Below are 130,604 nucleotides of genomic sequence, written 5' to 3'. Positions count from 1 at the left end.
GTGCATGCTGGGACACAAACTGAAAAAGGTATAATAATATGAGATAAAGCGATGCGCATATGGAGGTATTTCATATAGGACATACATTAAAAAAAAAACCATAGAAAAGCAACTAATTGTTACGAGTGGTAGGAAAAATAGCATCACGTGGTATCTTTCCCAACAGCAAATGTTGGTGTTCTTAAAATCAGAAAGCATGCCAACATATGAAGGCCATTTTTTTTAAGTGTTTATGGGAAATGTCAAAGAACTGTAGACAGAGAACATAACTAACATGCTAGAGGAACTGTTGATGGAGAAACGTATAATACAGCAACACATCCACAATTATGGCAATCTAGTCTTAAACAAAAAATCAGTATATTTAGGGTGAAAGAAATTGTAACATGGAAAATCTAGGGTGTGCCAATAAGTAAAACATCTATAACGTACATTAAAGATGATTATTTATGATAGAAGAGAAACCTTTGCCCTGGATCTAAGGGAAGCTGATAAGAAGGGATGCTTAAGAAATTTCCTCAAATAACTTCTTAGGTAATATCGTAAGATTTCAGCCATGTTTACATTAGCAGCTAGGTTCGTTTTGGAATTGGTTATCAGCTGTTTGTTTTTCTAACTGAATTAGTGCTTACTTTGGTTTACAATTGCAGGTGTAGACAAAGAAGATTAAAAAAAACATTTAGACAAGTCTCTTTTACTCTCAGTTAGCTCAGCTCATTAAGGTCTTTTTCTCCTTTATGCAGATAGGGGTAGAGAGTTGAACTTGGTTGAAGATTCCCAAATACTGCAGAGATAATCTTATCCCAGATGGAAAAAGAAGCATTAACTCTAGATGATTACAAAAAAGTATGTGGGCAATTAGTTACACATCTGGAAGGGCTTGGTGAAGAATCTTCATCTAAGATACCACTGAAAAGGCAATCAAAATTTCACTATCATCACATTTATAGATGCTTCTTTTATGTTCTTGTCACAAATTCATAGATAATAAATGCATAGTAATCATGATAACACTAATCAAACACCAGTTCTTTTCAGATTAAGTTGTATGAAATAACACACAATTCTTTTCACACAGAATGAAGGCTCCAAATTCATCCAAGAAATAATAATTTACTAGTTGTTACTCAGTTTAGTTTTGTGATATAAATAGGTATCAGCACTAGAAAGTGTGGGCAGCCATTTGTCTCACTTTTATCCTATATTGTATTTTAAAGGTGGTTACAAAAATTCCCAACTGTGCAGATTTCTGAGACATTAATCTCAACTGGTAAAGCTTTCTAACTCGTACCATGATGCAGTTGATCGATCACCTCCTCACCGACTAAGACTGCAGGGAATGGCTACATTTATCGATTCGTTTGCTATGTGAGATACAGCTGATGCAGGAAAGATCTAATCCAGCCATGCTACTCTACCAAAGCAAATGTCTCTAATGTTTGTATATTTGCAAGACTGTAGATTTTAGGCCCACAGTGAACATTTTCTGTGTATTGAATTCTACTTTCTGCATCTTCTGATGTTGGGTCATCTTGATTGATATGGCATTATTGGCGAACGTATAGTAGAGATTAATGTTTCAATCTGTCATGACACTGGGCCACATTGGGCCACACAGGAATGCAAGAGTAATTACTGCAATTATGGTGATGTATAATTTGGTATTATGTGCATTTATAATTATTTTTTGATGTTGGCATTTCACCACCTAATACTGTGGAAGAGGGAGAGAGCAAACGAAATTTATGGAATTATCTGGCTAGAAAAAAATTACAAATATCTTCATTCTACTGGCACAGAAAATAGTAATCTATAATGAGTTTCTGCCACAAGAAGCAATAAAATATCAATTGTTCAATCCAGGTAAAATTAAAATGAATTAAATGACAGAAAAATGTGTGGTGGATGGGGAATAATCTTATGTTTCCCAGATGATGGTTTAGGTCAGGGTCCTAAGGCTTTTCCACTGTACTGGCTACTTCTCAGTGGAGAAAATCTTTCCTAGGCCTTTCCTTCACTTTTATGACTAGTATTTCAACTGCATAATGTTAGAAAAAAGTTAGGAGAAAAGAGTTAATTATTTTTTAGATGTCTTTAAAATAATGCAACAAGTGGAAGCACCCTCCAGTTCTTTATTGGTTATCAACATATACATCTAAAGTTTAGAAGCCTAATGCTGGACAATTTGACTGGAAGAGTGATGTTTAGCCTCAGGACCAGGGAACTGTGAGAATCCATTATTTATTTCTCAGGGATTTGTAAAGAAGAACTAAAACAAGGAAACCTATTGTGTCATGTTTTAATGTTTTGATGGAGTATTTTTTAAGAGGATGGCAAATCAAAAAAAGGTAAGAACTGCTAGCTAGAAGATATTTTCCTTGGTTGGTTTCTGTGAGGCTGACTGGTGCTTTTAGTGACTAGTGTTTTTGTAACCAAAAGGCCAAGAGAAACAGGTATCAAAGACAGCAATGATTCAGTATATGCTTTGTGATCAGCTGGACATTCTGACGAGATGGATAGGAACCTCGAATTGCAAGAGAATGGGGGACTAGTACTTGTGTACAAAGAACTGTCTCTACATTTCCGTATCAATGATCAGGAGCCTGTAAAATATTTTTTTAAAAAAAGAGCATAGCTGATATGATTAGTTTTATCAAAACATGTCTAGGGCACATTTCCATCCCATATGGTATAAAACCAAATATTGTGTGTGTTTATATATATATTTTCTGTTATTTTTATAAGAAGATGAAGACTTGTTTGCTGTGAGTTTTGTGGGTAGGATAATTAATTAATTATCTCCAGGACACATTTCATTAATGGCAAGGTCAAACCTTCCGGTTCTTCCCCCCTTAAAAAAAGCTTCCTCTATACAATGGGAATATGTAATTTCAGTAGGGAAGAACTGTGTGCTTTCTAGGATTCTCACACCCCTGTGAGGTTATGAGTAGATGTAGTATATTAGTAGGATTTGCAACTGACTTGTACATATTTGTGGCTCTGTCTAGGGAATGTAGGCTTCCCTGCCTTGCTAAATGTTTACCATGTACGTCTTGGTAAACCTGGAGAGTCTTGGCATGGTAGGAAGGGATATTTTTTGGATGTGGAGATGTGAGACTGCCTCCTCATTTTGTGCTGGTCCTTCTCAGCTTTCTCATCACTGTACTGGTTTTTGGCAAGGTTTTGCCAAATATCAAACCAGGTGATGTCACTTGTGACCACATTCCCCTGTCACTTTTAGACAGGAAAGAGATCCTCACTCCTCTTAAAGTGTCAGGGCTGTACCTGCAATAGCTATAAGAAGTCTGCATGAAGAGATATAAATGGGGAGAACAAAGCATTTAAGGATTTCATACAGTAAAGGGACCAGTGTCTCACATGTGCAAGGGAAGGGGCTTACTGCTCCTATTCAACACATCAGGAGGAGACGGAGGAAGAGTAGGAGATTGTCTGGTTGTTTTCCAAGCAGCACATTTTTGCAATATAGAAACTAAATTTATCTTTACCTCCATATTCAAGACAGAAGTATCAGGTCTTATGTCTTCCCTTAGCTTATGACTTAATGTCACTATCATCAAAGTATGCAGGGAAAGAAATGACCATGAATGCCTTAAAATACATGAAAACATTGAAGCGATGGCTTAATTCTCCCTGCCCTTCTCTTGTTTCGAGGTTTTGGGATTCAGATTTTGACATTTTCTTCCTGTTTGGAAACCTATTCACATGATTCCAAAAGGTGGTGTTTGAGAGGACATGCTGTATTGTAAAATTCCTAGTAAAGACGTTGAGATGCTGCAACATTTCCAGACTTGTTCTTTGGCTTTCAGAGTAAAGTAGTAGAAATAGCATGCATTTCCATCACTTGTACAGTGACACGTTAAGAAAAAGTTTCACAATTTAAGATGTTTGGTTGGTTTATCTGGTAGAGTTGCCTCATTTCAAAACAGAGTTTGAAAACAAAACCGAAATTTAGCTTGACATTTGTTTATTCCTTCCAGCATGCTGATGACCCTGATATGTGTATACACAAGGCTGTGACTCATTAAACCGTCGAGGATGCTTACTTTAAGACTCTGTAAATGTTTTCTGCTATATTTGGCAGGGACACTTCAAGATGTCAGAGCATTGAATGACATGTAAAAATGTCACATAATCCGTGAAGAGAAATATATCAATTATAACTAGGTGACACCCAGTTCTATGTTTCTATAGTATTCCATTGTCAATCATGGATCAAATATTTGTCCATGAACAAAAGAAAACTGGTAATTTACCAAGGCTGGAAACAGCTACATATCTGCAATGATTGAATACAGTATATAGAATTTAGGTAAGAATCCAGGTTGGAATAGCAAAGAGCTGTTCACATTAAAAACCATTTTGACGGGATTGTCTGCTTTTTGCTTTCAGAATGGCTTATTCTTCATGCCTGGTTTCGTATCACAGTGCATGGACCCACATTATTTTTAAGGTGGACTATTTGAGTGATGAGGCTGGCATTTAGATAATATAAATGATTCCAATGCATGAAGGTTTACATACAGTAAACATCTACTTTAATTCTCTTGAGCCTGTTCTTGTCTTTTCACTAGAAATTAACCCTTTGGTGTGAACCAAATAATGGCATCAAGAATAAAGCACATGCATATTTTGAGAAATTCCTTAAAGTCCCTATAATATCCAAAAGCATTGCTTTTCTCTATCAGATTTGTTTACTAGAAATGCAAACATTTTTACTGATATACCTTTAATAAAAACTAGTGACTTCGAGAGCACTTTTTGTAAAGATGTATAGTTAACTTTTAAATTACTTACTGTGGATTTTTAATTCTTTTGAGGTCTTCACTGTTTTTCACTGAATCTTTATCAAAGTCTTTAACAGAGTTGACAAAACCAGCTGGTGGAAATGGCTGAGTTGCTACAGGTAAGAATAATTCTTTTGCTTTTGTCTGTGTTGTATTTTCTGCGGTTCAGTCCTGGTCCAGGACTAGGAAAACATTGCTATAAATGTCAGTAATTATTAATTAGAATAGATTGTATAATAATGATGTATTGAATACATGCAGAAAACTGCACTTGTCCAAACCAGAAAGTTACCATCCTCGTTTTCTGAAAAATCAAATCAAAAGCAACAAGTTGGATAATTTTGAAAACTGAACAAATCTGAAATGATAGTGAGCTTACAGTAAACAAAGGTGAGATAGCTCTTGTAAATAATCTGTAGCGAAGGAGTCACTCAATTTTGTTACCAAGGAAATGAAATGAGGCTATCGCTAAAGGGAAGCAAGAAGGAAGACACTGCAACTGAGGCAACTGTTACCATTACACAAGTCTAGCTGGTATGGTTATCACTCATCAGTGTGAAACCTGGTGGAGGTATGTTTTATAGAAAATATTTTCTGGATTTCACTCGTGTTTTGTGATGTTGATATGGTATCCTTTGCATGATTCTGCCAGATGAGCCATGTGTTCTACCATAGCTATAGATGGGGATAAACTGGCCTGTCTATCAGAGTATATAATTAATTTCCAGTTTTTAAATATTTTAATAAATAGTAGAATGCTTCCAGAATTCTCAGAATAATTTCCAAAGCAAGCACACGATTCATTTACCTGCCTCCTTGTTGATTGATGATAACGGAAAACTAAAAAAAAATATGTTTCATGTGTGCCAAATCCCTTCTTTTCCTTTACAATGGGGAACACAGAAATTTTGGTAATCTTCTTGAAAGTATATTTGTGCAAAGCTTAAGGACCATTCCCATTCTTTACTCATGTCATTTATTAGTGAAAAGTAGCTAATCTGTCACAAATTCAGGGCCTAAAATGCCTTTGAGGTGGCCAAATCCACACAGACAGGAAACAGAAAATAGATGCATGCAGCTGAATCAAGCATCCAAAATGGCACACGGATGGAAAAGAAATTTGATCAGAATTTTGAAATTAAATGAAAAATCTGCCAAAGCTTTGGGGTCCCGGTAAGATATATCATGAACACCACATAATTCTCAAAAACTCAAGAAAGCTTGTAATCAAGAGACAGTCTTCAGTCAGATATGAGACAAAATTTTAATGCCATTTTATTTCCTGCCTCTCTCCCCCTTTCTGAGCAGGTGAATCTGTCTGAACTAGACTGACAAAGCTCTCAGCTTTGGAGCCTTCCCTGTGCTATGGTATTAGGGGTTTTTTTTGTGTTTGGGACACAAGAAGAGTCACTTAGGTAGCATCTTCTGTTTCTCCTAACAAGATAGTGAAGAGATTCAGCAGAAGTTGTGAGTTTGAGAGATGTGGGAGAGAATACCGTCTGGACACTATTTTTAAATCAAAGTTGTTTCATCTTGCTTTTGTTTTAAGGGACAGAACATGTAATTAGAAAGGTTTTATTTATTCTTTTTATGGCAGAAACTTCCTAATCCTTCCCAACACCTTTCTGTGGAAGAACAAAGGGAGACTTTGCATGAGAATATAGTCAGTCAGAAAGGAATGCTAAGGAAAACTAGATAATGGTGAAACTGATGTCTGAATTACCCTTGATAATGTTATCAGGTTAAAAGGAAAGATAGAAGTCACCTTTGCAAGCTCTTCCTGAATGTCATCCCAGAAGAATGCATGATCTGCAGTGGAAAGAAAAAAGTGAGCAGACTGTTTAAGGCAAGCAAGGTTGGAGTCAGAACTTGATTAGATTTTGCTACATAATATATTTTGTGTAGTTTGTTGTTTTTAAGGTGTTGAATTTACTGTCTTAAATTAATCCTTCAACTAACGTCATTAAAGCAAGGGAGTGGTGTTGGCAATGAGTGAGGTCAACGGACTTGTAGTGTTATGGCCAGAGTTAGAGCCGGAACAAGACTAGGGATCCAAACAACCAGAGGCTTTGGGGTTGTTTAAAATGTGAACCTCAGCTTTGAATACAAACAGGTAATCACGATTGAAATAGACCCATCATGTGTTATATTAGTACTTGAGGAGAATGGCTTTAGAGTTCTTGGAATAATTTATTGCAAATAACATTATGTAGTATGAATATAAACATTTTAAGAATTCAGTAAGGGTATCTTTATATTTACCATAAACATCTTTAATTAACTGAGCTCTACTAAATATTTTTAAAAACCCCCAATAATTAAAACTTAAATCAGAACTCCTTGCTGAAAAGAAACAAAATAAATTTTACTGGGTTTTAATCTTTTCTGTAACTGGAACAGAGAATCTATACTTCTAGTTCCATGAATGGTAGAGAGCACTACTATTGTAATGTTAAAATTATTTTATTTAAATGAATTGTATTTTATACAATTTTGCCACCAGTAGCAGGGAAGCAGATACATTTTGATTATCACAGCTTGTAGCTCTAAGTACACAAGCTACAATTAAAAGGTTCAAGTTAGAAAAAAGAAAGATATGTTAATGGATACATTGCTGAAATCATTCTTTAAAAAGTAAAATTTTATACCCATTTAAATTAGGATTCATGAAGAAAACATCCTGCTCCCAGATGGACAAACTTGGCAAAAGAAGAATAATAATAATTAAAAAAAAAAGAGATGTAACAACAATTTGTGCAGTGAGGGAATAAATTGTACCTAAACTATGAAATAATAGACTCCAACTCAGCAAGCACTTAAGCATATGCTTAATTGTAAACAGGTGAGCTGTTCATCTCTCTTTAATGACAAAACTGAGAAGTGAAATGCACTTATGGGGCTGAGACCTAACGTAGGCATTATTGACTAGAGTATTAATCAATTATGAGAGCAATAGAAAAGCAGTGGTAGGTATGTACATGTTGAATATGAGCATTTGTGCTATTGTGTTTGACAGATTTGCTTCTTCCCTATGAACTGTGAAAATTAATCATACTGTCACCAGGGAGATGGACTACAGGTGGGTTTCATAACCCACCAGGCTTTTTTAACTTTAGCTATTTAAGCTATTCATCTAATCTCCCTCTGTAGCTAAGGGGAAAGGGAGATGTTTCTAGAAGCTGTTTTACCTTTTATCATCCTTTGGAGATACTGATTTCTCTCTTTGACTATAAAAGGAGCCTAGGTGACTCAGCTTAAATTAAACTAGATACATTTTAGCTGGTTACAGTTAGATGAAATGAAGTGTCCTAGGGTGTAGTGTTAGAATAAATGACACAACTATGCACATATTGAAATTGATGAATCTCGTTGCAGGAGATGGATATAAGCATCAAGTTCTGTTTAACTCTAATGGTGCAGATTCTGTCACTAATGGGTTCGTAAAGGTTAGACAGCTCTGCCTCACAATGACACAAAGCACAAATGAACATAAGCATTAAGTTGCTAGCCTGTATGTTTATTACTATGTGCAGTCCTACTGACATAAGAAATTATTGACATTTGTAAGATTGTAAAAAACTGTAAGTTTGAGATCAGAACAATGGTGGATAGACGTGAGACTGACACCTCTCCTGTTCACAAAGCAACAGCCTTCAGCATATATCACCTGGCTAAAATGGCTCATATATTCATTCAAATGCACAGCTACACATAGTATGTGATGTTCACTGGGTCATGCTAGGGGAATACCTTTTGCGACACACCTGGAGCCCCGCAAATGCTTTGCAGCTTTGGTGCTGATCCAATCAAGCACAGAAATAACTGGGAAATGACTCATGCTGAGAGGTGGATGCTTGCTGTTAATCCCAGCTTTTAAAATGTACACAGTTTGTCATCATTTTTCATTGTGGTGAACGTGTGTGTCTGGCCACTTTTGTTTCACAATTGTCTGATGTTTGCCATGGACTGTCTTTTCAGCTTATGTGCTGCAGTCATTCGCTTTTCACTTGAAAGGACGTAATCAGACAAAAATTCCTTCAAAACCAGTTTCACTGAAGAAAAGACCTAAGCAGAAGCAGCAAATAGATGAGGTAGGGTGGAGAGGAATGTGTTCTGACCCTGAAACATCTGCTCTTTTAAATGTGATGTTACAAATGTTTAACCACATGTGCATCTTTCACTCTTAAAAGCTCAGCTAAGGAGGAGATGGGGAGTAAGAGACAAAGAAAATGGGATATTAATTATGTTTCCAGATGATACTGAGCAGTGAGATGTTGCAAAATTATAGATGATACTGGACAAGAAAATATGAAAATACCTAGTAAGGCTGAAATTATGGAATAATTGAGATTCATCTGAGGCAAATACACTGTTGTGTATCTACAGAAAAACACACAGAAACATGAATACTAGATGTAATGCCAGAAAGGAATTTAATAAAATTGCAGCTCGCAATACAGTGTGGCATCACAGGTATGCACATGCTTGAGTCTGAGAAAGTCTTATATCACTGCACTTCTCTCATTTACAACCAAAGCACATGCCTAAGTATTTTATTAAATAGGAATAGTAGGTCTATTGATGTAATTGAAGTATAGCATGGATTTAAACCCATTTCTGAATGAGGGCTTTTGTCATTAAAAAAATAAAAAGCCATTGTCATAACAGGCAAGAAATGCAGAGGCACTGTCTCACGAAGCCTCACAAAGAGGTATCAACAGGTTCTCTAAAAACAATCGTTTTTATTCCAAGTTCTGAATGAACAGAAGTAGTACAGAAGCAGAAATGGGAAACAGTAAATGAGATAGAAGGTGAAAAATCTGGCCTAGCTCTCTCAAGTAATCACCCTCAACATTGTTCTGTTGCTTTAGATCACAACAGTGAGTGCTATACTGCTCCAATGTGTGTGAAACTCTGGAGGTAAGAGTCTTCATCTCGCAAATTAAAGACTGTGTGAAATCATCTTGGAACACAGGTGGGTTTTGGTACCATCTTTCTGTTAAAATAGGTGTAAGAGATGCTAGTCTCCATCTTAAACAAAGGCAAATGCAAGTTCCTTAAATATCTAAATTGCTGCAAAGCATTGGTTTGGTCGATACTGTACTGGCTACGACATGCGTACAGAGCAGATGTAAGCTCCTGCAAAGAACTAAGACGAGTGTGCAGGATAGGAAGGAAGCTTCCCCACCACCTGACCGAGCCCCAGTGTGTGGAACTGATGGGAGCTCTGGGACTCAGTATTAGCATATGAATAACAGCGCTGAGGTGGTTTCCTGCATGCCAGGAAGCAGAGCTTTGTCCTATCTTGTAAAGGAATAGAGTTTCACGAAAGGTATTTGCACAGCAGGTCTAGCAAAGCACAACTGAAGCCCCGTTGGGACGAAAGTGGTGGCATAACTGCAGCGTACGCAGTTGGGAAGTCCAGGACAAGGGCAGGCAAGGGGTAGAGTGCATATGTGGGCCAGGAGCAACAACACTGAAAAGCAGTTGAGTCACAGCTGAAGAGTAATACCATACAGACTCAGGTAGCAGGAATTCAGGGGAAGTTAGGCATATAAAGAGCTCTGTGCAGTCATGGTTTGTTTTCTTCTGGTAAATGCCCCGTCACTGCAATGTCTTCTGCAGTGGAGACACAGAAAGCACCCCACTGCCCTGTCACTGTTACTCCTGAACTGGAACTGCCATCTTATGCAGTCATGCTGAATCCAACTTCTTGTGCAAATTCAAAAATGTGTAAAAAGCTGCTACCACAGCACATTCAAAGTTCTGTAAGAACATTAACTATTAACCATCCTAATCTTCCTGTGAGACAAGCGGGTCAATTGATTATTCCGGTTTTCAAAGAGACAGGGCTGAGGTGAAGGCATTTTACCTGGGTCCCTTAATAGCTTGGTATGTTAAAGGATGAAATCTTCTGAAATTTCAGCTTCCTTTTTAAAATCAGGGTTTTGATTCACTTACAGATACCCTCACCCCCAAGCATGTAAATTTCTCTCTTTGTGTTTGTAAAGATCCAGGAATAATTTGTATAAATTTAGGAGCATGGACAATAGGTGATAGCAATTAGTGGTACGAATTTCTTAAACCAAGGAAGAATGCTATTCAGCTGCAGGAGGAAAGACAGCAGCAAACTTGTACCATCACCTACCTAAGATTAATCACTTGTTACTGTACAGCACTTTGTAATCGTGACTACTAAGGAAGACTGATATAGCCATTAGCCAGCATCTCTAAGTAATGTTCCTCACTTAGCTTTTTTAAGTATTAGTGGCTCGCTGCTCTGGTGTTCCTTTTCACCCAGAGGCCCCTCGGCATCTCTCCCTCCATCCCACCTCCCTCTTTGCGGTGCTTCCCCATTTTTCCCACCCTGCTTCCCCGCCGCAGCCTGGCCCAGAGGAGGCAGGCAGGGTGGGGAAAATCCGGCCAACATCTGCCCAACATCTCCCCCCCTTTCTTCCCCGCACCCCTGGCAGACGAGATGCCCAGCTGTGCTGCTGCTGCTCCCTCCCGGGGCGAGGCGCGGCCCCTTTAAGGCGGCGCGGGGTGCGCTGTCCCTTTAAAAGGCGGCGGGCGGGAGGCGGCGGCGGTGGCGGCTGCCGGGGCCATCGCCTGCCCGCCGGGTTTTCCCCCCCTTCCTGCCGGCCCGTCGTTCGCAGCCGCCCGTTAAAAAGAGGAGGAGGAGGAGGCGGCAAGATGGCCGAGCTGGGCAGCAAAGGGGTCACCGCCGGGAAAATTGCCAGCAACGTCCAGAAGAAGCTGACCCGGGCGCAGGAGAAGGTAGGGGAGAAGTGGGGTGCGGGGCCGCCGCCTCCCCGGGATGCGGGGGGCGATGCGGGTCGCGGGGGTGACACCCCTCCCCAAAGCAGAGATGCGGCTCGCAGTAGGGGCAGCGGCGCCCCTGCCCCCCCGCCCCATCGGGGGGCTGGCAGCTGCCTTCTCTGCCTGCGGATTTAGGGCCCTTTTGCATCCCGAGAATGCGAAATACCGCTGTTGTGAGCCGTGAGGGTTTGCCATCCGTCTGCACGCTCAGGATAGGGAGAAACATGGCATCGGATTCATCTGGGAGGGGGGGGGAGGGAGGGCAGAGAGCCGCACGTTTGTTTTAGATATGTGGATGCTTATTGTTTCAGCAGGAGGAGACCTTCTCTCTGTGGTATTTCGGTTGTGCTTATGCGGCAATTTCAAGAGCAGTACTGTGGGTTTTTTGCGATAGCGCTAAATACGTAACCTCAAAGGCGGTGAGGAAAACGAGATGGATGGGCACTTGCTTCCTTATCTTCCAACAGCATAGCATGATAGCTGTTACTTGCTTTACTGACGTTGAGCTCCAGATTTTGGAATGGTGGTAAAGCAAAAGCTATACAGGCTTTAAAGATTGTGCCGCTGTCTGCTGTGGGAGGGGTGTTTTTTGAATCCCGGGAGCCCTTTCGCTGCTCTCCACCCACCCCTGTGCCAGGCGAAGGTGCCAGGAATATGCAATGGATACTTTTCGTGTTCATCTCTGGCATGCTGCATCTGATGCCAGACGCCTGCTCTGTGTAGGGATTATCAGACGTTTTATGCAGGGACATTGATCAGCTGCTTTTATCTCAGGCACGCTCATCTTGGTTTTCAGTGATTTGCTGTGAGATGACATTGACTGAATAAGGAATGGTGCATCTTCGAGGGAGGGAGGGAGGAGGGTGAACAGATCTGCCCACTGCTGCTCTTGTTCCCTGAGAGTTATCTTTAGCAGCTAGATTTAATCTAGGAGGTTTGGGATTGGATGCAGTGCTGGCCTCAGTCTTGTACCAATTGACGACACTGTTACAAAATGCTGCTGGGTCAGAATGGCAACCCAAACCTGTCGGGCCTAATGTTGCACATGCTGCTTCCACTAGTTTAAACTTATTTACTGAGACTAGGAGCTTGATTTGAACTTGCCAGATTGCTTGGGAAAAAACCTAAGTGAAGAGCAGATCCGGTGTGGAACTGTCTGCAGCAACAAGGTCCTGGCTTCGCTTTGTACACGAGAGTGAGCGTGGCCACATCTGTGGTTTTGGCCCTTACTGTGGTTCCAGGAGGGGACAGGGCAGGGAATCTGTCTCCTGGTATCTCGTCCACCCTGAAACACAGATGCTAAATTCAGTCTGTGTTAGCCACCAGATGGCAACCATATTTTTAGTTAAGTTAGGTGGTAAAGGCTGAGCTCCTTGGCCTGCTGATGAAGTTATTGTATTTATTGGTGCAGCTTGGAGCCAAGTGTGGCCTGCCAGGCCCTTCCCTGGCTTCTTATCTGAACGCACACAGGTTCTTTTTCTAGGGAGAATTTTCCACAAATTCCTGTCAACTGGAGATCCAGTTCACTTCCTTGCTTATTCCCTGGTGGTGACTGGGGATGTGGGAACTGTGACAACAATAATAATCGAGAGTTAAGCTGTGTATTGCAGGTGATTTGCACGATCTGAAATCGGTTGTTTGTCTCTTTACACAGAAAAAGCACGGCTTGTTTTCCTTTTCTCCTTGGAGGGAAATAAAACGCAAAACACTTGCTTAATAAGTTATCACAAATTCTGGACCCTTCAGCTGTTGTTACACTAATGCAAATAAAACAATTTTGCTCTCTGGGCTCTCAGTAAAGAGAAAAAAGGCATTGCTTGCTTCATCATCTGACTTGCCCCTTCATACTGCTACAGCTTCACCTCTAACAATTCCTCTTTCGTGGAGTGTTAAGTATTTTACCCTTGTCTCTAAGGGACAGACTTTCACTGAGGCAAATGTGAAAGTTAACTTTCAGCTTGTGAGGAAAGACAGCTGAATAGGAAGTGTCAAGGAAGGCACCAGTGGTTATGACCCTATACTGGTGTTAGTCTTGTGGCATTTAGCTTTAAACTGTGATACTATGTTTAGCAGGAAGGGTAAACCATGTATCTGGAGATAACGACCAGGTGTTTAAAAAATAATAATAAAAAAAAAGGTAAGTGGAAGTGTGCAGAGGTAGATCTGGGTACACACAGACCAAGCACTTAAAAATGTATTAGATTTTTGTGAAGGGAACTTTCCTTTTTGAGGCTTAAACAAGCTGACAGTGTTCCTTTTGCGTATCTTATTTGGATTTGAATCTAGGATAAAAATTCTTCCCTTCAGAGTGGTATCTCCCTTCCAACTTGAGCCCTGAGGCTTTGACTTCAGCTTCCTTCATGGTGAATTTAAGCCTTGTGTTAAGCAAAGAATGATGTCTCTTTGTTCAATGCAGAATTCACACTGAAACACTGTACACATCCTTTTTTCCCTTCTGAGATGGCTATTATGTAAAGTATGTAAGATATTCCTTCAGAAGTACTGTTTGTTTTGAGCCTTTCAGCAAAACTATTGGCTATTTTTGGAAGAGGCTTTCTCAGTTCCACAGGAAATATGGGGCAGAATGGTTGACTATGCTGTTTGCAAATGGGCTGTGCACCCTTTTAACCTCTCCCTCTATTCAAAGGTAGCCTCAAGTACAAGAGTTTACAATAATTTGCCCATTGTCCAGTGAAGTCTATCAGATAAGTTGATGCCTCTGTCCCAGGTGGGGAGGAACCCACCTAGCAGGAAGGACCCATGCAACTGTTGCTAACTCATATATCATCCTTTGCAACTAACAATTAAGAGATTTAGGCTGGAAGTTGGGCTTTGTTCATCCTGTAGTTAGCTGAAGGGTTTTCAGACTGAGATGTTAAGCTCTGAACTCTTCATGTTTCTAAACTTCTTAAAATGGAGTAAAATTGTAATGCCTTCAATGTCATGGTGTCTTGGAGAGAGCCTAGTGTTTGCAAGCCCTTTTAAACTTTGCCAGTAAGGATTTGAAGGGTTTTTTTGTCTGTAATCCATCATCTTGGTTAAAGCTTATATTTCTGCTATGTGATCAGTTTTTATTTTATACTTCTGAAATTTTTAAAAATCTCCCCAATTTTCCACAGTTCTTATTTTTCTTGAAGAGTATTCTGTTTCTGGATGTGTCAGTCTGCACATGCACAAACATTTCTGCTTTGAACAAATTGAAACAGCATCTTGGTGACTTGATGCAATCCTGGTGCAAGGGTAATTTCCCTGTGGGGTTCCAGGAGAGCATTGAGCTCCAGGAGCACATGAATTGCAGTTTTGTTGCTTGGCTGGCAGTGAGGGTCCTCCTCACAGGATCAAGCTCTTTGCTTTTCTCCAGCAGGTTAGGCAGAGATTCAGGGTGGAAAGATGACATTGGCTGTGCAGGCACTGACTGACCATTTAAATGGCGTACAGATGAATAGGTGCATCTGAGGAGATGAATTGTAAAGTTGACATTGGAAGGAGAGGTTTTTCCTTGGGAGCTTTTTTGTGTAGAAAGGGATGAACTTTTTTGTCCCTTTCTAGACTGAGGAACTTCCTACACTCTGTCTATACTGTAGGGAGTGGTGGTCTCTTGCTCTCTTTCCATTACAAAGCTGGGCAAAATGAGGAGTCTGTGTTCTGTGACACGAATAGGCTGTCATATTTTTTCAAGTTTTTACTGTGATGTACCAACAAACCAAGGCATCCCCTTTTCTTACTCTCTGTCCCTAACCAAAGGGAAAGGATTTGTTCCAAGACCTGGCAAAGCTTAGTTTGGACATCCAAACTCCCTTGTGTTAGGGGGTATCATTTAGGTTGTGGACTCTGCCACTGACTTGCCATGTTGCCATGAGATGTCACTTCTGTTTTCTGTTCTTGGTTTACTTTGTTTATCCCACTGATGTTTACCCACATCCATGTTTTCGAAGTTTCTGTGATTACACCTTCTGTCAGAGCAAAGTTCTGCTGTCCTCTGGCTGCACAGTCCAAGGAGGCTGGGCTGTAGTCCTGGTGTCTTGTAGGGCCAGTATGACCATAGCTGTTGGTTGTTAGGTTTGCTGATGCTTATTCCGTGCTGGCTACAGTGAAAAAAAAAAAAAAAAAAATTATATTCCAGTAAACCAAAGGCTTTGCTAAAGAATTTGCAGGCCGGCAAGGGGAAATAACCAAGGACACTGGCCCTGGAAAGGAAGGTGGAGGACTGCTTTTGGCAGACCACTGTGGCCTGACGCCTCAATGCTTTTCCCAGTTAATTTGTCTTATGTAACAATTGTAGTAGCACAGACTGTGTGCAGAAAGGATCTTTTCCTTTGCCCGAACCTTAGGCTTTGTTTCTTTCCCCTTGTAATCCCTTGCTGGACATGAGGAGGTTGTGATTTGCATGGAACAGGCTTTACAGAAGGCATGGCTTGCATTTTGAGTTTGCCCTGAGAAGACCTTTTTTTCCCCCTTAGAAGGCATGCTCCAATAGGTGGAGCATGGCAGGTGAGAACACCTAGAATGAAATCACGGCCCTGTTGAAGCAACTGTGAGTCTATACCAATGAGCAGCACCCAAGAACCTTAAACCCATTTTAAATACAGCTGACTTCAGGATTCAGCTGTCAAAGGCTGCCTGATCTGTAGAACCTCTGCAGATGGGGAGGAACGCTTTACATAAAAATGGTAGATGCAGAAAGCTTTCTTATTGAGAAGTAAGTATCACATCTACCTACCTGGGAGAAGTTCCTTACTGGTTTTCCTTTGGGATCCTTCTGTCTCTTCAAAGCTTCTATATTTTTTTTCTTGGCTTTGAATAGGGTGGGATGGTTTGGTGGCAATCTGCTGCCTTGTGCCAGTGAAGTAGAAATGGCCTGAAGAGCTGCAAGACTTGTTCTCTTGCTGATCTGACTTTTTTTTTTTTTTTTTTTCCCTGGAGGACTCCCTGGATGACAAAGAAAGGGCTTTTTACTTTGTATCTGTTAGCTTGCTTGCTCAAGAATTCAGGGCTTAGGTAATGGGTAGAGTCTCGAAGGTACTTTGTGCCTAAAGGTTGCTGGAAAACAAGCACTGGATGGAGGAGATAGATCTGAATTAATTCCCCTAATGTTCAGATGATTCCAGTATGAGCTCAGACTGTATTACTAGGTATCAGATAATCTGCATGGGGCAGGGAGGAGGTGAAATAGGAAACCGGGTTCCACATGTTGCCTTGCCCATGGCATGGTTTGATTGGTAGGGCACAGTGCCCTGCTGAAGGTGCCCCTCTGTCTGGGTGTTGGCAACAGAGTTCTTTTAAGAAGCGAATCTCACAGATGGATGCATTTTCTGATTGTAAGAGGCCCAGCCCTATTCCTGCTCATTTTATCTTCCCTGTAAATTCTAGTTGTAGAGACATTCCTCTTCAGTGTAGTTCTTGTGAGATCAGGTTCATAAAGAAGGATCTGGAAGATTTCAGTTAAAACTTTTGATGATGCTCTAGGCAGGATAGAGTTAGTGTTACAGAGCTCATCTGTCAGGAGGGTGCCATTAAACTTGTCTGTCCTCTCCCTCCATCATAGATTGCTGATTGTTAAGCAAGGTTTTGTGTTTCCAGGCAGAAATGTTTTTTTGCAACATCACGAATGCTCTTGGCACGTGACTAGCAAATTACATGGCTAGCCAAGCCATTGAGGAAAGCTGTGTGAAGCCGGAGGTGTTCAGCATCTAGCTGGACTGGGGTCTTTGGGAATAATGCAGGTTTTCCTTTGTTCCTGACTCTTTGGACAGAGACAAGACCCTGTTGCTTGGGATCAAATGTGTCGTAAAGCTCTGGTTCTAGAAACTTTTGTAGTGACAAGAGGGTAGCTTAGGTTGACAGGTATTAGAGTGGCTATTTTTTTCTGCTGTTGTGATGGTGTTCAGACACCTGAGCTGCCCGCTGTGCGAGTTCTGCAACTTCGCAAGGATCGTCTTACAGTCCTGGCTGTCTACCTGTACATGCAGGGGTCAGAATGTCTTCCCAGAAGTGCTGTAATGGCAACTTGACATTATCACGAAGATAGACTCAATCTGCCCAAGCAGAGCAGACTTGTAGGCCTGTCTTCTTCAACAGACCACAGCTCAGCTCCCTAAGTGGGCTGGCAAATTCAGTGTGCAGACCAGCTGCTTCTGTTGTGGGATAAGACTGTATTAATGTTGACCAGGAGACTGTGCATTCTCCACCCCAGAGCAATGAGATGGGAACAAATACTAAAATACAAATAAAGCCTCCTCTGAGAGCTGCTGGCAGGTGGAATAGTGCATCGAGGTCTGTTTTGACATCAGCCTGTCTTATAGCCTTGTCTTGAGGGACTGTATATTTGCTTTTCTCCAACGGCAGTATTGAATGTGTGAGTGCCAGCAAACCTGTACCATTCTGGCATTCATACTGCTGAGCTAAAAGGGGGAATCTCTCACAGGAAGGGGCTGGAAGAGAGAAGAAAGTAATATATATTGTCTTGCTAGTTAAAATCAATTTTAAATATGGCATTAGTTGACTATCTAGCACTGTCAGAACAGCAGTGAGGAACCTCTGTAGATTTGCCTGGACTGTTGGCAGTGGTGCAAGGGATGAATAAATCTTGGCAGGTGTTTTTTCAGCAGGTGCATGCAAGTGACTGATGGACCTCAGACAGTTCAGGTTTCCCTTGGAACATCTCCTGGCTTTGCTAGCCTCTGAAGCTGCTTGATCTTCACAAAGCTGGCGAGTACTGCAGGGTAGGTCCCATCCCACATTCCTGGGGAAAAATTGTAAATATGGTTATTAGCAGAAAATAGGATTAATGAATCTTTGTTTGTGTGGTTTAGGTTTACATTTTCATTATGCCAATTTCCTTGCATAGTTTTGTTTCTTATCTGCTACTCTGTGTCTCTTTAGATTTGTAGTTCTGTGCTCTGAAGGAACAGCCCTGGTAAATGGGAATAGAAACTGTCCAACCCTGAATAGGTTGTACAGTTGTTTAATTCATTTTTCCCCACTTCTTCCCCCCCCTCCCCCGCCCCCCCCCTTTTTTTTTTTAAAGTTTCTCCTTGATTATCTTGGGAGCTTGCATTCAGGAACGTTCTGGATGCTAGTTATATTTTGAGGAATATTTGGAAGCCAGAGCTTGGGGCATTACACAGACCAGGACAGAGGTTTCGCAGAATCACTATGAAGCAGCTTTATGAAATGAGAAATAAGTACTGTGTTTGTTCAGACCTCTGCAAGTACACATGTATAACATAGATTTTTCTACTATTTAGGCTGTGCTGGAATAAACTTTGCTCAGACCTGTGGCTGGCAGATTAAAGTTTTTGAAAGTCAGCATTTTCAGAGGGGTGCAGTTAAGAAAGTCATAAAAGCCAGACAGTGTCGCCTTTCTTTTTCTATAGAAGAAAGGAGAAGTCTGGGTGGCAGTTTGTTCTTAATATAGGCTGCCAGGCAGGATGGAGAGTGCAAACTTCACCAATAAGGAGGAAAGCAGTACTTAACAACAACTAATCCTTCTGTGAAAACCATGGGCTGCATTTAATCTCTTGATGATACATAGATATCAAAGTCTGAAGTACTGGCCTCTCTGCAAGCATTTGACGTGCAGATTCAGAAAGCTGGTAACCTGTTCTGAAATAATTTATTTTTTTGTAATTCTTCATTGATCATGTTTGGTTTATTTTAAGTAGGTTTAGATCTTTTTGTTAAACTTGCTTTAAGAGCCACACTAGTTTCTCAGTTCTTTTCAAAGTTACCTTTTCAGGAGGGAGATTAGAGGTTGATATAGATGAAGTACAAACATTTTTCACTGGGCAATTGTTAATACTCTGCTTTGAAACTGTGTTAGACAGAACTGCAATGCTTGTTTGCCAGCAGGGACGGAAAGGGAACTTCAATGGTACAGTAACTGCAGTGTTTGAAAACACAGCTAAAAGTCTTTATGCTTTTTTTTTTGCCTTTATGCTACTTGGCTTGATTGCACATTTTATCAGGCCAGAAACAATAATACATGACTTAACCAACTCAGAGCTGAGTTTGAAAGTATTTACAGAATGAATTAGCAATTCTATCCCATTGGATTTATTTGGAATGGTGCCAGTGACAGATGTGAACATTTACTGAATAAGGTATAAAAATTGACATTTGAAGAAAAAAGCAGAAGTGCTGATCCTGTAGCGCTCTCGTACCCTTGCAGGTAATGTTACCCATTCTTGTAAGTTATAGCAAGTCTTTTGATCCTACCATCTCCGGGAGTCTGAGTGGGGAAGGACCAATCTTATTTCCATTCATACTTTCTCAGCCATTGTGAGGTAAAAAAAGGGCAAAAACTTGAGGGGAAAAAATAATGTATTTTAAAAATGCAGGAAATTCCTTTCCTGGAATTTGAGTGCTCCCTCATTAATTTTGAATTTTCAGGCATTTGAGTGGTGTCTTGGGGAGATACTTTCTTCTCCCTCTGTCTGTGGGTGCAACATGACTCCTCTGGTCCAAATGTTAATTCTGATACGAAAGACCAAAAAGGGGTGATTGAGTTATTGCGGCAGGGGACAGCATGTTTGAAAGGTTGCTTTGAAAATATATTTTGAAAAAATTCTGATAAGAGGGATTTTTCTTTTATGTCTGTTTAGACTGAACAGCCATTGCAAAAGGCCAGATCTAGCTGGACATTAATAAACTTGAGCCATTGAGAGAATGTACCCACTCTGATAATGTTTCCCTCGTCATGCATACAGACAGTATGATTATTTGTTAGTATCTGTAGTGTGATTGTATTATATATTACCAAAAAAGGCCATTCCAAATCCTGAAACAGTTCCAATGTAAATATTGGACAGCCTCAGTTAATTAAGATACTTCTGGTTTATTTCAGTAAAATTCTGTCTTCCAGAAGACTTAAAGTGTTTTGAGATATTTTTGTAGCAGTTTGATAAGGATGGTTTTATAGGCAAGGGTGCAGGGCTATTTTTTAACAGCAAAATTTTCATGAAAATACATAAGCTGAAGAAATTGAAAAAGAGTTTGGCTTTCTTTGGAGAGGAAGAGCAGCTGTATGTGCAGGGAGGGGAGGGTTTGGAGACTGACTGTGGTGGTGGTGGTGTGTCAGAAAAAGTCAGAGGGGTGACGTGATCAGTTGAGCCCTGTAGTGGTACACTACATCCAGTTGCTCGTGGTCTGGGGCTTGTCTGTGAATGGGTATCAGAGTCAGTTGCTAGACTGGAACTTTTTACTAAGGTGGAACCTTTCACTCTCCTTATTCCCTGACCCTTGGTGAACATAAATAATTCAGGGAGGAAGTGGGTGCTGTCAGGGCTTGGATGCTCTTACAATGAGGCTGTGGGTATAGTAGGTGAAAAAAGCTGTGTTGCTGTGCTGGATGAAAGTGACTGACTTAAGAGCTAGGCTGGTTTTAGCTGCAGTGTCTTCTAAGCTGTGAGTCTCAAGTCTCCAGCTGAGGCCTTAATTTCTGAGGATGCTCTTTGGGAAGCACACTGTGGTGCTTTTCCTCTCCAAAGACAAGGTGGCCCAGATTCTCAGCAAGTACTCTGGCAAAGAAGGCAGTGGGCTTACACCCATGCACAGCAGGAGAACTTGGTCTACCAATCCCAGTTCTCAAATTTGCTGTTACTCATCCTTTAGCTCTTCTAAGTAGAAGCAGTCCTCTCAGGTGGAAAGGATGAAGAGCTTTTCAAAAGCCACTTGAGAAGAACCAACAAGAGCTGCTCATCTGTGTTCTTTATGTTCCCACTTCAGTGGGACAAGCTACATTCTGTAACCCAACCTGACCTTGGAGGGCACCGTTTCTAAATCTTTCCCCCATGCCTGATCCCTTGCAGCTATTGCCCTCTGGCTTATGGAGTCCCTACAGCTGATCCAAATGTCCATGTCTTTTCCTTTGCCCCACTGTGCGTGTTACATGTTCCAGATCTGTCCTCCAGATTTGAGGAACTCCCATCCTTGTTCATCAAGGTGGTCGTGAACCCGTACAGGAGCTTTCCTATCCTCTTAAGGGCTCTGCATCCAGCCTGTCCCTTCTGGAGTCCCTCTCTCACATCGTTCTGCCTTATAAGAGCTCCTCTGCTCTCCTCCCTCCTAGCAAACACCTGCTTCTTTATCTCTTTCTCCAGCTCAGGCATGGCCCCAAATGCCTTTTATGTTTTGTCCCAATTTGGTTGTTTCATTTTGCATTGGGGCCTGCATAAAAATAAAAATACTTCTTGCAAATGTATCAGCATTTAAAATGAGTGTTGCAGAGGAGGAGGCGGAGGACTTGAGAAGGGGGATTTGTGCAAACAGCACTATTTATGCTATCCCTCTTACTAGTGTTACTGCTGACTATAGATAGGGTTTAATTAAGCTATGTTAAATGCCTACCCAAGTAATAGACATCAATGTTGCTGAAGTTCTGTTGCCTGGAATGTCACATTGATGCCAGCTGAATTAAGTGGTGCCATTTGGCCTTAGTAACTACAGAGCTGTAATGTAGCTACTAACCAGCTCCACAGTTTTACCCACTTTATCTGATCTCTGATTTAGTATTTGTTTAAGGCTGGGGCAGACAGAAGGTAGGGTGGAAACGTACTTGCTTTATTGGAGACTCTTTGACATTTCTTGCTTCTTTATTTTCGGGGTATTTATAGATACATATTCTCTCTAGTCTCTGGTTTGCAGAAAAGCAGGAACTCTAGTGAATTCAGTGTTTTTACCTGCCTGCTTTGATTAAGAGCAAGCCAAGTGGAAAAAAAATTGCTCAGAAAGTTATGAATTATGCACACAACTGCATGTGGCCAAGATGGCTTGGTTGCACAAGCACGCCTAAGACCTGTGTCTTTAGTGGTCTGTCTCTTGGGCAGTTATGTGGTAGAGTGGTAGACATGGGCAGTTTGTGCACCCCAAACTCAACAAACCAAGGCTGAATGGTCAAGATGACCCTAATAGAGCCTGTGTGTCTTCTGGTGAAGCTGTGAGTTTTCAGCACCTCTGGTATCAGGACACCTGCTTAAGGTATCAAGGTTGAAGCATTCAGAGTCTGAAAACTCTGGTTTAACCTCTTAAGATTCTTAATCTCCCACACTTCTCGAGGTAGGTATCTGCTTCTGACTCTGGGTTTGTTCTGGTGAAAGAGATACCACTTCTGAACGGTTATTCTGCTGCCCTGTTTCTTTCTCAGCACACCTGATGATAGAGCACTTTGTGTGAGTCTCCATCCACTTGCCTGTAAATAAAATCTTGTCTTTGTCAGATCAACAGTTTGAAATGACACAGCTACTCTCACTGGAGCAGCAGTTTCACATCACTCTTAAAACACATTTACCACTGAGATGTGTCATCTCCAGCTGCTTCTTTTCTCCTTCTTTCTGCATGCTGCTGCCCCATTATCATCCTTCTGGTTGTGCTGCTTTACCAGTCCTCACAAATAGGTGCATTTGATAGTAAGTTCTGGATGGCAGACTAGAGGGGCAGCAACAAGTACAGGGACAGGGGAAAGATTAGCAATCCAGAGTGCTCAAGAGAGGATCTGCCCTGAGGTAAGGGTAAAGTGGAAGTAAGCCCAACTTTGACCTGATCCAAGTATGGCTGAATCAGCAGGACCACGGGGCAGTGGGGTGGTGCCTGAGCTGGGGCACTGGCCTCTTCCCCAGTGCAGCTCAACTAGACCCATAGCTATAACCCAACGTCTTAATTTTACATTCTCTTTCCATTATATTGTGACTCTCTGAAACCCCCAACTGAAGGATATAAAATAGATGAGGAAAAAATTGAAAGTGGAGTCTAAATGACATTTGCCAGGGTTTGTTTTTATTTTCAGAAGCTTGGGTGGTGAAAAAGCAGGGTGTTTCCATGTTCTTCTTAAAGATAAATAGGAGCCTGAAGAGTAAAGGGTGGGAGAGGGAGATATCTATGCTTTCTTTTTAACTGCTAAAATCTGTCAAGCAAAGGAAAAGATGAATAAATAAACCCCAATATTTTTCCTAATAAACTTTCATAAAGCAAGGCGAGCTCATGCATTTATAGAAGGGGAAAAAAAAGTCCACTTAAACTTGGAGGGAAGATGATGTATCAGTCGAATGTTTGGGGGTGGGAACATAGATATATCTAAGGAAGAAAAAAGCAAGAAATAATTCTTCCTTCACTTTCTTGTATACTGTTGGTTATAGCTGAGAATCAACCCTTGAATTTGTGCTAGGGTACAAGCTTAGTGCATGGGCTGTACCTGTTGTACGGGGCAGGCATAATGCAAAATTACCTAAAGAAATAAGAGAGAGGTATAGGAGTAACATAACAAGACTAAATCAGCTAATGTAGCAGGAGCCTTTGAAAGGAGCCTGGTTTTGATGGTGCTTGGATGGCCTAAGGGTAGATGGACACTGAACTGCATGCAAGTGTGTGAGGGTAGCACAGTGTGACTGTAGAGACCAAGCTATGATGTCGTTCAGTGAGAAGAGAAATTGCTTTTCTATACTGTTTGTCACAGCACTACTCCTTCTGCATCATGACTTAATTTAGACTTGATGCTAGAAGCTAAACTGCAAAAACTGTGGGTGGAGGGAGAAACAACCTAAAATGTTGAAAACAGTCAAAGGGCTAAAATTTTCATATAAGAAAATTCTGGAACGTCAGGATTTGGGTCAGTGCTATAAGCACACTGGCGGCCCCAGGCGGTTCACTAGCTCAAGACTTGTCCTTCTTCCAAGTGTCCTCTGTGGGAGAGGAGACGGTTGGTTTGAGGCAGTGGTTACATATGTAAGAGAACCTTTCTGCTTAACTGATTTGCCATGTGCAAAGGGGGTGAGAGACAACGCTTGCAAAACATCCGGGGAACTGAGGATTTATTTGTGTGTTTTTGTAAACATGCTGTAGAATTGCCTTAGGAAAATAGCTCTTGCATCCTGGAGATGTATTGTGTATTTTCCTTAGACTGCCAGCATGGCTGTCTTCTTGTGGAAAGCAGTCATCCTAAAGGCTGATATTAGAAATATAGGTGTCTTAATTTTCGCTTGCAACAACGAATGCAGATTTTTCAGCTAGATCTTTGCTTCTACTCAGATTTCAGTTTAGATCAAACAACTGATGTTCATCTATTTCCATGGCTGACTTTTTATTTCTGTGGTTTTGGGCCAGTATCCCACTTGTACTGGCCTGTTTGTTGTGAGAGCAGTTTCAAAGAGGTTCGTGCTGCATCTTGGTCATTTCTGAAAGTCACTTGAGGGATTTTTATCTGCAGTTAAGTAACCACATCCTTAATGTTACTGCCCTGTCTTAACAGGTAAGGCTCTCCCACCCCCATTTCATTTAGTTTTTAACATAAGTGGCAGCAAAAATCAGTTGTTACTGTCAAATGAAAAAACTTTGGCTTTACCCTTGATTGCCAGACTCCTGGCTGAATTCACAGTGTATCTCAGAACTTGGGCTGGCAGGTATGGGTGAAAAATCTCCCCCACTCTCAGCCCTTTCATGCGCATGGTAAGCTGATTGTGACTTTCTGCACGTAAAGGGGAATGAGGAGTGAGGCTATGGCTGCACAGATTAATGAAATCCAACTGATTCTCTTTCTGGGACAAAAGAGGAAGCAAAACAATGTCGCAGTTCCTTGCCACCTTAATTTAATTTCATAGTATTTGATAGGTGCCAACGGCAGCTTCCAATTTCTGCTTGTTCATGTTGCACCAGTGTGGTTTCTTCTGCAATGGGTGCTAAGGCTTCTTTTTTGGTTCCTGCTCGAAGGCCACTGCTACCAGGGAGTGGTTAATGTTCAGAAAAGCAGTCTGTTCTGATAGTAAGGAGGCTGAGTGGCTTCTCCTTCAGTATCCCAATGTATTGACTTCGACAACTGCAGGAGAGTGTGGATGCCAGTGACCTGAACAGTTTACCAGGGAATGAGGGGAAAATGATGCTGCTAGGCTTCTCAGGATGATTTTCTTTCACACAGGGATAAATGATTCATTCAAAGTCACTCTTAAATTAAGTGAGAAGATGCCCTGGGGTGGTTGAGGGAGAGGAGGGAACACTTCAGTTCAGGACTGCAGTAAATTGCTATCCAGCCAGGTATCTCTGGGTATGCCAGGAAACTATGCAAAAGTGCCCTTTCTGCAGTGCTGATGTTCTGGGGAGCTGACTCCAGGAATTGACTACTTGGAGGCTCTGGAGCGTAATATTCCAAATTACATTACCTGAAGGGTCACTGTGCCCTCTAGCAGCCAGAGGCTGGCTTTGCTCTGTCATAGTTACGTGTTTAAAGAGCATTACTCTGATTATCCAGCAGGTTTGATTAATGGGAGCTGATGGATAATTGGAGGAAGGGAGAGGTTCTAGGGAGGTGAATTGGAGTTGGCAGACTTGTTCTGCAGAACAGTGTGGTCTGTTTGTGAGAAAGTAAACCAAAGAAACAGGTCTGGGGGAACTGTCCTGCCTTGAAGAGCTTGAGGAGGCAGATAGCAAGGTGCTTGTATGGAAAGCTGGGCCATTAAAATTATCACTAGTGGGTTATTGTAGTGTTTGAGGTACTCAATAAAGTCTTCTGGAATAAAATGTGGAAAAAAAAAAAGATCTTTCTGTCCCTCCAGATTTTGGTAGCTAAATTGGAATTTCTCTAAAACCTCTGCTTTTTAGCTCCCATGGTGTAGGAGAAGCGGAGTCCTACCTGGTGGAACACTGGGATCACAAATAGGAGGCAGTTAGACATTGCACAGCAGCCTGATCTCTCTCTGCACCAGCCATGAGTGGGCAGGGTTGGTGAGGAGTTGCCCATCTCTGTGGTAGACAGAGGAGGCTGTGTGGTGGAAGGGAATGAAGGAATGACCTGGCCATCAGAAAGCTTCTGATGTCCAGTGGCTGAGAATAGCAGTGTGTGGGGCATTGTACAAGCTGTTTGATGAGGAAGGGAATGGAAATGTTCTTCTGGTCACAGGAGAAGATTGGATTGTGTAGAAGGAACAAATGTCTTTTAGGGAGCTGAACAGGAACAGAATCCACCTGCACTAGGGGTAATGAAGAATGGGAGAGAGTGAGGGCTGGTGTGGCTTTCAGAGCAGGAAACAAGGCTTTTTGCAGGGGAAGTGATGCTAGTGCCAGTTCTTACCTAAGAAAAGTGCTACTTTAGAAGACAGGGAAGAAAGGGATTGCCAAAGAAATCCCTAGAGAGTGATGGTCTGCCATGTCTTTTTGGAGCATGTGTTTGTAGGGACTACTGAGTCTTGGCCTTGAACAGGCTCTTAACACTACTCCTGACCTTGGCAGAGGCTGCATGTGCAGTGCTAACCGTGTCTGTCCTCAGAGCCCTGGAGACACAGATATGCATGTCCCCTGGTCCAGTGAAGTAGCAGTAACACAAGTTGTTTTCCTGGGTGAGTTAAAGTTTCACCATCATGAATGGGACTGTGAATGAAAACCAGGATGGGACAGTGGAGTGGCAGGCTTTGGAAATAAAGTCTGTCTTGAGCCTGCAGTACCTGCCTGCCAACCCTGGTTGATGGGCAGCGGGAGGCAAAGGGACAGCTGATGGCTCTGTTGAGGGAGGCACCCTGCAACACATTCTTCAGGCCGGGGGACAGCATGGGTCTGCAGCCAGTTGTGCTGTAGATGTGGAAGGGTATCAAAAGCATTGATGGATATTTTTAGCCAGAATGAGTAGGGGCAAGGGTTGAAGGGGCCAGAAAAAAATTAGCTGTCCTTGCGTTTTCAGTCTCCTGATGCTGAGGAACCAGGCTCCCTCTTCAAGGAATGATTAATTCCTTGTTTTGTGAAGTGAAGAACAGAAAGCAAAGCGTTTTTTTTTTCCTCATCAGATGAAACAAGTACTTGTTTTTGGAGGTGAATTTGTCATGTTTGGAATGTGCTGCCTTCAGAGCTTCAGAGCTCTGTTCCCCCTTGAACTGTTAGTGGATCTGTAGCACTAAGACATGTCTCTTTAATGTAAACCTCAGATCCCTTGCACATTGTAAAATCAAAGACTTGACTAATGTCCATTTATCTTAAAAAATTTTTTAAAAAGTTGGACTGGGGGAACCCTGTTCAGGCAGAGTGTGTGGTTCAATTGCTCTGGTTTATTATTGTAGGGTTGCTTTTCAGACCTGTTCTGTATTTACCTAAGCCCTTCCTGTTACCCCCCACCCCCCCAAGATAAGATCTTTTCTGTGGTGAAGCAGCTGGGGAAGATACAGGAAGGGGAAATCTGGGGGTCTGAAAGATGTATAGACTCTTGTGCCATGCTTAAGCACTCACCCATAAAGAGTCTCTGGATGATAAAGATTAGAAAATGGAAAAGGGTGTGTGTGGCAAGAGAACAAATCCTTCCTTCATTTCTTCCCCCTGCTGCCACCTTCCTTAATTTTCTGACTGTAGTTAACTCTCTGGTGATATTTTTAATTATAGAATATTGTCCCCAATGGTAATGGTAGTTATTCTACTAACCTCATAAACATACACCAACCTGAATAGATTTTTAGTGTGTTATCCTGAATCTGTGGCCAGGATAAGCAGGGATGTAACAAGTGGCTGGAAACTTGAGGAAGATGTATGAAAACAGAATGTTTTCATGGTGACAGGCTGAGAGATGAAAATTCATGTATAATGCTTGCTGCTGCTTTTACTGTTTGGCTCTACTGCTTTCTTACTAAAATTCCTTGATCTGCTTTCTGTTTGTTGCTGTCATTCTCTCTAATGTTTCTTCTAGCTGTCAGTCAGGGATGGCTTGGATTGATTTTGCCATTTGTGTTAAAAAAAAAAAATAAAAAAAAATTGCAAGTTGGGATATCCTCTGCTGAAGTCAGCTGTGGTGGCTGCTCTGGGAGAGTCTTTCAGGAGGGAAAAGAGGAGCAGGAGGTGATGTCAGGTCAGTCAGTTCTCCTGTTGTGCTTTGTCCATGAGGCACGCTGGACCGATACAACTCATTTCTTTGGGCTTCAGAACTAGTTCTAGCTAGTAACACATGGATGGCCAAAAAAAGAAAAAAAAGTGTCTTGGAGAAACCTGTGTTAGTATATCTTGGGATTCATATCTATGCATTCTGGATGCTTCAACCCTGTTTCTCTCAAGCAGTAAATCTCACTTTGTCTAAGAATTACCATGTGGGAATGTTCTTTTGAACTCTTTAGACTGGCTTTTACTGCACAGTTGGTGTCCTTGCTTTTCAGAAGGAAAAGACCCTGTGTAGCTGAGATATAGCTGAGATGTATATTTACACGGGCTCAGCCTATGCAAAGCTGGCTCAAGGTTGCAAAAGTAAACAGTTTTTCATCTTGCCTTCATCATCACCCAGTTCTTGAAAGCTGGAAGGCTGAAAGGGAGCTGGGAACACAATCAACATCTTTGTCTCCTCCAGCAATAACTGGGCTTGCCTATGTGTCAGGAATCTTATCTTGCAAGTGTGTACTGATAACACAATGGTCTCAGCAATGGTGAGGAACAGTGTTCAGGAGTTGTGAAATCATGTACTTGATTTTTATCGTACCTTCTCAGGGGCTATGTGAGAATACTAGCCCCCACTATGATAGAAATAAAAGGTCATGATATGGAAAGGCATCATGATTTGTACAAAACCAAACAGAGCATCTGTGACAAAGGCAATTTTTCAGTGCAGCTTTTCCCGGTTTTGAAGGGGACTGTGACAGTTTCTCCATTCCTTCTGTAATAAAGGTTAATGTTCAGTATTGACTTACATCTAGTTTAGGGTTGCTTCATACTGCTATTGCAGACTCCTTGTATAGCTGTGGTCAAGTTACTTGTTCTCTAGAGGTCTCAGTCTGACATCTGCAAATGATAAAGAGGAAGAGATTCTGTGCTGGGGTGAAAAAAAATCTTTGAATGCATGCATACATGCAGCAAGCCATCGCACATAACCTGCTCTCCTCCTGACACTGCTGTTATAATGTGGATAAGACTGCCCTGCTCTCTGTATCACAGATTTATTAGGCTTGTGTTGTCTGTGGTGGTGAAGATTGGCAGAGACAGATCGCCTACTTTCAGCAAGCATCTTTAGCTTATTTATGTCCTTGCTCTGGAGTCTGAGATGAGAAAGAAAGTGTTTTGTTTTGATTGCAGTGTACTGGGGCAGTACCAGTGCTTTTGTGTGATGCACTTGTTTCTTTTGATACAGAAGAATGTTCTGTGTTTGTTTCAGGGGAAGATGTCCTAGCATTTCACGCACACTGGCAGGTGCATGTGGAAAAATAGCTGCAGCTGGATACCTGTGCTTTGCAAGATGTTGGTGATCAGCTCTGTTTCTGCATACATTTCTGTCCTTTCATATGCTTAGCAAAGCACCTAACTTCCTGACAACATCAGCTGCACATCACGGAAGTTCCACCTTCAATCACATTTTCCTTTCAATCCCACACGATGATCTCCAGCCATCACGGTATTAGCAGGAAGCCAAGGGCCTGGATGCCCTCATCAGACAGCTCCCAAGAAAAAGTGAGATCCAGGGGAAGCCCTAGGAGCCTGGTCATGTCACTGTGCTCCCAGCTCCTTTTTGTTGTAGGAAAAAGTGTACCTGCTTTAACTGTATTTTTCTGCTCTTGGAAAAACTTAAGCTGTCACATCAAACAACTCTTCGGATTTTCTGTCCTCTAATTATAGACCAGCCAAAACACAGGCAACCCTTCCTCTTCCAAGCTAAGACTTCTTTCTCAGGATCCGTGTTGTTCCACAGTAATATCTAGTTAGTTGTTGTTCTAGATCCTTCTTGCTGTAATTTTTTTTTCTCTTCTCATCATCTTTAATCTTTGCCTGTGGCAGCTGTGCAGTCAGACCAGAATCCAAATGAAGCTGCCTCTTTGATCCTACCTTGCATTTAATAATAGGGCTGTGGTTGTTACTGAGGAAATAACATATCAAGGTGCATTGGCTCTTCTCTCATCCAAAAGTGTAATTAGAGATTTGGGCAATATACAATAGTCTCTGTTCTCTGGAGTGGTTGTATGGAATTTGGGACCCTGCATGCTCAGGAGTGCGTTTCCTGCTCAGTAATACCTGTTACTCTTCGTATTTACTATACCTAAATTAAAGGCATGTGGTAGATATGACACTGAGTTCATGATACCTCTGAAACCTCTGGATTCTGAGTTTTGCCCTCCTGTAAGTTTTTTTGTTTTCCTGGGGCTGTCCCAGAGCTGGATGTTGTTTCTGTGGAGCGGCTAGATGGAAGCTGGGCACACAGAAGTGGTTTTGAGTTTTGCCGTTACAGATACATCTCCATAATTTTAGGTCATGCTGAATGTGGCTTAGAATAGGAGATTCCCCCCTTTTTTTTTTTTTTAAAAAAAAAAACAAAACCAAAACAAAACCCAAACCAAAACACTTGCTTCAAGTTTCACTGAGATTCATTATAGAAAGTGTGCAAAACCTGAGGTTTGGAAATGACTCTTGGTGAGTGAAGCCAAAGTTTTCAGTAAATAAACTAGTCCCTAAACCACTCTGAATTTGAATGAGTTTGTCTGAAAATGTGGCTAATTTATCTGCATCTCCCTTTATAAAGAGTTTAAAAAAATTTGAAATGCCAAGACCAGAATTCACTGGCTTATCTTGAAATAGAAACAGGCTTGGCTGTGATTCTTCCTCTTTAGAAATGGGAGTGAATTTTTAGTTCTGTTGAAATACAAGTTTGGCAAGTCTAAACCTTGGTGTTTTCCAGGGACTTCATGGATAGAAACAAGACACCTTCTATTCAAACTGCCCAGCCACTGAATCTAGTCCTTTAGCCAAAGATCCACCCTCACAGTCGGTGTGACTTAGTGAAAACAATGGCCCAACACTTTGCAAGAGGGCCTAAGTAGGCACTGCTGCTGAGGGCATCAGTTCCACCCCTTGTGAGCCAGACTGGGACATCAGAAACCATTGGTTACTTTTAACCCAATCTGTACTGCTGTTTTTTAATTGATGTTCATTTCTCAGTCCTGTTCAGCATAGAGCCACTCAAATTCTTGGGTTAGCACAAGGGGAGACAGTGATGTAGAGGCAGGAAAGAGTGGGAAATAAGACTCTTTTGGTGGCCTTGTTGGGAAAGCTTTTAAGTGTTCATGAAACTGTGACCTCTCCAAAGACTCCTCTGTGCTTTGTGGAATTCTCCAGTCCAAGGCAAATTTTCTTTTCATCTCCTGAGCAGGATAGTTCTGTTCTGGAAATGAGGGTGGAGGTGATGCTCTATCCATCTGTGCTAGAGAATGTACTTCAAAGGAAGGTCCTATTGTTTCTTGCAAGAGATGAATTAGAGCAGAGCTCTCACCCTGGAAACTTCAAGCATGAGATCTCTCACCTGAAAGTGATTAGGTGGCAGTACTTTTGAATGCTTTGTATATATAAACTGTCTGGAGAAGTTGGCTTCCACATCTAGCCAGTGCCTCAAGGTTTTTAGGATGATACATTTCTTAAGAGCCCAGGTTCCTTCAGCATGCAGCCCCCCTCAGTGCAAGTCAGAGGTGCACAGAAGGTAGGAGCTGCCCAGCCTATTGTTTCCTGCCCCATCCTATTTCCTAGCACTGCTGGAATCGATCCCTGTTGATTCTGGCGCAGCCGTGCTGAAAATCACCAGGGGATAAAGGCTCCTTTTGTTGGGAGCTGCAGCCAGCCGCATGGACGTGCTTCTTCTTCGCACTTGCCTCTTCTGGGGTATCACGCAGTGATTTCGTTGCCTCCTGGGGTGCATGTCCCTCAGCTTGGTGTTGCTGCACTGGCCAGGGAGTGTTTCCCATTGTCATGTCCCGGGAGAGGGAGGAGAGAAAAGGCATGAGTAAAGTGGTGGTTGAGATTTGCATAAGAGAAAGCTAAACATTGGGTGAACATGACCTTTTATAGCCAGGTGCAGATAACAAACAGTGAATCAATAGGGATAAATAGACTTTGTTCCCTGTTCTCTTCCTGATCTCTTCTATCTCCACTTTTAAAGATCCTTTATGCAGCTAAATCTCAGGTGTGTGGGTTTTTGTGATTTTTTTTTTTTTTTTTTTTGGTGTTCTTTTTCTAAAACGTTTTTGTTCAGGCAGTACTAGTACTTAATACTTCTGAAGCTCTACAGGCTGTACATCACTAATACTAAAGTGCAGTGGTTGCTGGGGAGGGGAGTTGGAAGAGCAGGTTGGGATCTGAGGCATGAACTAGGGAACACCCACCTGGTAGAAGTTCTCCTTCCTTCTCAGGTTTCTGTTCCCCTCGGTGGGGAGCACACCAGTTCCGTCCTTGCTTGGCTATGGTTGCAGAGCTGTTTAAGGAGGGGGAAGCAAAACCTGTGGCAGGATAGGATCCGGGAGGGAGGTTTTATTCTGTGTCAGTGGCTGGTGAGGAAGGGAAGCGGCAGAGCACATCTCTTGCCTATGAGATCTCATAAGCTCATGTTTAATCTTCGAAACGCTGTCTCCCATGCCCAGCAGATATCTGCATCATCATCCAGTGTGGTGGGAAATTGGGCAGCTGCTGCAGCAACTATTGATGGCAACCTCAATGCCTACACCTCTTTCTCACAGGTGATGGTAGAAGTATTTAGGTGATACCTCATGGGAACGAAGGCATAGAGTGGTGTGCACATGCCATGTTCATTTTTCTGAGCTATTAGTGTGGATAGCAGCAGCCGTAGAACACTTGTTGGTTGCTGTCGTGATTAATTTTTATTAAAATCATGCCAAGCCAAATTTAGGATGTAAGAGGTGCCCAGGAGGCTGACTTGACTACTGGAAAGAATCTGTGTGGGTTAGCACACGTCATGCTGATGCCCTCTGTACCAAGGAGGGAGGTATGTCTTCGCCTGCTCGCAGCAGTTCGCTGCAGTCGCAACATGTGTGTTGCTGAATGTGAAGGTTAGTGGCTGGGTTAGGAGCCTTCCTGGATGTATAACATGGGATGTGCCATGTTTGGACAGCTGTATTGGCAGACCTGGCACAGCTCTGTGTTTGGGGATCAAGAAAGGGATGTTACTCAATTCCCCTGACTTCTGCCTGGGAATTATAGAAAACAAAGAAATTTTATAAGTTTTTTGGAAAGAAATATGGTTCTTCATTTTTTTACCCCATTCACTCCAGGCTTAAGTCTTTATTCATAATTAGACCAGATTGTCTTGTGTTAGTCTAATGAGGTGCTTGTTCTGTTCTCAGACACACCAGGTACTGGCTCCTGTTGAAGGGGTTAGACCTGACAGGCTGTGAGTTGTGTCTAAGGTGAAGTGGTGGGGTTTTTTTCCATCTACTTAGCTGGGTGGTGTGTGAATGTGTCAGTGGGATCGAAGGAGACTCCCTTAAAACCATGATGAGGAATATACCTCATGAAAAAATGCTCATCCATGCTTTAGATGAACCAGACCAGGGCTTCAAACCTTTTCTTGGATCATCAGGGGCTTAATTTTCTTTTCCAGGGGTTTGGCTTTTTTTGTAAATGCCAAAGATACAGCTTGCATTCCATGATTCTTCATGGGCCTTGAAGTCTGCAGACCATATGCTGAAAAATCACGCAAAGTTCTTATGTTTATTACCAGATCTGTAATTTCAACCCAGTAGCTTCTGGCTTTGCTGTCTAACTCTCTCTGCTGTTTACACTTTCTAAGCAAATAGTAATGCATAGGCGGGCACCTACAGTCCTTCCACATGTGCTTGAGTTGTCCCCAGCCTGCTTCTCTGAGCAGAGAGTTTTCAACTTCCCTCTTTTGAAAGTGAATTTAATTTAAAAGCTGAAGTCTGTGCATATGGTGCTGATTCTATGTGTCTCTATGTGAACTCTCTTCACCCCTTACTCCAAGTCTGGATCTTGAGATCAGTTTTGTGCACTGAGAGCTGTTCTTCAAATTCACACAGATTGGCTGGTAGATAGGAGCTTTTCCTTCCCTTCACCCTACTCCTCTCCCACATCTCTTTGTTCCAGGTGGCCTGTCACCTTGTGATAGGACTCAGTGAAAGCAGTAGTTTACCTCCCTTTGGTTAATGTTATCAGGCTGTGAGCAGCAGCACTTGATGGCTACTGTGGCAGTATCTATCTGGTTACTCATTGTGCAGGGGGATCTCAAGGACAGGCAGCTTTCTTTCCACTGCTGCTTCCCCTACCAGCTTTTTTGTTTTTGTTTTTTTTTTTTCTCAAGATATTTCCTCCCTCCTTTCCCCTAAATTTTTCCCTTCTGGTTCAGCTAAAAAGGAAGGAGAGAACAATGAAAGTGTCAGCTTTGCTGTCCTTTCGTTGGCAGGAGGTTTTGGGATATGGAGCTGGGCATGGCTTGAACTCTTGGCAGCACTAGTTCTACAGAATAGCCTGATCCCTGGGCAAAGGTGCCTCAGGGGTGTTATCCTGATGGAGCCATGGGTGCTGAGTCGGCCAGGGATCAGGGTGAAGACAGGTGTGGAGCAGGATACAAAAGTGGCATGTGTTAGCCCTGAGGATGATACATGGGGGAACAACTCTGCTCTTGGCCTCCTTCTCAATTCTGCCCTTTGGTATGGCCTTCTTGGTCCAGGCATAAAGCTCATGATGCTGTGTCACTCAAACGAACTTGCTTTTCTTTGCCTGACAGATTTCTATGTACAGGAAAATTCTGGAGGGTCTGTACCCTCATGGGAATATGTTTTTAGGTACTTGCAAACTGGAAAAGTTTGAACCACCGAACCAAAACCTAGCATGACTGTTGCAGAATGAGCTTGGACCTTTATTTGGTTCCCAACATGGTCTCCTGCATCTGGAATCCTCTTGGCCCAGTCAGGGCTGAGCACCTGATGCAGCAGATTTGTTTGTGGCAATGGTCTAAAACCTCAGTGAGGTTTTCTCTCTACTCTGAAGATGTTAAATGAATACTGACAGTGTACCTTTCATGTGTCCTTTGTATTCTTGGAGGTACTTGCTTTATTAAAACCTGGTGACCCCCGTCCAGGCCATGCTGAACCACCAGAAGCACAGTATGTTAGTGAGAGCTTGTCACTGTGCCCTTCCAAACATGGACGAAGCTAAATTACCTGCTCAGATCTGGCTGCCAGAGTGGTGAAATGGGTTTGCACCAAACACATCCCTCCTTGATCCCCTTGTCTCTGCCAAGAAGGATGCTTTTTGGCAATTCATGGTGGAGGTTGCTTGGCTGATGCCTGTGTCTTCCTGGCTGTCTCACCTGTCATCTCACCTCCTGACTCATAATTGCTTTCAGGAGCAATCAGAGAAGCAGGAGCTAACTTCTACAGCAACTCCCATGTGTCAACTGTGGCAACTTTCTGATGCTTCCTACAGTGCCAGATCATCTGTTGCTGTTTCTGCCTTATTTCATGCATTTGACCACTGCCCTCCCTGTTCCCCTTCAGCATAGATCTGGACTCTGCACTGCAGGATTCATTCTCTGGGAATTTAGTTTTCTGAGTAGGTGAACAAAACCTTAAATCACTCTAGTCACTGAAATCTTAGTTCCCTTCTTTTGCTGGTTCTGCCTCTTCCCTGACTTCAGCATCAGCAAGAACAGGAACAGAGTGGGGAACCACCAGGATAAGGGGGACTGTGTCAAAACAAAAGTAAATCTCAAGTTAACAATGGAACAAATCCACTGCAAGGAACTGGGCAAGTGGAAAAGGCCCCTGCTGTATTTCGTGTGTGGGAAAAGGGAGGACAAACTGATTTGCACGTAATAATCTGGGATGAAAATACTTAAAATGTTGACTTCACTATAAAGATTCAAACATGGTACTCCCTGTTCCACAGGCAGAAGCTTTTCAGAAAGCTGTTGGGAGACTGATTATTACCCAAAATTGTACATGACTGACTGGAGACAGTTAATGTTTAAATGAGTCAGGCTTTAGAATAGATAACTTGCCCTGTTAGTTGTAACAAAGCATTTAAATGTATCCTGTTAGATAGAAGCACAAAAGCTTGTCTGTTCCTTTCTTGCTATTTGGATTTCATGTTAAACTTTGTGAAGATGATTGTGCAGCAGAGTGAGTTGAATGGAGTGCTGGCGTTTAAGAGCTCTGCTGGTGAATCTACCTCAAGGTCACAGTGTGGTGCTTTTGTTACTGTGGTGGTGAACTGGCTTTTCTTTTGCAGTACAGAAGATGAGCTGGTCTCAGAGCACAGCCTGACTGGTTGGAGGATGTGGTTGTAACATCTCAAATATGAGATAGAAAGTATACTACACTAAGTTGGCTCTTGTTTCAAAGCTCTGTGGGTGGCTGGGGCATGAGTGTCCATATTGCTGCAGAGTGAATCTAGGACTAGAGATGTATTAGCAGGTTCTTTGGCCTGACTTCTTAAGTAGATGGTGTATTTGAATCCTTGGTCATCAGTGTAGTGCAAGGTGTCTATTGCATGTCAGTTTTCACATGTTGAATATGAAATGAAATGTAAGAGGCTGTGAATGCTCTTAGATATGGGGAGGGTCTTCTCTGGTTCAAGCACTGTTTCTGTGCTTGAGAGTTTTGGGTGATGTTTTATGGCTGGCAGCTCCTGTGGTCTGTGTCCTGGGCAGAGGAAGCATGTTCATACACCAGCTCTCAGCCAGTCCAGCAAATTGGTTCATCTGCTGTGAGACAGCTTTGTAGCAGCCGGTGGGCCAGATAATGTACAGTTTGGCATGGTAAATCATGAAGGTCTATAGCCATGAAAACATCCTCTTCTCATGTGATGCAGAGCAAAGAGGGTTTACAGCCCGTATAATGTCAGATAGATGTATAGAAGCACTCAGATCCACCTTAAATCTCTTGATTTGTCCTAGTATACACATGCCAAATTAAAACCTATGTGACTTAAGCTATGTAATGTGGAATTTCAAGGCACTGTCTCTTGGTACTGCAAAGGGAATCTAGAAAAAGTTCAATAAATACTGAAATCTTGACATCAAAGATAGATTTGGTCACTGGAGATGAAGGTACCCTTCTGGACATGCTCTCACAGCCCATGTTGAATAATAGAGGGGACTTCACACAGCTGTGCAGATGGTGGTGGTACAACCAAGGGTGAACAACGGTGAATGGGAATGACATCTACTAAACAGCAGTGATGTGGTTAGAGGGTCTCACTGTGATCTGGAGACTGAGCTTGAGTTTCACCTGGACTTGCTTTCAGCTGCCTCCTGGTAACCCTTTGCAAACAAGCTCTTAGATAAGAGGAGATAAAAGCAACTAGATGCAGTTCTGGCCTTCCTTTTCCTGTGAGCGCTGCTAGCTATAGAATAAATGTGCTTTAACCACAGAAGGTCAGCAAGGCCTTTAGGCTCTGGACAGACATCTGATTTTATTGTTAGCCTGTATAACAAGATTAGCACCAAATGACTCACAGAACAAGTCAGGTGGTCTTTAATCTTCTGTAACTGGGTTGGTATGAAGGCATTTTCATTATCATGACAGAATGTGGCTGAAAACTTTGACAAAATCAGATCTTCAGCGATAAGTGTTTTCTGTAGGAACTCTCAGCTTTAATCAAAACTAAACATTGAAAGGCTGCTTTTTGCCCCCCCCCTTTTTTTTTTTTTTTTGTTGTTAAATGAAAATCTGAAAATTCTCACAGAGAACTCATGAAAAGGATTTTGTTGTTGAAGTTTTTGATGGGAGAGAAAACGATGCTTTCTCCTTAGCTCTGTGGTGAACCCAGAGGTAGTTCTGAACTTCCTGTTTGAGGGGACAGTGGACATCACAGTTGAAGCTACAAGTTATACCAGATTTTCTTCTGGAGGGCAAGTTTGTTTTTGACTCCTGGGCTGCTTTCACTTGTGTACTTACAGGTTGCAAGCTGGTAACAATTGCTCCAGCATGAGGATTTAGTGTTCATAGTATCAATAAGTAGGTGAATCTCCATAATAAATGAAATCTCTGCTAAATAAAGATTGTGTGTTACAACACAGATGTTCCCCTTTCTTTTAACTGCTTCTGTGATCACGGCTGGCCTTTATGCCACAAGTGCAGAGGGCACAGCAGAGTATGCTCCTGTTGTAGGAGTGGGCTAGGATTCAGACTAGAATACCTTTATTTTATCTCCATTCCAAACTTACTGTAAACAACACAACTGTCACAGTCAAAGGAATAAAATCAGAGCCACCCTGCAAATATCGGTTTTTATGTAATTTTGAAAATGTTCTGGAATTTTCCCTGTGTTGAAATGAATTCTTTTAATTTTTTTTTTTTTTTAATGAGAAACATTAACCTATGTAAATACCAGGTGGCTTTAGCTTATCAAGTAGTGTGATGGATGAGAAAGAGTTGTATTTTAAAAGTGGAGATCCTGGCTTGTTAATGAAAATGTGACTGGAGTTAATAATTTCTGGCAAAGTAACTTATCCTCCTTGTGACTTTACATCTCTCCTCTCTTGTTTTTTATCTGGCCATGATAAGTTTATGATTCTGCATTGTAACAGCTCAAGAGGTTTAAAAAGGACTTTGATTTGCACAACATTTGCAGGAGGGAACAGAGAAGCCCAGACTCTGATCCCTGAATTTCCAAGAGGCCCCTTGAACCACTTCTGAAAATGTGCTAAGAGCAAAGTCAGCTGTGCAGGAAGGGTGAGAACTGTGTGCTTGACTCTTTTTGCAGGAGCTGGGACCACTTAAAATGGTGGCACTACTTCTGTATACCAGTTGCATAATAAAAGCATGTGAGGATGGTCAACAGATTACAGAGCAAGAGGGAGGCCAAGAGAGAGTGCGTTGCAGACACGTGGGTGTCTTAGCAACCTTTATGATTCTTGCTGATATTTGTATCAGTCTTATGATGACAGAGGATTGAAGGAATGACTATGATGACTGTAAACACGCAGGTGCTTTTTAGTGGATGATCTTCAGATATTGGATAAAAAGAAAGGTAATTAGTAATGTGGTGGGCAAGGGGTGCTCAGATGCTGGTTGCTGTAGTTCTAGTGATATGCATGCCTAGGGACCAGGGTGTGGGGTATACATCCCCTCGTTTAGGTACTGCCCAACTTTGCTCCATGCAGAAAGCCGAAAATCACATCTTGCTTTTCAGTTACTTTTTCTTTAGGGACTCTTTCTGCTCTGCCTTAAAAGGTCTGTATTGGAAATTTAAAGTCAGTAGTATATAACAAGACCTCCCCTTCTCTACACCCTTTTATGTCTGAAGTGCAAACAGTAGCGAGTGGGTTGTGTTTTGTCCACAAGCACTGCCACAAACCTGGAATCACTCAGCCAAAAGCAATGGGGTTTTCTCGCAGATCACTGAGAATCCACCTGTTTACCAAAGAATCTAACATTCTCAGAGAGCCCTTTTGAGAGATGAAAGGCTGCCTCCCTCTCACCTGTAATAGGATGTGATGGGGTGGATGGGATGGTGAAAAGCAGGTGCTGGTACTTTGCAGCACACACCTGAGCAATGATGCAGATGAGCTGAGCACAGGCTCGGTTTGGGCTGCTTGTGTGTGCTGTTCTGCAGACCAGAGGCAGGCGTGTCAATTCCTATATAAAACGTTTTTGTTTTCCAGAAGTGATGCAGGTCCACTTAGATTTCAAGCCATGGTGTGTGGAGCCAGGCCTTGGGTTGCTGACAGCTCCCCTGGTTATTAATGGCGACAGCAAGGGCTTGCAGGTTCTGAGAATAGACTCTATGTTTGCTCTAGAGGAGACAGCTGACAATGATGTTTGATACAGCAGTATGTCTCTGCCTGACTTTTGACTGACAGTAACACAAACATGCTCTCCCCTCAGCCATGGCTTAAACCAGCTGACATTTACAGCAGAGCTAACTTCTCCAGTCTAAGTTAAGGTGGTGATTTTTGTGTCTGCATGTGTGTGCATAGTAAGATAAAAAATCAGGAGAGAGCTTCTGCAAATAAAAATGGAGCAGGAACTTCAAACCATGGTTGAATGTGAAAGGGGAGGGTATTAAACCTGCATGGATTTTCATGGACTGGTTGCTGTGGATCCTTGTTCAAGATATTAGAGTGTTGAAGGGTTATTACCTACTTCGACACTTTTGGTTTGCACTCATGAAGTATGTGGTAAATACTAATAACTATGGGGCTGTCTGTTTGACGGGGTGTTTTTGGTTTTTTTGGGCAAGCTGCACTTGGAATTGGCTGGTAGCCTTAGTCCCACCTGTGCAGAGCTAATGACATGTATTGTGGGTGTATGTCAATAAGCCATCTGGAAATAGCATGTGATCTTAGCTGACTGCTGAGACTTTTCTTGCCATCCATCCATGTTACTCTATCAAAAGCTTCTGTTAATGAACCCCCTCACAAGAGAAGAATCTTCCTCCCTCCCACAGCAGACAAGCCCAGGAGAACAGAGCTGGTAATGTGCTTCTCAGCCTTGCCTTGAAGGATGAGCACTGTCAGGGAAGCCTGTCCCATTTGATACTCAAGCAAGTAGTGTTGAATGAGAGAGCAGATCCTTGTCCAGTGGTGGCTGAGCCAGGGATGCCCTGAGGTTATGCATAACTTTACGCTGTTAAATGGTGGTTGAGTGGGAACAGCTTTTGGTTGCTATCACTTAGAAGCCTATTTCATATGAATGACCTAAAGGGCAATGGTTTTGTCTTCCATTACAGACCTTTGGTAAGCCTTCATTCTTTCAGGAACATGACTTTCTTCTGCTACTGTCTTCTCCAAGGCCTGGTCTGGCAGCAGGTCATATAACCCAAATAGAAATAACTGCCTTTTAGATTTGGCCCTGAGGGCTAGACACTCTGTATCGTCCACTAGATGCATGAAGGATTTGTACCAATGTTCCCCTGACATTACGATGAAAAATGGGATATGAAAGCTGGCAAAACTCAGCCCTTTGTGAACATCGTGAACAACTTACTGGCCACATGTTTCTGGGGAGTTCACCTGTAACTTCAGACAGCACTAACAGAGTTACTTAGGCAAAAAGTAATGGCAAGTAGTGTCCAGAGAGGCTGTCTGTGTAAACCAGATGAACCTATTTCAGAACAACACTAGCATTTAGAAAGTGGTTTCAGCCATTCATTATAGGGAAGAAAAGCTCCTAGGTTTGGCTCCTTTTTCATGTAAAATAAAGGCACAAATGCACAATCAATGCAAAGGGATTTGATTGCATCAGCCCCTTCAGAACTTCTCTGTCATGTCAGCAGTCCACATCTTTGCATCTACCTTACCTTGCTTCTAAGTTCCCTCTCAGGAACAATTGGCTACCTGTGATGGCTGGGAAAAGATTTGCTGGAGAGGGTTTTCTTCTACCATTCTTTTCCCTCTCTGTTTCTACTTCCCTTTGTAAGTTTGCAAAAAAGACACTTACATAAGCAGTGCTAGCAGTGTTTTACACTTGTCACTTGATATTTGCTGAGTGAGCTGCATGTTTTGTCCGCAGACTTAGGGATTTTCAGTTCTGTGTGCATTGCAACCCTTCTGACCTTTGCTAAGCTGGACACGTGGTCCAGATTCATTCTTGTTAGTGCGATAGTGCATTAGTACTGCAGCAGTTCTGAAGGGTAAAACCCCAGGGTTGGGATCCCATTGTCATCAAACAAATCTAAAACAAGAAAGGCCTCCTGCCTTGGGGTTCTATACAGTGAGTGATGATGCAAAGCAGACCAGGCTTGCAGCTGCACTGGTGCTGTAATCAGCAATCCTGGTTGCCTGGATTTGGGATTTTTCTGGGACATGGTGTACAGGTATGGGTGAGAGGAAGGATTCAGACCATCAGCACTCCTGTGAATGAAAGGTGCAGAGATCTGCTGATCTGATGAATCTTACTATTTCAGTAGCTACTTATGAGATAGTACCAAAATCCCTGGGTATTCTGTGTGACATCTAGAAAGATATGAGTGGTAGATTGGAACTGCCTTTCTTGCAGAAAGATGGAATGGGAAACTTTTTTCTTGTCACACCTCATCAGATTAAAGAGACGTTTTGAGCCATTTCACAGTAGCCGTGTACCTCCCTAATGCTCTCCTTGAAATCTTTTGCAGCAGTTTTAAATGATCACCCCTGTATTGTTTCATGGACCTGTTTTTGATGCTGATGAATGTATGGTGCATAGTAAGAATAAAAGCAGTCCGAAGATCTTTTAACAGATCCCCCTCCAATTGATTTATAGTGACAAAGTTTCCTCAGTGAGTCTTTTCCTTCTCCTTTGGGAGAGACAGCTCACGTCCACTTGTTTGTAATATATTCAGCATCTGTTGACGCTCTTGCAGCCTGGAGCTGAGCAGAGAGCCTTCTTGTCCAAGGCTGGTAACTGAGCTCTGAGACTGCCATCAAAAATAAAAGCTGCTGAGCTTGAATCAGATCTGGTTATCTGAGAACTGGAAACTGTGAAGGACAGAAATGACTGAGTTGATAATTAGGAGCACTTAATGCTTTGCCTTGGCTAGGAGATCTTGATGTGAAGGTTTGAGAGAAGACGATGAGCATGAAAAACTATTTTCCTTGAATTGCTCTGTCCTGTACCCTGTTTCAGGATTTAGCAAACAATGCTGCTGCTTTAGCATACGAAGGAGCTCTCTCTGTTCTGTTCCCTTAAAAAAAATAATTACTTTAAAAAAAATAATAAAAAAATCCCCAACAAAAAAAGCACCCTGAGGTGCCTTTCCCACTCTCTGGCTTCATATGCCAAACTCACAGATACAGGTGCTCAATACCACCCTGTCGTCTGGTGCAAGTGTGACAGAGCTTCAGCACCTCACTCTTTCTGCCCCATGGTAGTGTCAGCTGAGCTGGGCTCTCTCAGCTGGCCTTACATCTTCTGCCACCTAAGAAAAAGTCACTTGAGAAATCTGCACAGCACTGTATAGAGGACATAGTTGTGATCAGCAGGGAAGAGGGGGCAGCTGAACAATTCGTGTCATCGCCTGCTGTGGGAACACATATGTGACTGGTAACATGGGGATAGCATCCTCTTTCACGCTGCTGGTAAATCTGTGCCTACTGAGGGCGGGACAGTGACGTGTGGAAGGGCCCCGTTCTCCACAAATGGCAATGTCAAGCCAATGTGTCATTTGTAGTGTATCTATATGGGTATGTCAGGTGTCCTTGTACCCTTCACCTTTGATTTGTGCTTTTGGGAGAAGAGAGTGAAGCATTCTGGATTGGACCTTTGGTGTGATGGAAGCATTTGCTGCCAGGCCAACCAGGTGGTTCTGGCTTAGTCTTTCCATGGTATCTTCCCTCTGAAGATCTCCAAGTTCAACGTCCATCTTGCTGGTAGCTAATAGAGCAAACCTGCCTGATGTGGATGTGTTCACAGTAGTTATTGTTGGAAGGAGAGGGCTTGTGCTTGGCAACCTGTTCTTAAACTCTGAAGAAAATCTGGGGACTGGTCATATGACTAAAAAAACCTGATGACTTGCTCAGAAATGTCTTTTCACTGTTGACCACTGCGAGGGTGTTACTGTAGGGTCTTTCATAAAAGTAGCCGTTCACATTGCCAGTTTTAAGAGACCTTGCAAGCATATTTTGGATTTTTCCTAGGACAGCTAATAAAAATTACTGGACATACTACTGTTAGAGGAGCAGTTCTATTTGTGACTTTAAAAAAAAACAAGAAAAAAATTACCTTATGTAAGATTTTAGGTGGAACAGTGTGCTTGTGGTGTAGCTTTTAAATATATACCAGGGATATTGGGAAGATCTGATTTTGGGGTTTTGTTTTTGTATTGTTTTTCTGTTTGTTTGAATGTATTTATTCTTTAAAACCCAGATGGATCCATTCAAAAGTACTATAAACATTTTTTTGTTCAATTAAAAGTGCTATCTGAAGTAAAAGCAAGGGAGTACATATAGAGCTTCTCTGTTTCTTGAAAGATCTTGTTATTTATAGGCTTTTTGCCAAAGCTGATGCCACAGAAAACTGACTGAGCCCCTGGGCTTTGTGTACATTTGAATGTCATCTTTATCTCTTTTGTTAATGAGCCAGTACTAGGCTGGAATTAGCACAGATTAGCCGCACCTCCTGTGCCTTACGGTTTCAGAACTCTGATTTGCAGGACAAGTCCCACTGCTGTTTTGTGGAAAGACAAGAATCAACCAATCAAACTTGCTGAGATTTAGATATTGTAGCCCAGTTGTGTGGGAAGTAGCAGTGAGCCTTTGGAATAAGGTAAAAGACTATGAACATTTTTTTTTTTTTTTTTAAAGCATCTCTGTACCTGCTGGGTAACTGTACTGCACTCATTAAACTATCTGGATGCCAGCATGCTGTGAATCCTATGTAAGATTTATAGAATAAACTGTCTGTTAGTTCAGGTTCCTGATGATATCCCGGGAACTTGGAGAAAACACTGAAAAGAGGACTAGATCAATGAATGACCTTTCTGCATCGAAGGAAAAAAATACCCCCAAAATACTCAACACTACACTGCTCCTTTAACCCATATTTATAGTAATAAGGGCACATTTCAGAAGTCTCTGTGCATTATGCATGTTTTCACAGATCAGATGCTTCTAATGCATAATGCAAAACTGTTCATGAAGTAGCAGCAGGAAGCTGTAGGGGTGTTGCAGGGAGCAGTTAGCCACTGGGGGCAGGATGAGTAGGTGATAGGTTTAACCTTCCTGCCTGCTAAATAGCATTGAGTATGAGGTACTTGTATGGCCAAAGATGGGTGGATAAAAAGAACTGTCTTGTAGTAGCCTGAGAGATACTCCTGGTGTAAGTAGGAAGTTTTTGGAGAAAGGCAAGATAGAAGCTATTAGCTTGTTGCTCTTGGAGTGCTCCAGGCAGTGTGAAGCAAGGGAGTTACTGAAGCCTCGGACAGTTGATTCCCAGTGCTCAGACCTGTAGGCAAGTGGACTCCCAGGCTTTCCCGAAGTAGTTGTCCACAGTTACATGCAAAGAGAGGAGAAAAAACAAGACCCTTGGAGACTGAAGATTTTTAGGATTCTCAGTGGGTTTTTAACTTACTGCTTTCAATATATGACCACTTATTTCTAGATCATGAGGATTTGCCTGGTTCTGCCTTCTTTTGGAGTATTTGTCTTTCTGAAACTTGGCTGGTTAAGTTCTGAAGACTGACTGGATAATATAAGTAGAAACACTTTGGATGTTTTTGGTATTATTCTATACAACGTGCTGGCATATTATGGCTTTGCCTTCCGTAACAGTTTGCATAACCTTTCATGGGTTCATCAATGTTAGTAAATGCTGACAAGCCTTCAATGCAGCTGGGATAGTCTGTGGACAGACTAAATTCATATGATAGGATGTGCGCAAGTGTATTACTACAGGTCTCTGGACTGTGTCTTCTTCAGTGTCTTCTGTAAGGCAGCCACCTATAGTGGTTCCGTTTGGTTAGGGTCCTAAAGTCTTGGTAAGTTGTACAGAAATATACACGTGTGAATATATGCATGTTTAGAAAACTTGAGCAATGTGGGCACCCACGCAGTAACTGACTCTTGTAGCATACAAGATTTTGCCTTAAGGAGGGCTGCATACAGAACCTATCTTTGCTGTTCAGAGCAGTTACACTTGACTGTCTGAGCAGTGTGACTTGAACTTTCAAAAAGGTGCTGTCTGTCCTGTACACAACATGTGGAAAGCCTTCGGTCGTGAAGGAGAAACCTCCAACCTGCATAAGTATCCAAGAACAGGGTTCTGGAATTACTTTTCTGACTTGGGGGAGCAGGAAACTGAGGCTGGCAAAATTATTCTCTCCATCCTCTGAAGTCATCATACTTGACTTCTGAATAAGGAAATTTCAACTTTTGGAGGAAAACGCTCTGCTCTGGAGGTGGTGGTCCTCAACAGACTCCTTTCTCTAAGAGGGAGGGATTTTGTAAAGAAACTTGTGCTAGCCAGGTATGGAGCTTATAGCCTGTCCCATTGTGCTGCTCCTTTTCTTTCCTTCCTTTAGTTTACTTGTTGATAATACACTATAGTTAGAGACAGTGTTAGGAGATCCTGGTAAGGAAGGCTTCCCAGAGTGAGTGGCATTAAGGCAGGGAAATGTCAAAGCCCGATTTAGAAAAGTGATTTAATCACAGGGTGGAAATTGAAAGCAAAGTGCTTAGCAGCTCCCTCAGAAAGAACTGAGTACTGTCACTAGGGTGGGAATGGGCTGGGGGGGAACCTGCTGCAGGTTCTACTCCAAAGAGGCTCTTTATGCTGGTCCTCAGAGATGTTGGTCTTACTGAGATAGGGAGTGGGGTCTACAGATATTATTGCAGATGCTGAGAGCAGTAGAAACAGAGAAGGAGGTAACCAGGGTAATGAAAATCACTCTGGCCTTTTTCCTAGTGCAGAAGATGAATTGAGGTTCTGGCCCCACCTTCAAGAGGGCCCTTTATCTTGGACACAGGGCTCTACCCATGGGCATAGCAATTTTGACTTGCAAAGCAAGACAGCAATTCTCCAACAAGAGCATGGGAGCCAGCTTCTTCAGCTCCAGATACAGGAACAGCCGGAGATCTGCTAGACTCCTGGAGGTAGTGTGGGAGGAATGTGAGTCTCTGGACCTTGGGCACTCTTTGGAATCTTGCTACCCCTGTGTTGTGCCACAATGCCGTTCCTTATATCTTTAGGCTGTGGGGTGGACACAGGGAGATCAACCAATGTGCAGAGCTAAAGTACCCAGAACCTTCTCTCTCCCCTTCCTGGCTGTTCTGAGCCGAACAAGTGTGAGGGTTAGGCCCAATTCTTCTCATTGTGTTTACCTATGGTCTTAGGACACTTGATAATGATGTACTGTGTATAATGATGTATTGTTTGATAACCAGTACTATGAGTGATACAAATCCCTTGTTTGATAGCCTGTAACTTGAGAAAAGCATCCCCAAAGGGAGCCAAGCACATGAGGAAGCATCTTAAGAGCAAAAGATTTCACAGTCTTGTCCCAATTAGTCTTCATAGTGAATATCATGCAGTAATGCAAATACCTTTACAGAACAGAGAATGCAAATACTAAAGTGATATCCTCCCTGTAGTAGTATTGATTAACATGTTTCTACATGTTTTTGTTTTTGAGATGTTTCAGTGCAGCAGCTAGCTGAGTCTTCGCATCTATTTATGGTGGATACTAGCTGCCTTGCCCCATGGGGAGAAACTGAGCACAGTAACCTTGATTTGTTTGAGGTCTTGGGTGAAGCACATGGTGCAGTTAGGAATAGCTTGTCCCCACAGGGCCATTGCTACAGGCTTGTACCCTGTAGTTGCTTCAAGGAAGGCCTCTGAGTTTGGAATGAGGATGGCAACTGCTATAGAAGAATCTTCTGTAGCCAAACAATCCTCTTTTTATGCTTCATAGAAAAAGGAGAGTCTTCAGAAGTGTTTTCAAAGGAAAATGCTGAAATAAAGCAGGCATTCTTAGATGAGCATGGTGCAACGTGCAGCTTCAACAGTGGGACAGGTCCTTTGTGTACCCCCTTCTTAGGGATATTACTCATTGCTTATGACTCAGCCTTAAGGATAAGCTGACCATCGCTCCAAGCCACTAGACTTGAAAAAAGTCCTGCACCTGCTGTGCTTATTTCTGCATCTTGTCTTACACCTGGCATGATCAGAAACAGGGGTGTATTCTTAAGATGCTGACTTCAGCCTGGGGAAACTTGTTGCCATGAACTCTTTCTGAGCCCATTATGTGGAAGGAGGTTTTTTTCAGGAAATAATTCAGAATGAGAAAGTGGAACTCCTGTTTGTTTCCCTATTGACTACAAAGTGAGGGAGAAGGATGAACCTTGTAAGGCAACCCTGTGTGACCACACTGAGTCACATTAACCTTGAGAGGTGTGTCCTAAAGGTGCAGGTCATGGTGAGGCTGCTCTTTAGTAGCTGTCAGAGGCAGTTATTTGAGTTGAGCTTTCAAGGCAATGCAGCGTGACTCTTGCTCCTACAGAACTTTTTGCAGTATAGTGCCATTTAGGGAAGGTGGCAGTGACATGTGTTTCTTTGACCACAGGCTATACATGCCATTATTATCTAGTCACGCTTGAATGTATGTTACACTTCCAACTGTGATATGGAGGAAGGATTGAGGTCTTTTTGTGGAGGATATTTGTTCAGAAACAAAGTGATTCTGTTGCTGTCATCCTCAGGATTTGGGAAGACTAGCTTTGGAGGGGCCTTATGAGGTCTGTCCTCTATGTGGAGTGGAAGCAGTCTGGCTTAAATCACACTTGAGATGCTTGTCTAACTTTTAAAAAGTCTTTCATTAGCAAAGGATCTCCGTGCAATCTATTCTAATGATTTAAATTCTTCACTGTTAACATTTTTTTTTTTGGATGTTCTGAGACTTCAACACTGCAATGTGACCAGAAAATTGTATTTTTAGTTTAGTTTGTTTTTTTTTCCCCCTACTCAGGTTGGGTTTTAGAATATGGCTAAGCATGCAAACTTTCACATACTTTAATTAGAGGGATGCCTGTGAAAATCAAACTTGCTGTGTCTTGAGCTGAGCACTCAAAAGTGGTCATCTCATCTCTCTGTACCTCTCTTTCCCGTTTGCCAGCTGGAGATGCCAGGGATAAATTTGGTGACTCTGACATGCTGAACAAACACTCTTCTTTACAGCTGGATGGATGTGACATTGGACGTGGCTTCTCCAGGTCATTCAGGAAGTCTCTAACAAAATGCCATATTGAATTCTGATTTCCCAACTCTTAGCCCAGTGATGGCAGCAGTGTCCTGTCTTTGCAGGATCTATTGAACCTTGTTAGCAAGTAAGAAACAAACAATAACTGCTCTGTCCATGCCAAGTGCGACATTGCCCTTTCCCATCTTCCAGTGATCCGAAGGTCTTGCCGATTGCTCAGCCATGGGAATAATTTTCTCAATTTAAAATGAAGTGTTAATATGTTTGGAGTTTCTTCCTCTCCACCCCCATCCTCCTTTGTGCAGTTGTTTCAAAGAAAGACTTAACTGTGCCAGGCTTGCATGAGGAAAGCCAGGCTGTCCTCAAAACCAGCCTTGAGGCAGGCATGGAGGGCAGGAGGACATGCCCTGCTGCTGGGGAGGGTCGGAGGTGGAGCAGAACTCCCACTGCCACTTTTGCTTTTCTCCCTGAGTCTGAGTGCGTAAACCCAAATCATTTCATGAGCACGTATCTACTTCACTGGGCAAGTCACATTTCATTTAGGCAGAGAAGCCAGGCGAAAAAAAAGCTTATGAAACTTCCTTTGTTTGTACCTTATTAAGTTATGTGGCTTTGTGCTTTCCATCTGACTTGGATACTATTTTCTTCTCTCCCTCTTCTGAGTATAATGTCTTCCATGGAAGAATAGGCAGCAGCCTAAGATCAAAGATATATTTGTTCTGTTGCTAGTTGACCCATTGGCACATGCCAATTTGTTGCAATTCAAAATTAGTCACAGTATTTACTGGCTCTGTGCCCATTTGGTAGTTGGAGATTAAGCACTGGAGATGGCAGATACAGCAAAAGTTAGAGACATCGTTTATGAGGGGAGGAGAGATCAGGAGATGGAGTGGTTTAGGAGCATTGGGCCTGTAACTATAAAATGTAACCACAGCCCCTTCTCTGATACAGTGGGGAGTAAGATGTGGACCTGCAGGGTTCAGGTTCTCTGGCTGTGGGTTTAATGACTTCATCAGGGCTGGACCAACCTAAATTCAGATGTTTCAGATGCAGATTTAGCTCTGTTTGGGATCCACAAGCTGCATTTTTTTGCCTTCCTACTGACTACTTGCATTCTCTAAACTGGACTTTGGCCTGGGTCACCCAGGCATTTTCATATGCCATGAAAAGTAGAGTTTTATTAGGTTACTGGTTCACATAATGGGTCTACATGGGGTTTGCTGAGAATATTTGGGTTTTCAGGGCTTTTGTTGTGGTGCTGATACTTCAAAAGAGAGTGAGGGAAGGTGCAGACTGAGAACTGTGGATGGATTAAGCAGCTACCCTGTATTTCTCTATTAGCATAAACATGAATCTGTTACTGTTGCTTTTTAGAGCAAAGCAGAATTACATTTTACTTGGTCTGATAACTTCTTCTTGATCCTAGCTGCTGCCGCACTGCCGGCAAGTGTTTGTCCTTAATGGTGATTGCTGTTCTATGTCACAGGGCTGATTTCCAGATCTCAGTTTCCTTCATGCCCAGTGCTCAAAGCAGAGCACCAGAGACCCTGTACCAAGCAGTGCTGCGGTTTGCCCTTTAGGAATGCTTCCCCCTGTACGCCTGGAAAAAAGACTGTAAACTGCAGCCAGATAAGATGCTTCCTTTTGAGTCCTACAGAGCTGTGGTATTTAGGTAATGCTCAGTCATTCTGTGAATTTTAGTCTTGCCTTTGAGAAGAACCTCCAGCTTGGGTTTCCCTAAGCAAACCTTTAATTTTGCTGGGAAGAGTTGTTTTAAAGGTTATTTCATGCCTTTACTTTTCTGGCCATTGCTAGCACAATGCTAGATCTCCGGTACAGAGGATCTGTGGATTTCTGTCACTTCTGTGTTATCTCACTTCTCAAAGTATATAAATTCAAAGCTTACTGCTAATAGTTCTGCCTGCAATAGGAAATTACAAATACATCCATGATATGAGAGGACTGTGATTATTTATTTATTTGTTAATAGCATCTTGCCTCCTAGGATCTTAAAGTGCTTTTAGAACTTCAGTCAAACTCTGAATCTTCGTGTGCCTTGTTGCTTTTATTCAAATACAGGGAAAATGAGGCTCCATGGGTGGAATTTGGCTGTTTGGAGATGCTGCAGTAGTTGGTCAGGTGTCTATGGTCCTATGAGAAACACAGGGCATCTGTAGATCCACCTAGTTGTTGGAAGAGACCTGGTTTCTGTGCAACACTGGAAAATGTTTAAGTGTCCAAATATGTCTGGTGCCTGAGGCCAAAAACGTTAGTTGGGATGACATCCCAATCCTGTCATAGTGGATCTGTGGGTGAGCCAAGATTGGAACCCACAGCAACGCCAGAGCCCCACTCTGGGATTCATACAAAGCATTCCCTCCTTCACCCAAGCTTGTGGTGTCTTGAAATGGTCCCTATCCTTATGCAGGACCAGGACTTCTCAGGTCAAGGGCAGACCAAGGAGCCTAGCCATGGTTGCTTCTTAATCTTTTAAATGCCAGATCCATGCCTGCTGCCTGGTGTGGTTTGCCTCCGGACAGCAGCTGACAGATCACACCATCTCTGATCTGCCCTGAGATCTGGGAGCTGTGGTGGGGTCCTGATTCCTACCCTGGTAAATCTGCTCCATTAATAGCTATCAAAGAGCCTGAAGTTTCCATCCAAATTTATCTGGCTTTGCAGTGAGCTGGAGGATTAAAGACTGTCGCAGGGGAAGGGAGGTGAAGCTGTGGCTCACCCGGAATAGCCTGACCTATGACGGCACCTACCAGCCTGGGGATGGGAGTTGTCCTGTGAGCTCATGGGTTATTAGCAGTGAGCACAGACATGCCTGCACTCAGTAGCACACCCAGGGCCATCTGCTCCATCCTTGGCTGGTTTAGGGGGTCCAGAGGAATCTGTTAGTACAGCTTGCCTGTGTGGCTCTTTGTCTGGAGAGCTGGGAGCAGGCATGAAGGCCAGCCTTGTGGAGCTACCATTTTATGCTGCTTAAATGTTAGGGTTTGACCTCTAGGCTGTTTTTGAGAGACAGTGGCATGAGAAGATAACCCCTGCCCTACTGCAGCCTAGGGCTGTTTTCTCTCTGCTGTGTCATAGCAATAAAGGGATCAGAATGGGCTGTATGGCTGGGACTCACCTATAGGGCCAGCAGATGTGGGGCACAAGCCTTCATCTACCAGATGGGGGAAGAGTGTAGGAAGCAAGAGCAGGTTTTTTGGAGTAGCCAGGGATTCACTTCTCACAGCCTCTCTCTTGTAACTGGTTTTGCTTTCCTTACCTTGTTCCTCTGCTGGCATCCCCGAGTCCTTTGTTTCACCTGCCCCATGTCACCACTGTGGAAAAATGCAGGCTTTCTTATCACGTCCTCCCCCCTCTCACTCAGAACTGCTATCAGCTGAGCATTGTTGTTGCAGCAGGAATTTCTTCCTTAGAGATAGTCTGTGAGTTAGAGCCCTTTCCACTACCCAGCATTTTGCGGGACTTGTGCAGAGCACCTCAGCATAGTGGAACAAGATCTTCCCAGCTGGCCAGATGACCCCAGACTCAGTGTGCTTGTCCCCCAAGGAGCAGTGGAACTGCAGATTAATTTCTTGGACATCTGGGAAGCAGGCACGTGGGCATCACAATGAATAGTCTGTGGGTGCTGCTTCGTGTTTTACACCAGGAAGCACTGAGGCTGTTCTAAACCTTTGACCCCAGCAACATACTCCAGATTCCTCCCAGTTAAATGGTCTCCTTCCCTTCCCTCCAGGCCTGAAAGCATCACATCTCCTGCCTAGCCAGACAGAGGCATTGCACCATAAAAAGCTCCTTTATGTTGCCAGTAATTCTGTTGATCTGCGCATTGGGAACATCATTCTGCTTTGGAATTTGCAGCTTGCGTGCTTTATTGTTATCAGTGATGGGTGCTACTGGCATGATGCCTCTCTGGACATCTAGAAAGTCACCCAGCAGGTGGAAAAAAATCCATGCTGCATAGATCTGGTAGCCTAGGGGAGTACAGCTGAACACAACCTTCAAGCAGCATCCTTTCTGGAAGAGGTTCACTACACCATGGTGATGAGAAAGATGAGGCCATACTGAACGCTTCTCTCCTGCTGGCATGGCAGAGGGATGTGTAGCCTCAGCAGCAGTGTTGCTGTGGCATGTGCTCCCCTTCACTGAAGCAGATAAGCAAAGGAGGCACCAGTGGCTGCTGTACAGGCCCCTGCCTGTCCAACCAATGTTGCGCCTTCTCTCCAACAAACTCTTATGTGCCAATGGTTTGAGAGGAAGAAGGGAATATTCATGTTGTCCATGTCCTGCTGTGCAGAGAGGTTTACCAAACATGTTAGGCGCTTGTAGCTCAGTATTTGTTGCTGTCGCTTGAGCTGTAGAAAGTTGTGCTTCTAACTCTGGAGGTTTTTGGTTCAGCCCTTGGTCACAAAGAGGACAGTTTTCATCTATATATGTCCTTTCCCCTCCTTTTGCTGACTCTTGAATACCTCAGTGATTTCAGGAGGTGAAGAGAGACAGTTGAACAGAGGGAGAATGAAAAACAGAGGTTCCCTCCTAGGCATTCAATCTCAGCCTAAATAAGGGGATTTATGAGCTGGGTGCTGAATGACTGCACTGATTTATTGTGTCTACAGCTAGAGTCAGTTATTGTGATCAGGGGTGAGATGGGAATATCTGTGCTTATATGGGGGAGAGGGGAACTGAGATTAGCCAAACAGACATAACACAAATGTCCTCCCCTTTGGCAGTGTGAAAAAATGAGAGTTGGCCAGTAGGTGCATTGGCAGTTGGGCTAGATGGTTGTTGTAGGTCCCTTCCAATGGAAAATGTTCTGTTCTATTCTATTCTGCATCCTGTTGCATGGACCTTCTCAATGCCATTTTGAGGACCACACATGAAAGTCTGATCCCTGCCCTGCAGGGGAATAATCCTCTTTACATTCTCTGAGAAGATCTGTGGGTGGCAAAGGGAGCTGAGTGAAGGAAGGTGGGTTGGCTGTCGTGGCTACCTGACAGTGCCTCAGAGCAGCTTGTCTGGGGCCACTTAGTAGTGGCCTTCCTGTAGACCTGATGACAGTAACATGCACCTGCTTTTCCATCTGAACCCTCTTCTCCCTAAGAGGGGCTGAACACGTGGCTAAAGGACTGCTGTGCTCAGCAGAGCAAGAGAGACTTCAGCTTTCCAGTGCTTTCTGCCTCTTGGGAAGTCATGCTCTTGCCAGCCAGGGTTTCCTTGCTTTTTGAGATGTTCCCTCAACACCCTTTCTAGCCCACCTCTGTCTCCCCAGAATCTCCTGCGACTGAGGACTGTGTGGGCTTTTCTCTGTTTTTACTGGCCTGGTGAGACAAGGCTTTTTTTTTTTTTTTTTTTTTTTTTTTTTGTCATGGTCAGGTTTTATTTTTGATTAACAAAGATGTTGTGATTGAGCTTAACCAGTTATTATTGTCTCCCTGCTGCTGGAGTTACTTGGGGCGTGAGAAATAGCTGCTGCCCACCTCCACAGCTGCAGTTTGCCCAGCCTTCTTGTGATGGACCTACCTTCATGCCCAGAAAGCCTGGCAGCAATCCACTTAGCTGCATGGAGAGATCATTAAGAGAGAGGGTGATAAGGGAAGTAGTCTGATAAGGATTTTTTTTGCAGGCTGTGGGGAGCTGTGCTGTGCAGGGAGGTGGTGAGAGGAACAGGACTGGCTGCTGACACTCTCAGGCGACGCTTAGACTGAGTGTCATGTAGATTCATGGTGTAAGGCCCCCAGTTGCTCTCAACAGCCATCTCTTGCCAAGCATGTGCATAGTGAGAAAAGGTGGAAAGAAGGTGGGACCTTCACTGCTCCAGCACCTTCTCTCCCTAAGGAGGTCTCTGCATGGCTTTCTGTCCTTGAGAACAGTCCAGCTGTTCTGGGAGCAAAAAACCCCACCCTGTCTGGACCAGAGACTAGTCTTAAATCAGGATAAGCATAACCACACAACACAAGGCATATTAGGGATGTGGTTTGTTTCTTGCTGGTCCAGGAGATAAACAACTGGGTTGCTATTGCCTTGTCTGCAGAAAGCATTAGACCAGTGAAGGACAAACCTCAGTCATGCTCTTCAGTACATCAAAGAATGAGGTCTGAGTTCATCTTGATTTGTCTGTAAGTCCTTTTTCAAGCTATGACTGTGTGGAGAAATATTCCAGAAATTTCGAGTGCAAGAATAAGGGACACTTTTTAACTTTACTTCTTTCAGCCTCATGAGCAAAAGCTTGCAACTGTTTCTTTGCCTCTTTGCTATATCTGTGTTTGAAGTCTCCTGTCTTTCTCCTTTCTTTCTGCAGGTCCTTCAGAAGCTTGGGAAAGCAGATGAAACAAAAGATGAGCAGTTCGAACAGTGCGTGCAGAACTTCAACAAACAGCTGGTAAGATAATTGCTGATATGTAATTACATCCTGGGTTTCAGTATTAGCTTCCAGTCATCTGCTGCCATATGCAGTTAAAGCCCATTAAATTAAATGATGCTATAGGGCTATTGAAGTGACCCACAACTCGTGGCTCTTCACTTATGAGAAATTACACTGTGTCTTCCAGTGTCCCTATTATGGAGCCAGTAAGAGTGTATGCTGAAAAATAATACTTGTTCTAGGCTCAAGTTTAGGAAAAGAAGTAACTCAGAACACTTCCTTCTGTTAGCAGCTGCTTTGTAATGTAATTTTTCCTGCTGGGCTGAAAGCAGACATACAAGAGCAACATTGTGCCTCTGAAAGATGGATAGGATGGGAAACAGATTAGAAATCAAAAATAAAATGGAACAAGGCAGTTTCAGTTTTCGAAGTGCAGGGGAGGGCAAAAGAGACCAAGAAAGCAAATGGTGAAAAGGGAACATCCTTCCATGGCTAAGATCTAAGTCTAACTTCCTCCCCATTCTTGCACAATCACTGTGTCAGGCCTGAGTCAGTATTCTTTCACACGTCTGCTTCATCCCTGTATTTTAGCACACAAAAATATTTCAACAGTGTAGCAATTTTCCCCCACCCTCCTACTCAAACAACACTAAGTTTATATCTTGAACTGGGTGTGGGTTTAGTGGTTTTTTTTTATCTGGAGCTTTCAGCCACCCAGAGAAGGGGAAAACATCAGTTCCCCAGAGGATTTGCACGCTGGTGCTTGGTGTCAGGGGAAGTGTTGCTTCTGTTTCATGGCAGGAAATTTGTGCTACACCAAAGCTCAGGTAGTGCTGAAGAAATCTTTTAGCCCCTTGTGCCCTCACGTGTTTAGGACCTTTTTCTGGGGCTGATAGAGGCAGCTGCATCGTGTCTGTTAAGACTCAGCAGATGTGGTTATGTGTCGCAAAACCAGCTGAGAAGGGATTTGCCACAGCTGAATATAATGAAAATCTTTCAGTCTGACTTTGACTTATGTCTAACCAGAGCTGACTGCAGATTCCTGGAGACTAGTGCTTGTTCTCTTGGCAGTGATAGTAGCTGTTGCTCCAGAAGTTCATGCAACATCTCTATAGCATGTCCACTAATGATATTCTCTTGTACACAGAGGAATACAGTTTGGCTTCTTTCTGATGACATGACATTCCCAGGTGTCACTTTTCTGCATCATTTTTAAGTATCAGCAGTCAGGAAATAAACTTTTTAAAGGAGAAGTACCAAAAAACTCAAATGCAAACTTCTTGATCTGGCTGTCTGGGATGCCTTTTCAATTTCCAAAGCCACAAGTTCCAGTGGTGCACCAAGAAGCCTGTTAAAGAAGCACTGCCTCTGTACCCCTTACAGCTGAATTTATTTTGCTGTCTTGCAGGGGCAGGCTATGAACTAAATTCTCCCAAATAATTTATCAAAGGAGCTGGAGGCTGCTCTGTATTTGCTGCTTGGGGTCTGTTGGTTTTGCCTTGGCCCTCAGTTTCCCTATTACTGGAATAAATGCATACACTGCCCATTTTACAGGGCAAACCATAAATTTGAGTTAGCTGTATTGTTAGGCTGTCCAGGGCTGAAGAGTTGTTATGCTGCTAAGCAGACTAGGGAAAAAAACTTAAGCTATATGTGCATATATACACACTGGTTTTTGGTTTTATATGTATGATATGTGTGTGTAGTATAGCTATGTGTGAGATTTCTGTGGCCTTTGCTTACACGGTCTGCTCCAGTGGGAAAGGTAAGTCTGGAGGAAAGCTGATCTTTTTCTTCAGGCTTGTGACAGAACAGTTCTCCTGTGGAAATGGTTGGGGTGTGACCAGGGAGTGGCCTTGTTTGGTGCTTCATTAGAGGCTCCTCTGACTCTTAAGAACTGTGTTGGGCCACTTTGACACATGTTCCCATGCGTGGGCTGTCAATGAATGGAGAGCAGGTCTAAAAATCACTTATTCATTTTCAACCAAGGCATCTTGTGGTTCTCTCAAATGGTGGTTGAGTGGATGTAAGGGAAAGCATTGCACTTCCCAGCTCTCTGTCCATTCAGGTTCATATAAAAACATCACTCTGAGGTCTCTGAATGGTAGGAGATTTTTAGCTCAGACAGATGGATTTTCTGGGTGACAAATGAGCTGAATGTAACCATGCTTCTGCAGGGCTACAGGGCTCACCTGTGTCTCCTGAAGGCTTGGCGAGCAGCACAACTGGCCCTCATATTACTCCCTTATGACAGATTATCTTTGGCAATTAACCTCCCAAAAAGTTCATTCTAAGGCTCCTCCCTTTTTCCAGTGTCACTTGCGTTCAGGCAAGGATCTGTCCTGGAAATTGTCCTCACAGAACTGGGAGTAAGAGCCTGCAGCAAAGTTGCAACACAGCCCCTGCCTGAGGGCTTGCTAGCCTTTGGCTTCTCATCTCCTGCATTTGAAATACTGGAGAGACAGAGAGTGGGAGGCTGGTGGCAGCCTTCCTGGCACCTGACACTGTGTTGTGTTTCTGCCTGGCAGAATAGCTGGATTTTGATACCCTTCATGAGCTGTCAGTCATGTGGAAGTTCTGGGTTGGTTTATAGTGTTTCACAGCAAACGCATGAGAGGCAAGCTGCTGCTGGCAAGGGCTGCATCCATCTCTGCCCATACCACACAGCGTTCGGCACAGCCTCAGCCTGCAGGGCAGGCAGCATGGACTTAATCTTTGCTCTTGCAGTGTAGGTTTGGCTGTGGACCATTACAGTCAGTAGCTCAGAGAGAGACTTTCTTTCAGGCAAGAACCCTTTATGCCCAGCAGTTTCCATTTCGGCCCTACGTAGCAAACAAGTTTAACAGCTTGCCTGGTACCCCAGGATGGGAGCTTTTCACTAGTTGTTCATGGCTTTGTGTCTTAGCTCTGAAGTTTTGCTGAGTGGGGGCTTATCTGGAGCTGTTGTTTTAATGCTCCCCGTTCCCCAGTAATTCCACAGTCTGTTCTTCCAGCCCTATATTAATCTAATCTGAAACAGGACATTACCTGCCCCTCTCAAGTGTAGAACATCTCTCCTGATAATAAAAATCCTTCCCAATGGAACTGCAAAACCAGGGAGGTTATTTAAAGTAGGGGTTGCAGCCCAATATTACGATGAAAGAATTTCCTTTGAAGATTGGGGAAAAAAGGGTTTTAGGAAACCTCTCAACTACTGAGAAACAGCTCTATGAAAGATTACGTATTTAGCTCAGGCTCAGTGAAAAGTATTGTAAATAACAACCCCCCAACAAAACAAGAAAGCAGAAAAAGATACCAAGCCACTTGTGTGTTTTTCTTTCACAGAACTGTAAGTAATAGGTGGTTCACTAGGTCTTTGGAGAGACAGCTCTTCCAGCCTCCCAAGCATAGCACTTCTATTTTTAAATATTCATCTTCCTGTACATACTGTCCTTCATATTATACCTGGCTGTGTTATAGGCTCACAGGGTTAAATTACACTGTGATTGCAAGTATGGCAATATCTGCTCAAACAAGACAACACTTGGGTGTTTGAGTAAACCAACTTACTGTGATCACTTCTACATCAAGACACAGTGACACTGCCCTTGTGCAAAGGTTTTAAGTCAGTTTGTTAGTGCACAGGGATGAGGAATGAATATGGGATTCAGAATTGGCACTGATTTTCCATTTTTTTTTTGTCCTAGTTTTACTTTCCTTTTGTTTTGTTACTCTGATAACACTGTTACTGGAGTTCTGTTACTCTGATAAATATATATACACACACACATGCTATTTCTTCTTTATGTTCTTGCAGTGTAAAAATTACGGTGCTGTTAGATTTTTGAACATCTTTAGATTCAACTATACCTCTATAGCTTCCCTCTGAACACTCAAACTAACTCTTCAATAACCGGGAAGTGGATTAATTTTCCAGATTCTGGTTTAACTCTCTTCCCTACTTTTTTTTACTTTTGAGTTTAGAAAGCATCTCTTAAATGTGCATGCAAGCATGTTGAAAGCTTCTGTTCTATACAGTGTTTGACAGTGTCTAACTGCATTTTGAGAGGTGTTTATGCAGAACTGTGGCTGTACTTGTCAGCTTGCTATAGCCTGCTTGAAGAAAGCAGGTGCTGCATGCACAGAGACAAAACAGTTGCCAGAGTTTCTTGGGAAAGCATTAATGCTTAAAATAATGAAAAGAAACCCTTGTAGCAAGTGAGGGAACTGCTTTACTGGTGGAGAAGAAGTAAAGCAATGGAAAAGTCAAAGAGAGACTTGGATGGAGAACCTAGGTGCCGAGAGGAGCTGGGGAAATGGGATTCATGGCAAAACTCTGAACACGGGCCTCTCTGAAAATCTTTTTGCTGCAGATCTTACAGGCTGTAAAGTCTATTTGCTCTCCCTGACAGGCTTGGTACTTTTAAGGGACTTAGGTAACCACCCAGTCATAGAAATCAGCTGTAACTCTGACTTTAAACATCAGCAAGAGATGACTGAGAGAGACCACTCCAGTTGCAGGATGCAGCACTGCATATTGGCTGACTGCACATCGCAGTGAGACAAGTGGTGTTGAGGATGCCTGGAGAACACAGGAAGCTAGTTGTGTATTGCTGCAATTGCATGTATTCGGGCCCTGACTTGCAGATTTTTCAGGTGGTCTATCTAAAAATCTTGATTTGATGTTTAACTGTGATGCCAGTGTATCTCTTGGATACTTTTGTCCTTACGACTTTGGGACTGGCTATTGGGACTTGAAGAGTTCATGAATTTGGATTGTGTTGTGTGTTGCTGTGGCAGGACTTGGGCAAATATGGCCACAATTTTAGAGGTGGTTTCTGATTTTTAGATGCTATGGTTTTGAGACTTACAATTCTAGATGTTGCAGTGTGTGTGTGGTGGGCAAGTTTGGCAGAGGACCTTCCCTACCGATTAGTTTCTGATAACCTCAAAGTTCTGTGTTCAAATTTAGTCATTCTTAAAAATGATGCAGCTGCAGGATGATAATGTATCCATCTTGGGGATTTTGCATGGTAGTTTCTTCTGTGCCATTTCCTCTTGTATTCTGACATCTCATCTTGCCAGTTCCAGGCTGTGATTCCTAGCATGGACCAATTCTAGGCAGACAGCACTGCTTTCCTCTAAGACTTTCTTGCTTCCTGTATGGGGCACAAGCAAACACATATTGCAGCTTGACTGAACTGCTGCTTGTCAGTTTGGCTTCCCTGATGGTCCTCTGTGTGTGCTCTTTGATTACTCTGGCACCTCTTCCCTGGTGGTTTCTGATTGCACTGTTAGGAAAGCCACATCTGCCCAGGTTTCCCCATTCACTTTAAGCCAGCAAAAAGCTCTACATCTGTTTGCTCTGTGTTTTAAGAACCCCTAGGATTTTTGCAGCAGATGTGGTCATTATTCCTTTGGGTCAGTTCCCAATGTTTCTCCAGATTCTAGGAGTTTGACTTTCTTTTATAAAAGCAGCTAGCTCTTTCCCATCCCTCATTTCCTTTGTTGATGGCAGTAGGAAAAGAACAAATGTGAACTCATCCAGAACTTTCGAGGCAAGGAAAACAAATTGGGCCGTAGTGTTGGAAGCAGATGGATTTCTCCACAAAGCTATGCTGGCACTGCCACTTCAACAGCTGGGCAGATTTAGCCTCTGCCTGGAGAGCGCAGCTGCACTGAGAGCACAAAGGATCGCAGCATGAGCTCAGTTGAGGCAAGAGGTGCCTGTGTGGTGGGGAGGGCTGATGGGAAACATCTGCTTTTGAAGCTAGTAGCTCTGAGACAGCTGTCAGAGATGTCCTGTGGGCTCCCCATCTCTGGAGTTATCTTCAGCTGTCAAAATTCATTATGCTGGCAGCCCCCCCAGTGGGACACAAACTGGGAAATGGAATGGCAGCAGGCTGTGCGGAAGGTGTGAGGTATAGTTGTGCTTCCCTGCATTCTTGTTTTAACGCCTTATTTGGGGGATAGTGAGGATCCAGTGAGATCCTGCAGGGTAAGAGAAATGCTTTTATAACAGAGATCTTTGTGTCTCAATTTTTTTTCTGTACTTCTTGCATACTCCAGAGGTTATCTGTACAGATGTCCTCAATGTTTGCTCCTTCCCTTGTTTTGACATGCTCTGTGGTGGCGTTGATCAACTTCTCAAGCCTTGCTTTTCTCTTCCTTTCATTTCTGTTTGTATAATGTCACTGTCTGGATTTGGGAGTATTTCCTTGTCTGTTTTGCACAACTGTCAATGACATATATCGTAAGGTAGAAGGGGCAGTGGGCCTCAGTATGTTTAACCTAGTGCAGGAGAGCAGTCGTATGAGGAGTGCACGTACATGTGCATGTCTGAACCAGCTTTGCTGTAGAATTCTCCATGACCTTTTCTAATCTGGGTTCTTGTACTACACTCAGCTGTGTCGCCTGAAGGCTCAAACTGGCAAAACTCAGCTCAACTTCTGGTTTTAATCCTTTGTTTTCTAGTGAGTGAGATCTGCTGCTGGCAGGCCACCTCCACAGTGAAGCTAAAGAAAAAGATTATTAACTCTGTATTTGCAAACCCTACTGTACAGGACAATTTAGATAGGATATTTGAGCAGGTCAGGGGTCCCTTGTACCCACTTTGTATGGGGGTTTTGGTTTGCAGTGTGGCAGGAAAAAGTGGTGAGCTAAACTGCTCCCAAACCAGTACAGAAATCAATTGCATCTATCTCCTACAGACTCTCTTCAGTTTTATTTGTTGCATAGAGCCATTAGCCCTTGGCCTCTAAACTAATTGCTGCCCTTAAGACCCTCTCTAGTTGCTTGTATGAAATCAAAACGCTAAAGGTGGCTCTGTTGGGAAGAGCAAATCACAGCTTTACATCAAGTTTCTTGGTACCTTGGTGGTATTGTTGGCCAAATGTGCTTGCAGGTCGCTGGCTGTGTGGTCTCCCTGTTAAGATTTATGTTTCATGTGGTCGTAGGACTGGCGTGTAGCCCATCTGCAAGACCACTTAGAAATGTTTGACTCCTCCTTCTTCCACTTTCTTTATATGAGAGAATAATGATGGTCTTCTCCTTACATTCACAGTCTGAAGGCACAAGGCTGCAGAAGGACCTCCGAACTTACTTGGCTTCCGTAAAAGGTAAGGTCTGCATAAGGAGATGATTGTTTACCTATGCAGTGAGGTTTCTGCAGCCATCCCTTTCCTGGTGTTCCTCAGGTGTGAGTTCTAGGAAAGGTTAGCCTGGTCTGGGTGGGGGATCTTTCATAATCCTTCAGGATCAGCTGACATGGAGTGGGCTTGTGCTTTGATGCCAAACAGATTGTGCTCTTAGCAGATAGACTCTCATATCTTCTGCTTAGGGGAGGATGAACACAAGGGTTTGATGCGACTGCATCCTTGGTTCCTTTCTCCCTCGGGTTACCTTCCATCTCTGTGTTATCGAGGGTCAGACATTCTGTGAGGAAGAACTTAACATTTGTTATAAGCCTCCTGTGTCCCCATTCCTCAGGATGAGGCTTAAACGGTGAGGAACACACTATTTCCTTCTTTCTGAAGCAGTTCCCTCTTCTTTCCTAGCCATGCACGAGGCCTCCAAGAAGCTAACGGAGTGTTTGCAGGAAGTTTATGAGCCGGATTGGCCTGGGAGAGATGACACAAATAAAATAGCAGAGGTAAGACTCTGTCCAGGATGTGGGGTCACCAGGCTTGGTCTCTCAGCGGAGGTGAGCTTTGGAAGCTGTGTCTGTATGTCACATTTCTTCAGGCACATGACTTTGCAGAAGAATTGGAGACAAACTCAGCATTGGGAAGAAGGGAAAACTGAAGAGATGTGGCCTGTATTTTTGTCTGTATAGGATACTGTCCCCAGAAGCTTGAACGCGACACAGAGCCCTGTGCTTATGCCCACAAGCAATTTTTTCCCCCGACAGTGGCTAAAGAGGGACAGAGGATGCCAAAAGAAAGTCAGGAGGGTCAACTGGATGATTGCTTATGCTCTGTGCAAGACAAAGGGGAAACTAAATCTATGATCAGAGCAACCATTGTGTAGCTGAAACAACCCACTCAGAGCAGTACCACCAGCTGCCTTATTTTAGTTGCCACCTTGTTTGACTGAGCCATGTGACTCCCCAACCTGCTGTTCTTCTCATCCTTTGGTGAGGTGATGCCTGTCCAACTTGCCCAGGCGTTTTCTGTGGAGCTTAGGGCACAGCCTGTCATTTGACGGCTTGGCTCTCTCTTGGCATGTGCGTGTGCTGGGTCCAGCTGGATGCAGGCGCCCTCTGCTCTCTTGCTCAGCTGTTCTGCCGAGCAGCAGCTGTGGCAGTTCAGCTCTGTGGATCGATCTGCCACAAGGCTGTAGGACTGGGCTTATCTGCAGCTGTCTATGGCGTTGGAGCAGTGGGGAAGGAATAGAGAGGAGAGCAGGAGAAGGATTCTTTCCTTTCCCTGGTTTTCCCTGCAGAAAATCTCACCTGAAATAACATCTGCATCTTGCCTAGGAAATACTGACTTAAAAGCAGATAAATTAAACAAAACCTGAACATTTCCAGGTCAATTCTTGCATCAACACGGAAACTTTCCATTAGGAAGTGCTGTTGCAATAAATAATGGAGTTGTAATTCAGCTGGTTTGGCTTCACGTTTTCTGTTGGCCTTGTTTCTTCCTGAGCCACTGTGGTGCCTCCTGGGAGACGTTCCCTTCAGAGAATTTGAGCCAGAGAGCTCAAAGGGAGCACGAGTCCTGAGAACTTAACTGTAGCTACTCTGAGGGTCTGCAGGAATATTTCCAGCCCTTCACCTCCCCCTTTAATGCCTTTGTTTATATTTCTCTCAGGAAAGACAGGCAGGACAAAAGTGTTATTCCTGCCCCCCAAAAAATAAAAATTTCCACATACAGTGGGAATTTTTCCTGAATATTTTAGCCAAAACCCTTTGTTCAATTGGAAAAACAGGAGAGAGGGGCAATTTCCACCACATCCAAGGTGTTGATGGGAAGTTACTCTGCCTGAGATAAGACCAAGGATAGAGCCTGCACAACTTAAGGTGCAAGCCTTGGATGTGCCCTCTGTTGGGCTGTGGAGGCATGTGGTTTGAGAGCTGAAGACTGCTAGAATAGCCTTCTGTTATTGTTCATTATCCTCCAGAAAGTCATGTTGCAATGGAAAGCAGAAAATGGTGCCTAGTGGTGGCAGGTGTCCCATTTTGTGGCTGCTGGAAGAAGGAGGTAAAGCCAGCTTGATGTTCATCTTCCCTTCCATTATATGGACTTGAGCTAGCATTGTGGGGGAAAAGACAGGCCTTCAAAGGACAGTTCACAAAGGGTGCTGTGTCCTTGGAGACGTCACCTGAATTAGCAGCATCAGACTTTCTTCTCTGTTTCTACATTTCTGGCATGACCTCTGTTTTCAACTAACTTCTCTGTTCCTTAGTTTTTCCGAAGAAATTACTATTTCTTAAGAGCTCTGGGAGACTGAAAGTGTCAACTGTAGCACTTACAGAGAAAAACAGAAATGCAGAGCTCTGTGTTCTTAATAGTTAGCTCATTGCTTTTGTTTTTCAGAACAATGATCTCCTCTGGACGGATTTCCATCAGAAGCTGGTGGATCAGGCACTTCTGACCATGGATACATACCTTGGCCAATTTCCGGATATTAAAGTAAGAATCTCTTTAAACCTTTTGATCTAGAGTGTCACAACAGATGAAACCTCATAAGAGTCAATTTCTTGCATCCCCATCTTCTTTAGTGTGTGCTGTGCTGCTGCAAGCTCTCCTTTTAGAGCAGCCAAGATCTTTGCAGCTCTGGGTCATATGAAAATATTATGTTCTCCTTCTGGGCTTAAAATGAGAGTGAAGAATCCAGGGGAAACTGAAGAGAAAACATAAGTGTAAAAGAGGAGGATCCATAAAATTCTCTGTTGTATCAGAATGCAGGGCAGTGTAACTCACAAGTTCTCAGTCTCTCTTTTCGGTCCTTTATTTTTTTAACTTCCTTGTAAGCACAAAGCATTGAGGAAGCAGTTAGTGGCAAATGTGCATTATATGTAGAGGCTGGTGTGGAAGGCAGATTTCTGTGTGTTCCCTGAAGTTCTGTTGTGCATATAACCAGCTTTTTACAGGGAAGGGGGAATGCTGGATAGGCATCTTTTTGGGAGAGATTGTATCCAAGGACCTGGGTTTGCATGATGTCCTGTGAGCTTCCCTTCCCCCACAGTTATCTCCTCTCCATTCATTTTGAGAAGGTTATGCAGGAAATGTCTTCACCATATGGAAGCACTTGTAATGATATCACCATATGGGAAGTATCAGCTTGGCTACTTCCCAGTGAAAACAACCCTTTCCCCACCACATGTCTCTTAAAACATTTGTCAATATTTGTTGCTTCAGGAGGATCATGCTGTATCAAAGGGGGGCAGGTCACAGGCTTGTAAAATGAGCCCTGAACAGCAGTGTCCTTGCCTCCTGGGGCTCCTTGGTTTTGCTTTGTTTTTTCAGCCTCTTCTGTCCCTGAAAGTCTGAAGTGGGGAATGGCGAAGAGGCTTGCTCTTGCTTTCTACCTGCTCAAGGCTGTAGAGCTGATTGCTTCCCGTAGTGTGTTGCCATGTGTCTCAGCAGTGCAGAGGCTCGTGCACTGCTTCCTAAGCAGAAAGTTTTATTTCAGGCTTGCTGTAGACTCAGACTTCTGCACTGGTTCAGTCCAAATCATGTTTTACCAGCCTTGTCAGCTGTGCATTGGGTCACCTCAGAGTGTAACTTTTTTCCATGCTGAGTATCTTTGGGAGCTCTTAATTCTACTGGGGTCCCACTGAGGTTTTATGGTGGGATTTTGAAAGGAGTGCAAGACTGGGACCACCCAAATTGCACCAAAACTCAAGGTGTTAGGCACTGAGCTCCCATGGATCCTTTCTGACTTCTGAAAGAGCCGCTAAGGTATTTATTGTTAATATTCCTTTCTCAGTCTTCAGATGATGCTCTAGAAAATGGGAAGTTAAAGCAATTTTATGCACAATTTAACTAATGTTTGAAAGGGAGCATTACTTACCTCTGCTTTCTTTCATAAAATGAGTGAGAATTTGGCTTTCTGTTGGTACCTACAATAAGACATGGATATATTTCACAAGAGTTGGCTATTGAAAAATCCATTTAAAACAATAGTATGCATTAAGAAAGGTCAGTATGTTTTTATTGGTAATTCAGCTGGATGCATCATCCTCCTTACACAAGCAGTGAGAAGTGGCTCAAATCAATTATGTTTGCCTCAACTGGTAGAAACTCCTGTAAGTGCTGTTTTTGAAGGTTGCTACAGTTGTACAAAAGTGTACTTTGTCTTCACATAAGGAATTAGAGTTTTTGAGGTTGGCAGACAAAAAAAGTCTTACGTGATTTACAGAATATTTGAGTTTGTTGTTGTTGTGGTAATAGTTTTCTGTTTTATATTTTCCACAAAAGCAAGTTTTCTGCTTTTCCTGGAATTCTGGAATTACTATGATAATGAAAGAAGATTTATGGAGAGAAGATGATTTTAATTTAGTTATGTGAGGGCCTGTTTTTTGTTAACAGCCCAGTAATTCAAATGTGTGATGAGTTAGATCATGCATGCATTATTTTTTGTTAAATTCTAACATATTCTGAATCTTTCTTCAGTTGAGGGGCTGGAAAAATTCCCTTGAATTTTTTGGACTTGCAACGGGATCCGCAGCAGTAATGTGAAAACATAGCATTCCTTTAGTAAGGAATTTTTATAAGTTAAAGGGAATAATTTTTAAATGTTGGGTGGGGGGAGGGGTAACAAAAAGCCTTTCTATCTTTTCTAACTTGAAAAACAGGAATGCAAAAAATACTTTATCCTTTCTTTTCAGGTCAGTATTTTTAACTTATTGGAGTCGGACTCTTGCATAATCTATAATATTTCTGAGTGAGTTTTTGGTTGAGGTTGCAGAGTATGCAATAAGAGTACAGGTCTCTGATGCGGGCCCAGAGAAGATAAACCATAAACCAAGTTCTGAATAGCTGAGGAATTAGTGACTTTACATCTTACATTGAAACCAGTGCCCTGTTTCTACTAGGTTTAAAACCAAATATCAGTAAGGGGGGGGAGTGTTTTGTTGTGGTTTAGGTGTTTTTTTTGCTTTGTGTTTTTTCCCCCTTAAAGGAAGCTCAAATTAATATGAATTTATTGCAAAGCAGTAAACTGTTGAAGTTCAGCTTTTACCTTCAGATAGTGGTGGGTACCTGCAACTATCCTAGAGCCATACAAGGAAGCTACCCTCCAGCCTTCCATGACCTCGCTAAGTCCCATCACTGCCATCGCAGGCAGTCATGTGATCAGGACTCCCACACAGTGCAGTTGTACCTTGCAGCATTTCCACTTACTCTAGTAGAAATTGTGAGGGTGGGGAGGTAGAAGATCAGGAGCTACAAAAAAAGGCAGGAGTGACCTAATTTGAAAGATGGGTGACATTGTATCAAACTCCCTGGTGGGGTGGCAGGGAAACCTGGAAGTGGCTGTTTGCCGTGTCAGAGGTGGGCAAAACTCCAGCTATCTCTACTAGTCTGATCTGGGGGAAAAAATCTTCTCAAAACACGTGGCCAAATCTGGGATTTATCTGGTGTGTGTGTAAGACACATTAACAAGCATCTGAGATTGTCATGCTGCTGGAAGCCCCCTCTGACATTCTGTCTCTGTGTCCGGCTGGCAGCGTGATGTCTGGGAGGTGTCTTCTAGTGACCTCGACTGCAGGGTGGCTCAGCTTCTTCGTGATTCCTCTCTTGGAGTGAGCTGAGCGCTTTGAAATCAGTTTGGGTGTGCGTGTGGCTGAGATCCTGCAGATCCGCTGTGACTCACACAGAGCTGCACCAGTGTTTGCTGAAAGTGCAGAGGAGCGTGTGTGGGAGACGTGCGAACTGGTCCCAGCTGGTCTGGCAGAAAGATCAGCCCTGAGTGCGGTTTTGCAGCTTATCTGCAGGAGCCTAGGGAGAGGAGACCGCATCTCTCTGCCAAGTGTAGTGAAGGGGGGGTTCTTCTTTTGCAAGTAAATCCCAATGCTGATTCTTCATCTTGCACTTTCAATTTCCCTGGGTGCTGTGGTTAATTAGAAACTCTCCTGGCTCCTTGCCATCTCTTTCGGTTCTACAGCCTGTCTCTAGATTGCTGATCACTGACACTGAACCAGGCTCTGTGAGCTGGGGAGGTGCTAGGGTCAGGCTGAGAAGATATGTGCTCAACCCAGCTAGTCTGGAGTGTGGGCGGTGAGGGTGTAAGGGGGATGGATGGTTCTTAAAACAGGGTAGCCCAGTAGGCCTGAGCCTCACCAAGGTGAAATTCTACTGGGGGAGAGAGCCTGAGGCACCTCAGGTAGAGAAGGGTAATGGCGGATCAGGCCACAGGCCTGGCTGTCCATTCTGGATTCTCACAGATGGACTTGTCAGGACTCTGTTCCTGAACACGAGTCTGGTACACAGTTGGTCCCTCCTTGCATTTGTTATGGCTTCAGTGTGTCTTGCCTATTAGTGATACGATGATACAATTTTCCCCTCCCACTTGTCTTGCTTAATAGCTAGTTACAATGGACTACTGCCTGTGGCTGTGGTCACTTCTGTCTGGACCTCCTGTTGCAGGGTCTAAAATGCTGTCCTAGGCATATCCTGAGCATGTGGGAGTGGTTTTGCGTGCTGGCAACAGAAATGCCTTCTTTTGTTGAACTTAATCTTTTGAGTTTCCACACGAACTAGGGCTGTGAGCTGGTTAGTTAGAGTCTGGCTGCAGCCCTCAGGAAGCCCTGAAAATGATGAAGCAGGTGCCTGTAGGAAGCAGGCACATGGGGAGGCTTAGGAAGCACGGGAGCTACAGTTTCGAAAACTTAAATGTCATCCAGAGGTGGGGCCTGTTGTTGGTTGGATCCTTTTGCTTTCCCTGTCTCCTCCTGAGGAGCTCCCTCTACAATGGTGGTTGCCACAGGTGGCTCCCAGGGCCACCTCTCTGGGGCAGCCTGTGTGGAGTATCCAGTGAGTGTCCTTGTGTGGGCAGTGCATGGGGTGCTCTGGAAGTTGGGTGAAGAAGAGGGTGCTTTTCCTGAGAGGCTTTGTGGTTTTGGCTGCTGGGGAAGATTGTCACAACTCTTTTCTCCATCTTTCTTAGTCTCGTATAGCAAAGCGAGGAAGGAAGCTTGTGGATTACGACAGTGCCAGACACCACTTTGAAGCCCTGCAAACTGCAAAGAAGAAGGACGAAACCAAAATCGCAAAGGTAAAGCAAGCAAAAGGATGTGCAGACATCCTTTCATTTTGGGAGGCCTTTGCATTTGCCTATTGAGCAGGTTTTAAGTGCACCTGTACCTCTTCACTGGGTGTGTTTTCATAGAATCATTTAGGTTGGAAAGGACCTTTAAGATCATTGAAGTGTCATGAACTGGTGAGGTTTTGCTAGGTATTTCTTTCGCATCTGTTTAGTTCTGGAAGGCAGGATGGTCCCTGTTATGTTGGTTCAGACCCACCATTATCAGTCTGCATCTCTCGGAGTCCAAGGCCTAGGCATGCATTTCCTCAGATGCTGCAGGACCAGTAACTGCCATCAGAAAAGCCCGTGTGCCTCTTGGGGGAGCAAAACCTTGCAGTGATCCAGAAAAATTTTCCAGTTTGTTTACTTCTTGGGGCTCTGTCTCCCCATCTTAGAGCGGTGGTGAGAGTAAGTGTTTGAGTGTTGCCTGAGGTTGGTTGTGTTTGTGAAGTCCTCTGATATTCTAGCACAGAGACCCTTAGGAGTGTGAGTTACAAGCTCATTGTTGGAAATGCACCCTGTGCAGGCTTGATGACTGTGTTCTGCTGTCTATTGGTCACAATTACTGAATAATAAATATGGCTGAAAGCAGAAACCCAAGAGTTTTCTCTTGTCAGGGTGTGATTTCTTTCATGCCTGTGAACTGCTTGATCCAGGGTTAACTGCAGGGCATGTCCAACACACAAGTAAATGATTTTATTTTTAATTAAAAGAAATTTCATTAAAATTAAGATTTAGATTTTCTTTTAAATGTAGCTGAAGAAACATAATAGTGCTAACCTTGTTCTAGAGGAGGTGCATGGTTTGAATACCTGCCCGGAAAATGAGCTGTGGATTACTCCTGTGCCCTGAGTGGATCTGAACCTATGTGCTCCACTTTGCAGGACAGGTTTTGACGCAATAGAATAGTCCAGGGATGAGAACACATCTTTAATTCTTTTGAATGTGGCCTGTGGCACATTAGGACTCTTCAGGGTAGAAGCAGTGCAGGAAAAAAAGAGCCTGGATCTGTATCTTTTAACCAGGCTAAGAAGAGTTGTCATCCTTTGCTTAGAGTTATTTCTGGTAGGGGCAAATAGGGTCTATGTGGTTCTCCCGTGTGGAAGAAATAAAGATGCATTGTTCCCTAAGAGCAAGATCTGCATTTAATGGCCACAGTACTTTGAATTTTAAGCTGCAAGTCATCAGTCATCTGTCTACCCAGTGTATGCATTGTGATTAACCTTGACAGATAAAGGGGAGAGAGATTGATGGCTCAGGTGTCATTGCATCGTTTGTGTGGCAAAGCGAGTCTTGGTTCTATATGCAAGGCATGAGACTGAGCTGGTTGTGCCTCCTGTTCAAAGCAGTATTTCCCTGTGTTCTGGGGGTAAGAGCAGAATTTCGCTGGGGCGTGGTGTTATTATTGGTGTGTGCCTGTGGGATCTTTGCTGCAGTGGAAATGGTTTTTATAGGAATTTATCTACTCAGGTTGGTACCTGGTGATCTGCACCAAAGAGGCTGGCCTTCTTTGTCATTGCTGCACTCACTCACATTGCCCCAAATCCTCACATAAGATGTTATTGTCAAGGGATTGTTTGTTGCTCTTCTGTTAAAGTATGAAGAACAGTGCAGCTTGAAGAGTGAAATGTTGAGATTTAGGAGTTGGTTCTCTGTTCCTGATTCAGCCTGTGCAAGTGTCTCTTAGTACTTGATTGGACTCTTCGCCTTAGCCAAACTGTGTGCTGGATCAGATCTTTCCACCCTCTGTGCTTTAGGCCATAAACTCATGCATGGGATAATATGTGACACATTACATTGTCCTGGTCCTGTAAAGATGGGAGCAGTGAGTCCCTGAAAGTTACATATGTATGCTCTTCCCAAATGGGCCGGTTTCACAGCCCAGCCCGTGTTCCCACAGTTGCAGTCACGCAGCTCTGCAGGGCTGTGGGCAGCAGCCAGGGCTCAGCGTGCACTAGTCTGACATAGAAAGTTCTCGTCCCTGTTCCTGTGACTGCAATTTTGCTCATGTGACCTTTGAAGTAGGGTTGTTCCAGTGTAAGGTACTCTGGAATATGATGACAAGCCCCTAAGAAAGGGAAATCATGTTTATGACACAGCATACAAATGGCAACTGACTTGATTGATGTTTCATGGTATAGTAACAGAAACAGCAATGCAAATACTTTTTGGCGCTATATAGTCTCTTTTTTTCTTCTCTAATACATGAATGTTCTTTTCCCACCCAGGACTCCTGCCACTTATTGCTAAACTCACAATCTGCCATTAAAATAAAGCATTGTGGACTTTCAGCTGTTGCATGCAAATAATTATGATGGTTAATTAATCCTGACCTCTCTTTAAGGAGCTCCCACTTCACAGCCATGACTTGGAGTAGAGTTGTCTGTGTGCTAGGTCACTAACAACTGTATCTGTTGCTCTTTGCAGCTGCCTGGCTGGTCTGCAGTATCCCAGCCCACACTGGAGCATTAATTACTGCTAAACTTGGCATGCTTCAAAGGATTCATAACTGATTGATCCCGGGATGTTTGTTTTTTCTCTCGCCTTGGTGATACTGGTTTGACCCAGCCTCTAAATACACTCACTGTTGTGGTTTTAATTTTTTTATCCTAAAAGATATATGTTTGTGTCTCTCTTGTTCTGTTTATTTTTTTTCTCTTTTCACTCAAACATGCTCCCTCCCCCCAGCCTGTTTCGCTGCTTGAGAAAGCTGCGCCTCAGTGGTGTCAAGGGAAGCTACAAGCTCACCTCGTTGCGCAAACTAATCTGCTCCGAAATCAGGTGACTGCTGATCTACCTGGCTCTAACCCTGCATGTGCTATTTTGGGCTCTAGATTGTACCATGCAACTAATCTTTAGGCAACGTTCACTCTAGTCCTCTTTAAGTGTGTCCTTGATACTCCTGAGTCACAGGTGTACACATGGAAGTTGCTGACCAGTGAGTGAATCTGTGCCTGCCCTATTGATTTCTAATCAGGTGTGTTAATACTGGACTATTCTTTTCTCTCTCTGAAATAAAATGTGGATGAAGAAAGGCTATGGAACAATGCCAAGGCAGAGGGTGATGTGATGTAGTTTCTCCAATTACTGCTTTCTTTTTCTTCTGAGAGAAGCAGTCAATTTTTATTGTTGCTGTTAAAAAAAAAAAAAAAAAGAGAGAAAAAGGAGGAAACACTGAAAAATTGGCTTCTGCATTTGTGCTATTGAGTAAAGCCAGAAAAAAAGCCTCATTGCTTCAAAAGCAATTTCTATGGCTGCTGAATTAGGTTGTGACATTCTCCTGTGGTAAAATCCAAGTTTCCAAAATGGGCACTGTCCTGGATCTCGTGGTCTAAAGAGCTGTTTCCAGATATACAGAGTTTCAGTTTGCATAGAAGAGGTGAGCCCAGACCAGGGAATTTGCACCCCGTGTAATATATTTGAACAGCTCCAGGTTGAGGTCATGGTTGCGTCATGTGGCAGAACTTGGCCGAACGTGTAGGTTATAGCATCTTGAGGGAAATGAGAGCAGCTCAGAGAAACTGTAGGGACTAAGAATTCCAATCCTACTTGCATAGGAGAAGCGTGGCTTCCTGATAAAATCTCCCTTGGTATTTACATTCGAGGTCCTTAAGGGATAAGAGGGAGCTGACAGAAAACAGTCAGAGAGAAGAACATACTTTCAATGGGCAAGGGATAGTAAATTATTACCCAAATTGGGAGAGCGCCCGCCGGTTACCTGTTCACAAGTTCCTGGTGAGCTAATCTGTTCTCATTCAGATGCTCCTACATCTTCACCTTCCTTGTCAGTGAATGAATTGCAGTTTAGAAACACTAAATTGCTCTCACCTTATGAAGCACCTGGGTTTTTCACAGTCAGTTTATGATTGCAGATCAGGGAAAAGACTAGATTACCACATCCATAAAGCCTGGGGAAAGAACAGCTGTTAGCAGTCCTGCTTAAGATGCATAGCAAAGGGAGGAAATATGTATCCATTCTGGATGGAAGGGAGAAGGACATTTGGCAGGCTGCTAGGGCTTTCCCTGTTCTTCTGCCATGCTGGGAATGATCTGCGCGGTTGTGGTTCTTGACTGGTCCATTTGGCTGGTGGTATTTCTGGAGGACTAGAAAGCAGGTATAGGAAGTTTCTCAAGCTACAAATAAATAAATTGGCTCTTGGACATTTTTGCCCTTCCCAGACTGGCTGGGGTGACCAGGAGTAATACCACTGCCCACAGATTGCCTAGAGAAACAGTACCTAAGAGTTCTCCCTCATCCCTTGCACTCTGATCTTAGGCTACTGAGACCCATTCAGTAATTTCACTGTACTGCGTGACTTTGCTCTAAAGCAGGTGACAATGGGGCATGTAGTCTTTCTACCCTCTCTGTTCTGGGGGTGTTGACATCCTGCTACGTTCCATTAATATTTTCAGTCACCCCAGATATTTTCAAATCAAGTCCGCCTTTAAGATTTTCCTCTTTCATTCTTGAACTAAACAGTACTATTGGCAACCTTAATGTTTTGTTTTTAATTGTGTGATTCTTTGGGTTTTGGTTTTTTTTTTTTAATTTTAATTTTGATTGGGGACTAACAAAAAAAATCTCAAAGTATTCTGTACCTATAGGGTTTCCATCTTTTCTTCACAAACACAAGCAGCCAGGAGAAAAAAAGGCTTCAGTTTTTATATTTGCATGACTTTTAAGACTGAAGGTGTTACTGAGAATCCTAAATCTCATTAAGGTCTTGATAAAAGCAGGAAGGCTGATGACACTGCATTTATTGAAGAGCTTCAGAATGTTAAGCCTAAAAAAAAAGTCCTTCCCCTTACCAGCAGCTGTGTTGCTGTCTCTTCTTGCCTGATAATTTTACAACTTCCAAGCAAAAATGCGGTCAGCAAGACCTATTATTTCTACTGTAAACCCTCCAGTGCAAACTGCTGGCTTTTTAGGCCTTTAGCAGATACTAACAAAAACAATACAGTGGGGATCTTCTGTAAAGTCTCCTGGGGGGTTTGCTATTGCTTGCTCTCAGTTACAAATTTGTGACTTAGCTTTTTGAAACAAAAGGGAAAATGGCTTAGACCAGCAAATTCTTGCCTTTTTGCTAAGCTCCCCTGAAATGCTGAATACAGAGGAAAAAGCAACATCCTTGGTGCTGCAGTGATAACAGAACTAAATCTCTGTCTGTAGGAGAAAGCCAGCAAGTTGAGTCCTGGGCTGTGCTGCCCTTCTGAGAGGCAGGTCTGGCTGGGGCTGGTGGGGTCTTGGGCCTGGGATGGGGTGCACAGGTCTTCTCCTTACCCCTGCCTCATGGGTGTCTAAACTATTTACTGAGCAGTGCATACCACAGTTCACAGCATAGTGTTTGAAGAGAAATGGTCACCAGATTGTCTGAAAGCACCAGGCTGGATATTGCCAGACACTCCTGAGTGCTGGGATGCATGATGGTAAGGAAGCCTAATGGGGAATAACTGCCCCCTTATCACAACTGAACTGGTTGTGCTTGGCACTCTGAGCCTTGGCTAGGGGAAAGGTCAGGAAAGCATTTGTGTTGTCCAGCTCCTGCTCAAACCTTCCCCCTTTTAGGAAGGGAAAGGAAGAATTTTCTGAGATCACACTTTATGAGCCTGGGCGTTATGTCCTTCTGCCTCAGTTCTCCATCAGGTTGGCAAGGATGACAGCTGAAATAGAAAGGGCTGACAAAGAAGTGAAGAATTAATTCAATGCAGTACCTGGGACTGAGAGCACTACCTGAGCCACAGGCACTAGATGGATCCCCAATTCCTACAGCTACTCTGGAGTGAACGTTGCCTGTTGCTGATTTTTGCCTTTGCCTCAGGATGTTGCAATATTCACATGTTGCCTTCTAGGTTCTTTGACCTTCTGAACAGGTAAACGAGAGAGGGAAAGACTGTTATTAATATCCATTGTATCTGAAAAATTAACAGCATGCAGTGGTGCCTCATCTCCCAGCTATCCCATCTCCTGGGTTAATTCTGGTTCCAGTCAAGTTTGGAAATTAGAATAAGATAAAACCAAAGGATGGACTGGAATTTGTTTCTTCCTTTAAAATGGTTATATTAGAAACATTCATTTGTAGAGAGATATTAAGGCAGAAAGAGTCTTTGTGATCATCATCTGTGATCCAGCATAAACTGTCTCTCTGTTTAAATTGGCTTTTTGTTTGTTTTCTGCAAACTCTCTCAAAATGTTGAGTTTTTCAGTGAGTGTAGTAGCGAAATACAGGGGTTTCTGGGTAGAAGCATCATGGCCCTTTCTCCCCCTGCCTGTTCCTCACAAGGTCTGCTTAACTTTTGGAATACCGCCCCGTTATGTCTTTTTCTGGGAGAAACTTTATCTTCTGATCTTGAGTACAAAGTCTTAGCGTTGCCTTTGGCAGCAGTGGGCGACCCTCTGAAAGGTGGAGCTAGCTGGAAGGTAGGAGTTTCTGTGGCTTGCTCATAAGACAAGAGAGAAATAGAGAGTATAAGGGTCCTACACAACACAGTGAGGAACAGGACTCTGAACTGCAAAATATTTTTAAGTCCTTTCTCCTATCAATTCTATCTTTGCATATACTGGTCACTAAGGAGCTGTGAGCTGGATTTCTGTAATTAAGCTGGCACAAAGAAGATAAAACTTAATTTTGTAGAAGGGGTAGGAATCTGAGTGCAGGCTTGTAGAGAGATCCCATTCCCCAGTGACTTGCGGGCTCCGCAGAGCCCCATGTCATCGTGACATTCCTACTGTTGTCACACACTAGGCACTCATGCTGATGTTCCTGTTAAGGTGTGTTATCAAGTTGCTCAGGCAGGGATTTGCTATCCTGCATCCCACTGCACAAGGTTATGGGAGAATGCTATGCTCTTACAAATTACAGAATAGAAATGTTTTAATTAGCAAGTTTCAAGGTTTAACTTGGAGCACTGAAAAGAGGAAGAGGTCACCTAGGACAAATATGGGAAGGGGACTGTGCTTGTTGCTGGTGTCTGCTGTCAGCAACAGAAACCAGGATCATCCTTTTTGTCACTGAAACCTGGCAGAATTCATGCATCAGTGTTGGGGTCTGTCAGTGTCTATGTCAAATGAACAGACCAAGTTTAAACTCTCAACTGGAGGAAGCGGTCCTGTATAAGGCATATTTCCTTTGGTATTGGTGGCCAACAGCCATCCAGGGATTGTTCTTGTATTAGATCCTCACTGATGAGAGTATGTGAAACCAAGACCTGCTGCTCAAGCACTCCAGCTTGGCCTCCTGCTGGCACAGCTCTTGCTTTGCATACCCTTCCTTGCTTTTCCAGTCAGCTTTGTGAGAGTGCTGTATCAGCCAAGGATGCAGACCTCCTCCTGTCCTCGGAAGAGATGGGGCTTTGGCATGACCTCACCAGAGCAGAGAGAGAGTCCCCACGAGGGAGGACTCTTCTTCAATGCCATTTGGGATGGATTTCAACTCTTTCAGAGACCTGGCAAGGGACAGGGTCCACTGCTAGTTTAATCTGTGTCCAAGCCGGAGGCTGAACTGCCTGACCAGTTCCATTCAGTTTTTGAAGCCAGGGAAACTTAGAGAACTTAAAACACATTAGTGGATGTTTGAATTACTTTCTGAGTATCCAGACAGGGAAATCCATTGAGAGAAAACCTGAGAGTAACACATGCAAGCTGAAGGGGCATCAAGTCACTTGTGATGCAACCCTGGTTCCCTCATTTGGAATGGGGATTACCCTATGCCAGAATTTTGTCTGGTGTCCCAAGGAAGTCAAAAGTCACAGTTGTCCCAGTCCTGCAGGATACTTGTCTGCGCTGGATCTGACAATCTCCCTTCTCTGTTATTAAGGCTGAAGAAGAGTTAGTAAAGGCTCAGAAGGTGTTTGAAGAGATGAATGTTGATCTGCAGGAGGAGCTGCCTTCACTGTGGAATAGGTGAGTGCTGGAAGTTTTCCCAGGGGCTGGTTGGAAGGAAGCGAAGACTCAAGCTCTTGTATCACTGTTCTCCTTAGTTTGAACTGGGTGTCTGCTCTTGTTTTCTGGATCATCTCAGAGAATCCATCCTAGAATTCCCCCCAGCCAGGTTCACCCTGGGCTTTCTGTGCTTTGCTTCATGATCCTCATGAAAAACTCAATTTTACCACAAAGAGAAACTGTTTCTATGCTTCATCTGATTAATCCCTTTGCCCCACCAACTCTGCCCAACTTTCCTGGGCAGTGGCCCAGCTTCTGCTGTGGACGGCAGACAGAGCAGGCTGTGGATCAGTAAGATTTTGGGTGTGGAGCTGGCTGGCTGGAAGAAACATCTGCAGCTGAGTATGTCAGCTGACTAGTTAAGGGAAAATGAGATGTCAGAAGGGTTTATACAGTCACCAGGGTTGGAGAGAGCCAGGAGGTGATGCCTTGATCACTGTGTTTCACCATGCAAGATTGTGAGCACCCCGTGAAGCAGCAAGTTTAACACAGGAGGGAGGATGAGACAAGAGGGTGCTCTGCTTTGGATGCCACTTTCAGGTTTGGACCAATGTTTAGCTTGGAGTATGAACTGGAGGACAGCAGAAGCTGATATATGGGGAGGGTACAGTGGAAAGCAGGCAAAATCCTCCTAGGGGTGTTCCAGTTTCTTATTTTTAAATGCAGTGATCACATCTGGGTTGGCAGTGCTGGTCTGTGGGTGATGAAGAGAGTGGGTGGCGGCAGGGCGGGAAAGGGAAAGCAAAGTGCTGATGTCTTCCTTCACTTCCCTTTCCTCCCAGCCTGGGTCAGGACTCTCCGCTCAAAGCAGCGTGTAGGCCTGACTGAGAAAGGAGCTGGGAAGGATGAGACATCTGGGTGGTTCCATGTGCAGAATGGTGATGCCGCTGGCCTTAGAGAGCATCTCCCTCCTGCTGTTGTTCCTCCAGACGGGTGCTGGTACAGCACTCTGTTGGCAGCTGGCAAGCTGGCTAGAGGAAGGAGGGTGGCAAGCAGCTGCTGGAATTTTAAGGTGCCACAGGTTGTTCAGAGGCTCCTGCTATTCAGCTGATCCTTTTGCTTTCCTGGTGCTCTCTGTGCCTGTCCTGTGCTTTCTTACTCTTATGCCCCTGAAGCAAACAGTTCATGCTTTTTGCTTCTCCTGGAGCTGAGAGACTTCAGAGCGAATTAATATTTGTCCTCCTGCCAATTCCCCTAGCTCTCCCCACACTCCATCTGCGTCACAGCCTCTATTCTTTTCCTTTCCATCACCCTACCACTGGCTCTCTTTTAATATCCTCTTTTTTTTTTTTTTCTTTCTTTCTTTCTTTCTGCTCTCCCCACCCTGCACCTCCCTCTCCCTTTAGCCCAGCACATATTCAGATCCTATCCCCCCATACCTGGCCTTTGCTCCATCACCCCCTTCACTCTTCTCTGCTGCCCTTCTCTTCAGGCATGTACCAGACCTGACAGAGTAGAGTTTGAATGGGAATGGTGGGTGGGAAGTAGCAGAAGGGGCAGAATGGAAAGGTTTTGGGAGAGCATTGTGTCCATTATGTTCTTCTGTCTCATTTTTCATTTGGCAGTCGTGTTGGTTTCTATGTCAACACATTCCAGAGTATAGCAGGCCTAGAAGAGAACTTCCATAAAGAAATGAGCAAGGTAAGGCAACTAACAGCTTATCCTACTAATATACCCCTTCCTCACTGTTATTAAAAAAACAAACAAGACCCACAAACAAACAAAAAACCACCCCAAACTGAAAAAAACAACTGGAGAGAAGAGAGTATTTGCCCTATATCAGAGAAAAATGTTAACCCTTATTTTTTTATGAGCCGCTTGGGAGAAAGGCTGTCTGAGATAGTAATTTAAAGGGATGGAGCACAGGGAAGAGACCACAGGACCATGCAGCAGTGGGGAGTTTGTGTCACTTGGCAGGGCTCGTTTGCAGATCCACAGAGGGAAGGGAAGCAACTTGCAGGCCTATCTCTTGCTGTCTTTTATTAGTTTGTCTACATTACAGATCTGTAACCTGGGCACTCTCAGCCTGGTATCTATTTTCCTCCTCCTCTGCTGCCTGGCAGCAAGTTGCTGTGAACCCTCATCTGTGTAGCTGTGGGGATGAAAACAGCAGGGACTCTGCCAATCTGCAAGTCAGCTGAAGACTGAGACCCACCTCACTCTGGTCCCTCAGAAAGGCACTGCCCAGCAGTACCTCTCTGCTTTGGCTTCTTTCCTGCCCTGTGACCCAAAAGAAGGCATTTGAGTTCTTAGCATGGGCTTGCGTGGGCTACCAGTTGGGCACAAGTTGGGAATCACAGCAGTAAGCAGTGTTGTAAGCTGGTAGCGGCAGACTGGATCCTGGTGCTGTGTGTCAGTGCCCAGCAGAGACCTCAGGAACAGTCTGTGGGAAAGCCCCCCCATTGCCAATTTCATTTACAAATATGTTCTTGTTCTTTCACTTAAAAGCTAGGGAAGTCTTGAATTTCTTAGGTCTGTATGCTGCTCCTAAGAGTTGCACACCCTCTGTAAAGGTTGCACTAATCTTGATGAACGACCGAGAGCCCAGCTGGAGAACTCTTGTATTCCCTCCCCTCCCAATGTCATCCTGACAACAAGACAGCCGCTAAGCAACAAGCAACATTACAGTCCTTCAATTCCGAGCAGTCAGGGGCCCTCTGCCTTGGTGTAATGCATCAATTTTGAGCCCTGCTTGACATTTCATGGGGACCTTTCCAATTAATAGCCTGCTTTTCCCCACTGAGGGATGAACTGATTGTTAAGAATAGGGAGGATTGTTATAATTATCAATTTGTTGCTGTTAATTTAAGTCAGCAAAACATGGGAAAGATGCTTGTTAGACAGGAATTCTCTTCTTGCATCATGTCTTGGATTTTTCTTTCCTGAGGAGTTTTGTATGAGAGCAGGGATTTTGCTTTATTCCTTAAGAACCATCTGTTTCTTATTACTGCTATAGCATCCGATTAACTGCTGGTGTTGCTGGCATGATGCCTCCAACATTGATTGCATTGGATCCCTCCTCCTACCAATGATAAATCTGGCATCTTGTCTTGTTTATGAATTGGACGTTTCAGAATAGGAGTGTCTGGAGTGAATATTACAGCCTTCGGTGCCAGGGAGAGTTTAACCCCTAATATTGCATCTCTGCAAAGATACCTAGGTGCCCAAACATAGATGGCCCAGGTAGCCTGTGAAGTCAAGGCCCGTTGTTGACTGGAAGTCCAGCTGCCTTTGGCTCCACAGTTGAAATGGCCATATCCCAAGCCTTGATAAGCAGTCTGAGGAACAGCTTTGGCTACAAATCCAGAGTGAAACTTCAGTTCTAGCACATTAGACCCTTAGGCAAACACTCTGCCCCCTTCTGCAATGGTACCTGGCAGCACACCAGTGAGGGCAGGTGATAGAGAAGCAGAGAGGATGATGTGTAAGGGAGACAGAGCATTCCCACGAGGCATCAGCAGCTCTTCAACAGTTTGAGTACTCTAGCATTTCATACTCCATGGAGGAGTGGAAACAGATGTAGAGCTGTCCTCTCTTGGGATAGCTGAGTATGTGTACATGTCCGGACACAAGCCTGTGCAGGCCAGCCCAGGCTCTCTTCTGGCACTTGGGCTCGTTTCTCATTCTTTTTCTTTCTTTTATATTTTGCAGTTGAACCAAAATCTCCATGATGTCCTGCTGGGTCTAGACAAGCAGTACTCAGGCAATGCCTTCCCCGTTAAAGCACAGCCCAGGTCAGTAACTGTGGGAGTAGTGTCTTTCCATCACCAAGGGAGGAGGAATAGGGATTTCTCTACCAGGGGTATTGAAACCTCCATGTTGTCAGCTGGGGAGTGATTTGACTGCTTGCATACAGCCAGCCAGTGCTCTCCTGAGACTCCCTAGAGTGTGTCCAAGATTGCACTTGGGGCTGGGTGATGCAATGTAATACCTCTTACCTTTCTAGAATAGCATCTGGAGGCCTAAACTTTAGTGCTGATAGAGACCTAAACTGATAGACCTAAACTAGGTGCTGATAGTTAGGCAACTGACTCTCAGCTCTGCTTTTTTTAAAGTCAAATTCCATGCACTGACATGTAATACTGAGCTGCCCTTCCGTCTGGGTCCAGTTGCCCAGCACCTGTCCTGTTCTTTCCCTCAAAAGCTTCCACCATGTATCTGCAGCTTGGGAGCTTGAGCAATAAGAGCACATTTGTTTCCCCAGCCTCCTCTTTGGCCCTCCAAACTTGGAACCACCTGTCTGCCAAAGCCTTATAGTCCCTCCTATGTACCCAGCTGAGGTGTGTTTCCTCTGTGTGAGTTGTGGAAGTAGTTGCAGCCTCACTAATATGAGGCTTCCTGATCTCAGAGCACTTCTAATCTACATGTATGCAAGGAGTGGGTGTCCTTCAGGCCTTTAGTTTTCTTTCCTCAGTGGGGTCCAGTCCTGTATGGTTAAGTGCAAGTCTGCACATTCTCTAGCACTGAGAGGGGAGGGAGAGGTCCGACTCTGGATGAGGCTGTCTGGCTCCCATCCAAATGCGTGAGTGATGAAACAACGTCGGGCTCTGGCTTCCAGCTGCTGCTAATCCCACGTGCCGTGTGAGCAGGAACACAGCCCAAGTCCTCAATTGGTGTATTGATGGAGGGAGGAGGTGAAGTCAGCATGAAATAAGGGCAAGCTGTGGTCGGAGTGCACTGATTTGGAAGGGCTAGATCAGCTGTTGAGACCTCTGTGCTCCCCTGTCTCTCCTCCCAGTTTAACCTCCTATTGCAGTTGTGCATAGACAACTTGTGTGACTTGTTCCAGCTCTAAAGAAAGAGGATGTTTGAGTTGAATTTGGCCCCTGAATTTTGGATTGCTAACACCAAATTTCCAAGATGCTAGTAGGAGTGCTTCTTGCGAAAATAATATCTTCTTCCCAAATTAGCATGTGGTGTCTGTTGATCATCACAACCCAACAAGACTGAAGCCTTGTGAGGAGGCTGTGGTGCCCAGCCTCTTGCTGCCATGTGCCATGTTGTCTCTGATAGCAGCATTCTCCAGGGTCCTTGAAAGAGGATGAAGTAACAGGACAGATGAAAGCTGTAGCCATTTCTTTCTCCAGCTCTTTCCTTCTCCTTCCTTTCTTCGTCAAGGAAGTGATGGCAGGCTGCAGTGACAGTCTGGCCCAGACATGTTCAGTATTGTTGTGGCATGAAGTTTTCTGGCCTGAAAGAACTTCCGATGAATAGATTACCTGTCCTCACGATTTCCACCCCCACAAACTACTAGCTTCATCTGGGGCTGTAACGGGTGTCTCAGCTGCAGTTCTGTGCTCTTTGCTGGCTACAAGACCACATGGCCCTAAAAACTGAAAACGAGAGCACACACAGAGGTCCCTGTGCGGGTAGAAATCTGAGTGCTGCTGCTTCATCACTTACTCCCTGCATCTCGGCTGAGATGCCAGACCTGTCCCAGAGCAACTTTCTTCCTCCTGAGCACAGTGGAGCAGGGTGTTGTAGGAGGATATAACAAAGGTTTGCCAGGATAGTAAATATGTTTTGCAGTGACCAGGAAATGCTGTGAGGCACTTCTGTCTCTCCTGCACATCTGGTCTCTCACTGTGGTGCAGGGCTGGAGCGAGAGTGTGCAGGAGGAAATAGCCCCTGATCTGATTGCTTATTGTGGTCTGCAGCAGGAGCAGATGCTTCCCTAACCTTTCTCTACTGGGAAGGGGATTGGAGATGGATTCAATGACAGGAAATGAATGAGGAGGTGTGAGAAGAGAGGCAATTATCTGTGCACATCATTATGACATTCATGTGAGGCCCTACAGAAGTATTTCTGTATCTGATGCTGGCTGTGTAGCACAGTAGTACAGAGATGGGAACCTCAGATGTATGTTTGGGATTTGTTTCTGAAAGAGTTTGAGCATTCCAGGCTCAGATGCCTGGAAGACCTAGGAGATCTGTAGTGTTATCCTAGTACGATCAAACTGGAAAAAAAATGTAGTAGGAAAGCTGCTGATTAGGTTCCATGTATAAGGCTGTGCACAGATCACATAAGTAAAGGGGAATGGGGAGCTTGCTTCTTGTGTACCAATATTTACAGGGGAGACTGAGGAGCTGTGATTACCTGTGGAAAAAAAGACATTTACAGTTCTCTGCTGGTTTATACAGTTTCCTTTTTCTTCTCGGTGTGCACCCTGGCCCTGTATTCCAAAGAGCAGGGAAAACAGTAGTTTGCTCACATATATGTAGATCTTTGACAGTCACAAAAAGCCCTCTCCTAGAAAGCAGGCCATAGCTTTCTAGGAACCGAGGGAAGTGTGCACGTGTTTCCGTGTGTGTGTTTCTGTGTGTGTGTGTGAGAGAGAGAGAGGAGATCTTGTCATCTTGATTACAGTGAGTTTTGTGGCACCAAGTGAATGGCTGCTCAGAAGCTTAATTTTTCCTCCCTGGTTTGACTGTGCCATCCTGTAACGGAAATGATTTGCGTGCCATCCTCAACAGAAAGAAAACTAAACTGTTCGCCAGGCTCAGGAAAAAGATGAGCAGGTACCGGTACGGAGAGCAGCATTTCGATACATGTTTGATTTAGTTCCTAAAGCTGGAGAGGCTGTTGCTGGACTCTAACAGCCTGGCACGTGTTAACCCTGTGATGGGAGAGGGGTCTTTGCATGATATGATGTGTTCATGGCCTGCTGGGTCCTGCTGAGATCTCTCTGTTTCTGGATAATCCCATTAACTGCTTGTGCGCCTGGTTTGAATCCTTGCTTCTTTTCCTATCTAAGAAGGCAGTGTGAAAGCTCAGACATTGTCTGTTCAGTTGCTTTTGTGTGACTAAGAGCGCAGTGCTGGGTTTTCCATGGGAAATAAGGGCAATTTTAGTGATTAACAACTAGTTTTACCTAGTGGAGCTTGCCCTTTTAAATAGGTCTGAAATGCTGTGTTCTCATTCCCTGCCAGGCCAGAGAGGACCACGAGGCAGGTCTTTCAAACTCAGAAGTCCTGTCCTATCTACCTGTTGCAGCTGGGAGGATGATGGGATGGGAGAAGGATGCTTCCAGCTTTGCTCTTTACTTGCTCTGTTCTTGAGGATCCTCAATATCTTGCTCTATCCATTTAAAATTTTGTGCAGGGCTGAAGGAAAAGAAAGCCTGTTGTCTTGTATAAAGAAACAAATGTCAGCATCTTGCCTTTCAAGACAGCGATGGCATTGAATAACTGGATAGCTACTATGCCTAGAGTTACCGTAGCCAAGGTCAAGGACTCTGACAAGAACATGCTGTGGAGCAAAGTGGCAATTGCTGCATAATGGCATGGAAGCTTCCTCTGATTTTTTTTTTTTTCCTTAGTCTTTGTGTTGGTATTCTCTCCATGGGGTCCCTATAGGAAGAAAAAAAATAAAAATTCCCAAGATGATGTCCTGCCAGCAATAATGGTGAATAGGGATCCTTGCTTTTCTGATTTGGGCTTCCCACTGACTAGGGCAAGTCACACAACCCTTCTCTTTGTCTCTGCTATGCATCCTTTGTAAAGTGGGAGGTTGGAGGGTGGGGAATGGTAATTTCACAGGGAAGCTGATGGGCAAATTTTGATTTTATGTCCTCAAATGAAAAACAGAAGGAATGTCTGTGTTGTTACTATTCTGAGGTTTTCTGCTGTAGGAAAAAGACCATTCCCAGTAGTACTTCTCTGGATGTTTCTCCCTGGTCCTTGGTTGGACCAGTGTTGTACCTGCACCAGGCAGGAGGTCTAGTATTTCCAGTCACTGAGAACGGATGGATGCTATAGCAGAGGGAGAGCTAGTAAATCTCATCTTTGTGAGCTCCAGCCACAACATCCTCCTGTTTTGCCCTCATAAAAGTCCACCTGGCCCAGCAGTTAAGGTGCCTCACCTGGGCTGTGCTGGGGGTTTCTGCTGTCAGAGCAGCTGCGGGGGTCACAGAGAAATGTGCAACCCCTGGTGCAGGGAAGAAGGGTCTGGGACTTGGTCACTCTTTGATCTGCAGCAAGAATATACATTTGTGCCACTGTATGTTTGGGTATGTAGGTGCCTCTTCCTTCTTTTTCCTGCCCCCTCTTTTTTTTTTTAAAAAAAAAAGTAATTCACCAGCTTGCTTTGGTGCTAAAAAATAAAGTTACTTTTGGCTAAAAAGCCCTGTCTGAGCCTTAGCTGAGATGCCAACCTCTTTTTCTTTTTAACTGGAGAACTTGGCAGGAGGTCACTGGTCTGTTTTCACCATATTGGAAAGCAGGTTTCATCCTCTACCAGAGGATTGTTACAAGCACATGGGAACCCCATCTGCAGATGTTACTCTGCTCTTCTAGAACAGATGAGGTGGCCCCATGATGGATCTGGGAGCTCAGCAGCACTAAAAGAGGCTGGGGGATTTTGGCTTTCCCTTCAGCTTTAGTAACTGCATTAGACCCTGTTCCCAGCTCTCTATTTGCAGAAGAAAGTTGACACCCCCTTCCCTTCCCTGCCTGATATTCCTGGATTTGGCATCACTTCCCAATTGCTCATGGGAAGGAAAAAGAGAGCGCAATGACCTTGTTGTTTTGACTTGGTTTTACTGTGGTACTCACATTTGGTCAGTGGGGACAGTACCCACACTCTTGCTTTTCCCTGTGTTTCCTGGAGCAAGCAGTCAGTTTGGAGACAGGACTTTGCTCTGTGTGGGCAGCGTGTGCTCCCTGGGGACCCATGAAGGACAGAGGATCCTGGTGACAGGCTCACTTGATGCTGGTTGCACTGGCTAAATGCGTGCAAAGCAACAAGTGCAGGAATGAAGGTGCTGCTCAGGGGACTGGAAAAGGGTCAGCCAAAATTAGCACTGGCATTTTCCAAGGGGGATCAGCCAACACATCAAACAAGCTGTAAATAGTAGTCACTTAATAAAGGCTTTAGTGTGGAGCCCTCTCAGCCCTTGTACGATGAGGGGAAGAAACTGGGCTGCCTCTCATGTGGGAGCCTTTTACCAATATATCTCCAAATTAAGTAACTGTCGGGCACCTAAAATAAGTCACTAAAAAGCTGTTTCATGGCCTTTAGAAAATAAGCCTGAATTCCTTTCTCACTGGGGGAAATGGCCTCTTCAGGTCCTTAGAAGGAAAAGTCTACACTTGTGTTGGTAGGCCAGCTGACAGACAGTAGTCCCAATATTCCCAATGTAGTCTGGGCGTTTGAGGAGTCCCAGCAGTCTAGCTATAGATCGCTGTCCCCCATCTTCTCCAAAGTGCTTTCAACTCCAGAGAAGGTAACATGTAATTTTTTCCCCAGCTCTAGCATCAGAAGACATTTTCTGTTGTTTCCTGCTGTTCCCTGGTGACTCCCATTTAGAGCGGGACTTCCTTACCTTCACCCTCCAACCATTACTTCTTTTAATCTGTAGCACAACCTTATCAATTTTTCAGAATCCTTCACACAACCTACTGTTTTGAAGTGATTTCTGGGGACCTCTGAGGAAGGACACTGTAGGTATATCAGTCAAATTGAAGAGCTGCAGGGGTTGGCATACATGTTCTTGTTCCTCCTCTTCCCTTTTTCTTCTTCCTTTCCCTCTTTTTTTCCCTTGGTGTGTGTGCCCCTGGTTGAGAGCTGCTGGCAGAGAATGTAGTTGGGTTTGTTGCATCATGGTGGTGTGCTGCTGGCATCAGTGTCATCAGAAACATCCAACCTGCATGTGGACCTGAGAACAAGCGCTTTGAGGGGAAATGTGCGCGTGGGGTGTGGATATGGGGAGAAAGTGGGCGGAATGGGTGAGTGCGAAGTGAATGAAGAGGGAATGGGGTGGGGAGCTTGAAAGCTGGAATGCTGAGCAGGGGGAGATGCTTGCTTGGAAGGGGAGGTTTGTTGAAGTGCCTTGCTGTCCCTTCCTCCTCTGTCACCCTACTCATGAGTGTTTAGGAATGAGGTCATCATGCATGTTAACCAATGACCACCACACCATCCAGTATGAGTGGATGTACGTGTCTGGAGCTCTGGGCTCTCTTGGGACAGAGCAAAGAAATAACTGACTTGGTGTCCCTGCAGAATCAGATCTGCATCGCTCTAGTAGTCATGGCTCTATGCTGGGATTTATTGTCTCAAGTTGTAGGAAAGGATCTGTTCCTTTCAGCCTTCCAAGGTCTTTAACTTTGCAAGAACTGCAGCTTTATAAATGGAGGCAAATATGTCTCCCTGTAGATGAGGTTGCACAGCCCTTTTGCAATATTCTGTAATATTCTGTTTTCAGCTGAGTATAGTTTTGCCAAACTGTAACCTCTTTGCTAAAATAGCTCCTACCAGTGTCTGTGCTTCTGCATGACTTGAGATGAATTGATCAGTTGCTTTTTGGGGAGCTGAATTTCAGCCAAGATGATTCAGCTGTTCCTGAGAATTAGGCTGGGAAAATGGTTTTACCTTTATCCCTGTTGGAATTCTCTGGTAACCAACTTTTTAGTAAACCTTTCATGATTCCATACTTTGAAGCACAGACTTGACACTTGGCCAGGGTGTACCCTTAGGGAAAGGTGTGTGCCTATTGCCATTCCTTTGAAAAATCTGTTGAAATCTGACCAAGTTATGAACCAACAAATGCCATTGGCATATGCTCCTTGCATCTTAATTCCCTGAAGAATCCCTCTTGACTGTGTGCCAGAAACTCCTGGAATAAGGACTGACTGCAAAGGCAAGGGCAGAAGAGGTTCATCATTGAAAACAGGGCTGGGGAGACTTTCCATAATAGAAAAATTTTTATTAGTAGCCAGAATCTCACTGTTTCTTTGTTGTCTGGAACAATCTGTGAAACCTCTGGCTACTTTGCCCCTCTTCCAGCTTAGCCAGTTTGTACCACATAGAGGAATACGATATTCTACGATTACAGCCTTAGTTCAGGTGTTGTGAATCTATTAGTCAAAACCCATGCAGGTGTCAGTACGCCACCATGCAGAAAAATCCTTATCTGTACAATCTACAACTAAATGAGCTGCAACAGAATTCCTTCTCCCATCTGCTTCCCCAGTATTAAAAGACTATGACTTAATGTCAGGCACTTATTTTAGAATCTAGCAGAATTAAGAATGCCTGATTGGGTTTTTTTTGTTTGTTTTCCTGTGTCTCGGGCAAAGTATATCCATGTAGTAGGAATTCAGTGAGTAGCCTGCTGCACAGTAATGCTGTTGCAGTGTGTTGGACTGCAAATGACTCAGCAAAGATGCTTCTCAGCAGCTTGTAGAGGCTTCAGATATCTTCACTGTGTGTCTGGGCAGCAAAGCAAAGAGATAATGGAGGCCCACCGATCTGTGCTGGTTGGCATAAATCCTCCTAGGCCTGGCTCAGACTTCTCTCTCTTTCTTTTTCCCTCTTTCCCTTTATCTCTCCACTTTCTTCAGTGACAGCACCCCAGCAAAAGCAAATAAAAGCCCCTCACCTCCACCAGATGGATCTCCTATCACCAGCCCTGAGACCAAGACTGTCAACCATGAGCTGGAACCGTCCACTTTGGAAGCACCCGGGGCAAGCATCCCAAAGTCACCATCTCAGGTAGTGTCCCCATGACATTGATCATGTCTTTGCAGTATGACCGCTGATGATACAGGCTCTGAGAGTCAAGGACATCCATTGTTTGCTTTGTTAGACCTCTGCTTGCTACTGAGCACAGAGAATATGACATGATAATTGTTCTCCTTCACTGATTCCTGAAAGGTTCCTGAGAATGCAAGTTACTCATTGGTCATCTACAGATCAGATCGGGAAGAACTAAGTTGTTTCTGAATGCCTCTACAGGGGGAAGACCAGTAATACCTTTTGCTGTCTGGTAGCATGGCCAGGAAGATCCAGGGAGGAGGGAGTTGTAGCTAGGCCAGGAAGTTTGTTCTTTACATTTGAATTAACCTGTAGAATTCAGTGGTCCAGTTTCTTTTCAAGAACTTCTCCAGCTGAGGAAGGTTCAAAGCAAAAAGTTTAATAGGGATAAGGAGAACATCTGTACTTTTCATGATGTTTTACTTTAATCCCAAGATAAAATATTATGCTAAAAATAAAGGCATTATATTCTTATGCTACAAATTAGGTGGGTACCAGGAAGAAGACTGTCTGTTATATGGAGTCTGATACCTTCTATGTGGCCTTTGGTAGTCCTTTCTTTACACAGGAGATACCTAGTGGCATGTTTAAAATAGCAGATGTAACTTCTGCTACTCAGCATATCATATGATATGTTTTACTTTGGGATTTAAGGAAAATAAAACATTTACTTCCTCTTCCCATCTGAGTGGGGAAAAGCTTAGTAGGGAAAAGTAGTAACTAGGCCGAATTTATGTCTGGTGCCAATCCTTGGCATTTCAGTGGGACACTTGGGAGGAATCTTCCAGGAAGAATTAAAGCTGAGAGGTGTTCTGACCAAACTGATAAGAGAGAACTTGTTAATTCTGAAAAGAGATGGGTGAAACTCAGAACTTCCTTGCTGTTGTCATATATAGCAATGTGATTCCAAATCTAGGCCAGTGGTGTAGGCTGTCTCCTGTTTCTGGACTGCTGCTCACAATATTTTTGTCTCCACTGCATTTTTGATTTTCAGGATTATCTAGGGGCAAAAAGGAGATGTTCGTACATTGGCAAAAGGGTCTTTTACAGCCCTGTGAGATGTATGGGTGCCTGGCAGTGTCTTTTCAGGACTTCTCCAGGGTCTCTGCATCACTCAGCATTGTACAACCTAGAGTGGCTTTACCGCTGCCCTGGCTAGGGCCTTGGAGTAGCATATGTGTATGGAGGAGGGAGGATAGTGCATCTAGAATTGCCTTCCCGTTTTGTCAGAGATTGCCATATCTTGACTGAAATTTGGAACAAGAAATCATACAAATTTATTGAGCTGTTCACTTGCAGACTTCACTCACCCTGCCTGTGGACTTGTCTTGCTGAGTTTGGCTTCTTCCCATTCATTTAAGTAGTACATATAAGCCGTGTTTTTGCCAGCCTGCAAGTGCTTTCTCATTCACTTGCTGCCTTCCTGCCCACAGGAATGGGGCTTGGAGGCACCTCCTGTCGACCAAGCAGAATATTCCAGTGCAGCCCTGGCTGAAGCCTCAAATGGGGCACAGGCAAGACTGAAATGGTATTTGTAGCTAATGCTGCCACCGCCTGGCAGCTCTTTCCCAATCTGTATTAAATTCATGCTCCCGGGCCTCACTACAGTGAAGAACAAGAGCTCCACTCCATATTTGTACTAGGTGCTGAGAGATGGAGGGAAGTCAAGGGCAGGGGTTTCATACTCAGAGCCAAGCCTGGTGTCTGTATGGATAAAGTCTAGAAACTAAGTGTATGTCAGGTTGCCAGCCAGCTGGAAAACACAAGTGTCTACTCTTAGTAGTAGTCTTCAACTACCACTGTAACAGTGGTCGCCTTTAATACTGAAATCTTCACAGGTGTCATTACTTTTGACCTGTGGGTAAGGGATTTGTTCTAGGGTCCTCCTAGGGAGGCTAAGGGCCTCATCCTCTGTGGGAGGATGGAGCAAAAAGCAACAAGCTAGTACAATTCTCTGGCCTCTTCCTCTCTGAAATACTAATGCAAACCATAAGCAAAGGCTGTGGAACGAAAGACAACAAAACAGAAGAGACCAAATAAATACTAACTCCTTATGCCAAAAAATAGCTCTTACTGTGCTTTAATTCTTGAAAGCAGCTTATTTCTGTCTTTTGGAAGAAGCGACTGCTATCAGCTCTCCGCACTGAGTAATTTGATGATGACACAGGACTTCAGGGGTCTGTGACATTTCAAAGGTCAGACTTTTGCTCTCAGTTACACCACTGAAACACTATAATGACACTTTTGAAATTGTGCAACTATGTTGAATTTAGACAGGTAAAGCTCTGTGGGATCCAAGTCAGCAGAAAAATTGTAGAGGATTTGTTTTATTCTAAGTGGTGATGTTGTTTGTGATTGTGAATTTCTAGTTATAACCCAACATCAATACGCAATCCTGTTGTCTTTGAAATGTGGTTTTAGACTGCTGGACACTGTGGAAGTGGTGGTCTCCCAAGACACTAATGCATCGGAAGAAAGGAGACCGACTATTTTAGAGAAATAAATAGCAGAAGAGTTGGGATCTTTTTGACTTAAGAGTTTGTAATTAGAGAATTGAGAATAGCTTCTCCTTGAAATTTCTGGTCCCTTCTTGCAACTGTCAAGCAGGTGATTTTCAGGAAGGGATTGTTCTCAGGGAATATGGACACACCACCTTCTGCAAACAGTGAAAAGTCAGAAGTGAACACACTACTTTCATTATTTCCCCATGCCAGCCATTCAATGGAAAATACGTGTTTGCATACTCACTCACACTCTCTAAAGTACATTAACCCAGTAGAAAACTGGGCATATCCTCAGCAGTCAGAATAAATGCCTTTGTAGAGCTCAGTTATATGCTGGAGGAGTGTGAACAGAGGACTAGGAATTGGGGATTGCTGTGTTTCATATCTGGGCCCGACGCTGATATACTGGGTGCCCATTGTCAGGACTTGCTGCCTTGGGATCCTAGGTATGATGAGAAAATCAAGTAACTGTAAAACATTACTGTAAATGGAAAGCATTGTCATTGCTGAGCATTGCTGTGGTGCTGGGAACTTGTATGGCTGCTTTGTTCCAACACAGCAGCAGCTCCTCAAAGTTTGATTTGATCTGGAAATAATCACTGAGCATTGGACACAGGAAAATGTGAAAAGGATATGGGTGGGTTGATCTAGGGAGGGTCTACCACAGCTTCCCATGGGGTTCTGGATGCAGTGTCAGGCTGAGTCTTCTAGTGTGATGGTAGGTATTAGGATGGGTTAGAGTTATGGGGTCAGACTTTGTTATGCATTCTCTGGGATCTCCATTTGGGAAACACAGCTTCATTAGTGTCAATGCTCATTGGTGAAACTGAGAGCAGAGTTGGGCCCACAGCAGTCATAGCTTCTCAGGAGTTTGAATTGTTCTTGCCTAAAGCTGAGAAGCAGTAAGATGCTATCAAAAGATCCTTCAGACATTTCTTATGGTACATTGATAACCCATGCACCAGGAAACCAGTACTGGGCAGATCAGAGTCTGTCCTTATGGTCACCTACCCATAATAGGACAAATTGAGTCTGGTCTTTCATTCCCTTAGGTATGGTAAGTACGGCAAAGGGAGGCAGTACTGACCTGGTCTGTGGAATTGTGTTCTCAGTAACTGATCTGCTCCCCTTCCCAGTGGTTCTTTTGAAGGTTGCACATGCTTTAATTATGTATGCATGTCCTGTCAATGCATATTAATTGTGTTACGCTTCTCCTCTGCAGAGGGAAACTTGCCCACAGCTGAAGTGTAACTAATGATGCCAAACCTTCTCTGGAGGCGTGTGGTTGTTTTTTTGTTTTGTTTCAATTCAGCCCTTCAACCTCCCTTCCTCTCTCTTCAGATGGAGTTGATTGGACCCTGCTCTGTGCCTGTGGTTGTGATTTCCCCCACCTTCAGTTTTTGTGGCTAACCTGGTTCCTGTCTCTGGTTTTTTTGGGTGTCGCCGTCTGTGCTGTGGCTGTGTGCTCATTTGCATGCAGTTGAGGAAAGGGCCTCCGGTGCCTCCGCCTCCAAAAGTCACCCCCTCCAAGGAGATCAAGCAGGAGAACATCATCAGTCTGTTTGATGACAATTTTGTCCCTGAGATAAGTGTGACAACCCCTTCGCAGGTTAGCTGCTAATGCCCTGCCTTATATTTGTCTGCTTCTGAACTTTTTCTTTTGACCTTTTTTCTCTTTGGAGGTGTCAAGCCATGAAACCTGGTCAGGTGAAGGATGAAGGCAAGGTCAGCATTAGAACTCAGAAGGCAGAGGGTTAGATAGGAGGCTAACTTAGAGGGGAGGGTGGCTAGAAGGCAGCTTTGACTAACATTATGCCCTTTGAGAGCTTTCATTCATAGAAGAAACAGGAGAAATGCAACTGGTGAAGATGCCAGAAGGTAATCACTGCATCTGTTCAGCAGCAGTGCACATGGATTATGAGGACTCCCTTCATATTCCGTGATATGTTCTCTCCAGACTCACTGATCCTGGGTGTGAATGAAGCATGTGTTTTCTGCTTGTGTACATCCCCAAGTGCTGAACCTGGCATCTGTGCCAGTTCTGGGAGAAGGTAGTTTTGTGCTCTCTATGCCTTCACGCATGGGCTTTGTGGTTTAAAGCCCATACCTGCACAGGAAAGACCAATAGGAATTGCATAAAGTTCTCTTTGCAGAGAATAGGTGTCTCCAGTTTAGATGGGCAGGATTGGGCCTGCTGTGAATTCAGGACTGCTGACAGAGTCTGTCACTCTTCACCAGCAAGTGGTTCCCATCAGAATATTTCTTTCTTGTCATGTGGCACCTTCTGAAGTGCTGAAAAAGGAAAAACATTTTCAAATTATATATTTAGCTCTTCACTTTCCTTTTGATTTACATCACTGGATGCCCAGGTAGGGAATTCTGTGTTGGATCTAGGAGGATGGCAGTTATTATGTATATAGGAGCCTGACCAGATTTCTGGCTGTATCATGAGATACCTGCATCTACTTTTTTTATATGTATATGTATATATATATTTTAAATTTTTTTCCTAAATGCTTGTTAAAGCACAAGTAATATCTTTATCAGTGCTCATCTGTGACTCATTCCCTAACTTTTCCTTGCATCATGCTGCTCCATTGCCTCTGGTTTGCCACCTTCCACCCAGCTGCTGAGGAGCAGAGGTAGAGTGGGGAGGGAAAGAAGTTGATGTCAGATTTTGCATTGCAGTACATAAAGCTTGCAGAGCAGAGAGATGATTTGACAGCAATGTTGGAAGGTGGGGCCCACAGGCAGCTGAGTATCATTTTCTATGCTTCCTTCTCCTGTATCGTAATGGACAGCTCTGTCTGCTCCATGGTTTGTATCATGTGTTTCCATGTGAACGCCAGCCCTTAGTCAGACGTACTCTTCTGCACCTGATCAGTGCTCCGACCCAGGATGGGATCTGCTGTGACTTTCAATCAGATGAGAGTTCTGAGGGAGGATGCTGATTGCCAGAACAATCTTCACTGAAGCACCCAACAGCCACTAGCATTCAGTGTGTTGCCAAGGGCCATTCCTGTCAAATGTCTTAGCTCCAATGAGCTGTCTTGTGAGAGATCTGGGTAAAGGCAAGGGATGCTGGCCCTTGCATGTAAGTCTTGAATGGCAGGTAAGATTATTCCATGACTGAAGCCTTGATGTTGCATTACCAAACAAAACTAAAGATTGGGGTTGGGGCCTCTCTGATGAGTGGATGTGCTGAAGGAGCATACTAGAATGCCAGTTGGATTTTCCTTACTGGTCAGGGTTTATTATTGTGAGGTGGAAGAGCTTGGTTCCTTGTCCTCATCCCTGTGGATTTCAAAGAGATGTTAATAAAGGAGAGAAAAATTTGTAAGAAAATTGGAGTAAGAGGAAACTAGAGGCGGTGAAAATGGTGGTGGTATGGTTTATATTCAGAGGACTGTCTCTTAAGTGGTGTCTCTTGCTATACCAAATGGAGTTTTTCTATTGTGGGGCTATGATATAACCGTGGAGACCAACCTGCCACACTTTGTGTGTGTTGGAAAGGTAGCTGAAGCAGTTGGGCCAGTGAGCTGGGAGGTCAGTGGAAATGGGCAAGTCTTCCCGGAGAGAGCAGCTTCCTCTGAAGTTGAATAGAGGGAAGTGTCTTGTAGTGGTTAGGTTAAATCTAAAAACCAAAAGTGATAGTTCAGTTTTGAATACTAATGACTCGTGTCCTCTGTAGTGACTGCTTCATTAATGGTAATCAGTGAATGTGCCATTGTTGTCTTTAATGAGAGTGTTAATCAGCCAAAGGGAGTTACTCTGCTGACTTTGAAGAGAGTAGCAAAGCCCATCAGTTTTATACTTTGTTAGAAGATTTGTATGTATATGTTTCTGGGATGTCCAGAAATGGAAACCATTGAAAACAGCTTTTTTAGATTGGGGAGTGATTTAAATTGCTTAGGTAGGGTGAGCTGCCATGTTCTGTGTTTCTGTCTCAGAAGGCAGGAGAGAATTGGAAGCTTTGGGAGTTAGCTCTGAGGTCTCTCAGACTTGCCTTCTAGCAGTCTGAGTGGTTTTCTGCCTGGATCCATGTTCCTGAGATGAGTTGTACAGATGGCAGCTCTTATGTATGTGGCTGAGGGAGTCTGTCCTGGGCCTTCAGTACAAAGGCAGATGGACGAGCTATGGGGAAGCCCTTCATCATGGGAGAAGCCCTTCTGAGTCATCTGTGGCAATGATCCTTTTGACCACAGCAGGTCAGGTGCTTACACCATGTCGGCTCATTTGTCCAGGTGTGAAGATGAATGACTCCTCTGGAAAAGGCTCAGGTTTGGTCTACAGTGGCACCCGTGCGAACTGCCCGTGATTATAGGCAGCAAGCAGTCAGGAGTCACATCAGGTGTTTGCATTGCCACCATGTCTTCTGTGCTCGCAACCTTAGCTCCTGGATATCACGTACCCTTCCTCAACTGTGCGCGCGTGTGTGTGTCTAATGCTCGTACTGCTTTTCTTCCTCACTGCTGCCAAGTTTGATGCCCCTGGGCCCTTCCAGGAGGGAGCCAGCCTGTTGGATCTGGATTTTGATCCCATTAAACCAGATGCCACTGTGGGGAAGACCCCCACACCCGCCTCCCAGGTTGGTTCATATCACCATTCCTTCTCCCTTCATAACTGACTTGTGGTCAAGTGTAGTGTGACCTGCACCCACGTGAACGATAGTGTGGACCTGAGCTGTGGGTGGCTGGGCTGGGTGCCCAGACCTGTGCCTTGCAGATGGGCACCTTGGTCTTCTCTGCTGGATGTGTAAGTCCAGTGAGAATCGGGTGGCTATTAGCCTGGCTACAGTCTGGCACTAGGGTGTTCGTGGGATGCTTGTGCTTTGCTCTGATGATCTAGTGATTGACAACTCATTCAACTTAATGTATGTCCCTCCCTAGATTAGCATCCTCTGTATGCTATATGGATTTAAACTGTTACTCTGTGGATGGGAATTCAGCCTCAGTTCTGTGCTGCTGCTAGAAATTGCTCTCAAAGGGATTTTTAATAAACAGACACTCTGATAATCTGCAATTGCTTAAGGTGAAAAAAGCTGTAGACAGATATTCAAGTGATGTGAAGCCCTTCTTTTTCTGGGTATAACATAGCCTTGGTTCATAATTAAGAAGTAGCTTACTCCCTGAGCACAGTGCTGTGGAGTGCAGTATCAAAAAGGAAGATGCCTAATTCTGGTCTGTCCTGTACCTGGTCCTGTCCGCTGCTGGAGGCAGGTGCACTGCGCTTCACTGTATGTCTAAATGACTGCTGGCTTTGAAGTGCCTCTTGAATTTGGCTGTTGTCCTCACTGAGATCTTCCATGTCATATATATGAAATGGTTATTTTTTGCGTGTGGTTGCCATTAAAATTTGTAATAAACATAATTGGGATGTTTACAGTATTTCTCTGGTATCATCATGTCAGGTAGGCCTGTATGTCACAGATTTTGTAGCCATAAGACCTCTCTTATTAGGGAGATCAAACATTAGGCATTTGATTCTTCAGAATTAAAATACTGTATCTGCAAGATACTAGTTATTATCATAGTTTGATACACACCAATATGGCAAGCTGCCACTTTCTGGAACTTTAAGTGGGCAGATTGGCATTTCATGTCTGCTTGCTTGACAGAACAAGTTGCATGCCAGGATAAGCTTTTTAATTTATTTACTGGGATTTTTTTTTTCCTGAATCACCAGTTATAACTTGAATAATTTGGTATACTGGCATAGGATACAAGTATAAATTTGACTTAAAATAGAATTATTTTTTACCCTTCCAGCAAGCAACAAATATTACACTGTTTTTAAAACTTCATAGCAATAGCATATTTGGTGTTCTAATGTATTTATTAGTAGCTTCAGAAGTCATTAAGAGTCTGAAATCCATACTTTCTAATGGTAACCATATTACAAAACCTATCAAAAACCACCTAGTTTTCAAAGCAGTCAAATTTTTTTCCTATATGGTGGGCACTGTGGCAAAGGGGTTAAGAGATTTCACTACTGATCCAAAGACACCAGTTGAAGCTTTGTTCTGAAATCATACTAACTATTGGGTGTGGATGTATGGGAGCCTATTTAACCCTGGTGGACCACAAGTTTTTTTTTTTTTTCTGGCTATGTGGTCTGCCACTGATAACTGAATGTGGCTTGACTGTCTCCCTTCACACCAGAGGTGGAAAAAACCCTTACTCAACTGCCTTGGTACTTAAATTTGAATATGCAGTGGGGATGGGTGTATAAATTCAGGTACTAAAAAAATATTTTAAAAACATGCAGAGATAAGTGCTGTTGAATGTGTATGTCTGCTTCAGTCTGATCAGCATCTGTAATGTTTGTACTCGCTGAAATAATCACATATAAACATGTTTTATTTTTGTTGCTCTTTGACATGCTTAGTCTTTACCTTGGGATTTATGGGAGGTAAGAACTTCATATGGCTTTCATCTCTCATCATGTACTGTGCATGTGCCAGTGCCATCTCTGTGCGCATACCTATCTCCTTTTCCTTTTTGCACACCCTAAACCAAAGTTGTTCCATGTGCTGCTGAACCCACTTTTGCATCTTCTATGAAGCCCCAGGGGCAGCCAGATGTTCACTGGCACTCTGAAACTCATGTCTCCACCAGTGCACATTGCCTTTCCCTGCTAATTCACTCATCTGTCCTTTGGCATGATGCTGTGACGCTCTCCTCGAACTTAATCCCATTGTGGCATCATCCTCACCCTCCACTCACCCCTGTTTCCTAATCTCTGTACATCCTGTTGGTCTTGTGTGCGATGCGTAAATGTCTCAGCTGCCCTTTGTCTGTACCTGTTGTGCCTGTACCATTGGATGGGTATACATACATGTTTGGAATTATCTGTGGTGTTTGCTGTTTATTGACCATTGTTGCCAAAAAGGCTGATGTGAAATGGCTCAGCCTGTGTCTACACTGAAAGTTAAGTGCAGGCCCAAGATTTAGTTGACATCTGCCTCAACCTCAGCTTTTGGAGCCTGCTGACAAGGGAGACCCTACACATGCTCTGTCTCTGAACCAAAACCAGACCCTCATTTATGCCCTCCAGACATATTGGGCCTGGAAAGGTCTCAGATTGCTGCAGATTAGCCCATTGGGAGATATTTCAAGCACAACTGCTTTGGAGCACCTCTGGACAAACAGCCAGCAGTGTGGACAGAAAGCGCTTGGTCTGGGTACTCACGCCTGCTACTTGAGCTGGCTATATCCCATGGTGTGGGGTTATATGTAAGCACATGTCCTTGGTTTATGGTGGGGAATCGAGTCCTGCCAACCTTTCAGCTTTCAAGGGCCAGATCACCACCTAGAGTCAGTACCTGGGAGGACATGGCCTAACCCTTGCTGAGAGCCTGGCCCGAGGACTCACTGTGGCCAGTGCTGTCCTTCATATGAGCTTGGGTCATGTCACGAAAGATGTTTCCCTTGTATGTTTTATCAGCCATCAGTGTTTAACATCTGTCATTCCCCTGTATGTGCATTGTCAGTCTGTCTTAGTAAGAAAGAAACGAAGTCTGTGTTTTTGCAAAGAAAGATCTCGTGCCTTTCAGGTGGATGGGTAGGGATGAGGTATGACCGTATCTGACTGAGCTGTGCTTACACTCTGGGGTGTAAAAAGTGTTTTGGGCCATTTCCCCCATCCTGAAAACTGATTTCACCCAAAGGACAATTTAATCAACTGGGGAATGCTACTAGACAACATGTTCTCACTACACCATTTTTCACCTTGGCATATACTACATGGTTAAAGAGCAGAGCTCCCTATAGCTGGGGAATCCTCTTGCTCTTCAAGTCTTCTGAATTGTTTTTGTTCTAATGTTGTTCTTAGCTGTTGATGAGAGAAGACTTGTGGCATGGTTACATAGTCCCATATGCCATGAGGTTAACAACTGCATAGAAATTTGGATGCAGCGGAACTTGCTTAGTTCTGCAGCCTGGGAAACTTGCATTTGGTGTGTATGAAGCTGCTGTTGGAATAAGCAGATCTTTCAAAACTGGCAACAGCAGTGAGCAATTCTTCCTATTCTCCCTATAGTATTTTTCCATGACTGTAAATGCTTTTATAGGCCTTGGGATGCCTGTAGGTACATAAAATAGAAAAATAAGTAGCTGACATGAAAATGCCCTTTGTTGAAATCCCGGGGATTAATTTAGATTCAGTTTCCCTGACTATTAAAGACTGGTTTTGCAAATTAGCTGGTTTTAAAAAAGGAGCTCACGTTAAGCTCTTTTTTTACTTGTCCACGTAAAAACTATGCATCTGTCCCAGTTCCAGTTTCACTGAATCCAAATAAAAAGCAGCCTGGGAGTGAATCTAATTAAACACGAGAAGCCTTTGTAGTATTTCATATGCATACATTTACCTTAACACTACCAAAGCTGCTGTGGGAAAACTCTGCAGGATGGGAACAGCTTTGCTGTCTATAATATCCTCTGGCAGTGTAGGCCTGTGGACATGGTGGAAGGATGTGATAGAAGAGGAAAGCATGTGTTAAATGGTACAATTGGAGCTGCTGAAGGTAAAGTAATGGCTTTTTGTTAAACCAAGGATTTACTACTTTGTTATTGCTACTGTTATTAGAAAACTACTTGGAGCATTGTGCCACTGCATGGCTAGTAGCCATTTGGGTGTAGAGTTAAGGGTTACCATGGTTGTGGCTTTACACTGAGCTTTTGTAGGGTTGGGACTATGAGAATTGCAATATCAAGGAATCTGGACAATGCCTTGTTTTGAACATGGTTATATTCAGGGGTACATGTGTTTATCAAATGTATGAGTCATGTAGGCATGCCAAAGCTGGTTTATTCACAGGTATTAAACATGGGAAATCTCTATTGTGCAAGTATAAAGTGGGCATCTGGTTAGATTCATCTGGCCATGAAGACACTTGGGCTGCAAACTGAGATTCTTGTCAGGAGTCTGCCCAGGTGCTGCCTGGCCAGTCTCCCAAGGGGCTGATCTGCAGCACTGATGCTACTAGATCAAACTTATGTCCTGCATTGCTGCAGTTTCTGGGAGGGGCAAATGAATATCTTTAATTTTGTGTTAAAACAGGGTTATGCTGACTTCAGGCAAGGGAGGATAAATACTTGAACCACTGGAAGTGTATCAGAGGTGTTTAGTTGGTCTTTTGTTGTGCACAGAAACTGCTGTCCCCAGGCTTCCTAGAACAGTCTCTGCCAGACAGTGATTTGTAGGTGATGCTGAAAATTTCTCCATGGTGGTAGCAGCTTTTGTGCAGTAAACTCCTCTCTGCACCAACACAAATGTGTGCATGTGTGTACACACCATGCGGAATATTCGTACCAAATTCTTAGTAATAGAATATTCACAACAGAAATCAAATTAATGACTCTTTGGGCCTATCCAAAATCAAATTGAGTGACAGCAGTTTTCAGTTCAGTTTGATTCAGTGCTAATATCGTGTAGATGCTGGGTCCAGACTAAGTTCCATATCTGGACACATTATAACCATGCTTTTCTGTTTCTGGGAGTATTCAAAAGCTTAAATATTCCTTGATTCTTGATCCTTGGAAGTAGCCTGTTGAGAGATCCTTGTGCCTTTGCATGTGAGCAGTCTTGTATCCACAAATAAGTGGGCAATTTGTATGTAATAGATACTGTGCCTGTGTAAAGTACGTCTGCGATTCAGATCGTGAAAAGAGAGGTGCACAGGATTTTTGGCGTTTCATTGATTTCCTCTGGAGTACTCCTTGCTGCGTGGCTGGAGTGAGGGAATGCAAGCTTTACTGTGATTTCACTGGATTGCAGAGAAAGAGGGAGACAGATACCTAGCAAGACCATGAGGTTTCTCACCTATTTGTCAGCAGATGGCAGCAGTCAACAGCATAGAGCGCTTGGACAGACTTGAGTTGCACTTTTCTGCATTACACGTAGGTGTAACAAGCATAACTCTTCCACCTGGATGACTTTTGTATTGCAGCCTGCAGAAGCAGCCCATGCAAGAGCTGAAGCAGCTGGATCAGAAGCAGCAGCTGGAGCTGAAGCATCTAAAAATGAAGCTGATGCAGGATCGGTAAGCACCTTAAGGGACTGTAGTCCCTTTTCTCTATCACATCCCTTTGTCATCAGCAGATGTGGGAGGCTGTCCTGGGAAAACAGATGTGTGACTGCTTGGAAAAACACATCCCTGCCATCCCAGCAGTTACAATGTTCTTATTCAGGGGCCAGACTTAGCTGTTACATTTCATGTGTGTAATGCTTAGGGAGAAGCTCTGCTGGAAGATCCACCAAAAGAACTGTCCCTTCACCCATGTGGTGAAGCCAGCCCAAAGCCCATCCTGTGCTAAGCTTGCTTTGTCTGCTGGATTCCTCCTTGCTTGCTATTTACCTGCTCTGCCCTCTGGGCTCTGCTGGTGTCCCCTGAATATCCAGGGTTCCTCTTTTTTTCCTGACACTGCCACATTTTTAGGGGACTGGAGTAGGTCCTATCTCATGGCTGCTTGGTTCCTATAGGCTGTCCCGGTTGAGTTCCATGAGGACTCTACAAGAAGCGGCTGTGTTGTGACCACAGTGAATGGGAAATGCTGGGCATTATGGTTCCAGAAAAACTCTAAATCCTCTCTGCCCTTCTGCAGCCTTAAGCAAAGGAAGACAGTGGTTATCTCTCCTGCCTTCTCACTGCTGCCTCTGCTGTCCTTTGCAGTGTTTTTGTCACTGACTGGTGTGCTGGGAAAACCCACTGAAGCCATGGGTAGGGTTGGGATGTGGATCCACCAGGGTGGATCCCTGCAATTTTGGATTCTCTTTCCTTAATGGCTTTTTTTCCTCCCCTGACTGCTGCTGCCTACCAGAGCTCTCTGCCTGCTGTTGTTGTGGAAACTTTCCCTGCTACCGTCAATGGCACTGTGGAAGGAGGCACTTCATCTGAAAGAGCTGACATGCCCCCAGGTTTTCTGTTCAAGGTGAGTGCATGGTGGTGGGGCACAGAGTTCCTCATGGCTTTTTTCCTGTAATGAATTAACTGCTTTCGCTCAGCATGACCGTGGGCTATGCCACATTGAAAGGGAGAAAGGAAGTTGAACAAGAGATACGCCTTCCTCTCCAGCCAGCCCAGCTTCATGCAGTTCCAGATGTTTCAAAGGACTGTATAAGAGCATTGGTGTCTAAATGTCTGGCTGTGCTGTATAGCAAAACCCCTTCTCCTCTCTGCTGCAGTTATTTCTGTCTCTGATGGTGTGGTATAGTGTCAGTCACAGACTCTGGATAGTAGATAAGAAGTTGTGCTCCAAACTGGAAAGGTTAAACTTTGATGCAAGTGAAAAGTGAAGAAGAGTTGGAAACACCAGTAGGTACAGAGGACTTAATGTTTGGGGAAATGAGAAAGCCGGGATGAACAGGGAGAAATATAGGATTAGACAGGTGGGTATTCTGAATATGCCAAAGATCACTTGCAGCTTGTTTCGAAGGTGTGGAGGAAGGATTGATTCTGGGTGAGAATAGGCCACAAATTTAACATGCATAATGGAATATGGTAGCAAGACAGCACAGATGCATCATGCCCTGAAAGTGAGAGATGACTATCTCCTGCTATAGGAATGCTTTTCTTCTGCTTTAGTCATGTCCATGCATTTTTTTTTTTTTTTCCTGGGAGTTCTACCAAAAGCAGAAGAATGACAAAAGCCTGAAGAACAATAAGAGACTCATCACATTTAGGCTGGTTACAGACAGCATTATGGACGGTTCTGCTCAAAGTGGAGAGCTGTGGTTTGAAGTAGAAAAGCTGTAACGCAGATGTTGATATGAATTAAACTGAATACCTGAGAGAAAACATGTCAGAATACAATCACTCTAAGATTCAAACTGATACTCCTCCCTATGTTTCCTCTCCCTGCTTGCTGTGACAGAGATGGGAGGCTATAATCTCTGTTCAGCTGCAGAAAGAGTATAGGGCACCCTTTGAATGAATACACACTTTCTACCCTGTGAGGTTTTTAGGCCCAAACCATGGGAATTCAACCCTCCTAAGGAAGGATGGGGAAGTGCGTAACAAGTTGAATGAGACTCACCAGGATGCCCTTGTGGCAAAGGCGTGCTGCGTGCCAGGCTGTATGAAAAGCATGTAGCCATTAGATTAAGGGAAGTGGTTATTCTCGTACATGTGGCATTTGTGATCCAAGCTTGACCTGCCTCAAGCAGCAAGTTGGATCAGATGGCCTCCAAAGGTGCCTTCCAACCTGAATCATCCAGTGAATCAATGAAGTGAAAAGCCTTGTCACCCATTACAAAGCTGGATGAGAGAGTGCTGGCCTCACCCAAGCTCTGCTCTCCTCTCCCCATAGGTCCAGGCCATGCATGATTACACGGCCACTGACAGTGATGAGCTGCAGCTGAAGGCCGGGGACGTGGTGCTTGTGATTCCATTTGAGAACCCTGAAGAGCAGGTGAGTAGGGAAGATGGGGTGTGAGCCTGGGCCGGGAAGAGCCAAGGGGATTTCCAGAGCTGCTTCTTCCTCCACTAACAGTCAGCTGGCTGGATGCAGAGCCATCAGTTTGTGGCTGGGAGCTGGCGGGACAGCCGGTTGTACTTGAGCTTGAGATTGGCTTCCTGCAACAGAGGGGAGGACTCTGCTTGTGACTGGAAAGTGGAGACATTATCCTGCATAAAGCATGTGAAATAGCCGTGGCTTCCTGTCCCTGTCAGGGCACTTGAGCCAATACAATGGCTTGATCAGGGAGCCCAAGAGAGCCCATACTTTTCCTCCACGGTGCTCCTAAACTTGATACACATTCCCTGTGACCACTGCAGTGCAGACTGTGGCATTGGCAGGAGTGACCCTCAGCTTATGATGATGTTTTCTCCCCTTTTGAGAAATGCTGGAGCTCTGAGAAAGCAGCTTGCTATGGATGATGTCTTGCACTTAAGCATAGCAACAATGGCTATTTCCAAAAGACAGTGTTTGGTCAGGAGATGGCAGTAGAACCAAAGGCTGAAGCAGGTTGCTCAGCCCCAGAGAACAGTCTTACTGTCCATCTCCAACCTGAATTTAATTGGCAATGTTTTTCTTTAATCTGAGCTATCTCTAGAAGCCTCGAGTAAATCCTCATTTGCTGTGTTTGAGGGCTTCTAGCTGATAAAGTCTGCAGCAGTTTTACTACTTTGAATGAGGGAGGTGGTGATTTTATAAAATTCATGCTCACGTCTCCAGGTTTTTGTTTGGAAAAGGAAGGGAATTCTCCAAATCGAGTCAGTAGTCACCAGCTCTTTGGATTTGGCCAAGTCCAGAGAAGACCTGGGGATTCCACAAGGGGTAAAGGGAAGGTGTAGTTCACTGGCCACAGAAGATATGAATCCTCTTTGTGGCTCAGCTGTTGACTTTGTGAATTATGGAGGCAGATCTTGCTGCTGCTTGTGAAATGGGGAGCTATAATGTGGTGACAGCTCCCTTAGAGCTAGGTACGCTGGGGGGAAGGGTTTTATGGGGAAGAGGCAGTGATTCCTTCTGGAGACAAGACTCTTCACTGAGTGGGACTGCCCTGCACAAGCATTTGCGAGCATTTCTTTCTCAGAAAGCTTTCTGGATGGGAAATGAGTGGCAGCTCCCCTAGTTTCTTTGGTATGAGATGGCATTTGTGGAGCACAGTTTTTCAATGCCCTATGTTTGCACTCTAGCTGGATGTGGGTGCAACAGCCATGAACTCGAGACTCTCCAAGCTGCAGAGGGTGAGCTCTGAGTGTTGCTAACATGATGCTGTAGCTGCACTGAAGCCCTCTAACCCTCCTACAGTGTATCCTGTGCTACAGCTCATTTTCCTAACCTTGACCATACCCAGCCAGAAAACGTTGGCTGTTAACATGTGCATGAACTGTGCACGTGAGTGGAGGAAGCTTAGGATAAGAGACTGTGATCCATGTCCCCATCTTGCAGCTTAGGTGTCAGTTTGTGGGTACATCAGCCAGGCTTGGATTCATCTCTCTTGACAGAAGAAAGGGTTGAGAGCAGTAACACTTCTAAGCTGGCACTTCAAGTGACATGGTTCAAAATTGGCAAGGGTCAATCTGGGTCGCCCTGTCTAATCCCTGTAGCTGAGGAGGCCCTTCGTAGCAGGATGCAGTGGGAGTGATGCATGTGGTATGGCACAGACGCTATGTGCAAATGGATGAGCTTTTGTGCTTGCAGTGCTGTGAGCTGGAAGCTGCCTTCCAGACACTTGGGCCCAGCGCCTTCTGCCTAGTCGTTTGTCTTCCTGATTTATGGCATGTCAGTCCTTCCACAGCCCCTGCAGCTGGCTGCTGCAGATGGGCTCCCGTCTCATGCCATTCCCATGACATCCCCTGAATGCTCAAATCTAAGGCAGCAGCAAGGGCTGACTGAGCCTGCAGGCACCCAGTACAGCCTGCAAGGAGCAGGGAACTCGGATACAATGGCTGGCCTGAGCTGCTGCCACATGAAATGTGCAGAAAACAGGACAAGAGGGCAGAAGCTGCAAACTGGCAGTGGAAAGCAGTATGTGCCCCACAGATCACCCCTCATGAGGGCTGCATTACTCCTGCACTGTGCAGGTATGTTTTTAAAGAACATGTTTCAAGGGAAGCATTACTTGGCCTTAGGTAAATACCCAGGTAACTCCTGCCAGTTCCAGGAAAGCAGAAGTGTCAGAACAACTGTGTGAACCACAGGCACAAATGCCTCATTTCACCACAGCTTAGAGCATCTGATTGCCTGAGCACTTCTGCCCTGGCAAGTTATGTAGTTGAATGTGATAACATATCTCTAAATGAGCCTGGTGCATGCTTTGCCCAGAGGTGGATGCAGAGCAGGCTGTTGAGTTTGGAGGCAGCGGTGCCCCGTGCAGTGCACTCACCTCATGCTGCAGTCTTAACCCATAGGCTGCCCCACTGCAAATGACTCACGTGAGTGGGTATATTTGCATGCTGAAGGGGTGCTTCCATGGTGGCAGCTCTAAGGAATGCAGAGAGTAGCGTGGTTGCACACCTGAGCTGCAAGCAATGCAGCCTTCCCACCTTGAATATCTTGTCTGTCTCAAGTGCTTCAGGTAGAGCAGAAATCTTGATGCCAGACACCCTGCAGTCAGAGGGTGGGAAGTCTGGTTCTCCTCCTGAGCAGGTTCTACCAAGCAGGACTCCATTTGCTTCAGTGAAAATTCATCCCTCTTTATAGATGTATAGGTTTGGTGGCTATGGAGGACCGTTGTGAGAGACCTTGAGTCTTACATCATGCGTAGCACAAGTTTGAGAGTTTTGCCAACCTCACCTTTCATCAAGCCCAACAGACTGTTTGGGCTTTGAGAAGGTGGGTTGGGCTCCTCAGCTCCCAATTCTCTTAGACCAGAATTTCAGCACAGCAAACAAGACTCATTTTGCCTATGCCGCCTCTATAAAATGCTAATCGTCCAGGTGCCTTGGCTGGAGCAGGGGATGAGCACCTCCAGGGAATGATTCATCCTTTCCAAAGACCTGTGCCCAAGATGAATGGGATGAATGTCACTGTGGAGGTGCCTGTCTCTTCTATGACTATGGAGAATGCTAGACCCCTTATGTTTAGATTGAAAGGTGAGATACGTGATTCCCGTCCTGTAGCTCTACAGACTTTCTTTGGCAGAATTTCTCCTGCTTCAGTGGGTGTAAATTATGACATGTTTCTATTACACTTGCTAATTGCTTACAATTTCACTGCCTCTAGACACTCTGGGTCAGATAGGAGTTTTGCTACTGACTCTGGTGGGATGTAGCCTTCTCCCTGTTTAAAAGGGAACAAAAGCATTTTTTCCTTCTCCCCCATCATCTTCCTGGATTGTCTCCAAGCCAAATACGAGCATGGCTTTGATAATGTCTTGACACCTCCTTGGCCTGCACTCTGTAAGAAAACTCCCTGCTCACATCTATCCTTCAGCATCTGATCTCTCTCTTCTCCTCCAGGACGAAGGATGGCTGATGGGCGTGAAGGAGTCCGACTGGATCCAGCATAAGGAACTTGACCAATGCCGAGGGGTTTTCCCAGAGAATTTCACAGAGCGAGTGCAGTGAAAGCCGAAGCCCACCAGCTGCATTTCTGCTGGAAGAAAGCAAGTTTTCTGGTAGATAATTGAAAAAGAACAGCGAAATGAAGAGAAGAGAGAATTTTAAAGGAACAGAAGCCTGGAAAAATAGTCAACTTAAAGGGTGTGTTCTTCTCAAAGGACGAGGTTTCAGAAGTAAATTGAAATTGAAAGTGTTACCAAAATATATATGTATTAATAATAAGGCAAGTCAAATACCCTCTCCCCCCTTTGGTTTTAACAGCATTTGGATTCAGAGGACTGATGCAGAAGCAACTCAGTGTGGTTCTCTAAATACTGCATTGACTGAATTGGCGAGATGTCAGTCTGATCCCTGGAAAGGCAGTATTTGTCTAATAGCTTGAGAGTAGAAGCTGCATTTGCTCTTGGGCGGGTTCATCTGTTTTGTCTTGAAGGTGGCTTGCATGGCAACCGTAAAAATTCAGCCTTCCCTACGTGTTCAACCTACAGTAGGCCAAACTTTCTGTTATGCTGTTGAAAAAAATACTTAGTGTATAGTGTTCACCAATACAATGTGTGTGTGTGTGTATTTTATTTTCTTCCTTTAAAACAACGTTACACAAACTGTGATTTTGTACATGTAAAGATAAAAGAAACTATATGGAAAGGGCATGGAGAAGATGAAGTGTGTGAAGCTGTGCTCAGTCCAAAGTTCTTTTGAATGCAGACACCTAAATTCTCGCAGTAGTATTGGCCTGTGAAATGCTAAGGGGAGTGGACAAATTCAAGAGGAGAAACAAGACAAAACAAGCAGATGCCATTTAGATGGCTCTGCAGTTTGGGAGAGGGAATCCTCTGCCCTCAAAACCCTGTAGGTGGTTTCAGAAAAGCTTAGATTCGTGTAGATGGAAGGTAGCTCTAAAATCTGACTGGTTAGAAAATCTGCTTTTAAAGAAAGAGATAAGGGAAGAAATTTTTTTTGTTTTCTGAAAGAATGTCTAAAGAAAAACACCGAGGAAAAAACAATTTGCTTTCTGTGTTTTTAATTGGCATTGTTATTTGTGGAATTGTATTTCTGTTTTCCTTTGAAGACTTCTGCAAGTGAAATATTGTTAGATCAGCTTTATCCAGTGCTGTGCTGGTGATCAAGTTAACCTCTACAAAAACTGGACTTTTGAAATATTCATTTAAAATGGCTGCATGACTTCACAATATTTTAATGCATTAGAAAGGAAGGCAAGAATATCCAAGTGTTAGTGTCAAGAAGACACTCTGCAGTCTAATACTGATGCTGAGACCTTTCATATGCCTTTTCTTTGCTCCCGTTTGTTTTTGAGTTTTGTTTTTTAGTTTAAACAAGCAGATGATAAGGCTGTTTCAAAGTGCATATTACACTTGTTAAAATAAGCTGGTCTGACCCTCCAAGACTCTGAAGTCCCACAAAGGTACTTTAAACTTTACTTGAATACTGATGCCGCTGGCAAGCAGGTCAGGCTATTATAATTTTTTATGGCTTTCCCCCCCTACCGCCCCCCTCCCTGATCTTTTTGCCATGAAGGGGTTTTTATCAGTGAGGTTCCCTCCTGCTGTAAAGGGACAGGATCACTCTCTGAAATAATCTTCCTAACTGTTAGGAGCTGGCTTTTGTCAAAGATGCATGGAATGCTGACACACACTACTGAAGGTTCCACCTTTTCCAATCTGTTTTGATTATTTGTAGGACAACAGAAAAAACATTGTAGGGCAAAAGTGGATATTTTTTTAAGTTTTAGTTCAGAGGGACAGATTAGATTTTGATTAGAAAATATATTCTTACAGATGCAAAAACTGCTGGAGTTGCTTCTGTTTCCCATGTGAGAGATGGTCTGTGCTAGTTATTTACAGCGATGTAACAAGCATCAAAATCTGTTCTATATACCCAAATTCCTTCTCCTTTTTTTTTTTTTTTTTAAATGAACATGCAGGAATTTCTATTTTACATCACTGTTACAAAACCTAATAGTATTTAGGAGTAACTGCTCACAATACAGAAGGACTGGACTCCGCAAGTTATAGTATGGTGAGCTGTTGCTTTAGAATACTGCCCTGTTTGATTTTTTTTTTTTTTTCCTTTCCTTTTCATGGGGTTGTCTTTATTGTTACTCTTTTTTTCCAAAAATATCTATTTTTATGCATTTGTGACTCCCATTACTCCTTTAAAGAATATTCATAGAAAAAAATATACATTTAAATATACATAGAAATATATATTAAAAAGCAGGTTGATCCAATTAACATAATGCTGTCAGCTTAAAATGTTTATTTTTATGCAAAACCTGTGGATTATTGGGTTTTTTTTAAAAAAAGAGAAGATTCGAAGTACTAGAGCTGTGATTTTTTGTCTTGCAAGTAATTGTTCTAGAGCATTTAGAAAGCTGTGCTGATACCTAATTTATTGTGGGTTTTTTTGCTGTTTTTGTTGTTGTCTTCTGCTGTGTTTGAACCAGATGACTGTCCCAACAAAGATCCTTGTGAGGCCTTTTCATTTTATTGAACTTGCAAAGCAACTATCCAGTACTGTATTGTCCCTGCAGAAGTGGTAACACTCTGCAAAAAAGGGATGTTGTTTTCAGGTCATATGAGTGATGCTCAAACATTGCTAGTGGGGAGGATGTTGTGTGTCTCTCCATTTGCTTCCCCCCAACCCCCAAAGCCCTTTGCTTAGAGCAGGTAGGGTGGGTTACCTGGGTCTTGCATTGCCCGCAAATAAGTGGTGTCAGCACACCTCAGTCAGATTCTGAAAATGCAGGATGGGACCCACAGTTTATAAATTGCCTTATATGAGGGTAGGATGGCATAGCAGGAAGCTTGTAGAAGGCAGTATTTTTTGGAGCCAGATCTCTTATTTCCTGGGCCATGTTCAGCCCCTTGTTAACAACCACAACTCCTTCCATTTTCAGTATTTTTACATCTGCTAAAATACCTTGATTCTGGTTGGTGTTATCTGGTGAAGCAAACGTCTCATTTTCTTTGGCTTAGAACTGATTCAAATAGAAAGAGGGACAGTAAACTCCCAAGTAGGCTGAGCCCACAGTGGTTTTTCAGTTTGCAGGCTGAACTGAAAAGAGTTGTAAGGGTGACCTGAGACAATTTTTTTTCTCAGTGGAATGAAAAAGGAAAAATCAAAACATTAAAAAAAATTAATAATTTTAAACCAAAACAAAGCATTCATTTGTAGGGTTGCTTTTTCACTTTTTAAAAAACCATTTTGACTTGGGCTGTAACAAGTTGCTTTAAAGCAAAAATGTGAAACTTTGTTTTGCAAATGCTGAAAGAAAATGTTTTAATGTTAGTAGTCTTTTTGCCTTTGCCTTTTTTCTTAACCCGATGACTGGTTTCAGTTAACCCTAAACTGAATTTTTTGGTGAATACATTATCCACTGAAGAGACCCCAAAGAAGCCTATTGCCCAGTTCTGCAGGGTACTGACAGGTTCACTGGCCACATTTCAGGCATTACCTGGTATCTGGCCCAGCAAAACTGCTGTTTTCCCATCTAATAATCTTCCACTTTATTGTTTTACTGGGTGAACAATAAAAGCATCTCTGATCCCATCCCATTGACTGGTTTTGTAGCCTGGCTTAGAAAGACATTCTTGCTCTGTCAGTCTCAGTTTGGTCACAGATTTATGACTATAAATTTATGATGCTACTCCAATTTGAGCCTAATCCCATTGTGCAGTGGCAATTATCATTTGCCTAACTGGTAAGAAAGAAATAAGGCATTACTTTTTCTCCCCTTTTCTATCTTAGCAGATTCAGTAATATATCTTTATTAGGTAGAATCAGGGAAAGGTCCCAGGGTAAAGATGAATGCGTTGTTCCAGGCGAGACTCCTTTCCATGTGCTACTTTCCATGGGCATTCCTCAACTGTCTGCTTTTACCACCTTTATGTTTCTTGGCTGTGAAGGTGATGCAGTAAAAGGATTGTGCAGGCTTCATTCCAGCTGCTCGGAGCTAGTCCTGCTTTGTGATCTTTTTGCCACAGTCCTTGAAGCTTTGTTCACAGTTGCAGAACCCTTTCCTGTCCCACTATCCAAAGACTGTGGCCAAGGCAAACACCCCCAAGTCAAAGGGGTCTCTCTCTCTTATGACCTGGAGTAGGTGTGAGGGCTCCATATTCTGCCTGGAATTGGGATGTCAGCTCAGTTGAGTTTTGCAACAGCCTCTACAAGGGAAAAGGCCTAAGGCTAAGGAGATGCCGGGAGAGGACAGAGGGATGATACATTATCTTTCATTTTGGCTTGGCGAGCTGACTGCCTCACCTCTTGGTTCCAGGGTGGTCCAAAACCTCTTTATTTAGGACTGAGAACAAAATGTGAGTGGTCAAGATGTGCACGGTCAATACGATAACAAGTGTCTCTCTCCTGCAAATGACATTGGTTTCAGAGCTTCCTCTTTCCTGCTCTGTGCCAGACAGACTGAACGCTCTTTGCCACTACTGGAGATGTTTTGGATACTGTGCAGTCCCTATCCTAAAACAGTGAATGTCCTTTGCTGAAGGATGCAGAGGTGTCTGTCTCAGCCCTTTCTAGGAAGAGCTACTGATCTTCCACAGACAAGGCCTGCGTGCTTCTAACACAGTAGCCTCTGAGTTCAGTAGCCTCTGTGTCTTTTAGCATCTGACCCCACTCTCCAGCTCCTCCCATGCTCGAGGATGACGGTAGCGTATGGCACTTCCCACCAGCCTAAAATGCAAAGCTAGGAAATGCACAAACGTGTCCACCATCAAATCCTACATAATGCAGCTTGATAATGCTGGTATGAGGAAAACAAGCAACAGCTTTTCTTCTCTGGGCTGCCAAAGGGAAGCTATTCCTTGCCACACAGGTACCATCCCATCTGGCACTGGTGCAGACACGTCTCTGCTTGCATGCTCTAGTTTAGACATTTCTGAGTAGCAAACTTCTGATGGAAGGGGGTCCTGTGTGGTGCCCAGAGCTGGATTGTGCCATCAGCCCTCGTGAAGTTGGGGTCTGTAGCTGGCTGAGAATTAGAAGGCCATTTCAGAAATTTCATTTATGAAACGAGATGGAGAAGCTACAGCTGTGAAAACTGGTCTGTATGAACTTGTACTTTGATGTGTCTTATGGCTACAACTCCTTCACCTGTTCTCATAGCATATTCTGCTAATCCTGTTCCTAGTCCGCATTTCATGTAGATGGTCCCTACTTGAAACTTGCCAGATGCAGTCCTGGGCTTATTGCTTCTCTTTTTAACTGAATCAAATGGCAACGACTTTGGCAATGTATTGGCAATCTCTGTTCCTTCTGTTAATTCAGTCTCTGAGTTTAACCACAGTGACCTGAGAAATGTTTAGGTTTTGAGTGGTTTTTTAATTATTTTAATTTTTGTTTTGTTTAAACAAAGCTGAACAATTCCTATTGTATTCAGAGCTGTGATGCCCAGTTCCAGTGACAAGTACTAGATGGATTTGTCCCATTTTGTTTCTTGGCAATGTTCAGAAATATAATTTGTGTCATCTTAAGTCCCGCGTCAGTTTCTCTCTTATTTTTAACCGCCTTTATATTAAGAAACTGAAACAATTCAGGACCTCTTTCTCCTCAAAGAGGTGAGTAGCTTCAAAGAAGCTTGGTCTGTCCAGGCACAATTAACACTGGTCTTACAAACACAGGGGATGGAGAGGGCAATGCTGGTCCTTCCCTGAACAAGTACAACGGCAGAATAAGCTCTTCTAGCTGCTGTCTCTGTTCCAGTCTGTTGTGAGGACCTGACACCACATGAATGCAATGTATGGAAGGATTTGAGACCTTTACTTTTTAATAGCTACTAACCCCAACGTGATGTGATCTACATCCTTTAAGGCAAGTTTGTTGATGGGAGTATGACACTTCATGGGCACCCTGCCCCCTCTGGCCAAACGTCTCTGGCTCCCTTTGGCCTGTTCGCACACTTGTGTGAGCCCATAGTTTTCAGGCAGTCTTTGGGGTCTGCTCTTTAATGGGGTGTTTTCTATAGAAAGGCGATGTTTCTGCCCCTCAACCAGAGTGATTTGGGACCCGTGAGAGACAAGATTAGGGGGATTCACAATTCATAGCTGACTAACTTGGGGCCACTCCTGTGGGTACCTTATTCCAGATAGGCTCAGCGCAGCTGCATGCAGGATGCAGTGTGTAAATAGCAAGTGCTGGCCAAAGGTTGGAATATGATCTGATGCAAATATGCACCAATTAGCACTTTGATGAATGGACTGCCAGAATCCTCTGCTTTAGCGTGCGGGTGTGCAAGCCTCAGAGCCAGTGCGGGGAGCTGGCCAGACTGTACTTGCATGGTTCCTTTGTTTCCAGACGGCTCAGAGGGTTTAGTACCTCTTAGCCTCTCACCTCTGTGGCACTGGGATGGACCTGAATCAAATCTTGTGGCGGAGGGAGGGAAAGAGGCAGGCTGTGCCCCTGAAACTATTGCTGCAGTTGGTGACTCAGGCTCTGCCTCGGCTTGGCATGGTGACTTCTGCCAGGCTGAGCTGGGCCAGCTCTGACGGGGCTGGGAGCTTGCAGGGCAGGAGCAAAACTTGGAGGCGTGGGGACTCTGTGCATGCCTTCTGTTTGCCCTTCCTCATGCAGTTTCATTCCTATCACCCAGAAAGATAAAGAGAACAGGGGAGGGGAGAAGGTGGCCAAGGGGGACCATTGTGCATAATTCATTGTCAGCCATCTCTGCTCAGCTGCATAATTCATTCCCAGTGATGCCGTCTTGCTCCAAACAAGCGGATCTTGGGCTCATTGGCCATGTGCAGGCTGTGGTCATGTGAGCCCTGGCAGCATGATTGGAGCAGAAACAGGCTCATGGACTGTTAGATGGGGCCCTGAGAGCCCTTGCCATGCTGCAGGGACAGCTGGGCTTCACTCCGGGAATGCAGTGGGAGCAGGAAACCTCTACAGATGGAGAAGGCGCACATGACACCAGGTGAGGCCAGGGTGCCTGGGGAGTGGGCAAGGCTGCAGGGGACTGACATTGACTGGTGTCAGTCGCCCCACAGCATCCCTGTGTGAAGGGAGAAGTTGATACCAGGGTTGACCTTGAGTGGCAGCCCACACTGCCTGGGAGACCCCGTGGCAGGGAGTTTGAGCCCCAGAGCAGAGCTGGGAGTCACTCTGCAACCCGAGGAGGAGATGATGGGAGTTTGGGGCAGCTCTCAGCAATTTCTTCTGTTTGCTGGCTGGGTGAAACTGATGCCTTTTACAGAGCAGGATTGCTGCTTCAGCAGGTGGAGGAGCCTCTGCTGCCCGTCTGCCGCACAGCCCAATCCACAGAGCCATTAATAATGGTGCAGGAACAGGAATTCAGCAAGTGCCCATGATTAATTAGCTCATCACAGGCAGTTAATGGCCAGCCTGCTCTCCTTGGCCCCGTGGTGCAGGTAATGGACTAGGCATCACTTCTCACTGACCAAGGTGCAGCCCTCTGCCAGGAGCAATGTGCAGAATTTGCAAGCTGGTTTGATGCACTGCTGATAGGTGTTTGGTGAGATTGTTTTTTCAGACACTGGGGAGATAGATCTGTAAGAGTGGTTGCTAGTTATTGGAGCCAGGTACCCAACTCGCTGGCAGGTTCCCAATCTAATATCTGGTTTTCTTTTCCTAGCAGTGGCATTATCCCATCTCTTGCCTGTATTTGGGAGTGGTCCCTCTTACTGAGGCTGAGCGACTTCTGCACATGTACTCTGCTTGTCTCAGCACTTTCTCATAAATTTATACATAGAAATTCAGGTACCACCTATGCTACATCAGGCATGGGGGGGTGATAGAGCCGTGCAGTAATGAGGACGTGTGAGCGAGGCTGTTTTTTGAAATATAAGTGGGATGAAATGATCTGCTCCATGGGTGGCCTTGCCAGGCAGGGGTTGAGCTCCACCGAGTACAGGTCATCGCCTTTGTCCCAGCTGCTTTGCAATGAGGTAGGAGAAAGAAGAGCTTTAGCAGAAGTGCAAGGTATTAAAATTAAATTGCACACGTTCACATTGTTTGGTCAGCATGGCACAGTCCAAGGTGTGAAATGAATGTGATGGGACCTGGGCTGCTGCTGCGCCAGTAAGAGAAGCGGTGCAAGCCTGTTGTCCTGTGTCCTAAAGGGGATTGTGTTCCCCTTTAGGGCACCTTCTGTGACTGCCCCAGTGTTGGCTATTATGGCAGAAGTCAAGCATGTTTGGAAACCCCTGTGCTGCAGACTGTAATTTCTCCTATCTCCAATTCAGAGAGCTGTGAGAGCCTCCTGGAGTGACTTCCCCTCTCTAATGTCCAGGATTGCCACTGTACATCTCTATTAGAGGCTTCCAGGAAAGACCTGACTATTGATTTTGCAGAATGTGCTGTGTTTGCTGTCTAAAGCAATGCTGTGGTTGCAGTGATCCAGCCACATGGAGGCACTCATGAAATCTGCACGTGCCATACCTCGGTACAAAACATCCTGAATGTCTGATGAACACTTTCCGTATGCCAGACTTCTGGTTCTTCTGAGGAAAGCTCATACTGAGAGCATCTGTGCTGGGAGCCAGCAGGGTGTTTTAGTGGCTGGGCCAGGGCTTTGCTTTTGCTGATCACATGAAGGATCGCATTAGCCAGAGATGCTTTCAGCCCTCTAAGGGCTTTCTCTGTAGCCCACACCAGAGGCTGACTTTGCTCCTCTGTGACAAGTGGCCACCTTCCTAAATCCTCAGCAAGTTGCTCCTGGAGCTGTCTTGTGAAGTCTCGTGCTCATCTTCTGCCTCCCAAGCCCTCTTTCCCATGGGCAGGTATGTCAAGGAAGGCTGTACATCCTGTTCCACAGAGGTAGTGATATTTCAGATCAAGAGGACAGGTATTTCATTTTGCTTTTCCCTCTCCTATCTGGCAGCTCCCAGTATTGGTCACTGTGTCTCAGGCATTTTGCTGTGTCTGTGAAGCATTGTTGCTCTTTCCCATATGATACAGATGTTTTTGCAGGAGTGTAAATTACTCCCATCCAGTAATGCTTTTATGAAACGCTTTTCTTCTGCACAGTGAAGAAAAATGCAACTGAAGTTGGTAATTAAATGTTTACTGTTAAGTACTTTATATATTATATACTATAGATCATTCCATCCATTAAACAAACCATTTAACTCCCCTTAACAACATTATTGTCTATTATTAGGTTAATCAGCATTCACATCCTGTAACTCTGCATTTCTATCTAATTAGACTTTCCTTTTTACTTCATATTTCTATTTAATTAAGCTCAGCGTCAGAGCTGAATTCCCTGTGCTCAGCACTAGGAGAGGACTTGATCCGTTCAATGCCCAGGGGAAGCTGAGGGGCCCAAGTTTTAAGCAGTCTCCTTGGATATTTGCTAAGGTTTTCTTCCCTGAGTCAGTCCCTGCTTAACTCTAGAGAAATTTGTGTCCATGTAAGAAGCTGTAGGTCTGACACCTTCCCGATTATCTCAGATTATCAAAGAGCTCCCCATGCGTGGTGGCTGCAGCTGGTGTAAGTGTGCTGCAATGATTGTGTGGAGCATCCAGCCACCACTCCAGCAAGAGGACGTGGTGGGTTTTCTGCTCTTGCCTTTGCCTCCAAGTCTTTCTGGCCCCATGATTATTCTGCTAACAGGTCACTGGCAAATTTAGTGTCATACAAATGACTCTGTGTGTAGCACCCCTGGGTAAAGGCACCGAGAATTTGCAGTGCTGGGAGTCTGACAGGTGCCTGTTGAAAGCTTTCCTGTCTCATCACTGAACCAATCTAACCTGCTGTTAATGTACTATCTTAACTGTTTAACTTAAGGTTAACTTAACAGTTAACCACTGTTCCTTACTATCCACACTGGCATTTGGGTGAAATCTTTGTGAATCCAAGGTAGTGCTGGTGATTGACCTGATGTTCCCTCAGAAAAAAATCTCACCCTGAGCCTCATGCTATTGCTTAGAGCACCAATGTGACAGAAGGTTTTGGTATTCTTTTTCCCCTCAGTGAAGACAAGTTTGTTCAGCAGAAAAGAAGAAATGTTGAAAACAAATAAAAAGGAGGCTCACAGATTTTTAAATATGGGTCATGGCATCTCACTGGGAGTTTCATTAAGGTATGTGTTGGGTAGGGAGTTAATTTTCTTCCCGGCTAGAAAAGCAGGGAGTTTGTATTGTGAGGAGCTCACACTTTGCTCTGGGTGCCAGAGTAACGATCAGCAGCTGGGAATAGCTTGTATCTTACCTGACCGGGGCAAAAAAGTGCATGCTGGTGCTCTTCCACTTGCTTCCAGGCTCTGGCCATGGTTGAGAGCTGGGGCTGGTGAGGCGGGATATAATACCTGCCTGCCCATGGGGTTTTGTCAATGAGCATCAGTTTTATATAAAACTGTATGGGCCCCATTTGAGAAACCTTTGCAGAGTTGCTCAGACTTTGATCTCTGGAGGGATGCGCTTTTAACTGGTGTGCTCGTTAGCTGATGGCACTGACCCATGAAATGGGGTGGGCACGAGGAGGCCATGATACTGTGCACCAAGCTGTGTGAGGCTAGGCTGGGTTTTGAGTGCTGCTGTGATGCTGTAGCTCATATCATGCCGGCTGATAACATGCTCTTGGCATAAACGTGTGCTCTGTTCTCTCAATCCCCAAGCCCTGGGGTCTGCTACAGGAGGCTGTCAATTGTAATCTCTCCCCCTCAGACGTTTATGGGGATACCCAAGGCACCCAATGTGACAGCATCGCTGGAAAGCAGATTAAATAGCAGGCAGGGAACACCTTGCTTGTCACCACTTAGCATCCAAGCTGCAATGGCTTTGAGGAATTGTCTGGGCCCCTCCAGAGTCCCTGAGCAGCTCTTTTTGCTAGTACCAGTCCAGAACAATCAGCAAATTGAGTTCTTTTTATTAACTTTAAAAGAAGACATTAGCCTCAGCCAGGAGAGTAAAACCAATTTATGAGGCAATTAGCTCTGCAAAAACATTTCAGTCTCCCCAGAGCAGCCATCTGAGGAGCATCTTATTCCAGCTGCACAGCTTCTTCCGGCCTTGGGTTTACAGCACACTCCATTTATCATAAATAATAATAATGTATAAACAAATGGTTTCCTGATGTGTGTGTGAGACAGCCAGGAAGGTCTTCTCTGCCTGAAACTAGACCATGCTGTTGGCTTCCTCCCTTCAGGTGCTATTCATGTGACTTGTTACTTGATCATGATTCATTTTGATGCTCTTTATAAGCAGTATTATCTTACGCTGGCTTTTCATGGGATCTACTACAGGGTTAGCTGCAATCCAGAGAACGTGAACTACATGAAGAGGCCATAGCAGCAGACTTGGAGAGCTCTGTGTGTATTTTCCAGGTCCGTTTGCAGGAATTGCAGATTTCTCAATCCACAGGAATTGCCTGTTAATGCTGGAACTTTGGGCAAAAGCCAAAAATGGGGTCTTCCTCTGCCATTATTGTCCTGATCAAATAAATTCTGGGTGATGAAGGTGGTGCAGGGATGAATGTGGATTGGAGGACACAAAAGTTTGCTACTTGTGGGCTATCCTGAGACTTCCAAATTTGCCTTAAAAGCAAATTGAGATGAAAAGTTAAAATTCAGTTTCAATGAGCTGATGCAAAATATAATTCTGCCAAATACAAAACTCCTATTTTCCGTATTTTCCTGTTTCAACTTTTCAATTTTATTATAAACATCTGTTTCCTGATTTTAATTACATGATGCTATTGTGGAAGTGAAAACTGCTATCAAACCCAATACACTAGACCATAACATTTTTACTACGGATATTCTCAGGAAAGTTAGTGAAGTTCTGCAAAACTTTATGATTCTGTTAAATCAACATTTTTTGACATAAGGTGATGCAGCTGAAGGAGTGCTGACCAGCTGTGTTTGACTTATAAAAGGAGTACTCCTCAGGAGAAGAGCCCCAGGCTTGCACCATTTTCACCTCCATCAGCAGGAGGGAATCCTGTAGGGCTTAGTGTGCGTTAAGAAACCCAAGGGGAAAGAAAGTGCAATTGTCTGCTCAATTATATGTGATCATATTAAAATAGCCAGAAAAGGGAAGGGCTAAACCCTAAGCTTTTCAGTACGAATCAGGATGCCCAAAAGGCATTTTCCTATGGAGACTTTTTAGGTGTTAAAATTGGGGCTGTCTGTACCTCTGTTTCTCTCTGAGCCTTGTTTCTGAATCTCAAGAAGGATGTACCCAACCCTGAAATGCAATAGTCCTTATATTTTTAGGCTAAAGAGCATGAAAGGGCAGGGGAAATTTGATGAAAGCCAATGTTCAGAGTCACAACCAGCACCAGTCCTCTTGGTTGCTGTGACTCCTGGATACAGCCATGGATACAACATAGGAAGCATGAATCCCATGAGACCTTCCCAGCCTTGAATGTCCACTGCTGCCTTTGGTTGTTGGATTAGAGACCTCACAGGACCACTGACTCAGGTGTGGTGGCTGCAAGCCCTTGAGAGGTGAGCTGCTTGGACGGGTGCTGTGTGAGTGACCCAGCACACTCAAGCCTTTTCTGTACAATTTCCAGTTGCACGTTTTCCTCATACAGATTAAGTGTGGGATTTACAGCCACTCAGAAGTACTGCTATCAGTAGCTTGACCAGCCCAAGTCTAGTAGTGGCTTTGAAGGGATTTTCCTCTTCTTTATTTTTAAAATCCTTTCCTGCCCCACTTCCTTCTCCATCATTGAGTTAAAGGGATGGTTAACATCTCCTTTGGAATAATTCTGCCTTTAAATTTTGATGACTCAGTGAGTCCAGCCAAGGCTTTTTAAAAGCTTTTAATTCTAAGCTTTGGGGGTTTTACACAGCTAGTTAAATCTGTAATGACTTTTCTTCACTTCCACTTGAACTTTCTACTGTTCTGGTGTTCTTTAACTCCTGCAAGGCCTCATTTAGGTTCTATCAAAGCACTTGCACAAGGAGAGGAATGGTCATTCCAATATTCCCTTTTTATTAATGCGCAGGTGTATAAATGATGCTGCCACTGAAAGGATTCAGTGTAGCCTGAAGAAGACACAACCTCCTAAAGTATTAGCTATTATGGCTGCATCGTTCTATATGGAGCCTGTAGCAACTGAAATACTTTGTGAGTGCGTGTAATACGCCATGCACATATAGCACTAAAGTCATTCTTGCCTCTGCCCTCCCTAGGCCTGTGCATAGTACTGTTAATTTTACATCCAAGCAGTTTTCACATCTTAGTCTGTATGACCAGGGACATGGATGCTTCAACAAGCCATTGCTGGCCTCAGAGGAAGGACTGAACTCAGCCTGTTTTTTAAAACTGAGGGGTTGGTTTTATGGTCAGTGCTGGTGTCAACTATCCCACTTGCTGAGCAGAAAGATCTTGAGAAAAAAATTATGCTCTCCATGGCTAAAGGTGAAGGGACACATTGGCACAACAGTAGCAAAAGCAGCAATTTCTCAGCAGCCCTTCTCTGCAGGACAGATAGCCAGGGCAAGCCTTTACGACAGAGGACTGCTGCTGACAAACATGGGGTGTCTCACAGCAATGGCAGTCCTAAAGCACCTTGGCTTTGCCTGCCTTCAGGTGTGACAGAGTCACTAGGTAGTTGCTTGAGTCAAAAAAAGAAAAAAAGCAATGAAAATGGGGGGAAAAAAGGGTGAATGAATACGTTGTGTTGTACTTGGAAACCATCTTCTGTTATCTGTGTTGTTACATGCATCAGCTTTGATAGGCTGCTTAGTAGTCTTCTGGCCAAATATTCCTGTGCTGATGTACAAAAGCTGTCCCACTTTGATACTCACTCATACAAATGTTAGCACTGCTGTAGTGGAAGCAGCTGTCAGCTGGATAATTGCATGGAGGTTGCTGGGTTTTCGTGCTGATTATGAAACAATTCAGACATCCTAGTGGGAGGCTACAGTGCGATGTTTGGGCTGGATTTTCAAAGGTGTTTAGGTGTTGGAAGATTCACATAAGCGCATGTGGGGATTGACAATGCCTGAGAAGCCTCTGTGCCTAAATCTTGCTGAAATCATGGGTGCTTTGGTGTCGGAGCTGCTGAGGTGCTTCTGGAAAGTCCTATTTTGTAAGAAATGTTGGTAATATAATTTGTGTCATGGAGAGGTGGCAGCTACAAAAATACCTAATGCCAAGGTAGAATAAAAAAGATAAATATATAATTTGATGCCCTTGCCATTGAAAAGGGATTTGGATCAGGGATTTGAAATATTAGCGATCATCTACAAGGAAGGGTAGATGTGTCAGGAAAGAAAGTTCAGATGGAGCAGGCTTCAGGAGAACTAGCTTTGTTCTTTATCCTGCCCCAGACTTGCTGTGTGATCACAGGAGGTTGTGGAGGCCCAGCCTGTTAAAAACATAGCAGTTGAGGCTAGTTTAGAGGTCTCCTCCCCCAAGTCCTCTTTAGTCCTTGAACAGGTTTTGATGGCCACTGTATCCAGTTTCCATCAAGAGTTATTAAGACATTGGTCTCGTCTCCTTTAAACGTTTGGGTAAAATGTGGTTTTCTGTTACAGAAGATTTTATCTGCCCTGTTCCCCTGGTCTGCAGGGGGAAGCCCGGCCCCGTGCCTGGGCTCAGCCCGACTGGGCAGGCAGGAGCCTGAGGAGCTATTTTCCATGTGCAAAACCTGCCCTTGATGGCCATCTACGTGCACAACAACCTTGTGTAGGAAGTATCCGCATGTAGCATCTCTCACCGCTGCCTTCAAGGGTTTTGCATCAAAGTGGACCTGGTGTTCCCTATGCTGGTACCTTCTGCTGTGGGTGCAGGTTGTGGGCTGAGGGTGATGGTTACTCTGTGCTGGCTGGCACTGGGGAGTAGCCAGGGGCTTCCTGTGGGATGAGATGGGCTTCTTCTCATCTCTAGAAGTGATACTGTTCATGTTTTCTCAGCAGAAAACCTGTCACAAAAAGCCCAGTATCATGCTAGGTTGATGTACGTCTTCTAGGGGTTGATCTTCCTTTTGGGACAAGCTGGAAGAAACATGTCTGTCTTGTAAATGCTGTTGCAGAAAGGATAAATTGTCTTTCGTCATTACCAGAGACAGTACTGTATGACAGCTTCTTCAGATATGAGGTTACAGGGCAGCAGACCATCTTCAGCTGTCAGACATGGAGAACAAGCATCACCCTCTTCTTCTGGCTTCTTTCAGGCTTGGTTCTTCCTTACGACAGTCAGATCTTGCTCTTCTCTTGCTACAACCAGGGTCATGGCTGTCTCAGGAGCTGGGCTTTGACAGGGGTAAGTCCTTGCTTGCAAACAGTTCCTTTACAGTTCTTGTAGGACTTGCCACTATGGCATTTGGGGCTTTTGCTATGATCCTGCTGCTGCTACCATGTTGCAGTTGCCTTCCTTCAGCAGAAACATCTCATCCAGATCTCAGCTCTGCAGTGTCTCAGTCCAACTCTGCATTTGGGAGGAAAAAATCAGAGTGGGAGGGAGGCTGTGGAGCCTCAGCAAGAGGCATGCTCCCCATGTCCAGCCTCATGCTGTGGCTGGAAATTGTCTTGCAGGTGTCACTGGTCCATGGGATGGGATGGAGGAAAGCTAACAGGCCTTATCTCAGCTGGGGAAAAGAGCTCTGTAATTAGGATAAAGCCCTACAGCTGTCAGCTTAGTAATTTCTTTTCTGCTTTCTTACTACGGGGAAGCGAGTTGTGGTGTCTGCTCCTCAGAGGATAAAAGTTTTGTTGTCTGAGGTTGGATTGCACCCAGGAGTGTGGCCCGGTCATCAGATGGAGAAGGGCAGAAGATAATGACAGCTGGGCAGGTTTTTCAGCAAAAAATAGAAGACAAGGCCACCTTTGGGGTGTGTGTGTTACAGTCATTACCACGGAGTTTAAAAGAACTGGCAGTGCCCTGTGTTTTGAAGTCCAGTTAGTAGCACTTAATAGCCCTTGCTTCCTGCAGAACTCCCTCAGCCTGTTTGCAGTCTCTCCCGGCAGTGAGACTGGTAGTTTTATATGATTTTACGGGAGTACAAAAGAGTTGCTTTGCAGCACGGCACTGTTTCCCCTTAATGGACTCTGTGACAAAACAAATTTTGGTGGTGTAAAAGTGCCTGGGCTGCTGGACCAAAGTAGTCCATTTGCAACACCCTGCAGTGAGTGAAAGCCACAGGACTGGTTATGGCCATGCTGAATGGTAACGAAAGAGCTGATCACACCAGGCACTTATAAAAGGACAGATTTATGGCAGTGAGCTGTGCATTATAAAGAATATCATTATTTTTGCTCCTGAATTCAGCCTAATGTTAAAGAGTCAGTGTACTGAGTGTTGTACCGGACACTGCAGACAGGGTATCTCCAGGAACCACCCTTCAGGGAACCTCTGTGTCTTACTGACACGCTTGTGCAAGGGCATGTTTCTTCCTTCGAAATGGCTCAGCCCCTGTGAAGAAGCAAAATAGTCCCCGTGAGGTCACCAGGTCCTCTGGGAGCAGTGTGGCCTCTCAGCCATGGGGAAGTTGCAGGAGGCAGGTTGTGAGCAGGGGAGGATGCATGAAGGGTGGCCCTGACAGAAGAGGAATAGCACTCTGTGGGAGGGACAGAAGGTCTTACAGTCAAGGCTGAGACATAGCCACAGCTTATAGTTAAATGCCCAGGTATGGGTAAGGACCTCTATGTCATGGTGTCAAGAGAAGTCTCTTTCCCTTAAACACTTCATGTTTCATCTGTTTTGGAACTACAGAATTTCTCCCCTTGAGGAAGGTTGGGAGGTTCAGTGATAGCTCTGTCAAATTTCCTCTTCACTTTCTGGCTATGCAGAACAACCAGGGAATCTGGATCAATGGACTGATGATACAGCTGACAGCTGACAGGCTTTTATCTAGACAGTGCAGATATGGGTGCAATGTCTTGTTGACATATTACTTGGACTTTAGGAATGAGATATATGTAATCCACCTTGGAAACTCATAGAAGGTGTCTACAGCTAAGCTAGCAGTCCAGTGCCCAGGAAGGGAGAGGAAAAGCACCTATAGGTTACAATGCCTGGTGTAGACCAGACAAAGTTGTCCCCATTGGCTGGAGAGGAATTGAGCCAACTAGCTCAGATATAGATAGCAGCAACAAGGTGGCCTGCGTTAGGTGTGGGGAGCTGAATTGCACCATGTGTGGACAGAAATGGTTTGAGTTTTTCCAAGAGCATAAAGGAGGATTGAAGCTTCCCATGTTCAGCCAACACCTCCACACCTTTTTAAGTACATGCACTCACACAGAGCAGGAGAGCAGTTGTACTACCTTTGTGGACACACGACCAAAACAGAAGTTAGGCATGTCAGATCTGTTCATATCTAAACCAATTTAGACCTGTTCTCCCTTCAGCCCTGTGGGTATCATTGGAGAAAGATGACTTCTAATAGTCCTGTTTACACTCCAGTTCAGCCACCTGATGTAAGACTGACACTTGTCGATATTGAGCTGAAATCTCGTGTAAGTCCCCACACGCGAGCGATCAGTCATACCCTTGAGTACCCTCAGAGGACAGATCATCAGCCACATGGATGCTGGATGGGTGGCATTGCGATGACTTTGAAGCAGTGGGGTATATGTAGAGGAGCATGATCCCTGCTCAGGTCTCCAAAACAACTCAGTCCACAGATGCAGATGTCTGAGAGTTTGCAAATCATGAGTGGCCAGGCTGGGACCATTGAGTATACCCACACCATTGCAAGAACATGGGGACTGGAGTGTCATTCCTGGGGTCCTGCACCATCTGTGGCTTCCGTGGTGTAACCCAAAGTTGATGCAGAGAGGAGAGGGAATTCCTGAAGCCAGAAGAAGTTTGAGACCTTTCTTCATGGCTATGGGAGCTGCTGCCTAAACTGGGAAACACAAGGATCCTGTTGCCTTACGCAGCTAAACTTGCTCTGCCTTGCTGGTCTGCATATCCACAGGAACAGCTCAGGGTGGCAGTGCTGCCTTGTGGTTTGAACCATTTCCTGGGTTGATTTCTTTTTCTTGCTGACACGCAGGGAGTTGTATCCCCAGAGTGAGCATTAGGGGTTTCATATGAAAAAAACCCAGATGCAAACTGCAGAAATCTGTGTCCCACCATGCTGGGTTTAATTAAGGGCATGCTGAAAAAGTCCCTGCTCAGTAACACCTCTCTGCAGTCACAATGTGTTTGAATTCAAGTGACTTTATGGCAAGGCTGAGTTTGGGCTCACATCTGGCAGTATTAAATCACTGCCCTGTAGGAAGAGAATGTTATTTCTATTTTCTGCGTTTGGAGTGACTACATGTGCCAAACACACATTTCTGCTACAACTGATAGAAAGAAAAAAATGTATAACCACTGTAGGAAGCATTGGAAAAGAGCAATGTAAAATGCCACACCATTGATCATTAGCACTGCCTAGTCCCAAAGGAAAGTGTAGCCTTTGAAGGACAGCACTTCATCTCCACATCATCTGGCTGGGAGGCAGCAGTGGCACACGCATCTGGTATGGACACAGCCTCGCAGAGCGCTGGTTGCTATTCCGCTTGTGCTCTCGGCACTGATCTGTCTCCTGGGAATGACTGACAGTGTTTTACATGTTTGAGAAACTTCAAGCAGCTGATACACGGATGAAAAATCTGCCTACTACATATATTTCATGTGTTTGCCTGTGCAATTTGTTATCTATGAAATCTATTTATCTAACACCATCTACCTGCCTACCTAATTAGATACAGTTGCATACATAGAGAAGAAGGCAATTGGAAATCACATTTTCTACTAGGCATGTCCACTTTAGCCACCCAAAAATCATTGTCTGGGTTGATTTTAAGAATTTCCATTATTTTTCCTGGATTTCCAGTGTAGTCTGACTTAAGGTACCTGTGCTATGTAGTTACTTTTCCCCTGAACAGTAGATCTGCTGTGTGGATGCTCTGTGCAGTTTATGTGGAACCTGTGGCCCATGTGTTTAAAAGCACATATATTTGTCAGGAGTACACAGACAGAAATAAGGGAGCCCTCAGGATCTGTAAAGAGATATAGAAATACATTTATGTGTCTATATATGAATCATAAATCCAAACACACCCCCATTTACTGTGGTGCTCCATTTTTTTCAGGAGCCCTTGTAGAAAGGTGTCCTATCGCAGGCATCCTGCTGTGGGGCATGGCATATAAGCGAGTACATATATACAGCTGTCTGCTTCCTCGCTGTAATGTATCACTCAGGATTATTTCAGCCTCAGAGGAAACATCCCATCCTGAAGCAGTGGCAGATTTAAGGCCTGAAATATCCTTGAAGCTTTGTTGATTTGGGCAGAAAAGCATCTCTGCTTGTTCTAGGCAGCATCAGGTCTTCCCCTGAGCTTTGACAATGCTCAGGGCAGTTAGTTGGCTTTTGAATCATGACTTCTGCTCCTCGTCCAGCCAGAGGCTTCCCTTCCCATCTCCTTTCCCCTTGCTGTGCTTTGGATCTGCTCTTTGTGCAGTGAAGTAATAACCCTGAGCCATAAGGGGGTTAATTATTGTGCTTATAAAGCAAGAGTGTCAGCAATGCTTAGGCAGAGCTGGTCATGGTGGTGGATGACCATCTCTACTTATTTCCAAATCTGTTTTGTACAACCCTATGGCTATGTGGAGTCAAACATGGTGTTGGCCAAGGGGAAATGGTCCATCACAGAGAAGATTTGCTGTCTGTTCCTGCGCACACTTCCCATAGGCGTATAACAGCAGGGACGTTTTGCCAAGGCTTTGGAGACTCTTTGACTGGAAATAAAAAAAAAGACAAAGCACAAAGAATAAGTAGCCATGTGTAAAATGAAGCCAAACACAGTTTTCTAGGATTTGCAAACCCCACAAAATCCAGGCCAGGCATTTTATCCCTCAGAGCAGGGACAGCAGTTGCTTTTTTGGAGGATGAGAGATTCTGTTGACTGTCTGTAGCACGAGTCTCTGCTGCTGCTCTGCTTCTGCTGCTGCTAGAAAGGGAGCACAAAGCCTCCTGTTCAGTTGACATGACCAAGAATTTCTGCAAAGCATCAGATTTTAAATCAACATTTTCAATCTCTTCTCTCTGCCCGAGTTGCTTTTCCTTCATGTTTCTTTCACTGCTTTTCTCCTAAATTCTACCCCTCCTTCTCCCTGATCAAACCCTTTCTCTCATGGCAAACATCATTACTACAGCAAGCAAGATGAAATACGCCTCAGTCTACCTCAATCCCAGTGCAGACAGAAACCCAAGAGAGAAGGGCAAAGAACAGCAAATAATGAGGTTTGCAGAATGCCAACACAGCAATGGCAGCGAGAAATACAAGACAGAGCTGTTAACCACACAAGGAAATAAATGCTCCTGTGGGAAAAATCATACACTAATGCCTATTAGCTTAATAGCCCTGTGGTTTAGGCAGAAGGCTGAGAGACAGGGGGTCTGGGCTCTGTGCGCTGCTGTGCCGCAGCCCGGCTGTCACTTGGGAGGCTGGATTCTCGCTCTGCCCTTGATTGTCTTTGCTTTCAGCTTTGCCACTTTCCAGTGTAAAAGAGGAACCAGTTTCTTCTGGGGCTGTCAGACACCGGCAGAAGCCAGCAACACCTGGAGGACCCCACACTATTGGATGAAGGAGTTCACCATGTGTGTGCACACACTTGTGCAAGGGTCAGATCTCTCCCTGCGTATGGTTTCTCCTCTCCCATCTGCCTGTCTGGAGGTTGGAGCTGAGTGGACGTCTCCAGCACTTCTCTTCCAAAAGAGATTGCACACAGTGTGTCCAGTCCAAAACCAAAGCGCTCTGCAGGTGTTTTGATGGTTGCTAGGACTGAACCTCAGAGCAAAAAGGCTATGACAAAAAAAGAATTAAATGGAAGCAAATAGCAAAGCCAGTCCAGTGGAGAGCAGAAGATAATCAACAGTACTAGTTTACCAGGAAGGTTTATGAGAGAAGGAGAGAAAAGCTTCCCTTGGAGAAAAGATAAAGAGGCAGATAATGATATACTTTACTTCATAGTGCTTCCTGAAAAAGAGCCGGGGGCATTGTTTTCTGCTTTAATATTTTGTGTTAAACATTAAAGGGATGAAGGCAAGGAGCCTGAGTAATGATGCATTAATCCGAAAAGCAGAGATTTTTAGGCTGGTGAGTAGAGGGACTGCATTGGTTATTATTAGACATTTCAGGTCACAATGGACAAGTCAATATTTTTTTCTTTTGACTGCTGCTGTTTCCTCCTTCAATTGTTAAATCCCCTCTCTGCCTAGAAATGCCCTACTTTGAATGGAGTCTGCCTGTACCTAGAAGATGGCCTAAAGATGCTGAACATTGAGCCACTGGGGCCACAGCAGGCAAGTAACTCAGTCTGAGCACTGCAGAGGCTAGATTTGGGGAGGTACAGGATTAGTAAGAAAGAAACACTGTGCTCTAGCTCTTAACACCAGGATTTGGGGCAAGATGTATCAGCTTCCAGCATCCTTTTGCTGTGGGAAGGATGAGACCTTAGGGAAGAGAAAAAATGGGATGAAATTCTATGTTACGGGTTATGAATATTCTGGGCAAAAAATTTTAAAGAAGAGTGGTTGAATGGAGATCCTACTAGTAACTCAAGGTATGAGACCTTTCTCACTTCAGGTGTAGCCTTCTGAAGGTGCCAGGAGTTAACACGAAAGTAATTGTCAGATAGTGTGTAGATGGTAATGTGATGAAGAGGTTTAGGTGCCCTAGGGGAAAGAGGGGTCTCTAATGATAAGGGTGTGGTCAAACACAGCAAAAGGCTTTATCAAGCCAAATAATACAATTAGTTATTGTTTGCTACTGCTCTTTACACTGCTTTGAAAGAGAGGGCAAGGTTCCCTACACATGGAAACTTCTGCAAGCGTGAGGGTGAATTTTGAATAGACATTTCAAAAAAAAGGGTGAAATTTAATATTTTTCCTCTTATGACCACGTCATGTCAGATTTACTGCCTTGCAGTAGCTGGCAAGAAACTCATTAGGAAATAATACTGCTACCTCAGAGCTGGCGTATTAATTTTTAATCGATTACTTCTTTGTGATGATGATGGAAGTGGAATATCAAAGATGGGCGAATAGTAGTGTAGCACATGCCCTTGCTGTTCTGGAAGCACACACTGAGCCCCAAGCTGTTCTCAAGGCTTTTCTTTCCCAGCTGGCTGAAATAAGCCTGCGCCAGCCTTCTCCTGCATCCTGATAGTGTGTGAACATCGCCCAGCCTCTAATGCATTCATTATCACTGTGCCACTGCAGGGTGATGGATGGGGAAGCGAAGGCAGGAGAAAGGCTTAAACCCTTTGGTTCCAGTGGGAATGAATCACCGAAAGATGGTTTATGGAGTTGATGAAAATGAATAGAAATCCCCCGGCAGAGGAAGGGAGCTGAATCTGCATCACTCCCTGATCTGAAAGGGACAATCAAAGCATGGCATGGGATACCCAGGGTATATAGGGATGTGCTGGGAGAGGATGACAGTGTGCAACTACTACCAGAGAGGCATGAGCCCACGTCCATGGCTCCTGCAAATCTCTTGCCATGACTGCTGTACAGACAGCCCAAAGCTGTTCACTCGTGTGTATCACCAAGATCCAGCTCTGCTGTTTGAGTCTCTCTGGGCTTTCCTGTAAAGTGGGTACCCAAAGCTCTAGCTTGCCCTAAATGCTTCCCGAGAGCTCTGGTTGGAAAAGGCACTGCTTTTTTCCCCAGGCTGCCCTGTCTACCTGCCAAACATGTTCTTCACTACAAAGTGAAGCATCTGTTGCCTACACATGGTAAGACTGAAAAGCCAGTATCTGAGTATAAAATATGAAGGGAAAAAAATTGGTTCAGTTGCGGCTGCCAGTGGGGAGCAGCATGTAATCAGGGAGGCTGAGAGCCAGTCAGAGGAATACCATCCCTCAGGCCCTCACTGGGTAACGTCTCTGACAAACCATGCTTGCCACAAATGGTCAAATATCTTGTGTTTTAATATCCCACTGGAGGAAATGGCCCCTCCATGCCCCCACCCCCTCAAGCTGAAACAATTTTGCCACTAATGTGGATCATGAATGCTATTTTCCTGCAGCGAGCTGTCTTTCTCCTTAGAAACTTCTCTTGCAGTCATGAAGCAACAAACTTTGGCTTTTAAAGAGTGGGTAT

At 44.1% G+C, this 130,604-nt stretch overlaps 1 protein-coding gene across 10 annotated transcripts; it reads left to right on the top strand.

The window, feature by feature from the left end:
- The first annotated feature begins 11,392 nt into the window (after positions 1–11,392).
- Positions 11,393–113,062, top strand: BIN1 (bridging integrator 1). Of its 10 annotated transcripts, XM_074828796.1 has the most exons (19): positions 11,393–11,582; positions 55,279–55,359; positions 62,384–62,438; positions 62,877–62,971; positions 64,860–64,955; positions 69,436–69,543; positions 72,262–72,354; positions 77,388–77,473; positions 79,078–79,153; positions 81,164–81,246; positions 83,987–84,031; positions 88,853–89,003; positions 93,030–93,158; positions 96,030–96,137; positions 97,937–97,960; positions 101,499–101,591; positions 102,370–102,480; positions 103,858–103,959; positions 107,457–113,062. In XM_074828796.1, exons 1-19 carry the CDS (start codon positions 11,499–11,501, stop codon positions 107,562–107,564), a joined length of 1,728 nt encoding a protein of 575 aa, XP_074684897.1. In that variant the 5' UTR covers positions 11,393–11,498; the 3' UTR covers positions 107,565–113,062. The 10 variants fall into 10 exon arrangements, with proteins under 10 accessions (XP_074684897.1, XP_074684900.1, XP_074684899.1 ...); XM_074828799.1 differs by lacking the exon at positions 72,262–72,354; XM_074828798.1 differs by lacking the exon at positions 83,987–84,031.
- The last annotated feature ends 17,542 nt before the right edge of the window (positions 113,063–130,604 follow it).

The sequence above is a fragment of the Strix aluco genome, chromosome 6 (genome assembly GCF_031877795.1).
Source record: "Strix aluco isolate bStrAlu1 chromosome 6, bStrAlu1.hap1, whole genome shotgun sequence".
NCBI classification, from domain to species: Eukaryota; Metazoa; Chordata; class Aves; order Strigiformes; family Strigidae; genus Strix; species Strix aluco.
This window is presented reverse-complemented; position numbering and strand designations above follow the sequence as displayed.

Excerpts from the sequence above, each read along its gene's own strand:
- BIN1 (XM_074828796.1), top strand. The coding sequence starts at position 11,499 with ATGGCCGAGCTGGGCAGCAAAGGGGTCACCGCCGGGAAAATTGCCAGC. Across the intron at positions 62,439-62,876 it reads TTACTTGGCTTCCGTAAAAG|CCATGCACGAGGCCTCCAAG; the intron begins GTAAGGTCTGCA and ends CTTCTTTCCTAG. Across the intron at positions 96,138-97,936 it reads CCCCCACACCCGCCTCCCAG|TCTTTACCTTGGGATTTATG; the intron begins GTTGGTTCATAT and ends TGACATGCTTAG.